This window comes from Artibeus jamaicensis, unplaced genomic scaffold (genome assembly GCF_021234435.1).
Source record: "Artibeus jamaicensis isolate MK-2021 breed Jamaican fruit bat unplaced genomic scaffold, CSHL_Jam_final contig_464, whole genome shotgun sequence".
Taxonomy (NCBI): Eukaryota; Metazoa; Chordata; class Mammalia; order Chiroptera; family Phyllostomidae; genus Artibeus; species Artibeus jamaicensis.
Genome location: NW_026521842.1, coordinates 1,780,155 through 1,918,177, shown reverse-complemented (window position 1 = coordinate 1,918,177; position 138,023 = coordinate 1,780,155). Strand labels below are relative to the sequence as shown.

Below are 138,023 nucleotides of genomic sequence, written 5' to 3'. Positions count from 1 at the left end.
TATTATTTTTAGAAATCCCCACCCAAGGATATATTTACTGACTTTGAGAGAGAGAGAGAGAAAGAGGGAGAGGAGCATCAGTGTGAGAGGGAAATATGCTTCCCTTGTGTGCCCTGACTGGGGATCAGACATGCAGACTTTTGGTGTATGGGCTGATGCTCTAACCAACTGAGCCACCCGGCCAGGGATTTCTGTCATTTTTTCAAATAGGTTTTCAATTTCTTGCTCGCTCTCTTGTCCTTCTGGCATCCCCATTATGCATATTTTGGCTTAAAGTTGCCCCAGAGGCTCCTTATACTATCTTCACATTTTTGGAAATTTTTTTCTTTTTACTGTTTTTTTTTTTCTTCCTTATATTCCAAATCATTGATTTGATTCTTGGCATCGTCTACTCTACTGTTGATTCCTTGTAAATTATTCTTAATTTCAGTTAGTGTATCCTTCATTTCTTCATTTTAGTTAGTGTATCCTTCATTTCTGAGAAACAATTTTTTATGGTTTCTATGTTCTTTTTCATTCTGTTAAGGTTCTCACTAAGCTCCTTGATCATCCTTATAACCAGTATTTCGAATTTTGTATCTGGTAGTTTGTTTGCCTCCATTTAGTTTTGTTTCCTGGAGATTTCATCTGTTCTTTTATTTGGGACCTGTTTCTTTGTCTTTACACTTTCCCCGCTTCTCTGTTTGTTTTTATGTATCATGTAGAACTGCTTCATCTCCTGGACTTAGAGTGGCCTTATGCAGTAGGTGTCCTGTAGCAACCGTGGTTCAGCATACCCAGTCACCCCAGCTGGGTGTTCCAGGTGCACCTGTGTGGGCTGTGTGTACTGTCCTGTTGTAGTTGAACCTTGATTGCTGTTAGTGTCACTGGGAGGGATGACCCTCAGGCCAATCAATCATCTGTGAGGAATGTGTCATTGGTGGAGGTGGCATGGTCTGAGGATACACTGGCTCTGGGGCCTACTGGGAGATGCAAAGTCAGCCACTGCCTGTGCCCTGCCTGGGGCCACCCAGCATGAGCTCCAGAGAAATCTGCAGATGGCTGCTACTTGTGTTGGGCTTGGAGGTGCCCAAGAGAGGCCAAGCTGTGAACCAAGACCAGCTGCTGCTAATGCTGGGCCTAGGGCCACTTAGCAAGAGGTTAGCGGTATTGAGTGATTTTAGGAAAGTCCAAAGGCATGAGGCTAATAGAGGCCAGTTGTATGGAAAAGCCAAGGGAAATGACTTGGATGAGCCTACAAGGTGGATGGGGTGGGTTCTCGGGGAATCACCACGGTGGGGTGAACTGTGTGAGCCAAGTTGTTGGAGACTCAAATATGGTGCCCACCTGTCAGCTTAGTGTGTGGGGTGGGGAGCCTCATAAAAGGAACGGTGGCCTCCGCCAGCAATTTTGTTTGGCAGAGAGCTGCCCCTCCCCTCTTGCCCTGATTCTAGACAATTCAGTTCCTCTCTGTACGTCTCTGGTTCCTTTCAAGTTGCTGCCCCAGGGCTAGAGCTCAGAGAGAGTGAGTCTGAGTAAGTCTGAGAGTGGGCCCTTTAAGAGAAACTGCCTGGGACTCCAGAAGTCCTGTTTCGCTCAGCCACAATCCCTGCTGGTTTTTTTTTACAGCTGGAAGTTGTGGGGACTTGTCTTTCTGGCACTGGAACCCTGGGCTGGGGACTCTGGTGTGGGGCTGAGACTTCTTTGCTCCTTAAGGGGAACCTCTGCAGCCAAGGTATCCCTCCCAATTTTCTCACCACACATGGGTGTGGGACCATCCTGGTCCGTGTCTCTGCCCTTTTCCACCCCTTCTTCTGGTCTCCAGGTGCCTTCTTCTTTAAATCCCTAGTGCAGGACTTCCATTTAGCTAGATTTTAGGTGGTCCTACATGATGGCTGTTCAGTAGTTCTGTTGTATTTTTGATGTATTTTGATGTGGGAAGATTCGAGTATCCACTTACCTATGTTACCATCTTTACCAGAAGTTGCCTGTTTATTTCTCCTACCCTAAACACACACATCCTGCCTCAGGGGCATTTGTGTGGGGCCAAGGTGCAAGTCAAAGTCGATGGGATAGAGCCTTCATGCAGGCTGGGACGGATTTGGGGGGAAACCCTCGCTTGTTTTGGCCTTTCTGAGCATGCCCGGCAGGCCCTTTGGAAGCTTTGGCAGGGACCCCCAGGCCAGGGGCAGGTGTATTCTGGTCCTGCCATGCTCTTGGTATGTGCTCTTCTTGCTGCTGCTGTGACATCTCTGCCCCTGACATCTCTGAGAGTCTGGCTGATCTCCTGCAGAGAGGTCCGAGGGGGTGGACAAATGGGTGTGGCATGCAGGCAGGCGGCAGTGGACACTGAAGACGCATGTACAGACACGTGCAGGAGTGGTCTGGGCTTTCCCTCTAGGAGCACGTGGGGCGAATGAGGACGGAAGCAAGGAGGTGTACCGAGCAGGAGAGCAGTGCTGTACAATAGCCTGGAGGGGAGGACCAGAGAGCCCGGGTTGGGTTGGCCTGGCCAGGGAAGTACCCGAACCAGTGGTGGAGGCCTGAACATAGGGTGCCTGGTGCCTGGCTTGGGGTGGGGTTTGCAGTAGGAGGAAGACCTTGCCAGCCTTTCTGTGGAGGGGGCAAGAGAAAGGTTGGAATGCTTGGCTTGGTCAGAGGCCCACCCTTGAAAGCAAGGCACTTGTGTCTGTGGAGGAGGCTAAGGGGGGCACCACTGAAGCCCCCCACCATGGTACCCTTGGGACAATTCCCCTAAAACACAATTTCAGTTTAAAAAACAAGAGCTAAAATGCCTGTTACTTTATTCTGAAACTGTTTTCTTCATAATTTCCTGACTTACAGCAATTACAGTTTGGGCAGATAATCACTGCAGGTGTGGAAAGCCACTCAATGGAAGGAGCTCCACGTGCCTTCAAGGGAGCAACCTTGGAGTCTGCACTTGGTTGCTTGGCCTCTTCCGATACCAACCCGTGCTTTGTTGCACCAGGCACCAAGGGGAGGTGGTCAGTCAGGATCCCTGTGAGGGGGAGACACACCTCACAGTGTGTTGGAGTCCAGGGTCTAGATCCCTATGGAAGGTGGAAAATTGAGGGTGCCAACATCACGTCCCAGGGAAGCAGCAGCATCAGTGATCCCCACTGCGTGGGGCAGGCCTTGGCTATGCAGGATCCAGGTCAGGGAGGCCCTCTGCCTCCCCAGGTGGTATGGTGCAGGGATGTGGGGCCAGGATCTCTCTCTGCAGCACTAAGGGGCTCAACACGGGATTGGCACAGCCTCCCGTGACACTAGTGCTGAAGTGCTTGAGCTGACAGGCCAGGGCATCCACAGCGAGTCACGTCCTCCGGGTCCTGGGATGAAGGCCAGGCCTGAACAAGGCAAGTCTAAAGGTGGTAAGAGCCAAGTGGGGGGAAGAGACAGGTGGGAGAACTGAGACCTGTAGGCAGCACAGCGTTCAGCTCAGAGGTTGATGTAGGGTTCAAGGCAGCAGGGCCAGGTAGGCCAGGAAGAGGGCTGAGAATGACTTCAGGCCAGGCAGTATAGCCTTGCAGGTCCAGCTGCAGGCTTCAGGTGACATTCCTCTGGTGGCGGCAGGGCAAAGGGCAGTCTTCCGGTGTGGGAGCCAGATCCTCCTACCCCCAGGCACTTGCAGGGCCAGTGGGAGGGCCTGGGTCTGAGCAGGTGCTAGTGGAGCCAGGAGCACTTCTCAGGGTCAGACTCTGGGGGTGTCAGGCACTTCCCTAACTTTTCACAGCCTGGGGGTGCCCAGTTCTGCAAAATGAAAATTCAGAAAGAGAATGTACAGTTATTTGACATTGAGCACTTCTGGACTCAGCAGGTTCTAGACGGCTCCCTCGCCTGGCCCCTGACCCGGCCTATTTGATGGCTGCGGCATGGAAGCCACCATTGTCTCCACTGCAAACTAGGTGATCTCAGCACAGGAGCCCCCCCCCCCCCCCCCCCAGTTCCCGGAGGCCCATAAGGGCAAGAGTGTTAGGCCTTATGGTGTGAGTGCCCACTGGGTGGGTGGGGCCCGCCCCTGAGCCCTCCGTTACCAAAGGGGACTGTCTGCTGGCTGTGTTCCCAAGCAGACCCAAGGCCAGGGCCTGCACACAGCTTGCTGTGATAGAGGAGCTCCGTGCTTCAGCAGGGGCAGGGAGGCTCCATACGCCTCCGCACGATTCCCCACAGAGAGCTCTCTGCTTGTTAGGAACCCCTTCTCCAGCGGAGAGCCAGCCTGTTCCAGTGCAGCCCTAGCCCAGCTGTATACTTTGACATGTGGACTTACTGTATGTGGCCCTATTTTTCCTGGCAACAGAGAGAGAGAGAGAAACCCATAACCTTGAGGGGGAGTCTTCCTAGTTTTGCCATGTCCCCTAGTGTCCAGGGGTTGTCCCTGAGCTCAGAATCACTGGGGCAATACCCTGGGACAGGACCTTAGGTCTGAGTGTTAACAAGTTGGAGCATCAACAATAGGGAAAGCTCCCCCTCCCTCCCTGGCTGCCAATGTGGGGAGGGGCTGGCCATCTGTGTCCAGCCAGGTGTGCACGAGGAAGCTGTCCCTGATTTTTCAGGTAGAGCAGAGAGGGCAGCAAGTTCCTGCAGAACAGATTCCCGGCCCAGCATGTGAGTCTGGGAGTTTGGGAGGGCCAGTGCCTTGGGGCAGGCAGGACAGCCGACCACTGTTCAAGGGCCTTGAGGGGCTGCATGGGACTGGGCCTGTCAGCTCAGAGGTGAGCTTGAGCGTGGAAGCGTATGGGAGAGTCCAGGGCTGAGCTGAGGGTCCAGAGTGAGGAGAGCTCACTACGGAGCTGGGTATATGAGGCCCAGGGCTGAGCTGGGGGGCTGGAAGTGTGTGTGTGGGGTTCAGGGCTTAGTTGGAGGGCCTGGAAACATGGTGGGGACGGTGGAAGTATGGGGGCCATGGTGGAGCTTGGGGGTATGTGTGAAGGAGGGGCCAAGAACAGAGTGGGACCTTTCCTCCATCCAGGGATTGAGGAGGGCCAGGGGTATAGACAGTACAAGTGAGGGATCCCTCACGCTCCGCATACACCCTCATGTGCTCACACACATGTAAATCCATACACCTCTCCAGTGACTGCTCATTTTAAGTCTGGAGGCTGACCCACATTGTTCCAACTTGTCTTCCTTCACTTCTGATGTATAAGGGGGTTCCCCACTTTCTCCCATTCCAGGGGTGGTCAGCTGTGGCAGTTCCTGCAGTGGCCAGGAGATGGCGGCAGCGCCCTGGCCAGGTCAGCCATCTCCCCTCCCCCACCCCTCCCTTCAAGTCACTAAGACTCTTCTTTCCCAGTCATTTGGAGTCCGCCTGCAGCCATAGGGCAGTCACCAATAGGAGATGGTGTGTTGGGGGTGGGGACAGTACCACTTTCACAGATAAATATGCCAGGGGGTGCAGACCCCATAGCACTTTCATGGTTCTCCGGACGCCCCACACAGGAATTGCACCCTCCCAACATCAATAGCCATGTGTAAGTCACTTACCATGACTGCCCGGTTACACACATTGAGCTGGGGCTGCCCGGGGACCAAGGCCTCCTGGTGCTGCTGAGCCACTGCGGTGATCCGGTGGAGGACGTTCAGGTACTCGGTGCTGGCAAAGCTGGAGACGAGAGAGCAGCAGACCAGTGAGGCGGGAGGGCTGCGACAGGGTGGTGGGGCAGGACACCCGTTAGGCTACCGGCTAGGCTAGAAAGAGGCCTGGGGACCAGGAGGCCCAGATTTGTTTCTCTCAGGGGTGGCTGGCCCTGCCAGGACTGCCACCTCTCAGCCTGACACTGTTGCCCTCAGGCCAGCCCAGCTCCTCAGGCCTCCCCACCAGTCTGGTGCACTTGCTACTGGCTGCACTCCTTCCACACACAGCCCCCACGCAATTCAAAGTAGGTCCCAGGCATGTTTCGTGTCTTTCCAGGATCCATGGCCAAAGGCACAGGAAAAAAGGGGCTTAACCAGATTCAGCAGTTTGGGGACAAGGCTTCTCTAAACAGTGCGAGCACACACGGGAAGCTCCAGGAGGCTCTGCACTCAGCCCTGCACAGTTCTGGCCCAGGCGGTGGCTCCAGGGTCTTCTTGCCCAGAACTGTACCCTCTAAGTGACCCTGGGCAAGTCATGTCCCAACCCAGGCCTTGGCTTCCTCTTGTGGAGCCCAGGAACGAGGTGCCATGAGCTTGTGAGAGGGGAAGGGGTGTCAGCGGGTGTCCAATTATTGCTGGGGCAATAATTCTGAATGCCACAGCATCCCTGCACAGCGACAACGTGGATCTCAGGAGGTACACATATCTTCACTCTGAGCGCCAGGTGCCACGACCTCCCATTTTGGGGACCGTGGAGACAGGGAAGAGGTGCCTTCTGGCGCACCCACAGCCAGTGTGGGGCAGGCACAGCATTTGTACCAAGCCTTGTCTGCCTCATCCAGCTCACTGCACTGACCTCCAGGTGGACGCCTGGCTCTGAAAGGCCACACTGTAAGCATCGCCACAGGGCAGGGCTATCAGAGGCTCAGCTGCCACCTCTGGACTCATGACCTCGAGGGATCCCGGGCCTGGGGGTAAAGGTTTGCTCCAGCCGTGGGGGGATCAGCAAGGTGGGCTAACGGCCTGGAGGCTGCTTGGGCAGGAATGTGCACACCGACCAGTCCACCTATAAAAAAGCCCTGGCGGCCAGTGACTGGGGGATGCAATTTCATCCATGGCGTCGGCCCTCCACATTTCTTCTCCATGGTCCCAGCCGCTGAGCTAGACGAAGCTCCAATAGAGCAAGGTGCCGTTGAGGGGTCCCCTAGGGCTCCCCAATAGCATGGAGAGGCCCCATCTGACCCTCAGTGGGTGTTTCTGGGCTGGCGGTGCTGCCATCTATGTCCTCAGTGCCGCTTGTCACAGAAGAGGGTGGCCATGTGGAGAGGTCACCCTCCACTCAGGCTATCCCCAAGAGCAGCTTGGGGCAGGGGTCATGTTTGTCACTGGGCCACGCGGAGCAGGGAGACAAAGGGGGAAGACGGGGGCACCTGGGGAGGAAAGGCCATGACACGCGTGCCCCACGTGGAAAGCTGCAGCACAAGTTTCAGAGCTCCAGGGGGAGGGGAAGCCCCACGCTCCCTTCCTGCACTCATGCATCTCCAGTGTCCACAGAATGCTGTCTCTTCTAGAAAACTCAGCTCGCTGGCATGTGCTTGCACTGGTTGAGCCTGGCTAATGTTTCCTTGGCAGCTTCAAGGCCTCCTTGTGCCCTGCTCACCTGAGGGGGTACCTCTCCCCTGGGTCTCGTCCCAGGTGGAAGATGAGAGGCAGCTTGGTGTGGTCCTCCTGCATGTGGGTGGTGACTCCGGAGACATTCTGTCCGGGGCAGAAATCAACGCCCTGAAACGGAGGCAGGGAAGGCAGGTGAGCGCTGTCTCAGAGGGAGCGGCCGACACAAGGCTGGGCAGTCTGACCTGAAGGAGTCCGAGCGGCAGAGGCCGGGGCAGGCCAGAGGATGGGTCCTACGGGGCGGAACCTTCCCGCTACCCCTGGTCCCAGGGCTGCAGAGCATTATGCCCATGTGCTGACACCTAGATTTTCTGGAACCTTCTGTGGGGGGAGGAAGTGAATCTCCTTAAACTACTTTAGCCCATCTCACATCTTGGCCACCTCTAATTTCTTCTTTCTTTTTTTAAATTTCACCTGTGGACCAGTTTATTGATTTTAGAGAGAGAAGAGGGAGAAGGGAGAGAGAGAGAGAGAAATATGGACGAGAGAGAGACATAAACATCAATCAGCTGCCTCCTGTACACGCCCCAACCGAGGGCTGAACTGAGACCTAGGTAAGCGCCCTGACCAGGAATTGAACCTGCAACCCTTTGGTGTACTGGATGATGCTCCAACCAACTGAGCCACCTGGCTTGACTCCCTCTAATTTCTAGGACAGCGATTTTCAACCTTTTTCATTTTGTGGCACACATAAACTAATTACTAAATTTCTGTGGCACACCAAAAATGTTTTTTGCTGATCCAACAAAAAAATTGATATAATTTTGATTCATTTGAACCAGATGGCTGTTGACACAATAAATATGACGCATTTTAAAAATGTGTGACATATTTTTTAAAATGTGACAGTCTAAGAGAAAAGAAGTCAGTGCCCTTGACTGCACTGTCAGGTATGCATGTTTTAACAACTCTGCGGTGTACTGGCTGAAATTCGCTCTTTCAGAGCAAAGCTTTTCACCATCACTCAATCCACTTCAAGGCTTCTTCACTGGTCAAGAGGCACCACAGGCCTGAAGGCCAGAGCTACACAGAGATAGGAATGGCCCACAGGTGACCCAAGTTAACAGGCAGGGACCCTAAATAACAACAGTTAATGTCTTCAAGAAATGGGAAGAGATAGATAGAGCAGATAACACCAGGCCCCCCCAAGGCTCAGGTGTGGCACCCACAGCCCCTGGTACATCGGGCTATACCGCCTGATGCGCATCTGGACTGGACTTCCAACACCTGTGTGTGGTCTGAGCTTGCCCGGGTCTTGGGGCAGCCCTGAGGCCCCAAGGTGGCCTTGGGCCAGGGGCTCCCTTGGAGCTGTGGCCTGCGGTCTGGAACTCTGTCCCTACAGCCTGAAGGCTGTTCCTGGGTCTGACTTGGAAAAATTCCCCCACCATCCGGGGAAATTGGAAAAGGCCAAGGGCCACATCCTGAGGCACTGGTGACCCCAGGGCCCCACAAGTTGGCATCAGTCCCCAGCCAGCACAGGGCACTACCGATGGGTCTGGAGAGGTGGCCACGACTCACGTGTGGCAACCCACCGAAAGGCTTTCTGTGTTAGTGCCGTTGACGAGCAGATCCTCTCCAAGCCCGTCGTGTCTCAAATCGACAGCTGGTCACTGGAGCAGTTAATATTATGCTTTTCAATAAAGCAGGGAAGTTAGGAGCCCGTAAAATTCCATTTATCTGCACTGAGCAGTCAGCTCCCGAGCCAGGGGCTGCAGTCCAAGTCACTGAGGTGGGGCACACAGGGCTACCAACAAGGGTGGCCCTTTGACCTTCTGGGAGCAGAACTGCTAGGTGAACAGTGGGAGAAGTAACCACAGTTAGCGTAAAAATGCTGAGCAGTTCATGAAGAAGTACCTAAGTCTAGACAGAAGACACAAATTATAATTTGGATGCAAATCCAAGAAGCGATTTAATTAAGATCCTGCTAATTAGTATAGGGTTTTTCTCTTACAACTGTTGTCTTGTGAGAGAGGCATTGCCCTGGGGGCATCACAGCTAAGCCAGCCTTCCCCTCCTCTTAGAGCAGGTGAACCTGCGGTGCGGGCACCGGAGTGTTTGGAGGGTGGGAAGGGAGGAGGGGGAGGGGTGTGCCCCGGAAATACAGGCACGCAGGTGCCGCCCTTTGGCCTCTCACCCAGGGCCTCGGGCAGACCCCTGTGGCAGGAGGTTGTGGGAGTGTCCGGGGTGGGAGACTCCTGTCAGGCCTCCACCATCCAAGGGTCCTGAGGAGACGAAGGCCTGGGGCTTGGGCTGGCAGCTGCCACACAGCAGGACCCCAGGACTGGAGAGGGGGTTCCTACAGGGGGTGTGAGATGCCCCAAGACAAGCATATAGCCAGGAAGGTAATAAGGTTCACTCAGGTGACCCCCAGACCTGGGGACCACAGACTGGCACACATACAGCTAGGCCACAGCCCAGGACTCCCCGTCAGGGCAGAATCAGCCCAGGACTGGCTGCTGGGCCCCAGCTGGGCCCTCTGAAGCCTGTGAACAGAGCTGTCCCTCATGTGTTCATCGTCTGGAGGAGGATGGAAGTCTCTGCTGGTACTCAGGGGAGTCACCGGGCCTTTCCAACTCCATGCACCCCTTAGTTGTACTGATCCCTGGGGGTAGAAGGGCCATCAAGCGACAATGCGGCCACCCCTGTGAGTGTGCTGTGACGCAGTGAACCCACAGCCTGACCCCGTGTCCAGCAGCCACCTTTGCAAGGAGGGCCTCCCCTGATATCTGCACACGTGGGAGAAAGGGGTTGTTTGTGCTTTACCTCCCAAGAGGCAAAGGCCGTATACCCTTTTGAGTCCAAGGTGGGTGGAAGCCGGACTGTCACTTGGGTCAGGGCTGATGGGACCTGCCCTGAGAGGCCGTGAGAGCCCACATGGCCACAGTGAAGCTCAGGGGGTGGCTCCCAGAACACCAGCCACACCTGCCAGCTGGCCTCCTGGACTCCCAAGCAGGCAACAATGTGGACCCTAGAGGCCAGGTGGGGGCTGTGGATGTGGTTAGGAGGGGCAGGGAGGGAGAAGTGAGGCCTCACAGCTGACCCCCTAAGGTCCCCAGACTGCCAGCCTCTGGGTGCACCTACAGATTCTCAAAAAGGGCAAGCCAGGCATGACCCAGTCTGTCGGGGGACAGGGACAGAAGCTGATGGCCACAGGTCAGAAGGGCCAGTGGCAAATGGGGAGATAGTGTGACCAAGGGACATGGCTCTTCCATGCTGCTCACTGAGAGTTCTGGAAGAGCCCGGTTGGGGGTTGTTGTCACAAAGTCCACGAGGCCCACAGGACACTCAGGAGCTCAGAAGGCAGAAGAGAAGCAAAGCCTTGCGTGGCCCAGCTGAGCGGTCCCCACGCCAGAGCGTGTTTAAGGCACTGGGCCATGTGGAAGCAGCACACACTGTCCTCGGCTCTGCCCACGTGCCCACATCTGCACGAGGCACCTGGGTCTGGGCTGTGCCGCCCACTTAGTCCAGGACCAGGCCCGGGGCTACCAAATCTGCAATCTGCATCTCAAGTCGTGCGGAGTGTTCCAGTACTTAGGTTTTTCATTAACTTAAATTGCTTTTCCTCCCAATTAAAGCACATTAGCAAACTTTTCTTGTGTCTAAAGACCTACATGCTGGGAGGGAGGGGTTCTGTAGGAGGAGGCAGCGGCGGGCACGACGGGAAGCGGTGGAAAGGTGCCCTGGGAGGTGGCAGAAATCACAGGACAGGTGCTGAGAACTCTGGGGCCCGCGTGTATGTGGCATTTTACCCACAAGCCCTTGGAGCAGACACCATGATGCACACACTATGACAGCCCTTAGAGAGGCCGCAGAGTCCCTGACCAGGCCTGGAGGGGGACAAGCAGGAGGGGTTCAGGGGAAGGCACCCTGGGTTCGCCTGGACTTGGAGGTGTCTGGCTTGGATCTGGGCCTGAGCCTGCCCAGAGGCCTCCTTTCCCCAGGCGCTGGGTGGCCCAAGAGGGTAGAATACCCAGGATCCTAAGGCGCCATCCTTGTAGCTATACCACAGTGTCCCAAATTCTTGCCACAGATACACACACAAGGTGGGAAGCACAAGACCACATGGTTGTCATGACTCCACAGAAGCCTCCCGCCAGCCTTCTCTGCCCAGCCGTGTCTTCCTCAAGGACAGGGCATGAGGGGTGCAGAGTCACAGCTGCGAGCCTCCCTACCTGACTGAACTCCTCCCAGGAATTGGTCCAGGTCCAGAAGTGGGCCTTGTACTGGCTGAGGGTGACTGCCATCAGTGTGTTGCCACGGTAATAGAATATTGGCCTGTTAGGGAGGGAGAGGAGGGTCAGGGGCTGTGAGGAGCTTGTGGGCACATGGTCAAGGCTGAGGCTTTATGGAAATGACCATGCCGAAATCACATGGGCACCCGCTACGAGGCACCGGAGGCTGCGGGGTGAGCACACGGTGCCCATCATCCTCAGCTTCGGGAGGCCCGGCACAGGGTGAGGCGGTCGTGGACGGCTGCCAGAGCTAGGCCCACCCAGGGGCGGGTGGCTCACTGGGCCCATGGCCTCTGGCACCCTCCCTACTCCACAGTAAAAAAAAAAAAAGAAGGAAAGAACAAAAAAGAAAAGAACATAAGCCCATCTAATCCTTGCCTTAAACCCAAAACGAGTGGCAGGTCTCAAGCTCAAGCTGAAGAGAAGCTGACTTTGGACACGAGGCACTCCGGTGCAGAGAAAGAAGGCAGGACATGGCCAGGCTACTGAGGTTTGTGGCAGCTGGTCACTCCAGCAGAGGGATGTTCCCTCCTTGCTCCCACGGTCAGGGCAGAAAGGATGGACCTCACAGGGAGAATGCATCTCATGCCAGAAGGTTCCAGAGGTCTTATCTCCCATTGCCCCAACCAGCCGGGCAAGGAAACCAGCTCTGTCAGCCAGCTCTGGCCCCGTCACGGGGTCACTTGGTGCTGGGAGGCTGGGCAGGGGAGAACATTCAGTGAGAACTAACCTGTCCATCAGCTGGCCCTGCAGCATGGTGGGGAGGAGATCAAGGCCATCAATCACCCTGTCGCTGGGTGGCTCCAGGCCCGCGAGGGACAGGCTGGTAGTGAAGAGGTCCATGATGCTGCCCAGCTGGTGGCTCACCTGAAATGGACACACATGGCCACTCAGGACACCCTGCCCTTGTGTGTGTGTCCTGCCACTGTCCAGCTGGATCTACAGGGACATGTGCACTCACACACACGTACTGGCAGCTGTGCCCCTTACAATGTGCCCACACATGAGAATACAATGCACATGTGTCTGCACACACCCAGCCCTGTCCACCTCACCTGGCCTGGCCCCTATCCCACCTGATCCCTGGCCTCCTAGAACTCATGTCCCTGGGTGTCTGGCTGAGTGTGGCCGCCACACAACTCTCCTGCCTCAGGGCCTGAGAGGGAGGGGTGACTCTACTCATTGGAAGAGTGGCCTCAGGGACATCAAACAAGCTGTCTGACCCCAGACAGGCAGGACCCTGTCCTGTCCCCTGTGCCGAGCCCCCGTTGCTGCCCAGTGTCTGTGAGTGGGAACCAGACAGAAAGGAGCAGATGCAGCCCCCCAGGGAGATACCAGCAGCACTGCCCCGCCTCAGGAGGCTGCCCTCCCTGAGCCTGGCTGTCATGTCGTTTTAACACTGACACTGTGAATTCCCAGTTCGGGTACAAGTGCAGGTAGAAAAAAGACCCTCCAGGCCCAGAGCAGCGTGGAGAGCAAGGTGTGTGGGGGGACAGAAGGGGAGAGCGGATGGACTAGGGAAGGGGCGAGGCTGGCCCTTCTCCCAGAGGCTGCACCCGCCAAATGTAACGGTCTAATTCCACAGAGCTGGGGGAGGCAGCCTTTTGGAAAGGCCGAGGAGCTGACCGCTCCTGACAAGGAGCTGCCCACGGGGTCAGGTGCACACTTGCTCCCCGTGCATGGCTCTGCCTGTCTGGAGCCGCTCCGGCTCTTTCACTCCTGGACTCTGGATCTGGGGGCAAGAGCCGGGTCAGTGGGGAGAGTCCTGGAGAGCCTGCTGGCAGGTCTGGCAAGGGGCTCGCCCTTCATTAATGCTGTCCACTGAGAACGAGCCACTGCCCAGCTCAACACTTTCCACACCCTGGTGCACGCTTGCTCCCTTTCCTCTGCACAAGGAGAAGCTTTAAAAACCATGCACGCATGTGACAACCACTCGTGTCATCTGTTGTGCAGCCCACGGTAGGCTGGGGCATGAAGGTCAACATTCGGCTCAAAAAGCCTGAAGCTGAGGGAGGAGAAGGAGGCTCCCCTTTCTTCTCACTTTTCTTTTTAGGAGGAAGTAAGGAAGGGAAGGAGGGAGGGGGGGCAAGGAAAAAAAAAGAAAAAGGAAGAGAAATCCAGATACTTTAAGCCCCTGGAAAAATAAGTAAGGAGGAGAGACTGCAGCGCTGGGCGCAGGTAGCGTGGGAAGCAGCGGATGTCTGAAGGCTTCGTATCAGCACAGGCCAGCTGTGCGCACTCGTGGAAGATGCTCTTTTTGAAAAATAGACACTCTCAATTTGCACGTAATGCCTTTAAGGAAATGCAATTTGTCTGCCGTGGGCCCGTGGCAGGAAGTCACCGAGGCTGTTATCAGCACTTTCAAGACTTAACTCAGAATCAAAAGACTACAATTAATAAAGTCACCCCGCCAGGCGTGAAGGGAAGAGTTAAATATTTGAAACCGGTTGGACAAATGGCAGGGTGTTTTTAAATAAAATCCTCTCCTAGTTATCACAGTGTGCAGGCCTGACAGCCCCGTCTAATTCAATTTCAGTGCATGCCATGAAACGCGGTGCAAGGAAGGAGGCTGAGCAAGCAGCTCCGTGCAATGTTCCTGCTCCAGGGGGCAGGGCCCAGAGGAGCAGGGAGCCAGGCAGGCAGGAGGCAAAGGATCCCAAAGGCTGGAGATTCCCCGGGGCACAGCAGGTGGGGAAAGGGGTCCTAGAAGAGAGGCAGTGGGGGAATGGTGGGGAAGGAGGGTGGGCTCCACCCCCCGCACTTGGGAGTCTGCTTTAGCTCTGCCGCTTGCTAGCTGGGGGCCCCTGACAAGAGACTGCCTCTCGCTGGGCCTCAGTTGCTGACACGCAGAGTGGGGGTGATGACGGTGACGGGCTCCTGCCCCCAGACCCAGCGTTCGGGAGTGAAGGAGCTGGGTGGGCTCTGGGCAGGCCCCAACTCGGTCCTGTTGAATATTTTTCCTTGCCAGGGGTGTCCAACATGGGGCCCAACACAAAATTGCAAATTTACTTAAAACATGATTTTTTGTGTGTGTGATTAGGTGTCGCAGTGTATTTAATGTGTGGCCCAGAGATGCCAATAGGTTGGACACCCCTGCCAGAGAAGGCGGATCAGGCTGTCAACCATCTGACCTTAAACGGGGGCTGATCCTAAGTCCCTGTGAGACAGGATAGTGAGAAGCTAGGAAAATTCCTTGGGGAGTAGAACAGGGAAACTGAAGCAGATACCTGGACACAGCGGCTGAGCAATTTAAAGCCAGATACAGAAGATCACCTCTCCTCAACTGTACTTCAGCTCCAGGCCCAGAGAAGCAGCAAAACCCGGTGGGCGACGCCAGAACCAACTACGATGACTGAAGACCCCCTGCCCTGCCTCTGACCAATCAGTGGAGATGATGTCCCTGAAAGAGCACCTGGAGAAGTGGTGAATATTCTCCTACAACCAGCCCCTGAGACCTCCCCTAAGATTCCCGCCTGCAGGACAGAGAGAAAAGCCTCAAGACAAAGGACTCAGCTTGCTCTGCTCTCCTTCTGGGGAGCAGCCCCCCACTGTTCCCTTTACCTTCTGCCCCCACTTCTTTCTTCACAGGTACATGTCTCCTAAACTCTGGGCGGTGAGCAGCTGGCAGCTTGTCCCAGGCTGATCCCCTGAACCTGTCCCCGAGACCCTCTGGCTTCCCCGTGAGCTCAGGCAGCCCCGCCCAGGCTCTCCTGCCGCTTCCTCCATGCTGAGCCCTTCCGTGCTTCACTGTCCCCACTGTAATAAATGTGCCCTCACAGCCACCTGGACTCGTGTTGTGAAATCTCTTCTACATGAAGTCAAGAGCCCATACACTCCAGCTGGCCCTGGGCAGCCCCGCTCAGGGCCAGGCCCCTGTCTGGTGACACCTGGGTGGGCTCAGGGTAGTCAGAGGGTCCTAACACTGGGAGAGGGGCAAGCGGGCCAGAGTCAGAGTGACAGGATGGCACTCGAATGGCCATCGCTGGCCTGGATGATGGAGGGAGAGAGGGGCCAAGAGCCAAGACGCTAGAAAATACGAGGAAGTGAGTTCTCTCCAGAGCCTCCAGGAGGAGCCAGTCCTGAGGCCCCTGGTTTGAGCCCCAGGAGGTGGTGCTGGAGCCCACCTCCCAGATTGAGAGAGCGCACAGTGTGGCTCCAGCCCTTTGTCACAGTGACTGTTCCAGGGGCAAGAGGACTCAGAGGCCCCTCAGGGTTTCTGCTGTGAGGGCCGGGCTGACACCAGCTCTTGTGCAGTGTTCTCTGGGGAAGCTTCACTAGAAGAGGAAAGAGCAACCGAAGCAGTGACCCAAAGGCTTACAAACGTTAGTCGGACACCTCGAGGGTGTCTCACCAAGGTGCCTGGTTAGAGAAGATCCCACACTCTCAGCTGCTAGGGACCGAGTGAGGGCTCTGAGGAGCAGGACTCATGCCACCTCATCCAGCAGGAGGAGGACTGGGCCGCCCAGCCCTGCGGTTCGCACAGCACGCTGCAGGCAGACCCCAGACACACCGCTGGGTGGGCCGCTGGGTCCCTGGAGGTGTGTCCGCAGAACAGTGGCCTGGGAGGTGAACTTTGGAAACAAAGGTTCTATGGCCAAACGAAACTTAAAAAACTCAGCTTGCTCTATTCCCCTTCCGGCAGTTCACTGTACTCATCAGTACACCGAGGAGGGTTCTGACAGGTCCTGTGGGAAAGAAACTGGTTCCATTCCGTGGTGCTCAGGACTGACCACAGACGCCTCCTCCCCGACAGCAGCCACAAGCACCCCACGCCGTGGCAGTGCCCACCCCGCGCACCCTCCACTCACTGGCCATCTCCCTCCGGAAATGCCCTGGTTGGAGAAGAGCAGCTAGTGGAGTGAGCAGGCCCATGAGGGGGCCAAGTCTCCACTCCCCAGAATGACCGCAGGCCTGGCCACGTGGCCAATCTCTGACTCACCTGGCCTGCCGGGATGTGCCCAGGCCACCACGCAATTGCAGGCTCCCTCATTCCACCTTCGAATGTGGTCTGCTTCCCGCACAGGAAGGGGCCATTACTGCCTCCTGGGGAGAGAGAGGTGTTGCCCATTAGCTGTCTCTGCTCTGAGTCTCCAAGGCAACACACGTTCCACTGGGCACTTGTCTGCACTTGGCCCCACCCAGCCTTTGGAAGGTGTTGCTGCTGATACACCGAGGTACTGAGACTATCACGGAGGTGGAGGGCCGGTCACAGGGTCAGAACACCTTGAGATGGCTCTGACCCAGGCAACCACCCGAGGTGTTGGGTCGTATATCGTGTCTCATTTTTTTCTGTCTTGAGATGAAGAGCTGGAAAAACTCAGCTCAGAACTGGAGCACTCAGAACTGCAGAACATGACTGCTCTTGTGGGCACAGGATGCAGACGTGCCTCCAGCGGAGCCACAGAGCACACCCTGGTACAGGTCACCCAGACTCTCGCTGCTGTTTGGGCATGACCATTCTTAAACGCTGGTGCCTGTGAGTGTCCGCGTGTGCTTAGGGTTGGGGAGTCCAGTTCCTGGGCCCCAGAGGGGTGTCCCTCTGCGGATGAGATGCAGACTCATTTCTGACAGGCCTTGCTGTGAGCAGGTGGTCCCTAACCCACAACTGGGGAAGTGTCAGAGGGCAGAGCCCCAGCCCTGGCTGACCGGAACACAGAGGCCGGTTCCTGAGGACGAACAGGGTGCTGCTGCTGCAGCATGAGCTGCCCAGGGCTCACCTCAGGCCCCTGGAAAACAGAGAAAACAAACTAGAGCAGTGTCTCTAACAGGGAGCCCCTCGGCCCATCCCTGCACTCGAACCTGAACACCACCTCCATGCGTCGGCGCAGGCAAGTCTCAAGGGAAGAGCAGCGTCGACATGTGAAGGGCAACATGGGAATGTGGACAGATTCCGAGTGTGTGAGCACAGGGACAGTGAGGCGACGAGCCGCACCACGTGGAGGACTCCCTCCTCCTGGGAAGTCAGGGCTCAGGGTGTTGACGTGGGCCTGCTTCCTTCCCCCTGTTTCTCAGGCTGAGTGGCAAGTGCGTGGATTTTTATCACATCGTCATTTGGACTTTAGAGCTATACACAGATGTCTCTATCCACATATGCCATTCCACACTGTAGAAATGAAGACTGCGGTGATGAAGCTGAAGCCTGCGCCGGGAGGCTGGTGGTTCTGGCAAGGCTGGGCCATTGGGGAGGGCTTTCCTGAGTGTCCCATTTGGGGGCCAGCAGGGACATCAACATTCAGCTGGCTCTGGGCCTCTGCTAGGAGGTGGGGGTCTACCCGTCTCCCAGACTGTCAGGTGTAAGAAGACAAAGCACCCCCAGAAAGGGGGCTGGGCCAAGGATGGACCACACAGAAACCTTGGGGCCCTGGACCAGCTGGGCCTGGACCGGAACTGCTGTTCTGTCTTCCACAGGGTTCCTTCTTGACTTGAGCCAGCTGTGCTGTTCCTGTCAATTGAAGTCCTGAAGCCCCCGAAAGCCCCTGACCACAGGGTCTCCCAGTGCCTGTCCATGCAGGGGGGTTTCCTGCTGTCTGTGGCCTCCCTCCAGAGCTGTCTGAGTGACCCAGGGCCCTGTGCAGGCCCCAGCATTTTGTAAGAAGGGGTCAAAAGATAAGCGACCACTGGGGTGAAACTCTAACAGGACAACAAAATGCGAGGGTGCACACGGCCGGCTCACTCTGCAAGATGGAGATCAGAGATCACTGAAGGAGCTGGGGTCGTGGGCCTCAGGAGGCCTGCTGGCCTGGCACAGAGACCCAGAGCAGGTCTGGGGACTGTGGGAGCTCTGGGAGCTTCCGTTAGCCAGCACTGTATGGATGGGGGCTCGGTCCCTTCTTTCGTGGACACCACCCCTCAAGAGGCTGTGGTGAGGGAGCTTTGGGGGGGCAGGGGTCTGGGCTTGGCTGTCAAGGAGGCTGGGAAGTGTGTCTGCTGCATTTTTAGATTCCGAGGGAGATGGTCATTGCCACCATATGCAGGGAGGGTCCCTAAACTCAGAAAAAGGAGCAAATGTGGCTGATTAGGCACATGACAATGGTCACCATGTTTAGAATAAAATCGCTGATGGAGAACATCAGAGCTTTACAGAAGAAAGCCCAGAAGTGACCTCATTCAGCTCCTAAATGTGCAGGAGGCTGAAGTGACCCGCTCCATGGCCCATCAGTGGCACAGCTAGGACAGGATGAAAGTCCTGGCCTTGGTCTCGGTCTTCCCACTGACTCTCCCTCCTGACCAGGCACCTCTGGGGGAGCTGAAACAATTCAGAAGAGGGGCTTGGGCAGTTGCTGTTTCACACTGACACACCCTTCCTGGGCCAGGAAAGGCCAAGGTGCTCCAGCCTTTCCAGGGAGAAGAGTGTGTTACAGAACATGGGTGCTGGTGGGCAGCCCGCCAGTCCTGTGAGTGACTAGGTCCCAGCCAATCCCACAGGGCAGCTCTCACTGCGCCTCCTTACATCTTCGCCTACTAGACGCAGCCTAGGAGGACAGTGTGCATCTCCCTTAAGGAACAGTGCTCCCGGGGGGAGAGTGGGCATCTCCCCCATGGTTGGGCCCCCTGGGCCGAGCCCCCTTTACACTCTGCCCCAGGGGTGGCTGAGGTGACCCAGAGTGTCTCAGGGGGCCAGAGTTCCTGAGTGCAGCCTTGTTTGGGGAGGGAACACTCTGAATACCTGCCTTGTTTGGGAGCAGAAATAAGGGCAGCACCGTTGTCAGATGTGAAGAAAACAAACGTGTTCTCCGTGACTCTCAGGTCCTTAAGAAGGTTCAGGATTCTCCCCACACTGTCGTCGATCTCCCGGACAGCATCCCCATACCTGGGAAAGATGGAACATTCGCCGGGTGCCCGAGCGCAGCAGTGTGATCAAATAGCAGTTAAATTATAACTTCAGGGATGGACAATGAAACGGACCGGCTACATTCACAGAGGAGGAGGAAAGTTCAAGTTCTCGGAGCTAGTCTAGGAGAGAGCTGACCACACTACTGTAGCATTCCTCCCACTAATCCTGGGCTGGTAGATAGCTTCAGAGGCACAAACGCTTCTCTTTTTCTACAATTGATCATTAAAAACACGGTAGTATTGAATGTCATGTCCCTGGAAGTAATCAAGCATGGCTGAACCTCCCAAGTGTGTGTGTGGGGTGGTCTATGTCTCTACGACCAGGGACTCACCGCCCTCGCTGACTGGTGCCCAAGAAAGGCTTAGAAGCATAAACAGGTGCATGTGTGGCGTCAATGGCCCAGTAGAGAAAGAAGGGGTGCTGAGCTTCCTGCTGCCTCTTAATGAAATCCAGAGCTTCCTGAGGAGAAGAACATACCATGTGCCTCAGCCTGGAGGCTGACCCCCCCCCCCGAGCCTGCCCGGCCAGGCTTCTATTACCTGTAAGTAGATCTGGGTCAGGTTGGCTTCTCCAGTTTTTGTATTAATTGGAAATTCTTCATAAAATCTGAATGAACAGACCCAACCAGAAATCAGATTTCAGGTAAAGAAAGCCTCTTCTCCATGATTTCATAGGCAAACTCATGAGCCTCATTTAAAAGAATGATGGAAACATTCAGTCTATGAACAAGTAAAATTGGAAGCTCATGCTGCTCCTGAGGTCACGGTCAAAGTGGGGCTGAGACTGGGCATCATCTGGGACAAGGATGGGGAGCGATGTGAAAGGACAGAGAAGACAGTGAGAGGCAGGCAAGAGGCGGACCCCAGGCACTCAGGCCTGGGGTGACATTAATGTGTGGGTTTTGTTTTTGAGGCAATACAAATATTCCAAAATGGGTGATGGCTGCAAGGTGCTGTGAATGTACCAGAAAGCACTGAATTGTATACTTTAAATGGGTGAACTGTCTCATGTGCAAATTCTCTTAATAAAGCTACTATTAAAAAAGGTAATGAGTGGCCCTGACCAGTGTGGCTCAGGGGGATGGGCGTCGTCCTGCAAAGTGAAAGGTCACCAGTTAAGTTCCGGTCAGAGCGCAGGCCTGGGTTACACGTCCAGTCCCCAGCTGGGGTGCATAGGAAAGGCAAACGATCAATGTTTCTCTCCTTCTCTCTCCCTTCCTTCCCCTCTCTAAAAATAAATAAATAAAATCTTACAAAAAAAAAACCATAAAAAAAGCAACAAATGGGCCTAGTGTCTTGGTCTACTGATATATAATGAGGTCCAACAAAAAATTAATAATGAAAAAGGAAGAAACAAAGATAAAGCCAAGTAAGACTCATGAGACCAGGGTCCCACCTGGCATGGCCATGCTCGGGCACCCACTGCTGGGCTGTGGGCAAGACCAGGGCTGTCCCGGGGCCACCCAGCCTTCAGGTGGTGATTTACTCTTGGCAGGCTCAGAAGCAGGCTTCATCCCAACAGGTCCTCTGTGATGATACTGATGTCCTCAACACCTAGTGTACAGCCGACACGTCAACTTTGGGAAAGCAGAAGGCAGAGGGCCTTTGAAGCTGGGGCCCAGGATCTACCAATGGGCCACAGGGACCTGGGCCAGGAAACCGCGTGAATGGCTACCGTGTGGACAAACCTTGTTCTGGAGAGCAAGGCTCTCATATTTGGCACTCATATTTTCTTTTTCTCTTCCTCTTTTTCTCTTTCTCCTTCTCTCCCTGTCCTAAATTATTTATTAGGTAACAATTTTACAAACCATAAAAAGCTCACATTTTCTAAAAAGGTGAGAGATCCCCTAGGTGTGGCTGAGCAGTAGCCTAGGCCATGAAGGTTCAGGGCAACTAGCTGCCACAGCAGGGCCCAATGTACTGGGACACCGGTGCTGGTGGGAAGGTGCTTCCAGAAACTCCATCCAGCTCCTGGGCAGCCGCTGGGGCAAGGCTGCTGGGTTCGGCACCAAAAGGCGAGAAGGGAAGGGACTGTTACCTGCCGACCATCTCCCAGTCCCGGTACACGGGGATGTTAGGCCTGGCCCTGTTGTCATAAGGTCCAAAGTGACAGTTGGGGGATCCAAACCACTCATCAAATCCATGCTTCAGGGGGTGGAACTGAGGCCTGTGGCCCAGATGCCTAGGAACAGGAATCCAGGACAGTTCAGGAAGCCCCGCATGGGGACACCCCAAAGTTCTGAGCAGCAACAGCCCATTACCTTCACAGAGCATTCAATGAAGTAAACATTTCCCCAGCACCTGAAGTGTGATAATAAGCCTGGCGCAGAAAGACCTTGCCCTTAAGGTGATGTCAGGACCACCTGGCCTCCCCCAGTGAACTCCGCCGGGTTGACAGCTAAGGGTCAGGCTGCAGCAGGGCCAGGATGGGCTGCTGCTGCTCGCCAGCTCAGTGCCCCAGCCAGGAATGAGGATGGGCATGACCAGAAGAAAACACAGCAATGTGTCTACAGGCTGAAAACTGCCAACTGCTCAAAAACCCAGGTGCCTGCTTGGAACAGAGTGGCCGACTGCAAGCTCCTGCTACACACTGTGGGTGCTATGCAAGGCCAAGAGAGCTTCTTGCTGGGTCATGCTCTGCTCTCCCCTCCTCACATGCCCCTTACCCTTTGGGGCACCTAATGTTGGGTCCTCTTGCTAATGAGAGGTGCTGACATGCTCCCATCTGAATCAGGTTCTAGTGATCGTTGGGCACGGCCCCACTTGTTCTTTGGAATATAAGGCTAATAAAGGTAGTTTTGCAGCACAGTGGTTCTGGGTTCCAGCCCTGCAGAGGGAGCCAACCCCACCCTGCAGAGTGGATACGTCTCCTAGGTTTTTGTTTGCAGAAAGCTTCTCGCAGAGACGTGTTTAGAAAGCTGAATCCCTGGAGCAGAGGGTCCTGTTCCTCTGCTGCACTTGGGCAAGCCCCATTGTGACCACTCAGAGGCCCTGCAGCGGGTCACGCAAGTCCCAAGTGCCCGTGAGCTCACTGCACCACTCAGGCACTCGGTCAGAGAGAACACAATGTGAGGCAGTGAGGGAGGCCGACCCAACGCAGGCCAGAACACAGCCAGCCAGCCTGAGTGCGGGCAACGTAAGGGAGTATCTTTGGAACCCCACTGCTGGTTCCAAAATGCTCTGCCTCCACACAGCTGGTGCCCACCTTGGGCCTCTCCAGCCTCTCTTGCCAGGTGCGTGTCAGCTCTGCAGTGACCTCTGTGTTTTGTGCTTTGTGTCTTCTCTGGGATGCTGCCACATGCCCAGTCATTTCCAAATGCCTCACTCTAGCACTGGCTGTGTGTGACTGTCTTTTGTTCCCATGTCCATTAGCTCAAATGGCCTTTGCTTAGCAGAAACCCCACCCAAGGTCCTGTTCATGCTAAACTGTCAATTCCAAGTGCTTATTTCAAAAAAGGAGCAGGGCCAGCACTACCCAAAGACAAGCTGGGTCTGTATTGCATCGCAGCCTGCTGGGGCTCAGGGCAGATGAAGCAGCCTGTGCAGGAGACCAGATTCCACGCACCCCAGGCCTTGGTTAGGTTGAGGAAACCCAGATCCGTGGTGCTGGGGCCCAGAGGCAGGACGTCAGGGCAGTCGCAACCATGCCACCCAACATCCCCCTACTATGAACAGATCCCCACTGAGACTGGGAACTCCGCTGAGCCTCCCAGATCCCATCCTCACTCTGGCCATAGCTGTCCTGACCCTGGCCCACCCATCAGCACTGTGTCTACCTCAGCTTCACCCAGAGCTACTTCTCTGGGCACTGCTCACCTCTCCTCCTGGAGACACACTTCCATTCCAGCTCTGGCTACCCCAGTCAGTGACTATGTGTGGGAGGCGGCCAGACCCAGGGCAGAGCTGCCAGGCTGGGCACTGAGTTCCAGTCACTGGGGACTCTCCCTTCTGCCAGCGCAGCCCTGACACGGCCCTGGCAGGCCTCACAGCTGGCCTCTGACAGTCTCCCTGGGCCTTCCTGGGAATACGTGCACTGTGTAGGCAACGAGGGCTCCCTCAGCCTAATGAACCTCCACCAGCTCTGCTGTGCAGCCACCTCCTCCCCTGAGCTCGCCTGCTTGGCAGGCAGCTCTCAGCTTGTCTCAGGAGGGAGAAAGTGTTCACTAGGCAGCTTCAAGATCACTAGGATTTTCTGACGATTACTCTCCCAGTTTCTCTACCTCGCCTATCCCTGTGATGATCAACATGCGAAGAGCAGCAGTTTCCAAGGGGCACAGACAAGGCATTCATCCTTGAGAAAGCAATACTGCTGAGTGCCATACCGATTAAGGGAAGAGGGTTTACAGTGTTGAAAATCATGGAAGGCTTCCTGTAGGAAGTGGGCTTGCTTTCCTAAAGACCTCAACACCCAGAAAAGAAAAGAGGACGTCTGACCTTTACGCCAGCCCACTTAGGCACCCTCAGGGAGTGAGACAGAAATCAGTTAACTTGCCTTAAACAGCGTAAACACCATGTGTGGTAACGTGAGCTTCTTTAGTCGTGATCATTTAATGCCAGTGACTCCGTACTACATGACCATGTGACGATTCTCTACCTCCTATTTGCTGCTGCTTCTTTTTTTGCTTCTTAATGTTTTTTATTCCAGGATTTTAAAAACTATTATAAAATATTTCTGAATGACACAGAAGCACCTCTGTAACCACAGCAGCCTCAACATGGCTTCTTCTGGGCACCCCTAGTTATAGGACTTCTGTTTAGCCAGACCCCAAGCAGTTCTCAGTGACGGCTGTTCTGTAGTTCAGCCATAATGCGACGTGGCTGTGGGAGGAGGTGAGCACGTTGACCTACTCTGCCACCCTGACCACTGGTCGCTTCTGCATTTCACCACCAGCCAGAGCCCTTGTGCTTGTTGACGGAGTGCATCATCTATAGCAGCACCACAGGTGCCACGGTGTGGCTCCTTTGGTGATGCTGTGACAGCAGGCAACACAGGGAGCAGACGGAGAGAAGGGGCAGGTGGCTGGGTGTGCAATATTTGAGAATGATGGGCTCCTGGCCCAAGCTCCAGCCTGGAGGTGGGAAGCCCTGGTGGCGTAGCCACCCCAGCTTCTAAAGGAATGCTTCAAGCACCTAAACGGACCTGGAATCCAAAGACACTATTTCCCACCCAGGAGGTTTCCCTGTTTTGGAAATGTTTGGCAATGGCCCTGTGCGAACACGCCCAGCCGGGCAGGTGTCGGGACTCACCACTTGCCCACGATCTTGCTGACGTAGCCAGCCTGCTTCAGCAGCTTGGGCAGGAGGAGCTCGGTGTCTGGGATGCCACCCACGATCTCCTGCGGCGTGTAGGCTGGAAGAGCACCACAATGTGTGAACCACCCACACCCACAGAGCAGGCTATGCTGCAGAAGGTAGCGGGTTTGAACACTGGCCTTCTGGAGTCAATGGAAAAAGTCCCAGTGAGGAGCTGACACTGCTGGGGTCTTCCGGGCACCTCCCCAGAGTGAGCACAGTACTGGGTGGGGACAGACAGGGCAGACTGTACCCCCTTACCCCAGAGGAGCTGGAACTATCAGGCAGAGTCCCCAGCCCCTTCTGCTGATTTGCCCAGGTTTCTGGAAAATGCCCTGATGCCATGAGGGCCCTGCTCATGCTGGGCTCCCCTCTGCTTTCCATACTATGTTTCTCCAAGGGCTGTGCCCTGCTAACTTCCTGATGCCTGGCTTCCTCCAGCAGCAGCCCCTTGTGGGGACAGCGTGCCCAACTCCCAGGCTGTGTTGGGCAGACCTGGGACAGGATGCGGCAGGGAAGGACCAGGGCGCAGTGCTCACTGGTCTTGGCCACCCTCCTCAAAGCAGGAAGCAGGAAGGAGCTCTGCTCAGACCTCACATTAACCTCACCTTCCTTTCCACTTGCCTAAAATGCATAATTTTTTATGAAAGTGCTGCGATCTGTTTTATCCCAGACAAAACCCTTGACCATGGGTAATAAGTGCTGTTTTGAAGAAGGAAGGTGCCCTGTGAGAATGGAGGACAAACACACCTCCCACCCCCTCTGGTCCTCAGCCTCCCAGACATTCAGCACAGCCCAGTGCACACGCACCGTTCCTGGCCTGCCCATTGGTGGTGTAGAAGCCATTGCGAATGGGCAGACGTCCGGTGAGCAGGGCTGCCCTGGCTGCGTGGAGGCGGAAAAAACAGAAACATGGTCAGAACACACGGCATGTCAGGCAGCTCTGCAGAGCTTCCAAGTCTGTCAGCCTCCAAGTTGGGTGGGCAGGCCACCCCAACACTGACTGGCTCGGGGCGGGGGGGGGGGCACTGGGGAGCTCTGGCCAGGCCCTGCAGCTCAGCATGGTCCAGCCCCCCCTCCCCCAGTCACTCTCTCCGGCTCCCAGGACACCGAGTAGTGGGGCCCACAGGCCCCTCATGTGCCCCCTCCCCAGCATTCATTCTCTTCCTCAAGATTAGCACTTCTGTAGAAGTCTCTCGGCAGCAGGGGTTCTGGGGGTGGTGGGGGTGGAGAGGAACAGGCTGCCACACCCCTGTGACCCTGACCTCCCTCCCCACAGTAGAGAACCACTTCCAGTCAAGTGCTTCTGAACAAGCCACAGCACTTAGTACCTGGAAATTAGCACCACCACATACAGTGACTTTGGCCTCAAAGATCCTCACAGGGGACAAGCCCTCGGTGGCCTGAGGCCCTGCTCCCAGCCCTGGACCCAATGGAAAGGTGGAACATGCCTGCCTCACCCCCTGGCCCTCAAGAGGAAATGTGGTGAAGCTGCTGCCTTTGTCGGGGCCGTCTGCTCCTCATGCCACCCCGCAGTGGCCCCATGCCTATTCACTATGTCTACTCTCCCCTGCTGTACTCACCCCCCCCCCCCCCGCCCGCCTAAGCCTGTGCCCATGGGCTAGCCCTCACTTACATGGTGAGCACAGGGGGTTGGCTGCGTAGAAGTTTGGGAAAAGCATGCCCTCAGCGGCCATCCGGTCCAAATTCGGGGTCTCTCTGGAAGGCTCTCCATATACGCCCAGGTCACCCCACCCCATCTGCAGGAAAAAGCATGGACTGGTGAACTGAATCTCCTTCTACCTTTGGGGTCTGGGCTCCAGAGCCCCCTCACAACCCAATGCCTGGCCTAGGCACAGAAAGCATGGGCAATGGCTGAGCTTTGGGGCTCAGCTTCACCCTGGCCTTGGCGTGGAGAAGCCTTCGTAAGTCTGTTGCGCAGGCTGAGATTTAAACTTCTCCCCACAAAGCTCAGTGGAGTGTGGCCATGTGACCAGGCTGTTCCACCCCTGAAACATACGCTGTACGAAACCACATGTGTGTCTACAGCAGTACGGTTTGTGATGGCCCAGAGGGAACACCCCAGTGTCCATTAAGTGGGCAATAAATAAACACAACATGTTCTATCCATCTGGCATGGGGCTGAATAGCAGCCCCCCAAATTTATGTCCACTTGGAACCTGTGAATGTGATCCTGCAAGGAAGTTCAGGTGTCACTAGCTGAGGTGAGGCCATACTGGGGTGGAGTGGGCTTCAAGCCCAGTGACCAGAGTCCTTATAGGAGGAGGACAGACACAGAAGACCATGGAGGCAGAGACTGGGGCGAGGCATCTGCGAGCCAAGGAGGACAGGTGGGGGGAGCTGCCCTCTGAGTTCAGGAGAAACCTGCTCTGCCAATACCTTGCTTTCAGACTCTGGCCTCCAGAGCTGAGAAACATTTTCTGTTGTTTTAAGGCACCAAATTTGTGGTACTTTGGTATGCCCCAGGAAATGAATGTATACACTATGGTGCATTACTAGAGCCTGTGTGAACTGTGACAAGGTCCCTCCCGGCTGGGTCTCCTTAGATGTCCCCTTAGCACAAGCCCCCGGGGCTTCACTTCCACAGTGGCTAACTGCCGTCCCTTCTTCTCTTGCACGAGGGGCAGGGGTGGAAAGAGCTCCAGCTTGGACCACGACCCAGAGAGCCAAGGTTGTTACAGCCTCCAGCCTCCCCTTTAGGGAGAGACATTTTCCTCCCTCCCGACAAGGTGTCTGAGCACCAGACCTGCAGTGATCCTCAGACCCAGCGAGTCCACTCCTGGTGTCTCTGCAACACAGGCCAAAATGCTTCTGTGAGTGAAAGTGTGGACGGCGTCCACAGCAGCATGCTCCCAGGTGCCAAAGGGTGCAGGTGGCCGAGTGCCAGCTGAGGACGGGCGAACATAATGTGTCCATCCAAACACTGGAATGCTACTCAGCCATAAAAACAGAGTTAAGTTCTGGGTTGGCCAAAAAGCCTGTTTAGGTTTTTTTTTTTATCCCAGTAAAATAAAAGACATTTTTAATTTTTATCAATAACTTTAGTGATTTGAATATTTTCAGTATGCTGGCTCTCTCCCACGTGGTATGATGTTGACTGCTCTCAATTAATGTCTCCATTTGATCGCTATCAACTTCAATTGGTCTCCCTGACCGTGGGGCATCATCCAGTGAGAAATCTCCAGCATGAAACTTTGCAAACCATTTTTGACCCGTTCGATCAGTCACACCACTTTCTCCGTACACTGCACAAGTCTTTTTTTGCATTTTTACCTTTCTTGAAATCATAAAGCATAATATGCTGAAAATGGTGACTATTTCCTTCCATCTTTTTTTTTTAAAGATTTTATTTATTTATCTTTAGAGAGGAAGGGAAAGAAAAGGGGAGAGAAATAGCAATGTATGGTTGCCTCTTGTATGTCCCCTGCTGGGAACTGGCCTGGAACCCAGGCATGTGCCCTGACTGGGAATCGAACAGTGATCCTTTGGTTCACAGGCCCGTGCTCAATCCACTGAGCTACACCAGCCAGGTCCTTCCACCTTCAATATTAAAATGGCCACACAAAAATGTACCAATTTTGATAAGTTTTTAAAAAAAATGTACGCTGATAAGACAGCTGTCACAATACAATCTAACAAAGTTGTCTTTCAAATGATGTAAAAGACAACTAAGTGCTACTAGAGCCATCTTACAGAAAAAACGAGCTTTTTGGCCATCTCAATACTAACACATGTTACAACATGGACGAACCTCAAAAGCATGATGCTTTGTGAGAGAAGCCAATCACAAAAGGACAAATATTGTATGATTCCACTTGTATTAAAGTGTCCAGAACAGGTAAACCACAGAGACAGAAAGCCGACTGTGAACTGCCAGGAGAACAGGCAGTGACTGCTAGGGGGTGGAGCTTCTCTTTGGGGCGATGAGAATGATCTGAAGTTGACCGGTGATGATTTCACAAGGCTGTGACTATTCTACAAATCACTGAGTTGCATACTTTGTTTTTCAAAAGACTTTATTTACCTATTTTTAGAGACAGGAGAAGAGAGGGAGAGAAACATTGTTGCCTCTGGCACGTGCCGATGGGGGACCTAGGCATGTGCCCTGACCAGGAATCAAACCAGCAATGTTTCACTTTGCAGTATAATGCCCAACTGAGCTATGCCAGACAAGGTTGTTGTACACTTTAACTGGGTAAATTGCACTTACTGTGAACCATATCTCAACAGAGCAGTAAGAAAAGTGCAGGCACCTGGTTTCTGCTGAAGTCTGTAAGACCCTGGTGCTTCCCCACCTCACCAGGGGCCTCTTACAGCTCTTCTCACTCCCTGAGCTCTGGTGAGCCAGCCAAGGAGTCTCTCAGGCCTGCATGCAAGAACAAGGGTCTGAGCAGCTCGCTTAAGACTGGACACAGCAGTGTGCTGACCTGGAAAACTCCAAAAAACACTGGGCTGACTCTGCAGATGTTTTGGAGAGTCAGGTCCAGTGATCTCATCAAGGGATCTGGCAACTCTGGGTCATACGTGGGTGGCTGCACACGTAGATTTGTCCAGGATGGCCCCAGCTTGTCTGCTGTCTGAAATTGCTAATGCCCCTTCTCTGCATGAATGGTTATACAGCCACTCTCCCCATAAGGGTGAGCGCAGGAGGGTGACACTGCCTCTGGTGATGTCTGGCCTCCAGGCTTCTCCCAGGCACCACCGTCTGCAGTTGTCCTTGTCTCCTAGCTGTAGGTTGGCCATGGCACACAGGGTCTGAGAGCCGACCCAGGGCCTTTGCCTTTGGACTGTGCTGTCTGCTCTCAAATGCCCTTATGGTTGTAGGGCCCTGGTTTGGGCCCTTGCAACTTTGGATTTCTTTGGAGATGGTTTATTCTGAAGTCACTGAAATGGCTTTTCCATTTGGTAACAAGAGGAGCTGAAATAAAAATGTGCCTGGAGAGAAGGATGGCCAACAGAAGAAAGGAAAGTGTGGTGCTCTCAGGGGACAAGGGAATAATGTGCCTGAGTTCCTGAGGAAGTTTGCATGTCCAGGGACAGAGCCTAGAGCCTACATTCCTGACCTGGAACTGTGGGTGAGGGGAGGGCAAGAAAGCATCCTCAGTAGCATCTGCTGACTTAGCGAGAGCCCCAGCGCAGGCTGAGTGAGGCCTGCCCTGGAGAAGGCACCCAGGCTGCATGCTCAGGCTGCATGCTCAGCCGGGGGCTGCATTGCCCCCACCCTGACGCCATCCCGTGTGCGATTTGTCCTCACAGGCACACGTGAGCTGCTGTCTCTCTCAGGGTTGGAGGAATAGAGGCAGAGGGGCTGGTCACGTGGCACCCTCTGCCTGGCACCCACCAAAGTTCCAGCCTCCCAGGAGAAAGGCAGGTGCTCAATATCAATCACATTCGCGTAAACAATGTAAGCACAGGGAGCCCTTCTTATTGGGGAAGGCGGGACACTCCCCCAATCTCGTCTGGTCCCAGATGCTAGCCACGGGCCAACCTACTCACAGGTAGGCCTTTCTGCGGCCAGCAGTCACTGGCCCACTGTGCTTTGACTTTTGTCTGCTCAACACCATTGTATTATTACTTGTTAATTAGGTTTTCTTAGCTACAAAAATAGAAATTTTAACATCATCTTGCAATTATTAGGGAATGAATAAAATCATTTCACACGCAGTGTTTAGTATCTTTTTCCCTCTCCCACAGGAACACCCACATTCGCAGGGAACGAAAGCCAGCTGGGTCTCTGCATTTAATCCTCTTCCTGCCTCCCACTTTCCTTTCACCAAGAATCTCAACACTTTGGAGCAATGTAGGCATCACTCACCACTGGCTGCAAGGGACTGTTATAAAAACACACGTGACTGAAGGACTTCCCAGGGTCTGCTGACTGGCTCCGTAGGCTCAGGTTGGGGGCACCTGCTTGATGGGCCCACCCTGGTCACATCGGAGCTGGCCTCCAGGCAGCTTGACTTTAACTTCCTTGGCAGTCAGGGCAGCCCTTCTTAGTGCTGTTCTACAAACAAGGGACCCAAACACAAAGAAAGCCAGGCCTGTGGCCGCAGGAGTGGTGGTGGACCCAAGTGGGCTGAGATGCCCCGGGAGGAGCTCTGTCCCCACTGACCCCAGCCTTGGTCAGCCTTGGAGAACAGAGCTGAGTCAGGTTCACCGAAGAAACGGTTCTCAACATCTAAACTCAGTCAATGCATGTCTACCGGGGTCTGTCCCGGATCTGAGGGCACACTGGGGAATGAGGAGGCAGATGCTATTCGTACCCCCGCCAGGAACCCACCCTGAATGAAAGGGTCTGTCATGCCTACCCCATCCTGCTTCCTGACTGGCTCTCTGAGGGTGGGGCAGGGCATTGGCCAGAGCCCTGGCTGCACATGCCAGCAGATAGTGAGCCTGGGTCAGGGGTGCAGACGGAGTCTTCATGGCAGCTCGCCCTCCCACTGGGCCTGTTGACCATAAGGGCAGGTGAGGACATAATGAGGGGCTTCTGGATGCTGCTACCAGAAGTCACAGATGCTCCAGCCTATCTAGTCAGGAGAGCTGGTTTTCCTATTTTGCTTAAGGCATTTTGCATGCATTTTCTGTTATTTGCCTGGCTTATTCACTCACATTTGCTGATTGGGAAAAAGGTCTTCTAGATTTCTTTGGTTTCAGCTGCCAGAGAACCCCAAAGCCACAAGAAGGAACCTGCACCGGAGAGGCCTGGCATTGGGGCTTCTGGTCACTGTTCTGGTTCCTGCTACCCCACCCTGGCACACTCAAGCAGGGAGGCTCCCACGTCAGTGCCCTTGAGTGAAAACACTCCTAGTGCTGTCATGCTCCACCACTCAGAATCTCCAGGGCCTATAATGACAGAAATATACAGGAGCTACCTGCATAAGTTTGCATTTTCTGGTAGCCTCACTGTATTGCACTTTGCTATCTTGCTTCACAGGTGTTACATTTTTTTTTTAAACCAACTGAAAGCAACACTCCACTAGCAAGAAGATCATGACTTGCTTTATTGTGACACTCTCTTTACTGCAATACTTGCTCCATTGCAATGGTGGAACTAGACCGCAGAGTCTCTGAAGTATGTGTGACAATTCTTATAAAATTGTACATCAAAAATATTACAATTTTAACAAGCCTTCAATAAACTGGAGGGCACATGACTTACTTCACACACCCACTGCCAACCAGGAGAGAAGGGGAAAAGGCAGAAATGTGAAAGAGCACTTAGCTGGAGTCTCACCATCCAAAAGAGACTGCTTGAACAAGCCTTGGCAGGGACTCCAACTTAGAGAAGACTAATACTGAAACAAAAAGCAAGAACTTCCAAGACTAAAGTGTTGTTCGGAAGCAGTTTCCATACTGGCCATTAGCATGGGGCTGGATGAGCGACTGCAGGGCTTGCTTTAGAAGCAGTCATCATCCAGATGTGTTTATGAGATTAAAAAGAAGCAGGTCCAGCCACAGCTGTTGTGGCTCAGTGGTTGACTGCCAGCCTGGGAATCAAAGGGTGGCTGGTTCAATTCACAGTCCCCAGTAGGGGGCGTGCGAGAAGCAACCACACATAGATGTTTCTCTCCCTCTTTCCCTCTCCCTTTCCCTCTCTAAAAAATAAAGTAAATAATTAAAAAATAAAAAGCAGGCCCAGTGTTATCTCTGGGTGGTGGAATTATGGATAGATTTCCATGATCTTTGAAAGCTCATCTGAATGTTAATTTTTTTTTTAAGATTTTATTTACTTATCTTTAGAGGGGAAGGGAAGGAGAGAAGGAGAGAAATATCAATGTATGGTTGCCTCTCGTGAGTCCCCTGCCGGGAACTGGCCTGCAACCCAGGCATGTGCCCTGACTGGGAATTGAGCTGCAATCGTGTGGTTCCTAGGCCCACGCTCAATCCACTGAGCTATGCCAGCCAGGGGTGAATGTTAATTTTTTTATAATCAAAATCATTATTGTAATACAAATTATTGAGGTTTTTTTTAAACATTCTTTTTCTGAGCCTTCTTCAAAATCTGAGGGTAGTTCACATACTCAGCACCTCTCAGTTCCAACCATCAAGGACTGTCCAACAGCCACCTGAGGCTACTGGCCTTGGTCCAAAGGCTCCTGAGAGCTCTTTGCTGGCCTTTTGAGGAACTCTGAGCTATATTTATTCACATTCCTGACACCAACTATGTGGGGGATTTCCACACAAGCCACTTCCCCAACTCTCCAGGCACCAGCTGTGAGTCCAACAATTCAGTTCAGTTCTGATACTATCTACCTGGATGTAGCTTTAGACCCCACAGGTCAAGGGCTCAGTCCCCCAAGACTGCCCCCCTTCAACAAGTCTCCTGAACTTCTGACCAACCTACTACAGTTGTGGGTAGAGACCTGCTCAAGTTCCAAAATTTGCTAACACAGCTCACAGAATTCAAGAAAGTGTTGTATTCGCTATTATGACTTCATTATAAAAGACACACCTCAGACAGAGGTGCTGAGGTATGGGGCAGGGGCAAGGAGCTCCCCACCCTCTCCTGCTGCCCTCCCAGTTCCTCCACGAGTTCCTGTAGTTTAGGTCCCCACCGCTGCCACCGGCGTTTCATTGCACAGGCACAGTTGACTGAGCCATCATCAACCTCTGGTGAGGGCACACAATCTCTAGCCACTCACTGTTCTCTCCCAGGAGGTCAGGGCTGCACTGAAAGCTTCAACCCTTTAATCACACCTTGGTCTTCTGAGGACCTCTTCCTGAAGCTACCTAAGCCCCCAACCATCTCATTAGCGCACCACAGACACCACTATCACGCCAAGGGTTTTAGGAGCTGTATGCCAGGCCACTGTCTTATATCATGGCACAGGACCTGACATCACAGCCTGTCCTCTGCCCTGCCTCGGTCCTCACATCACCATGAGGAGAACCGGATGGAATGGAGACAAGGCCCGATGAGCTTCAATCATTTCTCCAGGCTTAGGGGAGTAGGATCCACCCACCCACGTTTTCTGCATCCCCACTGTACCATAAAGCCTCACGGTGATTAATTTCAGAATTTGCATCTCACTCACTGCTTCTTCGGGAAAGGAGCACAGGGAATAAAGTTGCAAAGGGACAGTTGAACGACTCAGCTCCCTGACAGCAATCCTATCGTCCTACTCTCCAGAGGGCTGGCCCACAAATGTGACTGTGTGCCTGGGGCTGAACACATACACCTGACAGGGGACATTCTTCCTGCTTCAGTTAAAGATCAGACCTTTCACCAGAATTCTCAACAGGGCCAGAGCAGCCTTCCCAGGTGAACAGGGGCAGCCCTGGGGTAGGGCAGGTGCAGAGAAATCTGCTTTCTAGGTACTCAGAGCCTGGTTGGCTCTTAGTGGCCTTGTCACCCCCCTTCCCTGCCCCCCTCCCCCACTGGGTGGGAGGGCAGGGTTGAGCATGCGCTGCTACGGAGCTGGTCTTCACCAGGCCCGGGCAGCAGCTGGTCTGGGCTGCCCTTCCACCCTTCCGGGGCAAAAGGGGCAAGAAAGGGAACAATGAAGAGGGATCTTCTCCCAGCCTGGACAGGACTACCTCGCTTCAGTTTCACCTGCCTATGTGGCTGCAGCTCGCAGGGCCAGGTGTTACACCTACACAGGCTGACCTGTGGGGGTAACCCATGGCCTCTCTCCCAACCCGACTCCTGCAACCCACAATCCACCCTTCACGGGCCTCCCCCACCCATGGTCGTCCCAACCCACTGCACCGTGCGTAGTGTTCCCCAGGAGCCCGGCCCAAACTCACGTCGTCCATGAGCAGAAGCAGGATATTGGGTGGCTGCGCGGTGCCCTTTGCCTGTGCGTTGCCCCTTGCCCCCAGTCCCACCACACTCAGCACAAGCAGCACCCGCCACCTCATAGCAGCAGAAACCGCCGCCATGGCAACCACACTAGGCTCCGCCGAGCCAGGGCGAGCGGCAGGGGCAGGGCGAGCGCCTGGGGCAGGGGGAGCGCCTGGGGCAGGGCGAGCGCCTGGGGCAGGGCGAGCGCCTGGGGCAGGGGAGGCGGCTTGCCCGGTCCGGGTGGCGGGACGGGGCGGGGCCGGCTGAAAGATAAAGGGCGGGGCCTGGGAGGCCGCGTGACCGGCTCAGGAATCAAGTGACCTGGCTGGCCCGGCCTCCCAAGATGGCGGTTTGCGTGGCAGTGATCGCTAAGGAGGTGCGTACGCTAGCGGGCGGTCGGCGCTGCGGTGCTTCGGCTCTCGCCGGGACCCCTCCCTGGGTCGCGCCCTCGCTCCCCGCCTTTCCACTTCCCCCTGTTCCGAGGCCCTGGAAGGTTAGCCGGTCGGTTTCCCAGAGCCGACAATGTTGGGGCGGTTCCGGGGAGGCGCCGCCCACGCCCGCTTCTGCAGCTGCGGAAGCGTCATCCTTCGGTGCCCACCGGCCGGGACTTTCTCCCCCTTCCTTGCCCCGGGCCTCCGCCCTCCCTGCCCCCCACCGGTCTAGCATCAGAGTTAGCTAACAACTTCATTCTGCTCCACCGCGCACAACAGTCGGTCACGCCATCCCCCACTCGGTCAACTGACTCAACACACATCATTCACAGGGCTACTTTAAAAACAAGTCAGATTGTCTCATGCACCCGCCTAAAATTTCTCCAGTGGCTTCTCATTGCCTCAGGCTAAAATCTGAATAACCTGGTCCCCTCGCCCCCCTCCGCCATACCGGTAACACCCTCCAACCCAACGGAATTACTTGCAGCTCCCTGACAGGATCTGCTTTCTCACCTCTAGCCTCTGCATCTGAAACTCCTCTCCCCTTAAGCCCCTTTCTCCTTCACTGGCCACTATAGATTTCATTTCCTCTAGAAAGCTGTTTCTGAATGAATCCTGATAACTGCGCTGGGTAGCTGTCCACATGCTCCTGTTCCTATATCCTTTTGTGTCCTTTGCATCAGGCTTATGAGGCGTGCCACCTTGAAGCTCCTGATTGCTGGCTCCCTTCTTAGCACGTGCTACCACACGTTATTTATTTGGTGGCTGATTTGTTGACTGTCTACCAGATGTCACCCCTATTAGAGTAGGGGCAGTGTAGTGTTCACAGTATCTGGGCAGCTCCAGGCCAGGAACAGAAGCAGTGAATTGTGACATGAGGGAGCCTGGGGAAGATGCTGTTAACTCTGGATTAAGAGTCAGTTATGGTCAGAAATGGATGTGCAGAGATGAAGAAAGGTTTGAGCCAAGCCCTGAAGGGTTTAAGTGAGAGGGCATGCCAGCGCCTCTGCTAAGGTGATGAGACTGCAGGAAACCACCTTATCAGGAAACAGCCAGTATTGTAGGGCCTGGAGGAGAGCATGTGCTGGGCCCACACATAAGGTGAGTGACCCCTCCAGGTGACATGGTTAGTTGTCAGGCTGTGCTCACACCTGTTTGTGTGAGCCATCTTTTTCCCTGCCCACCCTGCTGATGCCCCTGTGTAGACCATATGCAAACCTTCCCTGAAGGCAGTGCATTTCTATGGCTGCTTGACGCTTGGCTTGTCCCCCACCCTGAGTGCTCTGGCCTTGGTTTCATAATTGGTGCACACAGGGTGGATTCTCATCACTGCACTTGCTGTCATCCTCTCTTGCAGAATTACCCTCTTTACATCCGCAGTGTCCCCACGGAGAACGAGCTGAAGTTCCACTACATGGTGCACACATCCCTGGACGTGGTGGATGAGAAGATCTCTGCAATGGGGAAGGCCCTGGTGGACCAGAGAGAGCTCTACCTGGGCCTCCTGTACCCCACAGAGGACTACAAGGTGTATCCTTCATGCCCATAGGGGCCTGTTGGCGGGCCTCTCCCCACAGGGTTCCATCCAGGGACTACACCTGCAGTTGTGTGGTGTACTATGTAAGATCAGATTACCTTGAAAGGCATTTTGAACCATCACTTGAAAAAAAAGGTGAGAGCTTTCAGCCCAGGGGGAATTAGGGAAGCTTGAAGCTGATTGAGACCTTGCCCCTTTTCCCTTTAATTAGGAGGATAATGTGGGAAAAGCCAGGCTTGAATTTCCTAGAGAATTGTGACAGTCTGCATCTGTCCTTTGTTAGGTTTATAGAAGAGCTGGGGAAGTTCCTACTTTGTGCCTGTAAGGATTTCTTTCTCAGCGGGGCTGCCACCTCTGAGCAAGGGATGATCAGTTCACTTATTTCACAGTCAGGCCCGTCCCCCTACAAGTCACTATAAAATCTTGACCACTCCCCCGGGGGCAAATGGCTTGAAACCCAAGGAGTTCAGAGATGTTCCCATGAGCAGTAGTGTAGCTTGCCCACAGTGACACTTGCCTGGGAGCCAGTGTTCTACAAGACGGAGTGGCTTTGAGAGCGGTGGGTACCGCAGGCAGGCTCTGCCCTTTGTGAGACTTAGACTTTTTCGTAGGGGGCAGGGCTGAGGCAGGCAGCCCCGAAATTTGAATTAGAACATGGCTTAGCTCCCTGCCTTTTGCTTTTCTGGTAAACACCAGAGCTGTCCCCAGGAAGTGTCTAGCCACACCCCATGTGGTCCTCCTGGCATTGCAAGACAGACCCAACCTGGGTACTTCCTGCAATGCAAGGTTGGTCATGTTTCTCCAAAGTGGCTTTGGAGCCAGGCATTTGCACAGATGGCCTTCTGCTTTCACACTCTCCGCACAGCGAGGCTGTGTGTCATGCCGCCACAGAGTCCCTGTGCTGACGGTGTGTTCCCTAACCAGCTGCGCAGATATGGTTACGTGACCAACTCCAAGGTAAAGTTTGTTATGGTGGTGGATTCTTCCAACCCAGCACTTCGAGACAATGAAATCCGCAGTGTAAGTGCAGGGGGTTTGGAAGCCGTGCCTGGGGCTATTTGTTTTCTCTTTGTTTTAAAATGTTGAAAGGTAAATAATATGGCAGTAATCATGGGTACACATGAGTTAAAAACATTGGCTCTCATTTCAGATGTTCCGGAAGCTGCACAACTCCTACACAGATGTGATGTGTAACCCTTTCTACAACCCAGGGGACCGCATCCAGTCCAGGTGGGCCTGCTGCTCTTGGGTTTGCCACCTCAGTTTGCAGGCCCTGACTCGCTGAGAGGCAGTGATTCTGAAAGTCGGGGAGGAGGTCTTTTTAGGCAACAGGGAGTGTCCTCCTGAGGCAGCAGCTCTGATGCAGCAGAACCCTGTCTTTTTCAAACTTCTTTCAAACTGACTCACACAAATCTTCAACATATAAAATGGGAATTAGGGGGCAGAGCTTGTCCATTTGTTTTTCTACATGTGCCCAGCAGTTACTGGGGTGCCGTCACAGAGTCCAGTGAGGGCCCAGGCATATGGACAAGAGCCTTCTGCGAAAATATCCTCCTGTCATTGCCTAATTCTTTGATATTGAACTTGGATGGTGAGGAAGGTGGATTGATTGCAGAGATCTTCAAATTACTTTCAAATAGATACAGTCTTTGAATATTGGAACATCATGAAAATGCTTCATAAAGGAGTATTGCCACCCTCCTAGCCTGCTCCTGCGAATTCCCTACATTTCTAGACACGTTTCCCAAGGTCTTCTTGTAGCCAGCAGGTGAGAGGACACTGCAGTGACCTGAGCCAGGTCCTTCCATGGTGCCTTCTTTCAGCTCTGACACTGCTTTGGGTCATCCTGAGTCCCACTGGGGAGAAGCCAGCACCATTATATGGAACCCCGTGTCTCTTGGGCTGTTCAGGGCAGTGGTGGCCACTGTACTTGCTGAACTGCAGCCCTGCACGCCTTTGCTGCCGTGCCTCCACCCCTGCCTGGAAACCCAGCAGGCAGGGCCTCAGTAAACTGAAGGGAAGTAGGAGGCAGCAGACTTAGATTCCCACTGCCAGGTATGGCAGGACACATGTCCTGGCTTCTCAGCCAAGTTTATTTATCTGGATGGTCGAGACTGACTCCCATAGTGTCCTGGGATGCATGCAAGCAGTGCCACCGAGCCTGTCCCTGCATTGGCGAGGGGCGTGGAGTGGGTCTCCTCCAGCTGGTCTGTTTCTGTTTTCAGGGCCTTTGACAGCATGGTGACATCTATGATGATCCAGGTCTGCTGAGTGAGAACATTGCTGCCCTCTGGTTGAAGAGAAATGTTTTGTATATAACCATGTTGTGTAGATGTGTATTTATTCTCATTTTCCTCTTCCTGAGTGTCACAGATGCTCCAAATGTGCCAATGGGGGCAAGGCCCGATGCGGCACATGTCAACTAAATGGTTTGTGACATCAGATTTGGCGTTTTTCTTCTGTGTCTCTGGAGCGTTTAACTACAGAGCTTAATGCAGACATTTTCAAGGAGGGGGAGAGGTGAGGGACCAGACAGAGCAGGGCACTGTGGTCCCCATGAGGCACAAGGGGGCAGTGGGAACCGGGTGGTGGGAGTCCACAGAGCTTGGAGCATGGAGAGGCTGAGTCCGCGGGGCAGCAGAGGAGGCTTCAGAGGGATTTGTGGGCTGGCCTCAGCTCCACCGGCTGTTCTTGCAGTGCCCTCCATGGCTGACCAGGTGGCATGGTGTATAGGGTCTCCTGTACCTGTAGCTGGATTTAGAGGGGCACCAGGGCCAGCAAAGTTCTTTTTAAGCTCGAGGCCTGGACTTGGCTCAGCCTTGGGAAGCAGCCCTCACAAGGTCTAGGACCCTTTGTGTACCGGCAGCATCTTGCCTGTGGCTGCTTGCTTTCTGAGCAGAAGAAGCCCTCTTCTGCCTATTAGCGCTTGGGGTTTTTAGTGGCCTGAGGGCTAGACAGGGTTAGGGAATGAGGCACCTGCTGCCCTCCAGCCCATGGGCAAGGTGCCTGGGTGGGGCGGGGCTTACATTTGGGGAGGAACTGATGTAATTGGGTGTCTGTCTGCATCCTGCTTCCCCAGGAGCTTGTTCAGCCAAATCTAGAGGACAGGTCCTAAGAGTTGACTGTGACTGAGGTGTCAGCCCCTTCTGGAGTCAGGCAGCCCAGATTCTAACACCCTTTACAATTTCGTACTGTGCCCCGTGAAGTAGGAGAGGCAACAAGGACCTGCTGAGCCTGCGCTCCACCCGCACAGTCTGCTCTGTGTTGTATTCAGTGCAGCTGGTAGCTGGGGAGAGGGTCTCTGACCAGGAGGAGGGTGTCCCGGGTCCCTCTGGGGAATGGGAAAGGCTACTGGAGCATTAGTGAGCCTGGGGCTGGAACTGGGGGGTGAACTTTTCTCTACACCCCTTTGGGATTCCCTCCTGTCTAACAAGCACAGGAGTAATTTATTAAATTACAGAAGTAAACAAAACAAGTAGGAGTGTGAGTTAAGAACAAGTTCTAGCCCCCCTTCCCCCATTCTCAACTGCAGATGGAATTGGAGGACCTAGAGTAGGGCTGAGAAGCGCCCACAAGTGGGTGCTGGTTGCAGTGCCAGGGGACCCCAGGATGCCCTCACACAGGGTGGGACTCCAGTAGCGATCTCTCCTGTCTGAGTAGTGGCTCTGGTAGGGATTGCACGTTGCTGACCCAACATCTACTCTTCCTTGCTTTCTTTCTAACTTCCTCAGTATTATTGAGGACAGTTGCCTAGACAAAAGGTAATTTCCTACCTTTCATAGTACACAGTATGGGTTGTTATGGCACGTTATGGGTTGTTATGGGTGGTGTTGGGAGGGACTTGCAGGAAAGGTGCTTCAGAGGGGTTCATCTGGCAAATGGAGTCCCCTTCCTCCTTTGTCTTCTCCCTCCTTCCTGCCTAGAACTTGAATCTGATGGCTGGAGACCTGGCAGCCATCTTGACAACACGGTAAGATTTAGCCACTAAGGACAGGGAGCAAAAAGCTCGCAGGAGCTGATTTGGGACACTAGCCCTGGGCTACTTGTGTTCAGCAATTTATGTAAAAAGCAACAAAAACAGACCCTTGTTGAAGCCATTGCTATTTGGGTTTTTCTGTTGGTGCAGCCAGACCACCCCATAAATGCTTTCTACTTAGGGAGTTCCCACACACATTGTCAGGTAGCATTATCATATTAAGCCTGAGGAAATCAAGGGTTAGAAGTAATCTGCTAGTCTTCCTTCTGCCAGCGGAACTGTCAGATGGCAGTTTCACATGATCTTTTTACATCTTTATACAGGAGGTGGCCTCACTGAGGCCCTCCTGCCTGCCTGTCCCCTGTCATCCCCATGGCTGAGCCCCGTGGGTGCGTCTCCTAGTCAGCCCCCGACCTGTTTCAGGTGACCTTTGGCTGAAGTTCCCGCAAGCAGTCAGCAGTCCCTCCTCAGGCGTCAGTGCCTCTCCCTCCTTCCTCTGCCCCTGACCCGATGGGGCAGGGGGAGCATGTGTCAGCTTTCTCCAGGCACAGCCACTCAGGCCTGCTCAGTGGCCCAATGCTCAGCGCCCTTGCCGCTCACATGGTGGTCCCATCCAGGAGTGCTTTCTGGCCCCCCTACACTTCGGCCTGCTCAGGCCTGAGATCCACTGGGAAGGAAGGATTCCCAGGCCCGCTCTCTCCTTGAAGTGGGCACACAGGAGATTAGGAAAGTGCTTCTGAAGAGGAACTAACTACTCAGGGTAGAACACTCAGCAGGACCTTAGCAGAAAAGCCAGTGTGCACAATAAATGTGTCAAGACCCATGAGGACGCCCCCTGCTGAGGCCTAACGTGCTGAGGTAGCAGGAGCAGGTCACCTGCAGGTACTACATAGCCTGCTGCTTGGGGAGCTACGTCTGATGGTGTGCCTCCCCGGCAGCCCCCAGCTGCTCCAGGTCACGACCCTGCACATGAGTTCCACATCCCAGCCCAGCTCTGCCCTGAGCTGCTGGGTGACCTTGGCAAGGCCTCCTGACAGACCTCCTGCCCACCTTTTCACTGGAGTGGGGAGGGGCTTAAAACTGTAGAAATTGACTCTCGCAGCTATGGAGGCCAGAGCCAAACCAGGGTATCAGCAGAGTGGATTCTGTCTCTGGCGGCTAGGAGGGAGCTCCATTCCAGGCTTCTCTCCAGCTTCTGGTGCCTGCCTGTGACCCTTGGGGCTCCATGTGAGACACATCACCTCAACTTCCACCTCCGTCTTCACATCCTTCTCCAAGTGTCTGTCTCAGAGACCCAGTGTGAGCTGTTGGATTTAGGGCCCATCCCCAGATGATCCAAGGTGATCTTATTTCAAGATCATTGAAGACTCACTGTCCAAATAAGATCACATTCATAGGTTATGAAATTTAGGATGTGGACATCTTTTTTCTTGAAAGCCATCACTCCATTACAAGGGACAACGTTGACCCCAGGTCACAAGGGACAAGTGAACCTGACCCAGAGAAGGAAGTTAAAGACACGTGGGTGGAGAGCCAAGAAGCACCAGTGCTAGAGAATGGGAACCAGGGCCAGAGACAAGGACCAACCCATCTGAGGGCTAACTGGGTGGCCCCACCTGTAGATTGAAGCACAAGACATTTCTGTTTGAAGCTTAAGGAATTGATAATCAAATAAGCATAACAAGGCAGAGAGAGATGCTTTTGAAAAGCTCAGAGAGGGCTCCTCGGTAGTTCATGCCAGACCCAAGTGTGTGGGCACTTGGCTCCAAGCTTCCTTTCCCAGCTCAGAATGCAGTCGGGGGAACGGAGAACGTGCTGCATTTTCAGGGAGAAAGCCAGCGTGTCCATATCAAAGAGGACAGTAGTCAGGGTACCCAGGAAGTACAGAAAACTCCCCTCTGCTTCCTGAACAGCTGGTGAGGCCGTACCTGTGCTGGATGCCCGAGGCGAGTGCCCCTCTGCACTCCCTCACGGTGAGGATACACAATGGCCAGTGTCTGGGTCACTCACTGTGGGGGGAGCATGTGTCCTGCAGGCCACCAGACCTGGCTTGAAGGCAGAATTAGCTACTGTGTCCCCTGTAGCATGGGGGTCAGTGGCAACACTGTAAGCCCCAACACTTCCCATTGGCTCTTAGCAGTGAAGTGGGGTGGCGATGGATCTTGGCCTCACAGCCACATCCTACCACTTGCCTTTCTCTGTAGCACATGCACCTGAGAAAGAATGAACTCGTGTCCATGAGAGACGAATAAAGGAGGTCTGTTGTTATGTGCTTTCAAAAATCACTCAAATTTAATAGTTAATGCTTTACCATTAAGACACACGTTTCTATTTTTTCTTAAACGGAAGTAGTTGAGGAGCCGTGAGTGTGACAGCCCCGAGCTGACCCAGCACTGCCTGGGCCTCCCCTGCCCGCAGCCTGCCCGGTGCCCTACAAAGCTCCAAGTCACATTCTCCCCCAGCTCTAACCCTGTACGCGCCGTTAGTGACTTACGGCTTTAGCTGTCAGTCTGGGCCACCATGCGCAGCCCTCGCGGGCCAGGCCGTCTTCCCACCAGGTGGTTTCTTCTGGCCGTGGAGGCAGCTCTCCACTGACCCCTCCTTCCTCCTCTAGCCTCATGCTCTCTCCCCGCTGCTGCTCTCCCGCCAGCCTGCTGTGTGACCCCACAGCACCCCAGACCCAGCCCCCAGAGTCCATGGTCCCCCATGTGGATCAGAAGTGCACAGCTGTGTACTTCTGATCCAGCCACACTCTCAAAATCTGGTCCTTCCTTTAGTACGGTGAGACTCTCCCGTGCCTCCTGTGCAGGAGAGCATGGGAGGTGAGTACCCACCCAGAGCCTTGCCCACCCTGGGCCAACTCCTTCCCACCAGCACTGGCCTCTTCTGCCCTCGCTGTCTGAAGTGGGCCCCGCCCTGGAGGCTGCTGCTGTGGGAGAAGGGTGCCCCCTTGGCGACGGGGTGTCCCCCTGGCACCTGGGTGTCCCTGTAGGCCCCCTCGGTCTGTGGAGCTGACTCCTGGTAAGTAGGCCTTTTTTGGCATTACCTGGAACCAAAAGCTGAGTGGTCCAAGCCCCTGTTCTCACACCCTCCTCTTCAGTGCAGCCCAAATCCTTTCCCCAGTGCAGATCCCAGGAGTAAGGCCATCTCCAGGAAGTCTTCCTGGGTTTCTTTGCTAGAGGCCCGCAGGTGGTGACCCCAGAGCCCACTAGGCCCCCATGGCCTGGGGCCTCCTGAGGCATCAGATCTGAACCTTGTTCTCAACCTCTTCAAGATTCCCACTTAGGCCTAAAGTGTCCAGCCATGGCAGTGGGCACATGATCTGTTCCTGTTGAGCCAACGTCTCCCCCTTTGTGGGTTGGGGTCCAGCTTGGGAGGGGAACCTCCCCAGTGCCACACACAAGCCAAGCCCTTTGACGTCTGGGAGGCTTTCGCCCCAACCCTGCTGCCCAGCAGGTGTGCCCGGAGATGCTGGGAGATTGGAGGAGGGTCAGGCTGGGCCCTTCTGTCAGCCTCCCTAGGCCTGCATTTCTCGGCACCCCAGGGGCGAATGGGTTAATGTAGAGAAGCTCAGAACACAGCCTGCACCCAAGCACCCCCACCTCAAGGTGCCCTGGTGACTCACAGGTTTCACACACCTTGATGACTCGGCCTCGGAAGATGCTTTGGTCCAGCCCCACAGCAGCCTGGGCTGAGCTCTCAGTAGTAAATTCTATATAGGCATAGCTGGGGTGCAACAAGGGCTGGTGAGTGCCAGCTCAGGTCACCCACGCAGGGCAGTGCACTGGGGTGCCTGGCCCCTCCCCAAGGCCCTGTGCTGACCCTTTGGGGTGTCCAGAGAACTTGTTGCATGGGATGCTGACCTGCTGGACCTCCCCACAGAGGTTGAACTAGGCCTCCAGCTCCTCGGCAGTGCTCTCGTAGTCCACCTGGCAGAGGGACGGCCTGGTGGGGGCACTCCTGCCGGGGCCTCCCTCTGCTGGATCTCCTGTAGCGTGTTTTCCCTTAGGGGCGGACTGGAGCCCAGGCTGTGGGGGTAGCGGAGGCCTCTGCCCCTACCCCTGCTGGAGGCGGACTGGAGACCGAGATGAACCAACCCCCACAGCGCGCCAGGTGGTGACACTCCTGATTCGGCCTGTGCAAAGAGTGTATAGCTTTTTAAAGTGGAATTTGTTGCTAATGATTGATCACCTGGGAGATTTCATGTGGAAATGCCGACTCCCAGCTCACTGGGGAATCAGAGCACTTGACAGTGGGGGCCCACAGTCGCTTCCTTGCCACCCCCCAGCCCCAGTCCAGACCTGCCCTCCTGCTTCTCCCTCCCGGGCCTGTGTGCCTCTGAGTGCGCCCCGCACGTGTCCCTTCCTTTAATCCTCACAGCCAGGAGAAGGCAGCAGACCTGTGGTTGTCCCCAAAAAGACCCCATTTCACTCCCCTTCTGCACTCACATTGCCCACGTAGGTGGATCTGGGGTCCACTTCCACCTTCCCCACAGGGGCCTCAGGAGAGCCTGCAGAGAGAGCAGCCTCAGGACAGACTGGGGGTGTGGGCCTCTCTGCAGCTACTAAGGCAGGTACATCATGTTTATGGCTCATTCCTCAATCCTGGGGAGAGAGGTCCTCCTTGGGCCTGTTCTGGAAGGACCTCTGTCACCTGCCAGCCCAACACTCCCTGTGAGCTGGCCTCTTCCCAGCAGCAGTTCACAGTTCACCCTGATATACAGAGCAGAAAGGGGGCTCAGAGCCACACGCCCAAGGACTTGGGGGCCACCCACCCTCCCAGGGGAGGGGTCTGCCTGGCCTGCTAGCTCCTGCCTGTCTCAGGGCCCAACAGCTGTGGAGCCAGCACAGACCCAGCTCCCTCCTCTTTTCCTGCCTGGCCCTTCGCCCTGGGCAGCTCCACCTCCCGGGCTTGCTCCATTGCCCACAGGTTCAGTTTGATGGCCTCCAGCTCCTGCCAGTACATAGCCCCAGGCTGAGCCCCAGCTTCTCTCGAGGGAGGGAAGAGCTGGACAGGTCTGATCCCAGTGATCCTCAGGGTTAGGGACCCATCAGGAACATTCTGAGGGCTCCTCCAAGGGGAATGGGAAGGCCACGAGGACTTGGGGCACAGAGAAGTCCCTGTAATCCTCCCCCAACATAGCAAACTCCCTCCAGAGAGGCTGCCCTGTTGCCTCCAGCCTGTGCAGGGTTGGGCACCCCAAGTATCCTCTCCCAAGCAGGGGACAGCAGCACCCCCACTCCCTTTTTCAAGGCCAGGGACAGCTCTGAGGTCAGAGCTGCAGTAGTTCATGCCCTGCCCCCCCACCTCAGGCCCCTACACAGGGTGCCCGAGGTCTCCCGCCAACCCTCGCCCAATGCTCCGAGCAGCTGTGCTCCATGAGGCTGTTAACCTGGTCAGGTACCAGGTGCTTGGGCAGGTCCTTGGGCAGGTCCTCTCTCTTGAGCAGAAACAGAGGGAAGTCTGAGTCTTCCTCATTGTCCTCTTCTTTCCCAGTTTCCTCTTCCTCCTTCCTGTCTCCACAGTCCGGCTCCAGAGGGGTTTTCTCATTCTGGCTCCAGGCCCCCCAGCCCTGGGCCTCGCGGTCCGACAAAACCCTCTGGAGCCAGGCCTCGGTGGGGGGTGGGAAGAGAGCATGGCTACTGAAAGACCACATGGTGGATGAAGATGAGGGGACGGGCAGGTGGGCCCTCCAATGTTTGCCTCCACACTAGCACCTACAGGTGCCCTCCTTGGATTTTAAGCCTTCCTCCAGGCCAGCTGCTCCCAGTAATCACTCAAAAGGCCACCAGCTGTAGCCAAGCTTCTAGCCCTGGCTTCTGGGCCCAGAGGAGCCATACATAGGCCATGGACCTCTGCCCCTGCCCACTTCTTCCTCACTGGGGCAGGCATCTCCAGGACACTGGAGGAGGAGAGAGGAATATAGCTGAGGTGGAGCCCACGAGGGCCTCCCCTACATCAGCTTAGCCAGGCTTGCTTCGAGGCCTGAGCTAGGGGCAGTGACAGCTCAGGAAGTGACAGCTCTGTTGTGTGGAGGTACCAGTCCACACACCAGTGGTAGGCCACTGTTCAGTTGACACAGATATGAGCAAATGATCTGAGCGTGCAGGAGGAAGAATGGCATATGGATTCAGGGCAGGCTCCTGGAAGAGGCGGCATTTGAGCTAACTTTGATGTTCGGGGTCAGGTAGAGTCAGGGCCAAGGTTGGCTTGGACAGAGGGAACAGCTTGAGCAAAGGCCTGGAGTAGTGATGACAGGGTGGGTTCCCAGGGGTCAGAGGTCTACCTTGGTCCCTTCTCCTGACCCCTCTATCCATTCCCTATGGACCCTTCCTTCCCTACTCTCATTCTGGACTAGCTTCTAGGTGGGAGCTACTTAAATGAAGCCAGAACCCTGCTCAGGCTACAGGGCAAAATGGCTGAATTTAGTGCAGATCGGACAGTGGGTACCGGGCTCCTGAAGGCAATTTGTGAAGCCTGCTTTTCCTCCTCTATGGCTCCTCGCTGGCTGTCCATGGAGGGCAGCTGCAAGGCCGTGTCCCTGTCTGCCCTGGTTGCCTCCACCTGGCCTTGCCTGGCTCGGTCTTGGTGGAGTTCCTGTTGTGGCTTTTCTGTCATCCTGACATTTTTACAGGGGACCCCTCTATCATGTTTGCTCACCCCAAGCCACAGCTGGTAGGTCCAAGTTGGGCCCGTCTCGGGCTGTTCCCTGGGAACTTGTTATTGGGGTGGAGAGTTGCAGGCCACAGTGGAGCTGGACTGTGAGCCAAGAGCCAGGGAGCATTCCTCCCCCAGGGGGTGTGGGGGGGACAAGTCAAGTGTCCTGGAAGTAGGGGCACTTGTGGCTGCTGCCTTAGCCTTGAGTGAGCTTCTCTCTCTTTGCTCCCAAGGAAAGGCAGTCTCCAGGCAGAGTTCAGGGCCTCCAGTTGGCTGTGGTCCTGCATGCACAGGCCTCTCAGCTCAAATGCAGGTCCTCCTCACCTCTCCCCTTCTGTCTCCACACAGCTGTCTGCACTCACATGTGCATGACTCCAGGGGACACTATTGCCCCAGCACTACTGCTTCCAGGGAGCCTCCCTGGTTGTTCCCTCTTCTTGTGGTCACTGCTCTGGGGCCTCACCCTCTGTCTGTCGCATGTAAGTGGCACATCTCCAGGTCTCCTCTGGCAGGCCAGAGTGACTCAAGGGCAGTGTCCACATCTGCACTGAGGACAGGGCCTTCGCCCAAGGCTGGCTGGACGAGGACGGAAGTGCAGCCACCGTCTTTCTCCCTCACACGAGGCAGTTGGTGCTTGCCCTCCTGTGGGTCTGGGGCCCCACGCAGGGCCTCTGGTCAGGGCCCTTTCCTCTACCTCCTCATGGGAGGTGGGCCACCATGGAGGTGTTTCCAGGTGAGAGCTGCTGGACTCAGGCCCTGTCTCTGCCAGCCTCCCTCTGAGCTCAGACCTCTGCAATGGAAAAACGTGGTCATCTTGCTGTATGCTGAGATTGCTAGCACACTGGGCCCAGCTGGGGCTCCTGCCAGCTGCCTGGCGTGTGGACAGCCTCGCCCCCACATTGGCCTTTGCAATGACGCCTTTCAAAATACACTATGTTCCAAGCCCGGGTCTGTGTATTAATAACACCCCACCTCCAGGGACTGCCCATGAAGCACTGGGTACTGAGTACTGGGCACCTTACCCTGGATGGGACCTGTCCTAGGAACTGGGACTGCATGGCTGACACCTTGGCTCCTTGGGGGTCAGAGTGTCCCTTCTCTTGGTGTCTACCTTCAGGGTCTTGTGGGAAGTGCCCAGCACTGCCACTGGCAGTGGGACTCGGGGTCATGAAGTCATGGGTGTCATCTGGGGTCTAAGGTTGTCTAGGTCACTTTGAGAACACAACACTGGGAAGTGTACCATATGAGAGACTGTGGGTGATGGAGCAGGGGTCCCTGCTCATGTCCCATTCACACTCCAACTTATGTCATATGGTTGTTCACCCACCTGAGGCAGGCTTTTGTGTTTCTTGCCTGGAACTGAGAAAGCTCCCAACACATGTTTAGTGAATGTATGTGTGAAATGGGGCTTAGCCAGAGTCACTTGGAACGCAAGGAGAGGCAGGGCCAGGATGGCAAATGTTGGGCTTTATTTCACAACACAGAGGTAAGTGACGTGACCTGAACTGTAACATCGTACAGCGTCTGGGTCAAACAGAGTACATCAGAGGACACGCAGTAGGGATGGCATGCCACAGGTCCTGCACAGCGCGAGGGAAACCTGTCACAGGAAAACGGCCCAACACTCACTGTCCAATTCCTTTTGGGTTATTAAAAAAAAAAAAAAAAAAAAACAAGAAGAGGAAGAGGAAAGAGGAAGTGGAAAACCAATGTGTTCCCCAACAGGTTGTGTGAGGCTGTGCCCTGGCCCTGTTCCCATGGCCCGAACCCCGTGGCCCGTGAAGGACACAGTGGGCGAGCTGACGGCTGGCCTGGCTGAGCCCCGCGTCCAGGCTGGGAGCGAGGGCACCCGATGCCTTCATTCTAATACTTAAAAACCAGGCTCCACCAGGAGTCCTAGCACTGTATTCCTGCTACAAGGGGCATTTGTGGTGGCGCTCAAAGGCCAGCTGAATTGAAACAGGAGGAATGGAAGCATGCAAGATGGTGTGTTCTGGAACTTTGGGGTACCAGGACAGGCGCTGTCACAGACACCCAGCTCCCTCAGGCCTTATCTGTGAGGTGTCCAGGGGGTGGACATGCACCCCCCCTGTTTTCCTTTTCTCCTTCCCCTCCTGCCAGCGAAGGTGTGATCCAGGACCTTGGTCCTGGCACCCCCCCCCTTTTTTGGAAAATGCCCTGTGTGGCAGCCTGAGGGCCTGTGGAAACAGGCTGCTGGGGAGAGCTGGGCAGGGGGCCCCTACTGGGCCTCTTGGTTCCCAGGAATACCTATCACCACCCGCCAAATTCAGCAGGGCTGAAGAGTGAATCATCTGCATCATCCCGAGCTCTGAAGAGTGAATTCCCATCTGCCCAGGACCCCAGGACGGAAGATGGGAGAAGGAGTGGGGCAGTGTGACCGTGAGCACCAGGAAGAAGAGGGCCTCCAGGAGCTGGTGTCTGGGGGGAGGCCAGCATTGGGTTTTTTTCTTTCCTTTCCCATCCTTTCCTGGGGACACTTCCTTGGGTGCAGTGACCCCTGGAGGCAAGGAGAGGACAGGCAGCCCCACCCCACAATGTTGGGGTTTTGTCAGGGAATGTGGTCACCCTGACTGGTGGCTCTGGCCACAGGGTTCCTGAGCAGGTAGGTGTATGGGCTACCTCTCAACCCACACTCCTGGCTCATGACAGGTGCTGACTAGCCAGAGCTATTGCTAGGAGTTCGGTCCAGTCTGCCCATAATGCTTGCAACAGAAGCTTGCCCATTTCTGGAGCAGGACTGGAACAATTGGGGCACTCGGAGGGGGAGGCTGTGCCCACAGGCGGGTTCCTTTAGGGCAGCCAAGGTCATGGGAGGGTCCAAAGCACCCTGGAAACTTTGGAATACAGAGGGGGTTCGTGGTGCTGCTGGGTTCAGTGCATGCAGAGGTGGGTGGGTGGATGGACCAAGGCATGGTTGTGTGGGTTGGATTAGAGGATGGATGAACAGACCCACACATGGTGTGTATAAGGGTGAATGGTGGAAAGGCAGGGGGTTAAGTCAAAGGATGAATGGAGGAGGAGGGATCAAGTGACAGCTGGGATAGAGTAATGGATGGATAGAATGATGGATGGATGAGTAGATGGGTGGATAAATGGGGAAGGAGTGGTCAGGTGGCAGATGGGAGGTCAGAAGAGTGGAAGGGTGAGTAAGTGGGTGGATGGGTGGGTGGGTTAATGGGTGGCCATAAAGGTGACTGGATTGGTCAGAAGGATGAACTGAGGAAAGAAAAGAATCAATAAATCATTGTACATGGCCTGAGGGAGTGGGCAGCATGATGGCTGGACTTGTTGCTGGAGTGAGCTGGGATAGGCAAGATGCGTGGATGACAGAGACAAGGCTTTGGTGTCATTTTGAGAATATATTTGGAAAAAATTGGCAAACAGGCGAACGTTAGGGCCTGAGCTGATCTCTCTCCACCATGTCGTTGGGCTGAAACCGAAACCAGCACTGCCCCGCCCCTTTCCTGTCCATCTCCCTCTGCTGTTGAACCCAATGAGTAACCCCATTTGCTGAGCCCACAGGGCGGCCCCCTCGTGGGAGGCAGGCTTCTCTTGTCCTAGAGCCCAGACCCTCCAGGACCCCTCAGATTTTCCCCAGCTTTCCTCTCTGCCCCTGGTGACACCCAAGCCTTCCCATGTCTTGGTGGACCATGGGAACAGGAGCCCTCTCCATCCTGATGAGGTCTGGGGTACGCCAGCCTGTCCATGCCTGGAACGGGAGGCACTGGTCTCCGCAAACGAAATACCCCCCAGACAGCACCCTGGGATGGTGACACACCCTAAGAGAAAGACCAGCCTGCATCTAGGGCGGGACAGAAAATAAAGAGATGGTGAGAGGAGGGGATGGGAAAGGTTAAGGGTCACACACCAGGGTGCTGTCCCCCACCTGTGGGCTGAGGGCTCTGGCTGCTGCCTTCCTGTCATAGTTTTGGCCCCAGAACAGGAGAGGTAAAGCTGCCATTTTGGTTTGATTTGTGGGGAAGGTGGCTTCCAGCAGCCGCATCTCACAGAGCTTTTGGGTTGCTTGCACGTTGGCTCTTGGTGGTTACTTTTGGGCAGGAGGCCCTTGCACACCGCACCCCTGGTCAGTGGTCTATAAACTTGGGAGGTACCAGGTCCAGATGGCCTGGCCTCTGACAGAGCAGGAGGCTACATCCCTTCTTTGTAGAAGAAAGGCAGGTACTCCGGTTGCAGGCACAGGTGCTGTGTGGACACTCATCATCAGCGTCACTAGTCCTCCCCTCAGAGCTACTAATTCCATGTTTGGTTAAGAGGTCTTTGGCCAAATGGGGCCCGAGCACCGTGACCAACAAACACCAGCTCCCTTAACATGGACAGGGAGCTCCAGTGCCTCCCTCAGACGTCCCCGGGACTGGAGAAGCTGCCTTCATCAGGTCATCCTCCTGCTGTCCACTCCGGGCCTGGCTTCTTTCCTGCCAGCCCCACCCCACTTTGCTGCCATCCTGTTCCTGAGGATGCTGTCAGCTGGCAGGGGCTCTGTCTGTGGGCCTGTGGTCAGCCCCTCATGCTAGGCTTCTGCAGCCCCACAAGGGGGTGCTTCTGGGTATATGGGTTCTGGATGTGAGAACCATACCAGGTAGTCTTTCATGCTGGCTTGAGGGCACCCTCTTCCCAATAGCTGGGGTGGGAGGGGCTGCCCCGCCTCAGGGCCTCAGCCCATAGTCCTGCCCTGGAGGTTGGTCTGGCCCTGGACATTGCCAGCTGGTGAACATGCTAGTGTCCTTGGCATACCTGCTTGTCCCCAAAGGGGGACCATGCAAGGGGGAGGGAAACAGAGGCCTGCCCAGGTGAGGGGCTCCTCCATGACTTGCCTTAGACCAGTAGCCTCACCCCTGACTCCACACAGCAGGGATGTGAGTGATTAGGAGTCTTAGCCCTCCTCCCCCAAGGCCCCCAGCATAACCAGGGCACACACTCTCTAGACATCCAGTTTACTGGCACAACCTTGTGGGAACAGAGTCCAAAGCGCCCACCTCCAAGGAGGCAAACCCATTTCACTGCACACCCAAAGCCGCCACGGTTTTAATGGGTTCAACACTTACACGAGAGAAAGACAGCAGGCTGGGAACACGACAGGCAGGCCTCCACAGTCTTGAGAACACAAACCCCAAACTGATCCTTGCTTTTCTGAAATCCACAAAAGCAAACCTCTGAGAGGCTGATGGGCCCATGCTCCAGGCAACAGAGATGGTGGCTGGGACAGGGAACTTTCTGGAGGATAAGATAGATCTATCTCAGAGTTAGGTCTATTTCAGAGTTGGGTTTTCACTGTCAGGTGTGGTGTGGGATGGCACCTGGTCAGTGGAGCCAGATAGGATCTTTCTTTTCCAGACTCACAGAGTGAATTCCTACAACTCTGTAAACAATGGCGGGAACCACACAAACCCATTGCTCCCCGTGGGACTGCAGTTCAGGTTTCTCTGAGAGTCGGTTTCCTACACTTTACATACTTCTGCAGTTTCTCTGAAATTTTTTTTATTTGGCAAACATCTCTTCTTTATTATCATCATGAGTATCATTATTTGGACCTCTGCAAGGACTATATACATTCACATTAACGTACACTATCAACTTCTTGCCTCTTGGTGGGGCCCCGCAGGAGCCCCGGTTTCAGTAGCTGGTCACTCTCCATATTGCACTCCAGTCCTGGGAACTTCTCGCAGCAATGCAAGGAAACACCAGATTGAGGACCATGCTGCTGCCTGTCCTCCCATTGAGGACACATGAGAATTTCCTTACTCCTTTATTTCCTCCTTGAGATTGCTGGGGGACTTGTGTTGGGTAGGGGGACAGGGATCGAGTGAGGGGACATTCCCCCTGAGGATCAGCTGGACAGAGAGTGAGGTTATACACAGCTGACTAAGTCTTCAGAAGGTGTGGAGAGGGCGGATTGTTGTTTGTAGTTTTTTTCTTTTTCTGCAAAAGTGTGAAGAAAGAAGAGTAGGTTCAGGGGACATTGGGGGTGGGTGGCGTTGGGGGCAGAGATGAGGTGGGTGGGCAGCATGGAGGAGGGAGAAGAGGTAGAGGAGAAAGCATTGAGAAGCAGTTGTTACAGGTGCAGTCATTGCCTCCTTGTACTTTGAAAAGCACTCAAGAATCAACCCGAAAGATTGTCCCAGTTTTGTTTCTGAATTATGCTTTCTCTGGGAAGGACACGTTAGCACTTTTTTTCACAAGTGGAAGAAATGAAATGGGATGGAAATTCACAGAGGGCGTGAGGACAGACAGAGGCATCTTCCCCGCCCATTCGCCCGACTGGGCGAAGTGGGTGGGGCGCTGAGGGCCGCAAGGCCCACCACCCTGAGCCCAGAAAGGTGCTGCTGTCTAGTTGAAAAGAAACAAAAGTTGCTTCTTGTTGGGCAAACCCTCCAAACCTCAATATCCCAAACTCTAAAAACAGAATTGAAAGAAAAGACCAACATCTGAACAAATCCAAGAGTGGAGTAAAACAGTGAAAAAATCCTTTGGCAGTTGAGAAACAAATTTTGGGCTTTGACTTCTCCTGTTTGCTTTTTGGGTTTCCTTTGGAGCAGAGGTGTGTGCGGCATCCTTGGCTGGCTAGCTGGCAAGGTAGTTTACAGTATGCTTCCTTTACTTTTTAAAAAATTTTTTTGGATTTCTACTTAAAGCCAAAGAGTTTGATATTAAAGGAAAAAAAAAAAAAACCTGAAACCAAAAATGCTTGGGTCAGAAAATGAAGTCTTTTTCACTGTGTTCACCGAATCGGCCACATACCCCTGGGGTAGTTTCGGTGACGCAGAGGCTCCGATCTCTGGCTATAAAACAACAGTTTTCTTTTTTCCTTTTTAATCAGGAAGGGGAAAACCCCCAAAGTTTCCTTTGTTCATTTCTGAGTAGCTCTTTTGCCATAAATCCCCCAAAATTTTTCACTGAAAATATAAGCCCCCAAATAATTAGTTTTTTTTTTTCATTAAAGAGAGAGTGTGTGAAAGTCGTAAAGATAAGAATAAGAGAGAGGGGGGAGGAGAGAAAGAGGGGAGGAAGGGCAGTGGACAAGCCGGTGGTGCTCCAGCTGGTGTCCACTCTGCTCCGCTGTCTAAAGCTCAGTGGGAGGTTCCGAGGGTGCTGGAAGAGGTTGTTGCGTGAGATCATCAGGTAGCTGAGGAAGTTGCATTGAATGCAATTTTTGTTGGTTCTGTGTTTTCTTTTGGAGAGAAGCAGTAGCAGCAGTGACTCCAATGGTCGGGCTCCCAGGACCCGGCGAAGCATCCGGCAACCAGGGCCAGGCAGGGTTGGTGGGCACATGTCTGTGGGCCGAGCAGCAGGTCTGGGAGGAGTCAGCGGGGTGCGGCGTCCAGTGGGCCGGGGGAGCCCGGGCGAGATGGCCCCGTGGAGCCAGCTTCGCTGGGGCTGGCAGCACCCGTGGGAAGGCAGGAGCCCAGGCTGATGGTGGCATCTGCCTGTCCTGGCACCGGGTCAGCCACCACCGCTGAGGGGCCCTGCAGGCTCTGGCCGCATACGTGGTGGTGCTTCTCCCAGTCCTTGTGCTGGCAGAAGGAGCCGCAGTAGCGTGCTGCATTGCAGCCACTGCAGGTCTCACTGGCCTTGCGTCCACAGTTCCAGCAGCTCTGGATTGGGGGAAGGAGATGGTTGGGGTAAGCCAGGACTGGGCCCCTCCACATCCCCAGAGAACTCAGCCTGGCTGCAGAATGGGGAAATATACCCTCTAAACAAACCGGCTTAGACCCAGCCAGGGTGTCAAGTGAGACAAAAAGACCCCAAAGTGCTACAGCCTGTGTTGACCATTGGTGGACACAGCCCCTTGGCTGGGGCATTTTGGGGGAGTGGGCTCACACTGCTATGTTGCACAACTCCAGCCATGTGAGTGGAAGGTGGGTGGGGACACTGTTGAAAGCCCCTGGTCATGAGACAGGAAGTCCAAACCTGCCCTGGAGAGGGGCCCAGGTGCCTCTCAGACTCCAACACCTCCTACTGTCCCCAGGTCATTCTGCTCAGCCACATTGGTCTCCTGCAATACTCACGGGGCCAGCTTGCCCAGCCCCCACCAGGCCTTGGTCCCTGCTGCCCCCTCCTGAGATGGCACTCTTCCCTGACCCCTGCATGCTGGCCCACTTCCTCCAGGAGTGCTCAGGTATCACTGCTATTAGTCCTGCCTGACACCCCACCCTTTTCCCTACGCAGCTCCAGCCTGAAATGCTCTAGGCCTCACGTCCAAATACCAGCATGACAACAATCTCAAACTTTCCTGCATGTGCACTGTGTCAGGAGCTGAGGAGGTGCTTTAGATGCCACCTGGGGTCTTTACACCCTCCTCTTGCCCCCTGCTTTCGCAGGTTAGAGAGAGCATGCGCTTTGGTGTCTGCAAGCCTGGATGCAAATAAGGGCTCTGCCACTTCCTAGGCTGACCTTAGGCAAGTTACCGTCCCCCCACCCCCGGAGCCCTCAGTTTCCATCTGTACAATGGGGACACCCACAGGACCCACTTAACCAGGCTATGGGGCCCTGAGAGCTCACAGGGCCACCCAGGAGGCAGAGCAGCCCTGGACCTGGACTCAGGCTGTGGAGTTGGTCCCTACCTCACTGGAGTCCTCCTGCTGATTGACAACAGTGAGGGCATCCTCCGAGGCCTGCCGCCTGGCCTCTGCCAGGGCCCGCTCCATCTTGGCGCGTTCCGTGCTGATAAGCTCGTGAGCCTTCCGCTCGGCGTCTGACACAGCTTTCTGCAGCTCAGACATCGCTTGCCGCTTCACCTCATTCACTGCCTCCTCTGCAAAAGCATATGTGCCCATGGTCACATGGGCCAGCCTACCCAGGTCTCCAGGGCCTTCTACCCATAACCCTGGGGGTGGGGCTTGTGCACAAAGAAACTTTTCCATAGGGTGTGCGAACATCATCATGGGGCAAATCTCCAAGCTTATCCTCTCCTGCAGTGTGCTCAAACTCCTGCGTGCAACGGCAGATTTGAGGCAGGACGCCTGGGAGGGCCCTAAAATCTGCATTTCTAACAAGTTCCAAGTGCTGCTGCTGCTGCTGCTGCTGCTGCCACCGCTGGTCTCAGCACCCACTCTGGGGGCCACAGCTGTATTGTTCTGCCCTGTGGATAGTCTGCCTTGCCCTGCCACCCATTGGCAACAGCCCAGAGGATGCCCATTCAGGGCTATCCACTGTAATTTCCCCCCAAAGCCCTCTGCTATCTTCCCCGCACTTGCCACTGCTGCCTGTTCATGACTGAGGACCCAGCGCCCTGTTCTGGCAGCGGTCAGACAGCCTGCTCAGATTGCACCCTGCCCTCTGACCTGGGAACTACGTGGCCCCACCCACTACTAAACCACCCCCATGGCCTTTCTGGCCTGTCTCAGCTTCCCTGGCAGCACTGCTTTGCAGCGTGCTGTGTGAGATGCTGGGGTGGGACCAAGCAGGGCCCCCATCTAAGGGGGAAAGATGGCCTGTAGGCCTCCCATCTGAGTGTTTGCACACTGTGTGCTGAGCTGCTGGCAGTGCCATCTGTAGCCACCTGCCCCCATGTCACCACCCAAGCTCCTCATGGTTGTCATCAAGAGTCCCATGAGGCCCTGCTGTGGGCCAGATGGATGTGAAGGGAAGAGGCCAAGGGAAATGAGGACTCCTGTCTTCCTGTCCAGGTCTGCTCCCTGCCTCGATCTGGGCAGCTGCTGCCTGTCTGGTCTGGCCCCTCAGCCTCTAACTCTGAGCGAGGACCCTGGCTTTCTGGGCCAGGTGCTCTGGCTTTCGAGATCCTGAGATTGTCTACCTCTAAGTCACACTTCACACTGAATCCACCCACAAATCAAAACATATCTGGGATCCCGCCTCTTCTCTGCACTGCCACCGCTCCTGAGCACCGGCCTGGCGCTTGTTGCCCGTGGGCTCTAGCTTCTGCTCAGCCCCTCCTCCAAGTCTGTTCCCACAATGCAGTGAATGACCCCACGGCCCTCCCCTGCCGCCTCACTCAACTATGCCCAGAAGGTCCACAGATTCCAGCTCTAATATGTGCAGTATCTTGCACACTTGTGTGTGTGTTGGACTTGAGCCCCTGCTTGTTTTACTGAGTGTGCTGTTGTTCCCTGGCAGGTGTTGGGTGGCAGTCATACTAAGTGCACTGTGACCCCTCTGTGAGCCCCACCTGTGAAGCCCTATGAACTCCGCCCTGAGCTGGGTGCCCAGCTGAGCCACCCCCCACCCCAGACAGAAGGAAGTTCCTTACAGTCAGAGAGGGCAAGGGGTTCTGGGCTTGCACCCCTCGCCCCTCATCTCCACTCACCAGCCTTCCTCCAGATCTCCTCAGGCATGTAACTGGAGAGGGTCCTGGGCATGAACTCCCGGCGTACGTCTGAAACACAGGGGTGGCATCACACACAGGATGGGGTCACAGGGCCACGGTGTGAGTGTGTGCTCGGCAGCTGTCCCGGGTGCCCATGGGTGGAAAGGCTGTATCAGTTGCTAGGGTGTGGGCAGGGCAGTGTCCAGAAAGGAGGTGCTTTGGAAGGATGGACCTCAGATTTGACTGGGAGCCTCTCTTGGTTTCCATGATCACCATCCAGGGGATGTGTGGAGACCTGCAGGCCACCGGAGCTCTGAGTCTGGGCTTCCTAGTAGGTCAGCAGCATCTTTTTGCAGAGCAAACGAGGTGCCCCTTTTTCAAGTGAGACTGCTTTGGGTGATGTTTTATGCAGAGCCTGTATGAGGGCCCTGCTGGCCTCAGCCCTGGACACCCCCTTCATGTACCATGCAGGGTCCCCTGCACCACCATGCCACTCTCTGTTTTACTCCATCTGCTCCCTCTGCCCCCTCTCCCCACCACCATGCACCTAGCTGAGACCCCTCCGCTGTTGCCGAGCTGCCGAGAGGCCGGGCGGTGGTGGTCGTGGGGCCCTTCTTGTTGTCCTCGGTATCGCTGTAGCGTCGGACCCAGTGGTTGAGCTCCTCGCGGTCAGCCTCCTGGCACCGGCGCAGCACCGTGAGTGACCGCCGTGTCTTCTCGGCCATGTCCATGATGCAGTTTAGGAGCTGCGGAGAGTGGTCGGGTCACCTAAGCACACAGGGACCTTTTCCCACACTGTTAGGCCTTGGCCAGCCCCACTGCACGGAAAGACCCCTGAACGGCTGGGGCAGGGCTGGAGACAGCCCACTGCTCCCTCCCCAGAGAGAACCAGACCTGGGGGAGGCTTAATTGAATGCAGGGGGCTTTGGGCTCTGCTTGCCAAGCTCAAGGTATGGTCTGCCCCATGAACCAGAGCAAAAAAGTTACCCCTTTACCTCCCTGGGGACCATATCTTCTGCCTAGGCTTTTCCCCTAAAAAGAAGCAGGGGCAATGATAAACCTGGAAATGAGGTTGGAGGTGCCCCACCCCCCATGCCAAGTGACCTTCTCCTGGGAGACTCTCTGTTGGAGCAGAGAAGGGAAGGTTCTGAGGGGTTAATGGCAGTCCAGGATGGGCCAAGATGGGTGCTCCCTGCTTCCATGGTCCCAGACCCGCCCTCCCCAAGGCCTTGCCCCTGCTCCCCAAGGCCCCACTGTGTGCTTCCTAGCTGGGCACAGAGTAAGAGGGAGCCCACTTGAGCTCCATCCCCAACTTTACAAGTTGGGCAAAGCCCCTGGAGTAGCTGTGGCACCCATGCCTGGGCCTGGACACTTACATTGTTGAGATGCTTCCACTCCTCAGCCCATTCACGCTCTGTGAGCCTGTGGTCGATCACTTCCTCTGGCCGTGACCCGTGGACCACTGCAGGAAGGGAGTGGATGCTCAGGTCCCACCCCATGCTCCCAGGCCCCACCCCACACTCATCCAAGCCCCACCCTGTGCTCCCTAGGTTCCTTCCTATGCTGTGTCCCCTTGAGTAAGATAGAGAGGATGAAGAAGTGGATGCCAGGCACTGGGCCTTTGCCCATTGCACCGAGGGGGTCAGAAATAGGCCTGGCCTCTACTCAGGGCTTGGGAGGAAAAGACCTGAGTCCCCCATCCCTTGCTCTGGCTTTGGCCACCCTTCTGCTATCTCCCTGCCTCCAAATCCCACTGTTCTCACACTTTCTGTCCCCTACTGCCAGCCAAGGCTGCCTCAGACCTCACTTCCAGGCCTCCATGTGATGACTGTTTGGCTCCAGCCCAAGGTTTACCACTTCCTCTCAGCCAGCTGGACTCCTATGCATCCATCAAAACCCAGGTCACAGGACCCTCTTCCTCAGTACCCCTGGGCCTTCAGAACTCCGTAAGTCCCATGTATCTCTGGTTCCTTAGTAATTATAGGTACTTCCTTGTTCAGTCTCAATCCTCCCTCCTGACTCCCAATAGGCTGCGTCAGTCCATAGGGCAGAGCTGGTGAGTCCCATTCTGTGTCCCCTCGGCTGAGCTGTGGCCCGGCAAGTGTGCCAGCTTATTTGTTGGGTCTCAAGTAAACTGGTTCAACTGTGGTCTCTTGGGAGACAGGAGGCCAGGAAGCTAGTAGTCCTGATGACCATTCCCCATGGGTCCTGGGACCATCATTTAGCCTTTTTGGGCCTTAGTTCCCCTACCTTGCCTCTCTCTCGAGGAGAGATGGTAAGAAGAGTTTTAGGACACTTGTTGGTGGGGAGAGCCCAGGTATAAGCAGGCTCTGTGAAAAGTGCTTTACATCTTTTATCCCTGCACAGACCTCAAAGGGGGCTCTGCTGTCTTGCAATTCATAGACGGGAGACCTGAGACTGCTTAAGGGGATCTGTTTGCCCAAGGTCACGCTGAGCAGAGGCTATGCCTTTAGCTGCTGGCTGGTATGGCTCCAGGGACTAAACAATGGTGTGCCCTTCCCCGAGTAAGAAACAAAACTGCTGTGAGCTGTGAAGCAGATGCCAAGGCAGCAGCATCTGAGTGTCCCCACCGTGGCCCCCACCTTATGGTTTTGGACCTACTGAGTGCTCTTACCCTCACTGTTTTAGGTGCCCCTGCCTGTCTTGGGTGATGAAATACCATGGGTGCTTTGGGGCTAAGGTCCATTTAGGCCTTCTTCTTCTCGTTAGGGTTTTCTGGCCCCACAAACTCAAATTGCCTCCCCAAATTACAGAAGGGGTACGAGGTGGCAGCCACAATCTGCTCTCCACAGCCCTGCCCTGTTGCTCCCAGAGCCAGGGGCTTCACCAATGCCCTGACCAAAATAGTGGTTGAGATCTGCCGGACAGCTGGCGTCTATTTTTGCATTAGCAGGAGCGGGTGGGAATAGCACCTGCCTGACTCAGCCACAGGGAGCCAGACACTGTCACCTGCTGCCTAGGCAGGGGCCCTAGGAGCTCACACAGGGTTGGGGTGAGGAGACAGCCTGCACGGAGTGAGGTCTCTGCTGACCCTGCTTCTTGGTCCTTCACTGGGGCCCTGGGTCTCTGTCTGTTTCTAGGCTGCTCTCCCAATACACCGGGGAGACCCTAGGATGGAGGCTGGTCCTGTTCATCTCTTTGTCCCCAGCAGATGGTCAATGGTCAGATAGATGTGGCTAGAAGACTTTGGGCATGTCGATTACACTCTCTGGGCTTCAGCCTCCTCGTCTGTGATGTGGGCGTGCTAACAAATCACACATGTACCAGAAGGCATCACGGCCCACTTTAACAACTGAGTAAAGAGTAATAATGCAAGCAGGAGGTGAGTGCTTCGCCCCAGACTTGTTGCCACTGTTAGCGATGACAGCTGGGCCTCACAGCACCCACTCCGCGCCAGGTTAACTCCCTTGGTCCTTACATGACCTTGAGGGCTGAGACTCCTGTTAGAACCAGCCAAACAGGCACAGAGGTCACGTGACCAGCCCAAGGGCAGACCACTGGGAATCACTGGAGCTCAGAGGACAAGGCAGTCCTGAGCCCTCGCTCCCACCACGAGAGCCCTGCTCCACCCAGTCCCTGGGGCTCCCCCATCACCTTCCTCCACATGGCTCATCCAGTGACCACACTCTCACGAATCTGGCATTTCTGTGTTCATTCTCATCCCTCTCCAGGAGCAGGATGGGCATGTGCGGTAGGTCGGTGGGGCTCAGTGAGGGCTCATGAGTCTAGGGGATGTCCTCTTTCTCTTAGAGGGCCCAGCCATGTGTTGGGGACAGGGGCTGCAGCTTCTGTGACGTGGGGACCTCACATGCTAGAACTGTCCACAAACGGTCTCCTCCTAGCTGACCTGTGTATCCCACCTGTGAAATGTGACTTGTAGGAAATATTTGGTCATTCAGATGACTGAAACATATCTCTCGCACATGGTTTTCATCCAGGGTTCCTGGCTTACTGTTCCCCAAACCCTTGAAATTTCCTAAGCATAAAGAGTGAAAATGGTATCTTGGGTTAATGGTAATGAGGTGACTTTGGAACAGGATGAAGTCTGGTTGCTCAGAGAACCAACCATGTGAATGGACGGTTCGACTTTCATTCCCACCCATGACCTCCAGGGTAGGGAGAGGGACTGGAGGGTGAATCAATTGCAGTGGCCAGTGATTCAATCCACCCTGCCTACGTAATGCAGCCTCCACAAAACCTCACAGGAAGGTTCGGAGAGAGCTTCTGGGTTGATGAACACGGAGATTTTGAGAGAGCGATATGCTCAGAGAGGACGTGGAACTTCCTCGCTCTTTCCCCACGCCTTGCCCTGTGCTAAGTAAATGTTTCTCTGAGTTCTGCGAGCCATTCTAGCAAATTAATTGACTCCAAGGTGGAGGTTGTAGGAACCTCTGGTTTACGGTCGGTTGGTCAGAAGCACAGGTGACAGCCCGGACTTGTGGCCGGCATTCGAAGGGGGTCGGCGGTCTTGTAGGACTGGAACTTCTGGTACCTAATGCTGTCTCCAGGTAGATGTCAGAACAGTTTACTCGTAGGACACTGTGCTGGTGTCCAAGAATTGCTGGGTGTTGTGTGGGAAGTAGCCCCCAACATGGGCGTTGGGCCCCGCAACCTCATGTGCTGCCCTCCCTCTGCCCCAGCTGCAGGCCTGGCAGCCTCCCTTTTCCTGACTCTGTGAAGGAGATGAACACAGATGAGCAGGGCCAAGGGCAACTGAAGGTCGTGTGCCCAGCCGATGGCCAGAGCCCCTCAGATGGAGTGGTCCTAGGTCCCCCAGGCCCAATACCCATCTGTACCTGCTTCAGTCCGGCTGGGGCCCCAGGACAGGTGACATCCACAACTATGCCCCTGGGGAGTGAAGGGACCTCTTGGGACCTGAGGGGGAGGATGCTGAGCTTCCCCTGAGGGGCGTCTGGGAAAGGTGGCCCTCCTTCGGAGGCTCCCGGGCATGGCCCAGCCAGGGCGGGGATGCCCTCTGGGCCCTGGGGCCAGTTCCCCACTCAAATCCTTTCTCTATCCCCATTTCCCGAGTCCTTCCTGGACGGACATGTGCACACAGTGGCTCTTGAACGACCCCTCCCCCACACAGGTGCACGTGTGCCACCCCGCCCCCAGAGCACTGCTCACTGAGTTGCCGATGGCGTTCCCGAAGCTCCCGGGGGTCAGGGTGGCGGTAGGGGTCTCGGGAGTGGTGGGCCAAGGCCATGTCCTCGAGGCGGTAGTGTGGCGGCGTGGGGTGGGGCAGCCCATTGCTGGGGCTGTAGCGCTGGGCGGGGCTCAGGGTGCACGGCCGTTTGCTGAGGGGGTCAGGGTGCATCGGGTCGCGGTCTGACCCATTCTCTTTGGTCCTGGCCCAGAGAGTGGGCAGGAGGCCAGTGGTCACGGAACCAGGAGCCGTGGATAGAGGTCCAAGCAGGAGGGGTGAGGGGGAGACAGAGGTGGTGGGTAGAGAAAGAGCGAGGGGGAGACAGAGACAGAGAGAGATTAGACCAGTCCATGTGGACCCAGCCTTGATTCCCGTCCCTGGTGTGCAGGCTCCAGGCCCAGTGGTCACGAAGCCTGAGCCTCCATGGAGAGAATGAAGAGAGGGAGACACCCTCTCCTGGCAGCAGGACAAGAACCCATCTCTGAGCCCGTAGTGAGGGCCAGCCCATGTGCCTGCAGACCTCAGGCTCCTAGACGCTTGGGGTCCACATCCAGCACAAAGGGAATGGCCACAGAAGTTTCTCTGGACCAACTCCCCTCCTGCTTACTCCCTTGTCCACCCAGGGGAACATCTGAGTCCTCAGGAGGCCTCACCACAGCCTGACAGAGCAGCCTCACAGAAATTCAGCCCGTGCAGGTGACCTTGCAGGAAAGGTTGAACTTTACCAGCCTGCTCACTCACTGTGGGCAATGGCATTGACCCAAATTCCCTCAGCACTGGAACTAGGATGCCTGCGGAGCTTCGGTACCAGAGTCGAGTCTGGTCTCTCCACTGGCTCCCTCCCCAGCCACAGAAAGCCCCCAAGATACCTGTCAGGTGTCCTCCTCTTGCCATTCTCATTGACTTCGAGCAGGAGCTCCGAGGAATCAATGGGGGAAGAGGCATTGGCATCCAGCAGGAGTTGCTCGTGCTGGGCCAGATACTGGGCAGGGGTCTGCTTGGCCAGGCGGGCACAGTGCAGGAGTTCTCGCTGTAGCAGGGGCAGATTTGCCTGTGGTGGGGAGAAGGGGTTTGGACTTGCTGCTCACGGAGGTCAGGGTACAAGGGTGCACAGCCTTCTTCTGATACCGGGCAGGGAGGTCCAGCCTTGCTGTGTGACATTGGGCAAGTTGCACGACCTCTCTGGGTATCGAGTTTCTCCACTACAACTTAGGTATGAGGGCAGGAAGGATGGCTAGGCAGGACTGTGCCTCCCCACAGGGCACACAGTGACTTGGGTGCTAGGGGACCTGCGCCCAGATCCTGCTCTCCCAGGCTGGGGCTTTTCCACGTCACCAATCTCCCTTCCATATGGCACCTGGAGAAGGCAAGGAGGGGTTCGCAATAATGATTTCTTACCTGTGCCTTGTGGAAGCAGGCACCACATTACCCACTGTTTGGAGAAGGAAACTAGGGCTCTGAGAGGGTCAGTGGACAGCCCTGCACACAGCTGACTGCAGAGGGAGGTGCCGGGAGTAGGACTCCAGCACACCTGCTCTAGAGCCCATGTGCGCTGGTGGAAAGCCCTGCATGGCCTGGAATGAAGCTTGGAGCTTGGACTACGCCCGCCAGTGTGCCAGTACCACTCTGAGCAGTCATGCGTGTCACTGCCCCAGGTTGTACCACCCATGGTCCTTACCACCACTGGGGTGGACACTGTGACTCAGTTCCACATTCATGGGAAGGATACCAGGGCACAAGCAGGGAATAGTACATTGGGGGGGAGCACAGGATTCAGACGCAGATCCCGCCCATAACAACCACACACAACGGCTGTGCCCTCCTGCCTGCGCCCTTGCCCTGGCTCCGGGCTGCCCAGAATGTACTGCTGGGCAGTATGCAGGCTCCTCATGCGCCTTCTGAAGAGTCTTCCCAGGGCTGCTGTGGGAAGGGGGGAGCAGGCTGGATGGAGGCCCAGTGGCAGGCCGCTTGGGAGAGCCAGAGTTCTAAGTATTTGTAAATAAATACAATTCCCCAACTTTCTCATGGTGTTTCAAAGCTGCCACACAGCCCTCTCCTGCCTCTGCCTCCCCAGAACCCATTAGTGCACCCGGACCCAATCAAGCAGCCGATGCAGTTTTGTCAAGCAGCGCCGGCTGCCAGGCCTGTTTTTCTATTTGGATAGCTGAACGGGGGCCAACCCGCCATCTGTCGAACATGTTAGGAGCATGAGCTGGGAAAGGAGGTCCCGGGAGGTCTGAAGATGCCAAACACCCTCCTCTTTCTTGCTGGCCCCTCCTCTCCTGAGCAGCCTCCCCTGGGCTGGCCCGGCAGGGTGGGGACATCACGGGCACCGGCTGGTCGCTGCCGGGGTGGTGGAAACATCTGGATTCTTGGCCGGCTGGGGCCAGCTGGGAGCCAGGGCCACGGGTGGAGGCTGGCTGGGTGGGGCGGCCTCTTCCAGCTTCTGGAAAGCTCCCTCACTCTGCCATGTACAGTGCTCAGCTCAGGAGAGGGTGCAGGAGGTCTCGGGTCTTTGGCTGGGGGTACAGGGACACCAGCCCAGAAGAAATGGGTGGAAACTGTGGAAAGCCATGTCTCAAAGGCTCCCCCAGGCAGCGGTTCCCACTGTGCTCCAAAGGTCCAGGTGCCGGAGAGGCCTTACCAATTTGATGCTAGAGAGACTAAAATGGTGGCAAAAGCTCTCTGATCAGGCCTCGACACCACTGTCTCAACAAAGGTTCTGATGCTGCAAAAAGCGGGGAACTACCCTCTTCACAGATGGGAACTCGGGCCAGAGGGAAATCCGGGTTTGCAAAAACCACCACAATAATGGTTAGTTTAGCTGAACACTCCCATTTAACGACAGTTTATGATGTTTCAGCTGCTTCGCCAAGTACCTCCTCTAATACCCATAGAGACTGTCTGACTGTGGGCCCTGTGGCCAGCCAGCCCTGCTCTGCTGCATGACCTTGGGCAAGTCACTTAACTCCTCTTTCTGCCTCATCCACAACTGGAGCTGTGAGAAGCACCTGGTCCTCCCATCCTGGGTGTGAGGGGGCTCCTGGGAGCTTCTTAAAATTAACTCATTCATTCCCAGCACCATGAGATGGGTTGTCACATTCCAGGTGATGGGGGATAGGACCAAGGCTGGAGTTTTTTAGAAGCCCATAGTCAGACCCAGGGCTGGAATCAGGGTTTGAGCCAGGTGGCTGCCTGAGCTGCACTTTCGGCCACAGTTCCTACCTCTGCAGTGCAATAAGGGCCCCACTGTGAGGGTGCATCAGCGCTGCCCACATGGTAGGCCTGGTGCACTACCACTGTGCCAGCGAACATTACAGAGGAGGAACCGAGGGGCACAGTGGACTGGGCAGGGGGCACTCCTGTTGGGATCTCCCACAGTGCCCTACATTCTAAAGCAGCCAGGGCTCCTACAACATGAAGGTAGGAGCTACTCCCCAGGCAAAACAGTGGCACCAGGCCAGAGCCTTGTCAACAAGCCCTGGAAACAGAACTGGCTGCACCCCAGGAGCTGCATGTCCACGAGGGGAGTGGACTGTGCGTCCTTGACAGTCTTGTCCACCCAGGGCCCTGGTGGGGTCCTGCACCCCACAGGAAGGCACAAATGCCCTAATAACACACAAGAACTGCTATGGGCAAAGGGGAAACTGAGGCAGAGAGGTACCTCAGCAGGCAGTGCTAGGCTGGGCGCATCCTGTCCAGCACTTCATGGGGTGTGCCTGGGAGGATGCTGGGGTGCATGGTGCAATGGGCAGTGAGTGGGCAAGGCCTAGCTGTGGCGAGCAGGGGATACGGATGTCGGCCCTACCCATGCTCCTCAGATAAACAAGGGCAGCTGATGCGAGCGGGCTGGACATCTGCTGTAAATATTTGACCCAACAGCAGAAGCAGGCGCACTGTGTCCCCAAAGATGGGGAGTGGTGGAGTCAGCAGTAAGTTGAAAGGAGGAGCGAGAAGGGAAGGGCCCCTAATGAATTGCAAATGACTGCCAGATGGGCCCAAACCCGCTCCATGCCAGCAGCCTCTTTGTCGCCAGCTCAGGGTGTGAGCTCAGTGGGGTGTGGGTGGGAGGGCAGGAAGGGGGGAGGAAGCAAATGTGGGGGCACAATGAGGGGTTCCCTTGGCTCCTGGGTTCAGGGAACAAGGTGCTGACCTGGGGCATGCCCTGCAGGAGCAAAGGCAGGGCGTTTGGAGTCTGATGAATCGAGGTTCCAGCCTTGGCTCCATCTTTCCATCAGTAGGGGAGACCTCAGGGCCTCAGTTTCCCCTCCTGTTAATCAGGGACTGAGCCTGTGCTGCCCCTCCTCACAGGGCTGCTGGGGGTCGGCAGGGGTGGTGTCCAAAGAGATTTGCAAAGTATGCCTTCTTTGCAGAACATTGTAAAATCCCAGTGATGATAGCCAATTCTTCATGTGCATTGCTTTATGCATCTTCCCTGTAGCCTGAAAATGATTCCCATTTTACAGCTGTAGGAACTGAGGCATGGAGGGGCGAACCAGCCTGGTCCAGGTCAACAGGGGCTCAAACCTGGGAGCATCTGGTCTGTCCTCAAGACCCTCTGGAAGGCAGCCCCAGCAGGGCCTGCCATGCAGTGAGCAGGGCCTGCTCTAGACACACCTCGGAGGCCTGGGAAATGAGAGCCCCAGGGGCAAGCCAGCAATACTCCGTCTGGCATCTCACAAGTGAGCCCCACAGAAACCTGGCTTTGGGAGGTGCACAGCAGCAAAGGGTCTTGGGGGAAAATACACTTGGGAACTCTTTTACCTGGGCTCTTTTGGGAGGTAGCTGAGCCTTGTCTGTGGGAGTAAAGCCCCTGGGAAGTACTACAGTGAAGACATTGTTCAAACATGGCCTAGACCTATGCTTGTTCTTGTTAAAATGCAGGTTCTTATTCATTGGACCTGCATTGCCCATAAGCTCCTGGCACTGCTGCTAGAGGCCCCGGTCAGGCGTTCATCCTCCATGTTTGACTACACGACCTTTTTTATATCTAACGGCATTCAGCTCTTTACCTTTTCACTAACACAACCACCCACCACCTGTCTGTCCACCCATCTGTCCCTCCATCTGTCTACTGTCCCTTTCCCCTTCACTGTGTTCCGGCTACACAGCCCTCTCACCTTCCCTCACACACAACAGGCACACCCTGCCTCAGGGCCTTTGCACGTCCTTGGAAGGAAAGCTCTGTGCCCTGCCATCCACCAGGCTCACTCTCATTCCTCCTCAGTCCTCCTCATTTGCCCCCTCCTCACATCACACACCACAGAGTTTATAGCTACTGCTGGTTAGTTGCCTCTCCTAGTCCCTGGCACATAGTAGGCACTCAAGAAACAGCTGTCCAGCAGATGAGTGCCTTTGGCCAATAGTAACAGGACTGACTGGGGAGTTCTATCTTAGAACACTTGGTTCAGTAGCCAACTCATCCACCTGGTCAGAGCTGTTCCCCTGGGGCACCTGTAGACTGAGCATGATGTGGGTCAGAGCTGGCAGGGAACGGACTTGGGGCTCCTGGGGGAGGCCTTGGGACGAGGGAGTAGGGTTTACTGTTACCTTCAGGAAAGGGATGACGAATGGACGCAGTGGAAAGTTGGTGGCCTCCTGGAGCTTGGAATGAAACTCCTCAATGGTCAGTGTAGAGTTCTGAGGGGAGAAAACCACCAGGCATCAGCCTGAGCCCCGTCCACCCAGCCCTCCTGGGGCAGCAGGCCCCAGGGCTGGGCATGGCCCCATGTCATGTGTCCTTGCTCAGCAGACACACACCCTCCGAGGCCACGTTGTCTGGACTCACCACAAGCCCCAGCACAAGTGTGCGCACACGCTCCCCTATCTCTGGGGAGATGTCGCTGCCAAACTGCTGCAGGGTGGTGAGGAAGCGCTTGAGTTTGCTGAGCTGCCGCGCCCCACACGCTGGAGGCAGGTGTTGTGTGGACAGTGAGGCCGTGGACGAGGTGGCCGGGCCATTGCTGAAGCCGTTGGGTGTGGATGGGGTGCTGCTGATGGCTGTCGGCGAGTGGCTGGTGCCGTTCATTACTATAGGGGAAGAGGGAGGTGTGAGGAGCACGGCAGAGAGCTGGAGTCCCCAAGTAGAGTCACAAGGACGTGACAGGGGCACCAACACCATTTACAAGTGTGCAGACTGGGGCCTGAACAGGTGCAGCCTCGCCCCAGGGCCTCAGTGGGTGGGGCTGCTTGCTCAGGCCCTCCATACCCCAGAGGGACGCCAACCCCTGTGCCGCCTGGCGTCCCCCTACTTCCCAGCCAGGCTGCTCAGTGTCTACTGTGGACGGGCAGAGGGGCTCCTCTAATACTAGGGGTATGCTGGCCCAATTCAACCCTTCTCAGGAGGGGCCACTCATCCACCCTGGGGGGCTGGTGACCCCACCTGCATCATGACAGCTCTGAGAGGTGCCCACTCTTAAAGAGGTGCCGTTGCCCATACAAGTTCCCCAGTGCCTTTGCCCAAGGCTTGGGTAGGGACACCCCAGGACAAGTGGGCTTGGAGCTGAGCAGGGGAGCCCAGGCTGGCTGGCCGTGTGGCTGCTGTGCAGGCAGATGTGTGCACACGGGCCCCAGGCCGTATGTGGAAGACAGCAGGTTGCTGAGAGGCCCACCATTAGCACACTGCCAGGGCCCCAGGAGCGGCGCTGTTAGGTACCCAGGCCTTCCCACTGGCGCTATTGTCCCAAGGAGTTCCAGGACTAGGAGAGGCCAGGGGTGCTGTGAAATGGTCCTAGGGCAGGATGTCCTCCCTCACCCTTGGGTGACAGGGCCTTCACACTGCAGTCTAGGGGGGCCCTCTGTGTCTGACCACTTGTTTGCCAGTCCTCCAGCCTCAGAAAACCTAGCAGTGATCTCTAGGGTCTACAGAGAAGTCAGAGGCTGCAGGCTTTCAGGGCCCTTGGTGATGGTGGAGGGGGCCAAGGGTTGGGGGAACAGGACACCTTTGGAAGGCCTGAGGCTGGGCTGCTAAACCTGAGGGCCTCTCACACCTTGTGTCCTCAGCTGCCGCACAGGCAGCTCTAGGTGGCTCACTTATGTTCTTACACTCAGCCCCTTGTATGCTCATCTGCCTGTTCCCTTGTCCTGCACGTGTGGGTGCTCCGGGCACAAGGGTTGGGACTGGACATCCTGCCCGAGGCCCCAAACTGGCTGGACTACCCTAGATGTGGGTGAGACTTGGGGCCTGGCCCCAGTTCCTTCATATGCAAATAGCCCTTGGCCAAAACAGGGGTGGAGCTTCTCCACTCTGCAGGTACCTGGCCCCTCCACTCCAGGCTTCTGAGGCTTAGAGAACCAAGGTTAGCTTTCCACCACTGGAAGGAGCCTGAAACGCTGGACCTTGATTGCTTTTATGTGCGGGTGATCACTCATCAGTAACTGGCCCCTAGTTGGCAGAAGTTTGGAAACCACTGACTGAAGGCCAGGTTTGCACAAGAACAGATGTGCTACCTCTGTCCTGAGGAGGGACGGTCGGGCACAGGAGCAGAGCCCAGAGCCCTGCTGCCGAGGCCCGAGGCCTTCTCAGCACAGCTTCCCCTGCCCCGAAGATGGAGCTGCCATGCAGGCTGAAACCCGTTTGCCTCCCTGATCTGGATGATCCTAGAAGTGCTGTGTGGGCCCCAGCAGTGACATGCCAGCTCTGGGACAGTCCCACAGGAAAGGTGCGCCTTGCCCAGACTGTGCTCCTTGCTCTTGGATGGAGAGTAAACTCCAGACACAGGACGGGAAGAGGCCCTGCCCCTCACCCTGTCTGAGGAATCATCTAGAGGACGCTTAGACCAGAAGATCCCACTTTTGTGCTATTTTTCTGTCTCACTGGCGAGCCCCAGCCAACCCCATGGTGGACCCTGACATGCACACACCCTGGTCACGACAGATGACAGCCACTGGCGGTCACTCTAACCAGGTCAAGAGATGGCCCCTTGCCACAGAAGACCTTTCCGCAGTGGGGGACTCATTCCTTGTGGTAGAGTTGGACTATCACCTGGGGTCTGGACCTTTCCGAGGCCTCTGAGATGTATGGCTGTCCACGCGGCCTGGGTCCCCACCCACGGCCCCTGGCCCGGCCTGGACCTGGCCTCCCTGCAGCTCCCTTACCAGCCTGCCCTCGGTGCCTGGGTCCTCCCGGAGGCCTGCTTGCCCTCGCTGGCCCGTGCTCCCTCCCTCGGGCTGCCGGGCAGTCTCAGCAGCTTGCTAAAGAGACGCCGAAAATAACCCCAGCCACAAGTGCTTTCATTCCACAACAGGTGTGTTACTAAGTTAGACCGCACACGTGTCCCTGGCTGAAGTTTGGGGGCACACACTAGCACCCCCCACAGCTCCCCCAGCCCTGGGCCTGGGTGGGGGTCAGGCTGGGATGATGAACCAAAAACAGCCTTCATTCCAGCCCTCTCCTTGCTTCAGGGAGGCTCTGGGGCTAGGAATCATGCAGTCCTAAGAGTACTGCAGCTCAGAGGATGAGCTGGACATGAGAGCAAGGCCAGGCGTCATAGAGTAATGGCAAGGAGGACCACGTGTCACAGGACACGAGCACCACACAATTGTTATGTCACCTCTTCTTGGAGCCCAGAGCCACGCAGCAGCCATGCCTGGGCTGTGCAGCTCAACTGGCTTGCAGTGGGTACCTGTCCTATCGCTGGCTGGCAAACACTGAGCATCACTCCATGAAAACTTCCTGTCATGGGCATTGGATGTGGCCTGAGCACTTTGCCAGAAGGTCCACTAGTGGCTGGTGCCCACTGAGCACCCAGTGTGTGCCACACCTCCTCCCGACTTCGCTAATAACATCTGATAACTTCCAGGTGGGGAAACTGAGGCACAGACGGTTGTACCTGCCCAAGTTCACTTGACTGGGAAGAGGAGGAGCTGGAATTCCGCCCAGCCTGGTGTCTGCCCTTGAGATGCTGAGCTATGAATTTGTACTGACAGTTACCTTCTTACAACTCTGGGATCTGCCATATTCACCCTGTCTGTGGACTGGGAAAAAGAAACACTGAGAGGGTGTCCACCTGCCTCAGGTCATACAACTCGTGAGGAGCAGGGCTGGGCTGTGACTGGGGTTCTGAGGACTCTGACTGCTCTGCGCTCCTGGGCCTGTCCCTCGGGCCTCTGCTCAGGCCTCACCGACATGCAGGCGCAATGGTGGGCTGTGCAGACAAGTGGGACCAGCAGCACAGCCTTCTCAGGGCAGAGGGTGTAGGTGAGAACTTCCCACGAGGTCTGTGGTTTTTGTTATTTTACTTACAAAGACAGACCATAGACCATTTTAAGCAGCCATGAAAACGGCCGTGGGGCAGAGACATCGCAGGCCCATCCTCTCGATCTGTAAGCAAAATAAGAAAAACACTCTGTGAGGAAAGGGCCCGTGGCTAGGTGGCTCTGCCCTGCAGGGTAGGGTGTCTGCGATTGGCCCCACCCCTCTCTGCTTCTTGACAGCAGTTTTGGGGATCGGGACTGTCACCACCTTGGGCCAGTCATTTCCTTCTCTGGGCTTCAGTTTTCTCTGTAAAATGAAGCTGGATGGTGGAATCTCTCGGTGACATTTCTGGCAGGACCTGCTAGGTGTCTGTAAGAGGTTTGGCATCTCCATCTACATGGGTGGGACACCCTGGTCCTTAAAAAGCTCTTTTCTGGGAAGGCACTTGGTGACCCCACTTAGCATCATCCCCAAGGGACCTGGAGCCTGAACTGACTCGTGAATCAGGGCTTGGGGTCTCCATTGACAGACAACCCAGTGGTGGTTCCAAAATGAGCTGCCAGGAGGGGAGAAAGCACCAGACAGGAAGGGAGATTTGATGTGTCTGAGCTGGAGTTAGCAAGCGGAAGTTGCAAGAAGACAAACTGTCCTGCCCTAATCAGGGAGTGAGCCCCTTGTTAAGGGGGTAATCAAGGGCAGAATGGAGTATTAGCCCTTTGAGGGTCCTCTCAGCTATAGAGTAGCTCCTTACATTCCTCCCTGACTTCTCTTAGTCTTCCTGCCCACCTCCCTGGCCACATGACAGCTTCAACTCCAAAATGAATTTGTGTCCAGGGAAGTCACTGGGCAAGAAAACCACAGCCTGGTTCAAGGCCAGCCTCTGGTTAACTTGGCTCACAAGCTGGTCCTGGGGAAGCTGGGGAGGCTCTTGGCAGGGATCCATGGCTGAGCACAGGGGCACCTTCTATTTGGGCTGCCACCAGCCAGATGCAAGACATGGTTAGCCACCCCGCTCTCAGGGAATTCCTCAGTAGGGAAAACGTCTGAGGCCACCTTGGAGGTGGCCTGACACTTGGAGAGATGGTCCCAGCAGCCCAATAAAACTAAAGTGTCTGCTTAAAAAAGAACGACTTGTCTCTTATGACCTCTGCGCTCTAAATAGAGCCCGGACCTTGGATCCAGGAGCATGAGCCCAAAGTGGTTGGGGGCACACGGGGAAGCAAAGGGTGTGAGGGGAGGACTTGCTACCCGCACGCACACCTGTTCACAGGCCTCATCAAACACAGAGGGGCAGTGTCAGCTGACCCTAGCCCCATCCCCAACCTGGAACATCTGGCCGCGAGACCATGGCTTTCTGGAACAGAGGCTCCTGGACCAAGAAGAAAAGTAGGCTGAGGGAGATGCATGTGCCCATCAGGGTTGGAGACCCAGCTCAGAGCCTTGGCCCGACCACCAAGTGCCTGCTGGTTTCTTCTGTGTAGAGCGAACACGAGCTGGGGTTTAGATGGGGGCCTGTGGCATTTTCTCTTGGAAGCTGCTGCTGCCCTGTCATGAGCAATTCATTCCTCTTCCCCCCCAGCTGAGGCACAGGCTGTGAAGTTCAACACAGCTAGTGCATCTTCTCTCTGCCTATGGGGCCCTGATGGGGTGGCACCTGTTGAGTGGACAGAGATGCTGTCTACAGTCACAGGTGAGGACTGACTCCTCTGAAAGAGAGGGCAGAATGGCCAGGCAGCCCCAGTGGCCGTGCAAGAATGGTGTATGGGAGAAAGCCCAGCCTCTGGCCCCTTCTGGGGTGGCTGATACAGGCAGACAAGGACCCTTGGGCTGAGAGCAGTGCAGTGAGCACCCTGCTGCCCCGGACCCTGTCCTGGCGCAGGAGGCAGGGCCAGGACCTGCTCCAGTCTCTGTGATGCATGGAGACCTCAGCCCAGACCTGGTAAAAATGGGGAGCTGGTGCCTTCTCTGCCAGGCGAAGGAGCAGAGAAGGGTATTTGGTCACTAAGCTCCTACTGTGTGCTGAGATTTCTGTGCTTCCAGGCTGCCACATGTGGAACCAGGTAGCATCACCCCATTTATCAAACCGAGGCTCAGAGAGTCCAGGAGACTAGCTTAAACCAACACATCCTACAAACAAAGGGTCAAGCTTGAGCCCACAGCCAATGCCTTTTTCCTGAGGGAGGCTGGGCCCTGGTGAAGCTGGGGATGGTTTTGGGTGGCTGAAGTAGCTTTCTTTATGCGCAGGCGTAAAGAGATCTAGGCTGGGCCCTGTGGCCCACCCCAGGCTCTGGGCCTTGGCTAGAGGCAGCAGCTCTTCCCTTCCAGCCCAGTGGGGACTAGGAGCCCCAGGCTAAGGAGTCTAAGGCTCCTGCCTCCCCCAGAGAACCTTCATTTGGGTTTCAAAGCCTGAGGAAGGGTTCCCAGGTATGGGGCTTCTGACCTCTGAACATAGGGGCAGGTGGCGCATGGATTCTCTCCACTGCCCACCAGAATTAGAACACACGGCTAAGCCCCTGGCGCTGAGGTCAGGGGACACCATCCCCACGCTGGCCCGAGTCCAAGGGTTTCCTTCCCAACTGTTCAGCACCCAAAGTCACCAAGTCCCCAACTTCTCTGACTCTATGAAATAGGACCCAGCAGTGGCTGTGGGCGATCCCAGAGCTGCGGTGAGTGCCAAGATGCTCGACCTGGATCTAACCCCGGGCTGACAAGACACTGCCCGAGGGTCTCCTCTACCCACCTTGCTGCTAGTAGCTGAGGCCCTGCTAACCCCAGTTTCTGGCTGACCTGCTGAGGCCGAGCTACAGAGCCCTTGGTGTATCTGAGCCAACATGGAGCTCCTCAAAGGCCAGAGCTGCCTTCAATGGGCTCTCTGGGAGGGCACAGGCCTGACTGAATTTACTTGCGCTCTGGTAACCTGCTGTCTGCCTGAGCTGCACATACAACAGTCAACTTCGATGGGACGCTCACAGTGTGCTGGCCCCTGGGTGAGAACTTCCGTTAATTCACTTGTATTCACAGTAGCTGGGTGAGGTGGGGCTATGGCCAGCCCTGCTTTATAGATGAGGAATGCCAGGCCCAGAGAGGTTAAGGAGCTAGCCCAAGGGCACACACACCTGCAGAGTTGAAGAGCTGGATTTGGACCTCAGCTTGGGCTCTGAGCCATGAGGAGATCTGCCTTCTCAAAAGCCTCTTGGGGAGTGTTTAAGGGTTTAGGGTGGAGGAACCACAGCACTGGCTCTATTCCCATGAATGAGGTTTGGTGCCTCAGACAACTTGAGGGGTCCCGGAGGCACTTCTCTGCTCTGCTCTGCTCAGCCCTTGGAGTTACTCACTTGTGTGGGGAGTGAAGGAGGGGTGCCGTGTGGTGCCCTGGGTCACAGAGGACGGAGGGGGCGGCATGCTGGGGGGCGTGGACCGGGGCTGTGTCTTCACCTCAGCGGGGGAGTCGGGCATCGCTGCAACCTTCTTCTCCTTCCTGTCTGCTGCTGTGGGGAATGTGCGGGGAGGAGAACAGAGAAAGTCAGTGAAGCAGGCTGAGAGGGAGGGGGATCAGCAACCCCTCCGACCTAGTGCCTGACCAACGCCTCTCCCCCCACAACCAGCAGCTGGTTTTGGGCCAATGGGGGACACTTTGTCTCTGCCCACAAAGCCAGGTCCAGTCCCAGGGCCTGGCCAATTGCAGATAACCTCCGGCTGTGTTCACAGGTGGCTAACATTCCAGCCACCTGGGCCAGAGGGTGGGCGCGGGTCAGTCCATTCAGATAGGCCGGAGGGTGTAGCTGTGAGAGGCCTGGGCTGGCCAGAACAGGGCTGAGGTCCTCACTGGAGGGGTGGGTGGCCCTGATCCTGCAGACCAGGGGGTCGGGCAGCACCTCCCAGGGCAGTCTCCACCAGTACTTCCTGCAGGCCCTGTTCAGACACACGTGTAGGCCTCCCCACCCCCAATTTTGATTCAGCAGGTGAGGGGTGGGCCCAAGAATCTGCATTTCTATCAGGGTCCCAGATAAGGCTATTGCAGTGAGTTGCGGCCCCATTCAGGATGGTCTGGGTGGTGGAAACCTCAATTTAACCATCTCCTCACCCTGAGTGATTCCTGGGAGCAGCCAGGCTGGGGACAGGACATAGTCAATTTCAGGCCATTTGAGGCATGGCCACTCAAAGCGTTGTCCATAGACCAGGGGCAGTGGCCCTGGACACTGTGTCAAGAGTCCCGCATGGTCAGAGGTGTGGAGAAGGGGTGGAAGTGGCAAAACCAAGCCTGGGTGGGGGCCTGAGCCCCTGGCTTCACAAAGCAGGACCCAGAGGAAAGGCCTCTGAGTGAACCTGACCAGCCGCGCAAACCCTGAACCAGCAGCTGCCTGGGCCTTCTTTGCAGGTGACGAGGGTGGAACGCTGGCCTCCCCTACATCTTAACACAGGTCAGCCAGGGCCCGGGAGAGCCGCGAAGACCTGGGAGCAGGGGCTGAAATTCTGGGCGGCCCCACTGCTCAGGGCTGTGGAGGGGCATGTTTTTTCCCTAATACACGAAGAGGCGCAGCCCCCACTGCCGTGAGCTCATCTTGCTAACCCTGTGGGGGTCTCACTCAGGGCCGGGGACCTGGTGGGACAGAACCACTGTCAGGAGCAACACCCTTTAGCAGTCTCTCTGTGGCTGCATTCTTGTTCCCTCTGCTCTCCCCCTGCATTTTTCCTCCTAGAGGCCCCCTGTGATTGGGGGGTGTCAGGGAAGACACAGACACACAGGAGTGTCTGGGGCGGCCTGCCTTTGGGGATGGTAATTAATAATGCTAACAAATGGCATTTACCATTATTTCATGCCCAATGCTATGAAAATTTCCCTTCGTCTGTCCCACCTCCCCCTTCACAGAGTGGAGATGCCCACCTATCCACAGCACCGGGGAGGGACTCTCAGAGTTCTCACTGCAGGGCCCTGTGGGGTGAGAGTGAAGCCCCTCCCTACTGGGCCCCACGCAGGGGAAGCAGCCAGAGTCAGCAGCCACCCAGCCTCACAGCACCTGCTGTCCACTCAGCTGCAATTGCTGGCCTCCCTCCTGCTGGGCGCCATGCCCCTCCCCCACAGCCCGCCTGTCAGGAGTCTGATGGCCGAGCACATGTGCATCACAGCTGTGGGGCCCATCAACACCAGAGTTGGTTGCAGGGCCAGTGGCCAATCCCCCGGTGACAACCAAAGAAGGTAAGTGTGGCTGGCCGCCATGGACCTTGAGCCACCCCATGGGTGCAGGCTGTCCTGGCCAGCCCTTCATCTGACCAGGCCACCCCAGGGCAGGCAGTCCCACCAACACACTTGGAAGGGAGTTTCAGATGCAAGGCTGGGCCACAGGACAAGGGCCTGTTCCGACTTTCCAAAGCCCTTCCATACAGGGGCTTGGCAGGAGCCTGGGAGATCAACAGACCAGAAAGGCAGATAAAGGAAAACCCCACCTGGAAGGGTGAACTGGCACTCCTTACACAGTGCTTGTTTAACAGCCTCACGGTCAGCAAGGGGCAGAGGAAGGGGCTAGGCGGGACCAACTCCACATGTGGCACTATCTTCACAGCCCTTGAGAGACAGGTTCTGGACACACTCATCCCACAATGCCTGCTGGGGCTTGAGGATGGAGCAGGCCGGGCTCCTCGGGTGCCTGGTGACCTCCTTTGGCAGAAAAGGAGAAGGAGGCAGGTCCGAGGCCATCTGCTCACTTAGGAGAGGATGCAGGTCCTGCTCTTGGCCCCGGACAGCCATTGCTCCCTTCCTTCTCACCCAAGCCCTGTTTACAGGCACTGAGCACACAGGGCACAGAGCAAGTGCAGGGCATGCTGGCAGTCATGTGGGTCTGCGGGCTTTGAAGCACGAGCTGTTTTCAACAGGCACTCTTCTCACTGTGCAAGAGGTGTCAGGTCTGGGATTCAAATCCAAGCTGACTGAGGCTGCAGGGGGAGGCTCTGGGGTCTGAGTGTGGTGGGACCACAGGTGCACCCCCCAGACCTCATGAGTCTTCCTTGAATCTTGTTTGAGTCCCAGCTCTATTGCCCCTGGCTATGTGACCTGGGGCAAGTCGCCGCACCTCTCTGGGGCTCTCTACTCTTGCATACAGGGGGCAAGGCTGTGCACCTTTTCTTGGGCAGATGGGACGTTAGATGAGACTACCAGGTGATAGGCTAGCACATACGAGCACTCACCAAGATTTATAGGGCAACTCACTTGGGACTCTGCCCTTGGGGCTGCCCTCAGCACAGACTCTGCCCCAGAAGGCAGATGATGATGAGGGCCCTCGGAGGGGTGGAGGTGGTATGGACATGGTAAGGAACAGCATTTGTGGTCAAGGAACAGAGAATGCAAAGGCCAGAGGCGAGGGCGGTCAGGGCTCTAGCTGTACAGGACAGTCGGGAAGGAAGGTCAGCTGGGGCCGGGCTGGTGAGGGAGGACTGACTGAATGGCAGCAGGAGCCACTGAAGGCTCTGCATGGCAGCTGGAACGGGTCTGGCCTAAATCCCATTGGCAGCTTCCACGTACATGGGGCTTCACAAGGCCTTGCCAGGCTTGTGTGGCTTGGGGGCAAAGCAGGTGCCTCGCTAGACTCTAAGGAGCCACCAGACAGGAGTAGCCCTGTTCTCCTGGTGCTGGTTTCCTTTCCCACCCCCTTCAAGGCCTCATACCGAGAGAGCCAAGGCTGCCCTGGGGGACCCCAGACCCACCTGGAGGCTCAGACCCCTGGCAACTCTCACTTAACCTTTCTGCCCAAGGTAGCCTGGAGCTTATGGACACTGTGCCCATAAGCCTCTGAGAGCAGAAGCTGACCCAGGCCTGGGGGAATGCGAGGGTGCAGGGGAGGGGCCCTACTCTTGGATTATGGGTGCCAGTGAGGGGTACAGTTGCTGCTTCCCACCAAGGTGGCTGAGGAAGCCAGCATGAGCTGGCTCAGCAGGCAGAGCCCCCAGCAAGTGCAGAGCACTGCCCAGAAAACCTGGGTGAGCCCTGTGAGGTACCCTTTCCCTCCCCATTCTTGGTTCCCCCAACCTTCAGTGCCCACTCGCAGATGTCCTCAGACCCAGGTGGAGCTGGGCCCATGCCCTGTACATCCACACAGTAGCTCGCTGAATCCTCACAGCCTCCCCAGAAGACTCTGGCAGGCAGCCCCCCCCCCCCACCAGTCACCTGCCTGTGAGGGGCAAACCAGTCCTGCCTCATCCACCAGAACCCTGAGCTTGCACTGTCCCCTCTGTTCCCACCCAGGCCTCTCATTCCACGGCTTCAATTCTTGGGTCAGCTGGGGGATATCAGTACCCACAGACCCTCCACTCAATAGTGGGGGTCCCCATGAATAAGCGCTCTTTCTAGGGGGCCCTGATTTGGCAGGTCTGGGGCAGGGCCCAGGCGGCTGGACGTTTGTCATTCTTATAAGATGAACATATAACAGCTGCCTCCATGAAGGGCTCACCAGGTGCCCCCCCCATCAGCTCGCCCATCCCTCAGGTCAGGAAAAGTGAGGCAACCCCCAAACTGGCTTGTATTAGAAACCCGTATTCCAGCGGCTGGACTCACTGCACCTTCACAGCAGGAGGCAGGTCCCATCCATTATCGTGCCCATCTTATAGCCGGGGAAACAGGCTCAGAGAGGGCAAGGGACTTGCTCAGGGTCTTAGAGCCGGATGGACAGCGGGTCCTGAGCCCCAGGTGTCCACAGCCCCTCAAGCTCCCTGCGCACAGCAGTCACTGGGGAGATCAGAGAGTTCAACTGCCAGACCAGCCAGGCTCAGATCAGCACTGCTCAGGACACCATGGAGGCTGACTGGAACAAGGAAGGGGCAGCCGCCTGGGGCCCGGGGTGGGAGGCAGGAGCCACTATTGCTCTGAGTCAGTGGGTGATGCTCCAGGTGCCCCGACTGTGGGTAGGCGAGTGTGAGGACCATCGTCCCAAGTCCACGGGGCCCTCTCCAGATCTCAAAGTGCCCAGGGAAGAAGAAATGAGAGCCACCCACCAGCATCCCCGTGCCTCTCCCAGGCTGTCAGCAGCCAGGGGGCAAAACCAGTGCTGGCAACAGTCCCAGGACCCTGCTGACATAGGCACCCTGGTTCTTTCTTTCTAAAAGTCCCATCAGGCCCAGCTTTGCAAGTGCAGAAACCTGCTTAGTGAAACGAGGGCCTAACCTCTTGGGAGCTCAGAGCCTTGTTACCCGACACTGTAGGTCCCGTCAGCCCTTCTGGGGTGATGCCTGGTGTCATCGCCAGAGGACAGGTGCGGCACAACTCTGGGAGTGCTGCACCCCTATCCCCTGTGGTTCTGGCTCAGGGGTGGACAGTAGGGAGGCGAGGGACCTGCAGCACCAGGGAGCCCCAGAGCGTATGGAAAGGAATATTTGTTATGCGGCTTGACTGACCGGCTGACTTGTGTAGCCTTCCCACAAACCCTCGGAGGCAGAGGGTGCTCCTCTCCATCTTACAGGTGAGGAAACTGAGGCACGGAGAGCCTCAGAGCCCGGCCTGGCTCAGAGCCGAGAAGGGGGCCGGATGTGGACCTAGTATCTCACCTGACTGCCCACAGGGCCTGCTGCTCAAGGTGCCTTTCTTCCAACTGTCTGTGCCCCTCGGGGGCTTTCTTTGTTGTCTTTCCCACCGTGGATGCTCAGGAATGGGGGTTGCTGAGTGGGGGCGCGCAGGAGCCAGTTCACAACATCCCAGGGAGTGAGAGGACAGGGGGGAGGCAGAGGGCCGTGTCCTCTCCGGCCCCTGGAAGCTGGGCTTCCTCCTCCGGCTGCGTTGTCAGAGCTCCCCACCCCCTGCCCCGCCACTCACAGCACTAAGGAACATTCCCAGACCCCGTGCTCCCAGGGCCCGTGGGACACCCTGTCTTTCCCAGACAGCGTATCCAGTTCCCAGCTAAATGTCACTAATCCATTGACAGAGGAAGCAGCGCTCCAAGGCCAGGCGGAGTTGGTGGGAAAGAACACAGAATGTGCCGGAACAAGCCACCCCATCCATCACTGTCCATGTCCGCCTGTGGTTCCCAGCCCGCCATGCCCGGCTGAGAACTGGCCGCAGCCCAGCACTCCCAGCTCTGGGGTTCTAGAACCCTCTGCAGGAGGAGGACCTGCCAGCGTCAGCACAGCTATCCTCCGGGCTTTGCTCTCCTCGAATCCACGCTGCCTTGAGATAACAAGCTGCTGCTTTGATCTTTTATAGTCTGATTTCTGCTGCCACCTCATCTGACTCTTACAAAAGTGGTGGGGTGTAGGACGGTGGCAGGTAATGACAGGTAATAACGACTAATCTCAGCTTTTGCTGCCTCAGGCCCTTTGCACGGTCCTGCACGGTACTGACAGGTAACAAAGCTAGGGCCCTGACCTAAGCACCCTGCATAAACCACTTCATCCTGCCCCCACAGCAGGCTCTGAGGTGAGCGGCAGAGGAAACCGAGGCTCAGGGTAGGGAAGACTTGAAGCCAGAAAGCCAGGCAGTCTGGCCCCAGATGCCACTCTTTCTGTGGGGTCCTGGGACACAGTCCTGTGTGGAAACTGAGTAGGCACTCCTTGGGGCACACCTAGGCTGCACCCCACTCCCCAGCTCCCAGGCCACTTTTCAGGAGCTGACCTGCAGGCAGGGATTCCTGAGGCCTGTGGCAGTGTGAGGAGGGGCCCTGAAGGTTTTGGTCTCTCTCAAGTCCCCAGGATCATGAAGAGGCCGGTCTCAGAAGTACTGAGTATATCAGCAGACACTTTTTCCGGTGCTGCTGGGCAGGCAGCGAGCTCAGTATTGGGCCCTGCACCCAAAGAAGAACACTGTGTCTCAGTTTCCTCCTCTGTAACCCGGTGAGACATGGGGCTTGGTGGGACCTCTAGGCACTCTGCCCCCAGCCTCAGTTTCCACTTCTGCTAGGAGGGGTCAGGAGGGAGCTGTGAACATGCCCAGGAATGGTCTCTGCAACTGATGGTAGCGAAAATAAAAGAAAACCAAAGTTGTAACAGTTGCCCAATTATTTTCCTTTTACATATTGCACAGAGTGCATCTTCCTTGTAGGGAAGGTGCAGATGAGCAGAAGGAAGGGCAGCCCCTCTGCGAGGTTGTCTAGCCAAGAGCACCCTCACCACTCTCTCCATAAGTAGGTGACACCAACCAGCCTATACCCACACCCCCCCACCCCCACCATCTCCTGAGAGGTGAGGGTTCTACAGGTGGGTGGGGAGCAGAGCTGGGAACTGGGCCCCAGCCTCTGAATTCCTAGCTTCTGCCTCAGTGGGCAGTGGGCCACTCCCCTGAGACTCTTGCCAGGGCAAACCCGTCTGTCTGACTTTCTTGGGAACCAGAGTGGTAAGCACGCTCCCTCTAAGGCACAGTCCTAGATGAATAAAGGTGGCTGCCTTGCACCCCAGCCAGTGCCCTGAGAGCCCATGGGGTCCTTTGTGACTGGCTGTCCCCTCTGCCCTCATCTCCTGCATTCCCCCCTCACATGCTTAGCTGCTTCTGCCTCAGGTCTTTGCACTAGCTGTTGCCTTTGCCACGTGTTCCTTCCCCCAGACATCTGGAGGTCTGCTTGCATCCTCCATGTCTTTGCCCAAATGCAAAACCGAGGGTCCAAGACAGTACCAGGCACACAGTAGGTGCTCAATAAATACTTGTTGAATTATGACCAAGGGGACCCAGGGAGATAGTCCCTCAATGCAAGATTGTTCCACGCTTCTTGAGCCCACAGGCTTCCTTTTAGCAGATATGAGAATTGACCCCTCTCCCTCAAAGTCCATCCCTAAACACTGCCACCTCCCCAGGCACCTTCTCTTGTGGCAAAGTCCTGATCCAAGTGGGTGTCAGGGGTGGGGAGGTCAGGGGTTCCTCCAAGACCACAGCTCAGTGAGGGTCCCTGGCTCAGAGTTCCAAATCCTCGATATGGGATGCCTGCCAGGATCTTCGCCCACTTGCTCCTTCACTCTCTCCCTCCCTCAGAGACCTCCTGTTACAACGGCCCTCAACCCTCTCAGGCCTGCAGCCTCCTGCTAATTACAAATAACCCTGACACCCCAGGAGCCCCTCACAGAACTCATGGGAAAGATAGGAAGAGTGAGTGTGTTTGAGGAAAACTCAGGCCGCACTGTGTAGAGAGAGGCCACACATGGGTCAGGGCATCCCTCGAGGGTGGGATGGAACAGGCTAAACTGCCAGTTCCCAGACAGACCCAGAATGCAGGATGCAAAGGGGATGCGGGACACAGTGGGGGCCAGATCTCTCTCACAGAGGAGGGGGCGCTTAAGCCTCCAAACCTTTGCTTAGGCCCTGAGAATGCCTTCCCTCCTCCCTGCAAGGCCTTCCTGCAGGGTGGGTGGGGGCTTCTCTCCTCGACCCTGTGGTCCAGCCACACCTCCTGGACCCTGGGGGTCTCAAGTAAGCCAGGTAATCTCCCCACTGACAGCAAACTTCCTGGTGGGAGTGGGACACCCCGACTCTTCTGGACCCTCATGATGGGCATACACAGAGGAAAAGTTTGGCTGTAGCGCCCAGGCAGCAGCTGCACTGCAGAGGTTCCAAGTGCATAGATGGCAGGGGGCTCCCAGGCTGGGGTGGCAGTAAAGGGGTGCAGAGGGGCTGCTGTGTTCGGGGAAAACCCAGGACATTGGTGGCCCCCAAATCCAGATGGATGCGTCTGACCGCGAGGGACCCACCCCTACTCCCCAAGGCCAATGTCAGGAGGACACTCATTTTTTATTTCTGGCAAAGCAGGGAATTTGGGGGTGGTGCAGACTAATGAGTCCCAGGCACTGGAACTTGAATTACTTCCCACATCTGGTTTCAGTTAAGGCCTCCACCACCCAATGAATAAGTAATAATATAAAAACACAAGGATTAGTATTTTCCCTAACATTGACCCAGCCCGTCCAGCCCTTCCCGGTCCTTGGGGCCTGACCCGAGTAGGCTGTTCCTCTGCCTGCCACCGCCCTTCCCACAGTGCTCAGCCACCCCAGGCTGTCTGCACCCCGTCCCCTAGGCCTGTGGGTGACGACGGTGAGGGATGCCGGTAACCATGGCACAGCATGGGGCTCGGAGTCGGGAAACTAGGGTTCCCATTCTTCTCTGTGACCAACTATTGTGAACTAGGGGAAATTAACCCAGCTTGCCCCTGAACCTCAGTTTACCCATCGGTAAAATGGGGCCCATAACACCTGCTTCTTGGGGTGGTTGTGGTCTCAGACAAGGAACCCAGAAGGGCTTCGGGAACTGGGGGCAGGTTCCGGCTGGCCTTCCTCCTCGCCGGTCTCACTCTCTCAGCCTAATGTCAGTGGCTTTTCTCTTCTGGGCCTGAGTTTTCTCACCTGTAGAATGGGGATGAGGACAGACACCACCCCACAAGGTGAAGGCAGGGCAAAACTCGATAATCCAAAGAAAGCGTCCAGCATGCGTGGGGCACAGAGGAGGCCCTGCTGCGGGGTCCCAGAAGGAAGGGTCTGTCCTCAGCATGTGTGCCCAGCTGTGGTTTTGAATGGTCCCTCTTTTGCCAAGAGCTGTTTCTGTGCCCAGGCTCTGAAACCCTGTCTCGTTCAACTCTCCTGACAAAGCCCTGAGGGTTAGGGCCCTGAGTTAGAAATGGGGAAACTGAGGCACAGATTAGTGGCATAACCTGCCCAGGCACATGGCCATCACACGGCAGAGCCCACTGTGTGTGTCTAGCTCCGAGCGGGGCACTCCCAGCTGGTGGTGGCACAGTTTGTCCCTCACTGTGGATATACTCAGCACCTGCCCAGAGGGTGGCAGCAACCCTCTCTCCAGTGCTGAGCAGTCCACACAAGGACGTCCTGGGGGCAGAGGGAAGCCCCTTGCAGACACAGGGGGCACTTGGCAGTGGCCAGGCTGCCAGCCGTCATGATGTCCCATCAGTGGTGAAGCGAGCTGGTATGCCGGGATGGGAAGGTCCCTTCTACCACCAAGATGCTCCAAAACCAGACCAGACCCAACCTCAGCAGAGCTCTCCTCCAGCTGCCCCACCCCCCACCCCTTTGGAACTGGAAATGCACAGCCCATGTTATACCTGCAGACGTAGCTGGAAAGATGGGGCAAAACTGCTTGATGGGTCGAGGGTGGATCAAGAATGCCCTCTGTGCCCCTCCCTGTGCTCTGTCTGCCCCGCAGTCCCTCCTGCCCAGCACGGGCTTGTCCTACAAGGACCCTCTGTACCCGCAGGAGTACTTCCTCCACCTCCTCGAGGCTGTCTCCCTCTCAGTGCTCAGGTTTGGGCTCAAATGTCCCTCCTCAGAACCGTTTTCCCAGCCCACCTAGTGGAAACTGCTTCCTCCTTGTGCTTCCTGCTGTGTTACCCTCTTTTACCTGCTTTGGGGCACTTGTCAGCGCCTATAATCAATCACTGGCCATTCGGGTCCTTGTGTCCACCGCCTGTCTTCCCAATGGTGTGGTCTCGTCTCTCTGTGCACTGGCCCCAGACAGAGCCCACAGAGTTGCCTGATACTTAGTAGGTGCTCTGTGAAGGCTTGCTGGCTGACCACTAAGGAAGAGTGTGTTTCCTATCTGCTCTGGACGCCATCTATGCATGTTTGAGAGCTCAGCTCACGGTGGTGGCAGAGAGCCTGGGCTGGGCTTGGGTCAGGACTGGCACTCCTGCCTTCCTCTTCAAGCAGCTCCCCTGTGTAACTGGGTAAGACACCCTTCCGTGGTGTCTGAGGACCAAGGAACCATTGAAATCTAACCCTCAGCAATGAAGCTTGGTTATGGCTATTAAGATCCTCTCTAGCTGTGAGGTAGATGCATTGCAAAGCGGCCTCAATTCTTTGCTCTTCCTGACCCACACCTGTTGTGACGTGACTTTAGCTCTAGTCAGCCAGAGACAGAGTTGCCTTTCTGCCCTTGGATCTGGGCTGGCTCTAAGACTTGCTGTGGCCAATGGGATGTGGCGGAAGCAGGGTCAGCCAACCGTGAGTCTGGATACCTGGGCTGGCTGTCAGCTTCACTTGCTCCCTTGCTGACACTCCTGCTGGAGGCTGAGACATATGTGGGGCTGTCCCAGTTGCCCTAGCTGAGGCCCCAGTCAGGTGCGGACCCTGGCCACAATGAGCAGAGCTGCTAATCACAAACCTACAGCTGACCACAGTCCCAAGAGCAAGCCCAGCTGCAACCAGAACCACCCAAATGAGCCTGCCTAAACTGCTAGCCTATAGAACTGTGGACCAAATAATGGTGGTTGTTTTAAGCCAACACTAAGTTTTGGGGTAGTTTGTTACACAGCAGTAGCTAGCAGATACATTTTGGCATTTAGAACTACGACATATTAGAAATGCAAGAGAGCTTAGAGATTGACCAATCAGAATGTACAGATGGCAAATTGCAGTTGAATCAGGCCCCCCCGCTTTGGTGGTGGCTTAGCACAGACAAGCAAAACCACCTGAGGGAATATGATCAAAGTACATCATCAGGATGACTGCCAACACATACCTGCAAGGATGCTCAGCACAGCATTATTTATGAGAGTGAAAAACAGGAAATAATTAAGATGACTCCAACAGAGGGCTGGTTAAATAAACTCTCTGATCAATGCAACACTGTGGAGCCTTCAAAATCATGCTGTAGGTACATTCACTTTGGAAATTTTTTCAGCACCTACCAGCCTGTACTATCACACACCCTACACACAGAGGTTTTATTCCTAGGCCCAGAACCAACAGATGTGCAACACATGTGCATCGGCAGCAAGAAACAAGAGCATTCATCAGTCCTTATTACAAGGACCCAAATGCCCATCAAGAGTTGAAGAGTCACAAGTCATGGCAGATACACACAGTGGGATACTATACAGCAAAGAAAAAGGAGAGGTGCAACTACATGCACCTACATGGATGCATCTCACAAACATACAGCTAAGTGGCTGACACCAGATATCGAGGAGGACACGCCACATGCTACCATTTATATGAAGGTCAGAAACAGGCAAACTGGTCTGTGACGTTGGAGTCAGGATGGGTGTTCCCCTGACAGAGAGGGAGGGGATCAGGGCCTGGGGGCAGGGCAGGTAATGTCTGTTGTTTGGAACAGTTTATGAAGTTCAGGCTGCATACTTTTCTGTGTGTGTGTTACATTTCAAATAACCACTTACTAACAAAAATGATGCATGATAGATGGAATACTATCTAATGATATGGAAAAGCAACCCATTAGTGAAAATCAAAAAAGGTGGCAAAAGCCTGTAATTCCATTTTGTAAGTAAGCATATGTGCAGAAAAATGATAAGAAACAAGCTGTGGCCATGATTCCTGGTTAGAAAGCAGGTCAGAGCCCTTATGTTCTTGCTGGTGTCTTCAAGAACAGACTGTGGTTTTGGCTGAGCCATGGAGCCTAGAGCTCTGATGGACCACAAATGCCCCAATCCCTCAGACATGAGTCCCAAATGGTTCTGGAGTCCAGCTTCTACAGCATCTGGCATTGAGCAAAGAGTTAAAAGGTGGGGGAGAATGGAGAGCTTAAAGTGCTGGAATGAAACCCTTCTCTGCTCTCCAAAGGGCAGCAAACACAATCCAGATGTCAGGTTGCTCGCCCTGCAGCCAGCACACAAAGGAAGCACATTCCTCACCCAGCTGCTGGGGCTGTGAGCTGCGGGGGAGGCGCCAGACATCTGGGCCCCTGCTGCAGAAGGGGGGCTACCAGGCTGGGGGAGGGACAGCGAAAGTAGAGAACACCCTCCTCTTCCGGCACCAGTCCTGGTATTCTGGAGTCCCCTCTCATCCCCCCATGCACATTGGAGACCAAGGGGAAGTGGCCCTTCTGCACTGGTGCACCCAGCTGAGTGTGAATGAGGTTAGAACAATGAATGTGGTGGTGTGGCTGCCTGGTTAGCTGGGATGTGGGTATATATAGAGAGATAAGTGGGTAAATAGGAGGTGGATGGATGGGTGGGTGAATGATGGACTGATGGATGGATAGATGAAGGGTGAGTTGGTGGACGGATGGGTAGATAGATGAATGGATGGTGGACAGATGATGGGTGGATGGATGGAGGAACACATGGATGAACTTGTGAATGGACGGATAGGTGAGGGGTAGGTAGAGGGATGGAGGAATGGATGGGAGGGTGGATAGATAGATAGATGGATAGATGTGTAGGTGGAGACCTAAGTGTGATGGAGATGGTGGGGGAGGTGGAGACACAGGCCCCCACGCAGGGTGGTACATTAGTGGGAAAAGCCCACTTTGGGCTCAGACAAACCTGAGATCAGCTCCTGACCTCATCTTGGTGGCCGTGGGCAAGGCTCCTTGCTTCTCTGTGCCTTGATGTCCTCATCTGCACGCTGAGGACAATGTTGTGAGGATGATGTAAGGGCCTGTTACGTGAATGCCCACGACTACTTTGTGCACACACACATGCTCACGCACAGCCAGGACATGTTGCTGGGGGCCTTGGACCCCAGGAGGGTGCCTTGCCTGGCTTGGGGGACTCAGCGAAGGCCTCCTGGAGGAAAAGACTCCTATGCTGAGATTTGAATAGAGTCCGATGGTAGAGTTGGTCCCCCCAAGGGCTGTGAGAGAGGGATGGCACATGTGAAACCTGTGTGTGTGTGGTGTCTGTGTGTGCATTTTCTATAGGGAGGGGATGTGAGCCCAAGAAAGGTTGCAGAACACCCCTGAGATACTTAACGATGATCTAGTATGTACGCAGTATCCCCAGAAGGAAACAGAAACTGGGCCTGGGGAGGAGGGGAGAAGCCTTCCTCCTCTCTGACTTCCCTTCATACCAAACCCTTCTTTTAAACTATGTCCTTGATTTATCTTTGAATTGCTTGCTGCCTACCAGCCCTGCTCACTTCCACCCAGGAAGGAGACAGTCACTTTAAGTAACAGATAGATAATTACAAACTGTCTTATAAGTTAGCGAACACACATCAGTATACTTTACTTATTTCAGAGAAGGAATTGATGAAATCTGAGGAGCTCATGGTTCCGTGGATACTGCCCTCTGAGCTCAGAGTTGGGATGAGGCGGGAAGTCTCACAGGCAGCTGCAGGCACACCCTGGGCGGGGAGGGGGGGGGGACGAGTGTCGGGACGTTTCTAGGGAGAGGTGATGCAGCTGGGTCCTGAGAGCTGTGAAGTCTGCACACCCGAAGGCAGGCGGAGGGCACGGCGTCCCCGGCAGAGGGCACAGCTCAGTCGCAGGCATGGCAGTTGGGATTCAGGGACGAACCAGAAATATAAAGTTCTGCCTGCAAGTGAGGGTGGGGAGCAGGCAGGTAGGCCGCCTGGAAGGCCTGCGGAGGGTCTGGAAAACCAGGCCAAGCAGTGAGGATTTTCCTCTGCCGGCAACGAGGCGCCGCGAAGGCTTAACCAATTCCCAAAATGTTTTCATTGTTTAAAAAACGTGCAAATTGGCTGCATATCACCTTGAACTCTCCAGAGAAATGCTGCCAAATTTTAAAATAATGCTGTTCGTATGAATGCTAAATAATAATTAGGGCCTGGCAGTCTATCCTGCACGTGTCTCTCCCAAGCGCCAGACGGCCCTCCCGCCAGCCTCGGCCCAGCCCCTCCGCTGTGGGGCCTGTCCACCCCGTCCGTCAGGTGCAACGCGAGGCACAGATGTGGATGAGGGGTTGTGGCACCCAGGACACAGTGACTCTTTGGAGCCTTATGTCCTGACCTGACAGGTGGGGACAAAAGTCCCGCTAATGGGACCTGAGGGACCGCAGGCTGCGATGTAAGCGGTCTTCAAACACAAGCGGCTGAAACAGATTTTTAGAAATAACTTCCTGGGAAAGAAAGAGAGTGAAAAGGTGGTTCGGGCTGGGTTTGCTCCCAGGATAGTCTCTCACCTTTTACCTCCCTACTCGTGTAAGGGTAACCCTTGAGCTGCTGGGACTGAGCTGTGGCACCATCTGCCCCAGGTGGCGCTGCCTGAGGCCACCCCTCGATCAAGGACCTGGGAAGGAGCACACTCATCCCCAAATGCTCCTCCATGTCCTCTCAGTTCTCAGTCATTGAAGGCACCAACAAGGGGCCGCCCTAACCCTGCACACCCAGGGATGAGGCCAGGCCTGCAAGAAAACCCCCCTCTTTGGGGGCCCTAGGCCCTTCTGTCCCTGCCATCACAGGGTAGCCGTCCTGCCTTGCCTTCACGCTTCCCCTTGCAGAGAGTGGGTGAAGGCAGCCCTCAGGGGCCCGTCCCACATAGGGGCTTTTCCGCTAAGTCGTGACTGAGGTCAAGGCTCACAACACAGGGAGGCCGCTGCTGTCCTCGCTGCCCTGATGCCCAGCAAGGCTCAGACCCTCACTGAAGGCGCACAGTGCTGGTCCAGGCCTGGAGTCCCGAGGACGCCACAGGCACTGCTGGCCCCAGCCGCTGCTTGCCTCCGCAGGCATCCTTGGCTGCTGGCGGTGTCAGGATGTAACCTCGGCAGCCCTGGGGAGGCCTGACACCCTTCGGGCCTTCTGAGCGTGGGGCTCTGGGCGCTGACTTCCCAGGGCCTTTCTTCCTGACAGATTCCAGAGTGTTCCATTCTCTTGTCCCAGGGACCAGCGAATGTCCCAGAAATCCTGACTGTGCCTCACCCAGAGGGCACAGTCCAACACCCCCACTGCAGACGCGCCGAGAGCCTCAGGAGCACCCATGGCCCGGTTTCAGTGCAGAGCTTTTGCACGTTTGCTCTGGATCTTGGGCCGAGGTTTTCTCCTGTGTCACCTCTCCTAAGAACCCCACGATTTAACAACTTCCAAAGAAGTCAGCACGATTTAACAACTTTCAAAGAAGTCAGCAGCGTGTCCTTGGTGAGCCCGGCAGCCTGACCCCAGCCAGAACTGTCACGATCACACAGGGCAAACCCACTCCTGGCAATGCCCTCCAAGCTGAGAAAGAGACAGGGGCAAGGAAATGGGCCCCCACTCCTCCTGAAGTCACCTCTGTTGACAGTTCTCATGGATCCTTCCAGTTATTTCTGTGTAAATACAATCCTGTGCAGGTTTACCCTCTAAGAACAGGCAAACGCAGGTGCCAACCACTCAGACTCTTGTGCTATCAGCGTTGCCCCTGATTCATAGAACCTGTGTCTTTTCTGGTGATGACCTGGAGGCTGTGCCCTGTGCCCTCACCTGTAAGACGGGGATGGTGGTCTCGTCACCTACTACTGAGGCCAGGCATACAGCAAGGGCTAAATCAGTGCCCGCTTACAAAGAGGCACGCACCTTCCCCACCGTGCTCTCCAGGCAGACAGGCTCACCCATCTTGCCTATGAACCCAGGTGGTGAAGGGGCTGGACACTGCACAGCCAGGGCAGGTCAGGCCGCAGGCCCACCGTTCTCACTCAGCACGTGCTAGATGCATGACATGCCTCCTTAGTCACTGAGAAACTTGGCGCCAGTGCCGACCAACTGTGTGACACCGGATGTCCTAGGTCTGCACTATGTGTCATGGTCACCATGAGCAAGGTGGTCATGTGGGTGATGGAGGAATATGGTGACTCTCTGTAGGTTTGGCCCCACCGTGTAAGAGCAAGCCACCAAAAATGCTGTGGAAAAGGTTAGCCTACCCCTCCCCTTCCAGAGGGGCACCAAACTCGGCAGGACAGAGGCCCCTGCCCTTTCCCAGCCCTGCTGGCATCCCTATAACCTGGGAACAACACCTCCTTTCTCTGCATTTAAGGAAAACAGCCTCCTCTGGAAGTAAAGCTTTCAAACAGATGTTTCCTCTTGGCCTGAACCTCCCGCACCTCTCCCAGCCGGGCCTCCCCTCCGGGCGGGGCCTGCTCGGCTCTCACACTAGGCAGGGCACAGGGGAGACCAAGTGGTTCCAATTCTTCTTTTTCAGCAGGGGGAGGAAAATATTAAAAAAACGTGTTTTACAAGCCTGCCTTTGCCATTGTTTATGTAAACAGGTAAATTGTTTCCTGCCTCAATTAAAAACATCTGCCACATAAATGAATACCAATTAACTCATCCTGTTTTTAATTACTCTGTTAATTACACGCAGGCAGCAGAAAGGATGGCTGGAGTGGAGAAGCGGAGTGCCCCCCCCCACCTTGGCAAAGATCCTGAACGTGTCTGGCTCCTGGAGGACGGGGGTGGTAGGGAGGTGGTGGCGCAGTGCCAGCAGGGATTCCCCGGACCAAGGCTGCCGAGTGGGCACCTCTTCCCAGGGTCCTCCTGCACAGCAGGCCAGTCGGTCAAGGGTGTCCCATGTCCTGGCTTCACCCAGAGAGGGTGGAACCCCCTCCTGCATGCTCTTTCTGCCCCACCTCTTCCTGCCCCTCAGCCTTCTCCAGCCCCACGACTCTGCCTTCTGGCCCTGTTGTCAGTGGGGAGGAAGGAGGAACGTCAAGGGGGCCCCACTCATGTTCTGGCCACACTTTGTGGGGCGGGGAGGCGGCTGGCGCGCCGGAGGCCTGGATCGCACCTAGGAAAGCCTGCCTCGGGGAGGGGCACCAGGGTCCCCCTGACGGGCACCTCTGCTACTGAGCACCTGCTGAGTGTCACAGTGTCGCGTGGGGCTGCAGGCCTCCCCAAGAGCGTCCTCACCCACACCCCTGCACACGCGTGTCTCTGGGCTTGTCCTCCCCTCAGCCTCCCGTCTGCTTCACTGTCACCCGGCCCAGGGTGTGCAGGAGGCGCTCAGCACACACTCACTGAGTGAGCCGGGAACCTCCCCCATGAACACCCAGCAAGGCTGCGTTTACAGCAGAGGCTGGGAGGGCAACAGCCTCCCATGTGACCGATGTGACCGATGGAGTCACATCGGTCGTGCCTGCCGGAGCGGGACTGGAACCCAGGGCTCCAATTCCAGGGCCGGGGTGAGCGCACCATTCATATCAGAGCGGGCCAAACGCATGTGCCAATGCTGTCCCTGGGAGTTAGGTGTGGGGCAGGCCCTCAAGTCTGCAAGTCTGAGAGGTCTTGGGACCATACAGGGCAGCGGGCACTCCATGTCCATGCCCCAGGCCTCTCTTTCCACAGGCACCTACTGATCCTTACTTGGCCCGGGTCCGCACATCCTCCCTCCCACAGACACGAGTGGTTGTCACTCGCCTCATCTTGCCCTCGGGTTCCCGCAGCTTGTAGGTGCCGAAGTGATCACAGTGGGCTGCCCTCGGAGCCCATCCAACCAGAGCGGCTAATGGAGTTCTGCTCACATGCAAGTCCAATTGCGCAGGCGCTGGCGCGGCCCCGGGAGTAGGCTGCCGCCTCAGTCAGGCTCAGAGGGGAAGGGGCACCTCAATCAGTCAGTGATGTCTGCCCCACTGTCACAGTGGGCAAAGGAGGATGAGCCTCGTCCGCCATGAGCATCATGTTACTAGCATGAAAGGTACCCCACACATTAGTGGATTAGGGTCCAGTCCACCCCTCACTCTATAGATGAGAAACCAGAGACCCACAGTATTCTAGAACAGTCTGCCTCTTTGACTACCCATAGGTGTCTGCCCAGGGGGCTGTCTGCACCAGGGTCTCTCTCTGAGGGATGGGTCAATAATACCAAAGGGACAGGCCAGAGCCCGCCCCACACCTATCCCCAGCGGCAAACCCCTTCCCCAGGCTGCTTGCATTTCTCAGACACCAGCTGTGAGCACCTGCCTGAAACTCTGTCCCAACTTCGGAGAGAGGAGAGGGGAACTGCCAGTGCTAAGTGGCCAACAAAGTATTCACTCACTTAACCCAAGAGCCCTATGAGGTCATTCTGTTACACAATAATAGTGATGAAAAAGCAAAACATGTTACACTCCCATTTTATAGATGGGACAACTGAGGCACAGGGAGGTTAAGTAACAGCCCGAGGCACACAGCTGGAAAGGAGGGCAGAGCTGGAATTTAGACCTCGTCAGTATAGCTCTATAGGGTCCCCAGCCTGAGCTCACACAACTGCCTGGACCCACTGTGGTCTCTCCAAATGTCAAGTCTCCCCGGTTTGGCAAATGGGGAGGGAGAGACCTAGAGGAGCTTCACAACATGCCCAGATGGTGAGGGTTGGCTGCAGGCCGGTGCAGGGCGGGCACAACTATGGGTTTGAAGTCAGGTGTCCATTCACTGTCTGGTTACGGGCTGAGTGAGTCCCTTGGCATGGCCGGGCCTGAATTCTCCTCGTGAAATGGGGGGACCCTCACCCCTGCCTTGAAGTGTGAGTGTGAGGATTCTGGGGCTTTCCTGCAGCCCTCTCCACCCTCTGCTCCCTGCCTGCCTCCCCTTCCAGGTGGGGCCCCAAACTGACCCCCGAGCACGCTGCCTGGTGGTCCCCCAAGCTGCTGCGGGCCCACCCTACTCGTGGCTGGGGGACTTGCACCTTGAGACCTAGATGAGACAGGAGCCTCTTTCAGGCCTTCTGCAATGCGTTTCCTTTCTTTCTTCTTCTTTTTTAAATCCTCGCCCGAGGACATGCTTATTGATCTTAGAGAGGGGTAGGGTGGGGGGAGAGAGAGACAGATAGACATCTATCAGTTGCCTTCCATATATGCCCCAAATGGGAGTTGAACCCGCAACCTAGGTATGTGCTATGAATGGGGAGAAAACTCTCAACCTTTGGTGTACAGGATGGTGCTCCAACCAGCTGAACCACCCGGCCAGGGCCATGCATGTTTCCTTTCAACAGCCACCAGCCATTGTAAGGGTCCCCCGTTTCTCTGGAGCCTTTTAACCAATTTGAGCAATTAAGTAGCCTAATAGCAGTACAGTCATTAAGGGCAGGGGACTCCCCACAGTGTGTTGGGGAGCCCCTTGGGTCGGAGCAGCAGTCCTGGGATGACTCATCCTGACAAAGTCAAGGCTGTGTCCACATCAGTGAGGCTCTGTGAGGGGCAGCCAGGAAGCAGAGTCCATTCCCAAGGCCTGTCCTTTGGGTGAGAAACACCCTGCTGGAGGTCCCACAGCCCTGGGTGGTCCAGACATCAGGGAGGCCTCCCCGCTGGCTTGTAGGGAGGAGTCCAGAGACTCACTGGTCGGGACTTCAAACTGGAGATGGCTGCAGGGAACAGACTGTGGGGATCTCAGGCCCACCCCCACCCCCACCTGGGATCTGAGTGCCAAGGAGTAAAGGGCTGGGCGGGGACTCATGGGGGTAGACCCAGAGTCAAGGGCTGGGGCCCGTACCAAAGAGGTCATGTCTGCTGTGGAGGCGGCCACACCATCAGGTTAAACCCCAGTGACCTCAGACAAAGACTTACTGGTAACCTCTTGTGAAAGAACCGGCGCAAGGGATTTACCTGTTGAGTAAATGAATTAGGGGTGGTTGACCTCAAAACCTGTATCCCACCTGGCTGAATATTTCTCATCCAGAGTCACAGAATAATGTTCTCCATCTCTCATGGGTGATGAGGGCAGTAGGGTGGACAGTAAAATAGAGGGGCAGTCCTGCGAGAAACTAGAAGCCACTGGTCAGTGAGCACTCACTGTGCCCGAGCCCAGAGCTCCGAGCATCCACACACTGTCCCAGCCCCCAGGCAGAACCTCAGCATTGGTTCCCATGGCAGGGGGCCAGAGGCCTGCCGGGGGGGCACTCCGCGTGGACTCGCCCATGAGCCCTCATCCCCTGGCCCCAGAACAGCAGGCCGGGTCCCTATCGGCAGAGGGTCTGTCTCCAGCCCTGCCTGGGCCCCTCCCCCTAGACTTGGGAAGGTGCCAGGCAGGCAGATGGGCCTGAGGCTGGTGCAGCCGCGGTGGCAGCTGCTCTGGGGGAGAAGAGCGAGGAGCCAGGCTCCACTGCCTCCCTCCCAAGTGCAGGAACCTTCTGGATGTTTTGACTCTTTCCACCAAATGGTCTCAGAACCTCTAAGGAGATCTGCTGAGTCAAAACAGCCCTCAGGGCTTTTTTGTGTGTGTGTGTGTGGGGGTCCAGGCTGCCTTCCTCAAGCTCTTGTCATCCTAAGGTGAGAGGCTTAGAGGCTAGAGGGGGGTGCCATGTCCCATTTGACAACAAGAAAAACAGGCTTTGAGAGGGTGGGGACATGCCTGAGGCCATCCTGCTGGCTCCGGTATTTCTTCTCTGACCCCAGATGGGCTGCACCAGACCATGTCCAGAACTGGGCCATGCATTTTTCTGGAGGCTCCAGAGCTCTATCAACTTCTGGGGCCACTGCACCCTTTTCTCCAGGTGCCCTGAAGGATAGCCTGCCCGAGGCTGGGAAGTGGGGAGGCCCCAGCTGCTGCCCAGGCTGTGGGGTGCACACCCTCCCCACCCGGGGGTGTGTGAAAGTTTTCATAGGGCTGTTTCTAAGACAGTGGCTGAGGAGGACAACAGGCAAAGGCAAGGCTCCCTGTCTGTCTCCAAGGTGTCCGCACACTGGCCTGCCCCTGCCAGTGGGCCCCTGACATGGCAGGAAGAGGGTCCCTGGCAGCGGGGTCACCCTGCTGCCATGTGTGCCCCAGGAGTGTTTGCAGGGCTTACTTTCCCCTTCACTCAGACAAGACTCTCCAACCAGAACACAAAGCTTCCAGAAGCTGGGGCAAGTGGTTTGATCAGAGGAGTAAGGTGCCCAATGCCCACAGGTGAGGGGCAGAGCAGGGTTATTCTGGCTCCTAAAAGGAGTAACAAATTTCTCCTCCAATACTGAGCCTCCCCCTCCAGCACCAAACTCCAGTAGAATGCCCGCAGGCCCTGCCTGGTCTCTGAAACGTCCACCTTGTGCTCGTCACTGTGTAGTGCAGGTATCAGGGGACAAGCAGCCATCCCTCCACCTCCGCTGGCTTGGCAGTGGTCACCAGGCCAAGCCAGGGGAAAAGCTGTGATGTGGAGGTTCGCCAAGTGTCACATCAACACAGATGACCTGTGGTCAGCCAAGAGCTTTATTTAGGAAGAACATGGGTAAGGCTCGAAACCGCCGGATGTGGGTGGAAGATGGGCCTACGGGACTGCCCTGTGGGGCCTCGCCACGGGCTCCTGCACGGAGGGGCTTGTTTAACCTGAAGGGTCCCCGCGGGGCCCGCAAGCTGGGGATGTCACCCGGGAGGCCTGTGGGCCCAGCTGGAGTGGAAGTCTGGCTCAGACATAGGTGGCTGCCATGTAGTTACCAGGTGGGCGAGTCAGACCCCAAAGGATGATAGGACAGGGCCTGGCTCGCAGGAAACACGGTCTTTTTGGGCTTTAGCATTCATATAGCCTCTGACCAGACAAAGCCCTCGGGGTCCACAACCGGCTCCTGGCCTTTTGTCACCTCCCTGCCCTCCTCCCTGCGCTTTCCCACCCCTAAGTCCCCCTCACTGGTCCTCAGAGGTGCCTCTGGGCCTCGGTGCTGCTGTCACCTGTGCCAGAGAGGCTGTGCCCTGACGGCCACTTGGTTCCCTCCCCTTCCGGGCCTCAGCTCACTGTCACTTGATCAAAGAGGCCGGACCTGACTGGTCAGCAACTTCCCGAGCTGCCTGTGACCCTCCCTGGTGTCCTTGGTGGAGAAAACGCCACCCGTCTTCATTTCTTGTCCGTCTCTCTCCAAACAACCGAGGGCAGCGGCCTGCACGCTCGATTCCGGCACAGCACCCGAGAGCGGCAGGCACGCGATGGCTATTCGTGAAAGGGGTAAATGTGCCTCCACGCCAGCTGCATTCCGATGGGAGACGAGTCTCAACTGAGTGTCACCCAGCTCCTCGCCAGCATCTCGCCGTCTGGGTAACAGTGACCCCTGCCCCCACCCCAGATTCAGCCTCCTGGGACTCAGTCTGGAGGAGACCACAGTGGGAAACTGGTGTCATTGTGGTCCACCGTCCAGACCCCCACTGTGACGTGTAGTCAGAGGAGGAAGGAGGGACTCGATTTCTGTTGCACATTGAAGGCTATACTGTCTTCAGATTTGAAGAGAAATAAACAATTATTATCCTGTGCACTCTGGCCAGGATCTAGGTGTTCCGATTATTCCCTGTGTCCAGATAGACTGGGGGAGGGGGATCCATCTGTGCTTCTCCAGGGACCTCTCCACAGGCTTCCTGCCCTGTGTGGGGTCAGCCCGGGGTGCCCAGAGGGACAGCAGCTGCATGAGCTGCTGGTGGCCACACTGCCAGGGTCCTGTCCTGATTTCATATCTGACAGCTTCCATACTTTTTGGGGCATCTCTCTGAAGAAGGTGGGCTCTGGTCCCCTGCCACCCATGCTACATGGGCTCCTTATGTATGAGGAGTCCCCTGTTCTGGGCGGCCGGGGGAGGGGCCATATGGAGGTGCTCTGTTAATAGCCACCATACTTGGTACCAACATTAACCCAGGACACCCTGCATCACCAGGCCTCCTGTGCGGGTAGCCCCAACTGCCAAGGCCAGTGGCCGAGGCTCTAGACATCAGCGTCCCCACCAGGTCCTGTCCAAACTGCTGACCCGAGCACCCTGGCACATGGTGGGTGCACGGTTGTTCCCTCTGTGCTTGGGGTGGGCTGTTCCACAGCAGTAGGGACTGGACAGCTTCTCTATAAGTGCAGATGCCTGTTCTATGAGTGTTTCTAGGATCACTTGGTGTGAGGATATGCCCTGCCCTGCCTCTGAGGGAGGACTGGCCTGACCGAGCCCTTGAGAAACATTTGCTGGGGAGTGCACAATGTCAGGTGTGCAGACTGCCCAGGCTGACCCTCTGCTGCCTCCCTCTATGGCCCCACGAGGGCACGTTGAGGTGATGCTGGCTCTGGGAAACAGACTTGGCGATGAGATAACTGTTGGTGGAACCAAATACGGCGACAGCTTGCAGGCAGATGAGCTGCTGTTCAAACAAGCTTCTCCAAGCACCCGGTGAGGACATCCCCACCAGAGGGGGACCCTGGGCATCAGCACTGTGAGATACAAGGGGGTGGGGGTCAGGTGGGACCTGCTCCTATCCCTTGTCAGGCACTTGTCTGGGCACTGGGGCTGGGGGCAAACACACAGACAGAAGTCCTGCCCTCACAGAACTGACCCTCTAGGAGAGAGACGAGCAGTGATATGCAGAAGAGAAGGCACAGCACCGGGAGAATGGGGTGCTGCGGAGAAATAGCAGGGATGCGCACTCACTGAAAGGAGACCCTCAGGTGAGACCTGGTGGACGCAGCTGGGTGCCATGCTGGTGTCGGGGAGAGAGCACTGCAGGCAGAGGGACCACCAGGGTAAAGGCCCTGGGTGGCAACGTGCCTGCGAGTTTGGGAAATAGCAGGAAAGGTGGATTTCCATGAAAAAACCAGGCGGGGGGGAGTATTGTGTGACCTCGAAGCCACTGTGACAATTTGGTCTGTCCCTGGAGGGGCCACATCTAACTGGTTTTGAAGGGGACCCCTCTGGCTGCCGTGCAAGGACCCCAAGCCACCTCCCAGGTGAGGGACAAGGATGGACGCTGGGAGACCAGAGGCAGAGTCTTGTTCATGCCACAGAGGTTAGACGCAAGTAGCAGGGAGATTCGGTAACTGTTTGTGGAACTAAATACAGTGACAGCTTGCAGGCAGACTGGCTGCTGCTGTTCAAACAATCCTCTCCAAGCACCTGGCGAGGGCGTCCCCACCAGCCAGTGACCCTGGGCAACTGCGCTTACCACCCCAGGCCACAACGTGGTCACCTATGAAAAAAAGATGGCTGTGACCGCCCTCGCAGGCTGTGGAAGGACCCAGCAACACGTGCAGGGAAGCCTAAGTCATCAGAGCAGGTAGCCCCACCTCACTCGTCCCTCAGAACCCAGTGGACAATGACTTAAGCCCAGAGTAACCACAGGACACAGCAGTTCCTCTCCCAGGGTGGTAACTGAGAAAACTAAACATGTGTCCACGCGAAAACTTGCACATAAACGTTCACAACAGATTATTCACAACTGCCGAAGGGTCGGAACAGTCCCGATGGCCATCAGCTGCTGACAGTCACATAAAATGTGCCCATTCATGTGGTCAAAGCTCAGTCCGTCACCAGAAATGGGTTAGGTGCAGACATGTCTGATAAGGACAGACCTCAGGAGCATCGTGCTGAGTGAAAGAAGTTGGTCACGAAGGCCACAGGTTGTGTGATTCTACTTCTATGAAATGCCCAGAATAGACAAATCCACAGAGAGAGAAAGATTAGTGGCTGCCGGGCAGTGGGGGAGGGGAATGGGGAGCGAACACAAATGGGTGTGAGGTCTCCTTCGGGGGAAATGGGAACTTCAGGGAACCAGATGGTGGTAATGGTTGCGCAGTATCGTGAATGTGCTGAGTGCCACTGAACTGCACACCCAAAAAGGGTTAAAGACAGTGGAGTGGAGGTTCCTCAAAAAATTCAAAATAAAACTACCACATGACCCAGCAATTCTGGGTGCACACCAAAAAAGAATTAAGAGCACAGTTTTGAACAGATATTTGTACATCCACATTCATAACGGCATTACTCACAACAGCCAGAGGGAGGAGCAACTCCAGGGTCTGGCAGCAGCAGAAAGGATAAACCAGACGTGCTCCCCATATAATGGAATATTATTCAGCCAAGAGGAAGGACACTGTGACACAGGCTGCGGCACAGGTGAACCTTGGGGACACTATGCTCAGTGAGATGAGCCAGTGACAGACAAACACATGAGTCCACTCCTGTGAGGTCCTGAGAGGAGTCAGATGCACAGAAATAGAAAGTGAAATGATGGTCACCGGAGGGCCAGGAGTGGGGGTGGGTGTTTGGTGGGGACAGAGGTTCAGTTTGGGAAGCCGAGGAGGTCTGAGGATGGAGGGGGGTCATGGCTGCACAACAATGTGAAGGTACTTACTGTCACCAAACACTTAAAAGTGGTTAAGATGGTAAATTTTATGTTCTGTATATTTTAGCACAATTTTTAAAAAGCCAGTGTGGAGACTGAGACAGGCAGGCCGCAACCCCTCCATCCTCTCCCTCCAGGAGCCTGTCTGTGTGCGGACTGCACAGGACTGTGGAGCCCGAGCTCAGGGTGAAGGGCACAGGTGTGTGAGGGGCCAGGCCGACCCTCCTCCCTCAGGGGCTGGGACCCTACCTGCGGGCAGCACTGATGTAAGAAAGTCACAGCTGCCCTCCTCCCAGGTTCTGTGCTCTTGTCCACAGGGGACTAAGCGATTGTGCAGGGAGGGCAGCTGCCGTGGGCTGGTGGTGTGGGTGCCTCATTATCTCTACCTAAAGACACACCCCCTATATGCAGGTATGCCCTTAGCGGGCCGGGAGGGGCCCTATGGAATGGTCTGCCCAAGTAATCTCCTAAACCAGGAGGTCTAACTGGGCTGAAGATCTTTGTGACTGTGAGGCACACCACGCAGGAAAGGGCTTCAGGGCCCCCGGAGGGGTCTCAGGCCCTGTGGGAATCAGATAAAAGCCCTCCAACCATGTGACCTTAGGGTTTACGGAGTCCAGGACTTCACAGTTATCTCCTCAACTTAGAAGCTCCCAGGGCCACTGTAAGCTCTGACTTTGATTCAGAAAGAGAAAGGGAGCTGCCCCGACCAGACCGTGCCACCTGCTGTGGTGGGCCCTGCGACCAGGTGTGCAGCAGCCACGGTTGTTGAGATTCCAAAGGAGGTTTCTATGTGGACAGGAAGAGGCTGAAGCTCCAAGGAGCCACTAAAATGCCATGGTCAAGGGCTAGCAGGTAAGCTGGTTTAGATTTTGAGCATCTGACCCCCAAAACTAGGCTCCCCCATGACAAACCCACGTAGATGGAGAGTACGGGGGTCCTGGGAGAGTAATGTGGATATACAGTGACAGGCATCACGGGACACTCCATGTAGGTGTATAGTAACAGGCATTTTGGGAAAGACCATGCAGATGTAGAATGACAGGTGTCCTATAAGAACCCATGTAGGCTGTGTACTTACAGGTGTCTGGGAACTGTCCGTGTAGTACTGTGGTGACAAGCAGCATGCAACAGCCTGTGTAGCTCTGTAGTGACAGGCATCTTGGGACTGTGCGTGTAGGTGTATAGTGGCCTATGTCCAGAGACTGTCCACGCAGGTGTGTAGTGATGTGTCCTCAGTTGTCCATGTGGGTGTGTAGCGACAGACATCCAGGGATAGGGCCTTTGTGGGTACCTGCAGTGGATGCTAACTTTGGTCTCTGGAGTGCGAGATTCTGGGTGGGGCAAGTCTGTCCTGAGTTCTATACTGGCTCCCACACGAGCCTCAGTCACACTTAGACGATGTTGCCATATTGTTACAGTGCAGCTGGGCTGGGACAAGCAGGCAGGGATTGAAAGCCAGCAAACAAGCTTTGGCTGGTACCAGTTCTGGCACCAGTTCTGGCTGCCTAGATTGGCCTGTGAGCACCCCACTGCAGTCGAGTGGAGGCCACACTTCCTTCTGCTTGGTTTTCATACCTGCACATGCACACACAATATATGCTCACACTCGCACACACCCATGGGCGCAGTCACACATAAAGGGCTCCTGAGGCCAGGGTGACAGTCAGGCCATGGTCCGTGGAAGAGCTGCTGCCCCTCTGGCAAGAGACTAGGACTTTGGAACCCCAAGGCCTGGGGAGAAGTCACCACCCGCTGTTTGGGGACCTGGTGTGGCAGAAACACAGAGGTCCTACAATTAGATGACCGGGTTCTGAAGTGGAAATCCCACCTCTGCCACCAAGCAGCTATAAGGAGCGACGACCCCGCCTTCGGTTTCCTCTCTGTGAAAGGGAACGGAATGAAGCTGTGTCCTCAGGCGGCACAGGGCACGGAGAGCTTGGCCCTGAGCTTGCCGGGTCCCTAAGTGTGTGGAGGCGGGTCAGCAGACGCAGGGGCCTGGGCTGTGCAGGGAGGGAGAAACAGCGGTTGAGTGCAGAGCCGTCTAATGTTCCACCCACCAGTGAACCCCAGGACGGCACACTCAGTGTCCCCCAGCCCTGCAGCAGACATGACACCACACCCACGAGCCAGAAATCACGTCAGACACACTCGGATCTTTCATACCTTATCACAACCTGAGGAGACAGGAGCCCTGTGTCTGCATTTTGCTTTTGAAACCAAAGACACTGAGAGGGTGAGTGATTTGCTGATGGTCACACAGCCACTGGGAGAGGAACTGGGGGTTCAGATCTGGCCAGTGGGACTCAGAGAAGCCAGCATGCTGCCCATTTCCCTCCCCACTGCCTCAGAGAGTGGGGAAGGGGTTTCTGGGGTCGAGCCAGGAGCTGTGGCCTCCTCTGGTCTTGAAGACCCCCCCCCCTCGCCTCTCAACACCTCTCCTCCCTGCCTGTATGAGGGACCCAGGGCAGCTGAAGGACTTCCGTTTCCTGGCTGCTCCCAGGTCAGGACCATGGGGAGAGAGCTTCCTTGTGAGTCCCACAGTCACCCAGGGCCATTGGCGTGAGAGGACTTCTTCTGACCCGCCCCTGAGAGGTCCAGAGGTCTGTTGTCTTGCCCGTCCTCCTTCCCCCCTGCCCTCACTGTGGACTTTCCTCTGCTCAAGTAAACAGAAGAATGCCCCAGGGTTAGGACATCCTCTCCAGACCTCCTCCTGCCGTGTCTGCCACACTCCCGGCCCCAGGGGCAGCCTGGGTGGCTCCCAGCACCTCAGGCTCTGGAAGGCTGACAGTGTATGTGGACAGCGCACAGGACGGAGGCAGGCAGCTGAGAGCGTGTGGCTGAGCAGCAGAGGGGGCGCTGGCGCCTTGGCGAAGAGACATCTTCCTTATTACGCATCTTTGTTTTCCTTCCAGTGACATCTGGCTCACCGTGAGGTCCCACGAATTACAAAAAGCAGAAGTCTTAACTTCTGTTTTATTACTGCAGGAAACCATGCTGCAAACAGCGTGGCGGGAAGTGCATTCTGGTTCTTGAATGCCTGAGGCTCCAGCCCAGCCCCACGCCCCGAGTCCCGGGTCTGGCTGTGAACTCACAAGTAGAAACCAGGTACCAATTATTTATCACTTTCATCATCATAAGTTTCCATCCTGAACGCCAGGTCTCTGCCTGGGTCTTTCCACTGATGCTGCAAGGGCGGCTTCCACTCCAGGAATTTCTTTCCAGACAGCAGAGCCCTGCTTGCATTAGTGTTCTTGGCTAAAGGCGGCCCTCAGAGGCACTTGGGGGCTGGGCCTTCTCCTGCAGTCCCTGCCCTCCATTCAGCCTTATCTGGGCCCCATGTAAAGGGGAGGAGGTCTCAGCCTTGGGGAACCACAGAAGTAGAAACAGACCTGCTCTTTTTTCCTGTAAGACTGGGGGCAGGACCCCAGGAAAAGATTTGGAGGTGCGTTTCATTGTTCCAAATAGTCCCAAGGAGACCAAGAGCCGTAAGCATGAGCCAAAATAAGCCAGTGAGTGACTGATTTCTTATAATACACAGCGTGGTGCCTGCCCAGCCTGGCCAGGACCTGGAAGGCCCAATCTCCCAGAGGCTGTTACACAGTCCCTAAAAGAGCCCGCCAACCCCTCTGCACTGCTCCCAGTGAGCCCTGACTCTCCAAGGCCATACCCACCAATCAGGACTTCCCAGCCTCCTCCTGTCCCTAGTTGGACCAGGCAGTGGCTTCAGGTTTGGGTGCACCTCTGATCTCCAGGGGCTCTGAGTGAGCACATGCCCGGGGGCCCCGCACTGGCCCTCAGGGGTCCAAACGGAGAAAGCTCCAGGGGCCTGGCCAACCTCCACCCTACGGGAGCAGCAGTGTGGAGCCTGCCCACCTGTCTCTCTTGAGCCTCTTTGGCCTTAGCATCCCTGACTGGAAAATGAGAAAAATGAGCAGCCAGGGTACCCCCCCTTCAGGGTCGTTATGAGGTCAAGTGCCAGGGAGCTTGCCAGCACAGAGCCTAGCACAGCGAGTTTTTGTTGGTACTGTGTTATTCCTCCTCTGCCCCTGCCTGGTACGGCACAGGTGTTCACTCACTGTCTGCTCAGTGAATGAGAAGGCAGCTACTTCCTGAAGCCAGTTCTGTGCAGTAAGTGAAATCATGGCAAGGCTGTACTCTTGCATTACAAGTGACAGAGTTCAGGCCACCTGCCTCCTTCCAGGTCTGGGAGGTGACACCAGCTGCCCAGACAAGCTTCCTATCCATGTGATGAGGTGTTTGGATGCCAGACAATGTCCAGCGGCTTCTTAGGGGTCTTGAGCAGCAATGATTCTCTCCCAGCTCCGGTGTGAACTGGCAACAGCTAGGATGGGGCTGGCCTTGGGCACCTGTGACCTGGCCAGGGCAGCGGTGCTTTTCCTCCCCCCTGACCTCAGGAACCCTCTGTGTCGGTCACAGCTGTGCGTCTCATGCCCGATGCGAGTCCAGGTAAGAGTTCTGATATCTGAGGCATTAACCCCTGTCAACACAAAGCAGTCAGCCACCTGTCCCCACAGGTGTAGAAGGAATGCTGACAGGAAGGCCAGGGATGAGGGCAGGAGGGCCTCAGGCAAAGGGAAACCAGCACAGCAGTGGGGGTCAGAAGCCAGGTGGCCACTTTCATGCTGTGTGGGGAAGGGAGGGGACAGTCAGAACCCAGACTCCCCTCCTGGGCCTGAAGACCCTGCACCTTTCTTAGGCATCTGTGAAATAGGGAAGATTCCTCCAAACTTGTAGGAGTTGTGCAGACTCAGACAGTGAGTGGGAGTGCCGAGAGGGGCTTGGCCAACAGTAACCACTCAACAAGGCACGGACACTCAGTGCTGTTGTGGCAGACAGACGGCAGGGACTGGTCAGAGCAATGCAGTGGGCAGCCAAGTGCAGGAGGCAACCAGCAGGACAGAGCTGCCCCACGAAAATGCCAGGTCCCTCCCTGAGAGCTCCCTTAATGAAGCACCTACTACGCGCAGCTAGCTCTTCACCACACCCCAGGGAGGTACATCGCAAAGCCTCTTCCCTGTTTTGGACTCCTAACACACACACACACACACACACACACACACACACACACACACACACACACACACACATGTGCACCCCACTCACTGACAAGGGAGGCAATTCAGGTCAGTTGAATTCAGCCACTGAGTATCCTAAGTATCCTGGTGCCATAGCAGGCTGAGAATGAATCAGATGATCCTAAACACCACTCACTCGTGAAGCCACAAGGAAAGGGGAGGTAGGCCAGGTGCCCCAGGAAGGTTTTGGGAAGTAGGGAAATGCTTTGCTCAGACCCCACCCTTCCTGCTGCCCTGGGGGATAATCGGCTGGCTGGTCCTCTGAGAAGTGGCAGCCCTGCTGGCTTGAATCTTTCAGATTAGTGACCCAGCTTTCCGGAGTCTCCAGATCCTTGCGTAGGAAGGAAAATTAATTTCTTCCAGTCATGCAGAAATGAAAGTATGTGGAGCCAAATCAGAGAGATTTCCTGGAGGTGGTAACTCAATTATGTGGATAACCTGGTGACAGAGGAAGAATGTGGGGACCAAAAGGGCCAGTGGGTGGCCTGAGGCAGCCCCAGAGGGTCCAGGAGGGAGACATCTTGCTGAAATCCTCCAACCCACCAGCCGTAGCTTGGCTTGTGGGCAAGCAGGTACCATGCATGTGACTGTCCCTTCCTCCCATCACACACAGATCGAGGCACCACCAGAGAGAGCTGGATTCCGCCAGAAAATTGGCCCTAATGTGATGTTCTCCTCCTTCTCTGCGTCTGTCTAGCTCTTGGGGAGCATGGAATGCCACATCTGTCCCCACTGCTTAAGCTTATCTTCTTTCTCTCCTTTTCCCTTTCAACACGCGAGTAGTAGCCTGGCCACACAGCCACCCAGAGAATGCCGATACGCAGGCACAACAGCATTGGCTGCACAGAATGGACCCTCTGCCTCCTGGGCTCCACTGAGTTTTTGAGCTTCCCTTGTCCAGAGGGCAGAAGGGTGGGGTGGGGTGGGGCAAAGGACACAGCTTGACCCCAGTGCACGTCACAGTGCCAGCTTTCTATGAACAAATGTGCCCAGGAACTGAGAGCAGGACTTTCCTGTCCCTGTGCTGCAGCCAGGGTACCAGGGGCTGCCTTGCATCTGGCATAGGTAAGAGAGGGACCCTCTCAGGCACAGCCCACCTTTCTCCTGGGGTCTCAACCTCAAGAAGTTTCTCGAACCTTGCAACAACTTGCAATGCTAGGACACAGAATAGCTATCCCCCTTTGTTCCCAGCAAACCCCTGTCCTCTGAGGGTGGCTGTCCAGGGAACCTCCTGCTTCTGGGTCTAGGGGAGGAAACACACACCCAGTTAGACATAATGAAGCAGTATCCTGGCCACAGGGTCAAAGACAGGGCCTGATTATTCAGCTCACTATACACCAGCACATAAGGTCTCCTCTATTCTTAAAGGAAATATTTTTCTCCCTGGCCTCTGGAACAGGCCCTGGCTCTAATAGAGGGGGATACAGTTTTTGGGGGGAAGGAAAGGCAAGGGTTCCCACACATACAGGGGTCTACCCACTTCTCTGTGGCTCCTGGGCCCAGCACACACACAGTTCCCTGGGGCTGGAAGGAGGGACAGCCGGGGTTGTATTCAGAGGCCAGTGGCTCGCAGTGTGGCTTGCCACCAGCCCCACTGTCTTCTGCTTCATGTAACCCCATCTAGGGCTGAATTTCCAGCCATCTGTCCCCCCACATCGGCTCACACCTTCCTCCCTGCTGTTCCCACAGCCTGGCTCCCAGCCTGCCCTATACGCAGATGGACTGGCCCCAAAGGGTGTGAGCATAATCACTGCCACGGGGCTGGGCTGCCGGGAGGCACCGCGGGCTGTCAGGAACCCTCCCCCCAAAGCTTTCAAGCCCCTCCCCATCCATTCAGAGGGGGCAGGACCCCCTGGGAGTGTCTGAGAAGACTTTACCACAAGACAGCCTAACTCCTGACCACCACTCTCCTGAAGGACAGAGCCAGGGACCAAAACAAGAGAAGGAAGGGTTCGATGGAGCTTTGAACACCCTCCTCAGCCAGGTCACCTCCATCGCTCCTAGGGTCACCCTTTGTGCCCCCTCCCAGTCCCCTTCACCTGGCCCAGGGCCTTTGCCAGGAAGCCCAGATATGTCAGGGGAGCCTGCAGGACTCTCCACCTTCCAAACCCAGTTCCCACTTTAAGTTTGACCACATCCCCGGCGGTCAAGCTCTCAGTTCACCTGAGGGGCATGGCGGTGGGGATGACAGTCAGCCCAAGTGGGTGGGCCCTGAGTTCAGGGTTGGCCCCACCCTGACACGGGCTCCAACTTTGCAGAGTGGGGAGGGGGGTGCTGAGAGCCACCGGTGCACTCGGCGCGGTTGCAAGAAGGGCTGCAGGACGACCCCAGGACAGCAGCCACGGGCGAAGTCGAGGGGACAGCGACGGCAACAGCGGCGCACGGGATGGACGGGGCACTTACGGTCCGGAGGTCCTGCGGATGGAGGCAATCGCACTGCTGCGACCTGGCTCCTGAAGTGGCTTTTCCTTCGAACTCGGTCCCCACCTCCGTAACTTGGGGGCTGTCCGCGCTCTGTCTTCTCCCGCCTTGCCAGAATTAGGCACACGGCGGGGCCGAGGTGCGCGGGGCGGCCGCATGGGCCATACCCCGGGCTCGACTCAGGCTGCTCGCTCCTCCAGCCCGGCCGCCGGAGCGAGAACAAAGCGCTAGCACCGCCCCGGGCGGTCTCTGGCCTCTGCGGCCACTCCGGGTCTAGCAGCCGCGCCTACGGCTCGCGGGCGCCCGGCTCCCGCTTCCGCGCGCTCGCCGGACTGTCTCACAGGGCCCCGCGGCCCCCGCCCCGCGCGCTCCGCCTCCACCCCCTGCCCCCCGCCGCCGCCGCTGCGCCACCTGCCTCCCTCTCCGCGCCCATTGCACTCGGCTCCGCCCCGGGGCGCTGGCGCCCAAGAGGGGCCCGGGCTCCGAGCGGGAGCGCACCGGCTGGGGGGGGGGGCGGAGGGCCTCAGCCCGCTGCCTCTACGGTCCTTGCCCTGGGGTAGCCGCGGACCTCCGGGCGCGCCCTACCAACTGTGCCAGGGTCTCTGGGGGGGGGGGCGGGGAGTACAGCTGGCGGCCCTGTGAGGGCTGCTCCAACGAGTGGGAGTGGGGTGTGTGTGCTGGTGCGCCGGGTGCCTTGTTGGGGGTGGGGTTCGGAGGGTGCTGCGGGATCCGGGGGGGAGCTCTTTTCTGTAGTGAGAGAGCGCGGGGTGCGGTGGAGAGAGGGATGCGCGCTGCTCCGAAGCGGGGTCGCCTGCGACAGCAGCGCTCAGTGCTGCGAAGTGGGGAGTGCCGAGTGAATGTGCGGGAGCGCGGGGTGCCGCTGGGGGAGACGCGGGTGCCTTGGGGGTAGCAGTGTAGATGCTGTGCAGGGAGCGCAGGTGCGGTGCGTAGCGGGCCCCACGCTTTCGCCCACCCTTGGCGCCTCCACAGGCCGCGCCCGGGACGAGCGATCTGGGGCCTGAAGGGAGCACGTAGCTGCACACACCCACCTCTAGCAGTCGGCGGCTGCCCGCCTATCAGTTTTAGGAGTCCTAGCGTCAGGCGTCAGGTAGGGAAGCAAGCGGCAGGCGCCCCTCCTCCGGCCTCCTGCCAGCCCGCCGGGTGGCCCGGGAACAGTCGGGTTGCCTCTACGCTGGGCCAGAAGGGGGCGCCTTCCCTCTGCCTCCCGCCTGGGTCTGCTTACCCCACGGAGCGGGGTGGCGGCGGCGGGAGGTGGGGGGCGGGAGGTTCGGAAGTTAATCAAGGAGAATATGCAGGAAGCGCAGAATCCCATGCTCTTAGGCCTCAGAGGCCCCAGCAACTGCACGTACTTTGCGCTCATTTCCATATCATTCATTTACTGCCAACCCGCAGAAATGCCAAATGCCCCAGGCTACTGCCTGGGGACCTCTCACACCCCACTTCACTCCTCTTCCTCGGCGTGCCCCCACCTCCCCATCCCCATCTGCTTTACCTCTTTACCTCATATGATTTGTGGCATAGCTGATGTATTTGCCCAGTTGTACATTTTAGTAAAATGTACATTTTAGTAAAATCACTGTCTTTTTCTTTCCTTTCTCCCCAACCCACACATACTTTATTTCTTAGAGGTAAGTGAGGGTCCCAGGGTCACAGTCTTAGGAAACAGAGGGGCCAGAACTTCAGAAGAGCAGGGCCTTGATTTGCATCTCATTTGGCATAAATCTGCATGCGAAGGTTCAAGGTCCCCAATTCTCAAGTATAAAAACACGGCGATGTGCCAAATATGTCCCTCTTCTTCCAGATTTACACCATAGGTCTGTTTCTCTCCGACCCTTGGTCGGAGGAGGTAACCAGAAACGGACTGAGAGGCTCTGGGAGAGGGGAGAACTGCTCCTGCTCTCCCACTCCACCTCCAAGGGCACTGGGCAAAGGTCTGGTCAGCTGAGTCACCAAGTAGCCACATGGCCCCCTGCTAGACCCTTGACCTTCTGGGTTCAGTCCTTGTAGAAATAAGAGGGGGTGTGGTGAATGACTTAATTGTAACACCAGTGTCTGATATCTACTGTTCCCCTGGCTTTCAGAATGTGTTTCGTTCTGGGTTCAGTCCAGTCACTGCAGAAGAGCAGAGGGTCTTGAGCCCATTTCACGGAATAATGCAAATCTACAAGTGGTGGGCGTATTGCTTAAGGCCAAATGCTTTACCCACCAATGTTTGTTGACGCTGACTCCCTTATTCCATGGACTCTGAGATAGCATTGATTTTAAAGTGCACCAGTGTTTCATGTGCCTCTAAGAAATTGAGAACATGCTCCACGTTATAACCCTTAGATGTGTCTAGGTTTCAGAGATGTTAACATGCAAAAACATGGGCCAGGTGGGGTGATGAGTGGTGAACAGACAGTCTGAAGCAGCTTCCGGGGGGCTCTCCGCTGGGTAGGGAGGTAAGTGCCTCCCCAAACAACCACCGAATTCCCATGAGCATTAGCTGAAGCCGTACCCAACCTGGGCCAGGGGTCCCCGGCAACTTGACCCCTATAAACAACACATCATTGTCTCAGTTCTTTGTGCTAAATTACTGATTGCAATGTCCATCTGACACACGACTGAACCCTGAGAATAAAACTGCAATCACAGAGACCATGCCTTGAGCCCTGTGTCAATCTGAAGGGCTCCCTCGTCCCCACCTGTGGAAACGGTGGCTGATGGGAAGAAAGAAGCCGACAGAGGTAGCGCTTCTCCCTCTGCTGCGGCAGGTCAGACTGACAGCCAGTCCGGCCTGGCCACATCGCGGCCTGGAGAGTCCTGACGGCAGCTGTCTGGCATGGAAGAGATTTTGCAAGAGGCAGGCACTGAGCTGAGCACCATCTCTTCATTTTCCCACTTCTTGCCCATCTGCCAGGCAGATGCTACTGGCACCTCCACGTTACAGGTGTAGGGACCGAGGCTCTGACAGGATGCACAACTGTTCTCAGCCACACGGCCAACACGGGTGGAGGTTGAATACCAATGCTGCCTCCTCACCCACTTGGTCTCCTTGTTGCCTCCCATGGACTGGCTTATATCGTCACAATGGCCCAGTCACAACTCCTGGGCACTGTGAGATGACATTTAGGGAGAAAAACCCCATCCCTGCCCAAAAGATATATGCAGTCTAGTGAGCAAGGCAAAACGCGTTTACCAGGAGACCCAATCATGGGCAAGTCAGCATCAAGGCAAGGCACCACCCTGAAGTACTGGACAGAGGGGTGCAGAGCAGGCGGGTGGCAACAGAGAGCAGTGGAGCTGGGAGTGAGTGCCTGCCCCCTGCAGTCCCAACATGCCAGTGTCCACAGAGGCAGGAGTCCAAGTCACTTAAGAGGAGCTACTCTCTCATCTTCCTGGGTTGTAGCCTCCTCAGGGGAAGCCAGCTCTCCACCAGCATCTAGTGCCCTCCCCCCACTCCATTTTGGAGAGGGGACTTCTACTCTGCGAAAGACACTATTAAGAGAATGAAACAACAAACTATAGACTAGGAGAAAATATTTGCAAACCACGTATCTGATCAAGGACTGTTATCTAAAATATATGAAGAAATTTTAAAACTCAGCAATAAGAAAACAATCAAGTCAATTAAAAATGGGCAAAAGATCTGAGCAGACACCTCATCAAAGAAGATACGCAAATGGCGAATAAGCACATGAAAAGATGCTCAACATCAGGTCAACAGGGGAAACACAAATTAAAACAAGATACCACTATACACCTCTGAGAATTGCCAAAATACAGAACACTAATAACAGCAAATGCTGGTGAGGATGTGGAGCAACAGGAACTCTCACTCACTGCTGGTGGAATGCAAAATAGTGCAGCCACTTTGGAGGAAAGTTTGGCAGTTTCTTTCAAAATGGAACTGTTCCTACCATGTGATTCACCAATCATGTTGCTTGCTATTTATCAAAAAAACTGAACACACATCTACCGACAAATCTGCACGTGGGTATTTGTTGCCCAATCTTGGAAGAAACTGAAAAGTCCTTCGAAAGGTAAAGAGATAAACAAACTCTGCTCTATCCAGACAATGGAATATTGTTCATCTATAAAGAGAAATGAGCTATCAAGCCATGCAAAGACCTGGAGGAAACTAAGTGCATATTGTGAGTAAAGAAGTCAGTCTGAAGAGGTTCCGTTCTGTATGATTCCAACTCAGTGACATTCTGGAAAAGGCAATACTATGGAGACAGTAAGAAGATCACTGGCTGCTCTGACCGGCATGGCTCAGTGGGTTGGGCGCTGTCCCACGAAGTGAGATGTTGCTGGTCTGATTCCCAGTCAGGGCATGTGCCTGGGTTGCGAGTTTGGTCCCTGGTCAAGAAGTGTATGAGAGGTAGCTGATCAATGTTTCTCTCTCACATTGATCTCTTTTTATCTCCCTTCCCCTCCCAAAAAGAAAAAAATATCAGTGGTTGCCAGGAACTGGGGGACAAAAGAATGAGTAGATGGAGCACAGAGGGTGTTGAGGGTAGTGAAACTGATCTGTATGATATTATGATGGTGGATACATGGGTTTTTGGTGGATGGTGGATCTATGGGTTTTATCTAAACCCATAGAATGTACAATATCGAGAGTGAACCCTGATGTAAACCCTGGACTTTAGTTAGTAATAATGTATCAGTATTGACTCATTAACTATAACAAGTTGTTACACCAGTGAAAGATGTTAATAATAGAAGGGGCTGAGTGGGGGTGGAATTTGGGAACACTCCAGGATTTCCGTTAAAATTTCCTGTAAATACAAAACTACTCTAAAACCAAATCATATTAATCAAAAAAGGCAACAGACCAAATTAAAAAGAGATATCAATGACATTTTAAAGGGTATCTGCAGTTGGAAAAATACACACGAATAGCTCTTTAACACCTGAATTTTTACACAGCTCCTTTTACTCTTCATGCATGTTTTCCTGTCACCCAATAGAATTTTATCCTAATATATTTTTGGTTTGAAAGTCTTTTGACTCCCTATCAAAGAGAACTAAGTAAATAAATTCAAAAGTCAAGATTAAACACTTTTCTTCCGGGGAAGATGGAGGCATAAGTAGACACACTGTGTCTACTCCTCACACAACAAAAATTAAGGACAACAAAGATTTAGAAACAAAAAAAAACAACAAGAACTGACAGAAAATTGAACTGTATGGAAGTCCGACAACCATTCATCCAGACTGGTAAGAGGGGTGGAGTTGGCAGCCGGTGGAGAGGGGTCTCGGCAGGAAAAAGCGGTGGCTGGTGGACCTGGGCACGGGGTGGCAACGAGCAGACCCAGCGAGGAGTGCAAGGTGGTTGGCTGACTGCAGACACACATTCGTGCGCAGATAAATCAGGCAAAAACGGGTAGGGAGACAGACCTCACAATCCAGGGCCCCAGCGCCCAGAAACAAAGCCTAAAAGCACTGATTGAAAAGTGCCAGGAGAGACTCCCAGCCTCACAGGAGAATGTGTTGGAGATGCCCACAGGGTCCTAGAACGTACACAAGCCCACCCACCCGGGAACCAGCACCAGAAGGGCCCAATTTGCTTGTGGGAAGCAGCAGAAGGAACTGAAATCCAAGAGAGAGCAGAGCAGGCACTATTGTTTCCTCTCTGACCCCGCCCCCACAGACAGCATCACAACCCAGCTACTGGGTTGCCCTGCCCTGGTGAACACCTAAGGCTCCACCCCTCATATGTAACAGGTGTGACCTGACCAAAAAATTATCGCTCAAACAGAAGAACAGATCAAAGCCCCAGAGCCAATAAATATGACCAAGAGATGGCCAACATATCAGATGCACGGTTCAAAACACTGGTGATCAGGATGCTCACAGGATTGGTTGACTTTGGTCGCAAATTAGATGGAAAAATGAAGGCTACACTAAGTGAAATGAAGGAAAATGCACAGGGAACCAATAGTGATGAGAAGAAAAGTGGGACTCAAATCAAGGGAGTGGACCAAAAGGAAGAAAGAGACAACCAAACAGAAAAGAATGAAGTAACGAGAATTCAGAAAAATGAGGAGAGGCTTAGGAACCTCCAGGACATCTTTAAACGTTCCAACATCCGAATTATAGGGGTACCAGAAGGGGAAGAGGAACAGCCACGAGTGGAAACCTTATTTGAACAAATAATAGAAGAGAACTTCCCCATTCTGGCAAAGGAAATAGACTTCCAGGAAATCCAGGAAGCTCAGAGAGTCCCAAAGAAGTTGGACCCAAGAAGGAACACACCAAGGCACATCATCATTACATTAGCCAAGATTAAAATGAAGGAGAGAATCCTAGAAGCAGCAAGAGATACGGGGACTGTCACCTACAAAGGAGTTCCCATCAGACTGTCAGCTGATTTCTCAAAAGAGACCTTACAGGCAAGAAGGGGCTGGAAAGAGGTATTCCAAGTCATGAAATCCAAAGACCTACAACCAAGATTGCTCTGTCCAGCAAAGCTTTCATTTAGAATGGAAGGACAGATAAAGTGCTTCTCAGATAAGGTCAAGTTGAAGGACTTCATCATCACCAAGCCCTTATTATATGAAATGTTAAAGGGACTTATCTAAGGAAAAGAAGATAAAATATATGAACTGTGAAAGGACAGCAAACTCACAGTTATTAACAACCACACCTAAAACAAAAGCAAACTAAGCAGGCAGCTAGATCAGGAGCAGAACCACAGAAATGGAGATCACATGGAGTGTTAGCAACAGGGGAGTGGGAGGAGGAGAAAGTGGGAGAAGAAGGTACAGAGAATAACTAGCATAGACGGTGGGGATAAAATAGACGGGGAGGGCAAGACTAGTGTGTGAAATGTAGAAGCTGAAGAACTTATGACACATGGACATGAAGTAAAGGGGGGAATGTGGGTGGGAGCGGGGGTGCAGGGTGGAGGAGAATGAAGGGGGAGAAATGGGACAACTGTAACAGCATACTCAATAAAATATATTTAAAAGATAAAATTAAAAAAGAAAAAGAAGATTGAAACTCTGAACAATAAAATGGCAACATGTAGATACACTGTGTCTACTCCTCACACAACAAAAATTAAGGACAACAAAGATTTAGAAACAAAAAAAACCAACAAGAACTGACAGAAAATTGAACTGTATGGAGGTCCGACAACCATTCATCCAAACTGGTAAGAGGGGTGGAGTTGGCAGCCGGTGGAGAGGGGTCTCCTATCAGATGCACGGTTCAAAACACTGGTGATCATATCTATCAACAATTGAATCTAAAAACAAAGTAAGCAAACAAGAGGAACAGACAGAATGATCAACACAGAGAGCATTTAGATGGTTGCCAGATGGGAGGGGTTGTGGGGGGTGGGTGAAGAGGTGAGGGGATTAAGAAGTACAAATAGGTAGTTACAGATTAGCCAGGGGGATATAAAGTACAGTATAGGAAATGGAGAAGCCAAAGAATTTATAAGCAGGACCCATGGACACGAACAATGGTGCAGGGATTGCCTGAGGATGTGCGGGAGGTGTTGGGTGGAGGGGCACAAGGGGGGACAATTGTTACAACTGTAATAGCATAATCAATAAACATAATTTTTTTAAAAAGAGCATGTGATCCGAGCTGAGCCAATTACAATCCTTCTCTGGAATTTCTTGACCTGGAACAGAGGACTCTATCTTTTCTTTGTTCAGGAGGCATGTGTAGAACTGCTGGGCCATCTGTTTGGAGAGAGCAGGGAGGGTGTTCCTGCAGTACCCTGGCTGGACCTGGGGGCCTCGAGGCAGTCCCATCCTTGCCCTTCCTGGAGCCTGTTCCTCCAGCCAACACATTTCAGATCCTGGGTCCTGCCTGCGCTCCCTTGAGTGAAATGGGGGCAGGGGTGTTCTGTCACCTGCCACCACACGTCCTGACACACACCTCACCCCATGGCCTCTGCAGGGAAGTAGTTTGTGCCCTGGCACTTCCCAGCCCTGTCAAGCCCCGCTGTGCCCACTGAGCACTGGGCGGGAGCAGCTGGGTGCTGCTGGGAGCTGCTGCAGGCTGCTGAGCTCTGTGAGCATGAGCAATAAGAACAGGCCTGCCTGCTGCGGTGCCAAGGTGGAAGAGGTCCATTTGTCAGCCTGAGACCTGGGCAGGCCCCGGGATGGATGATCTCCAAGCCCACATCCATCTCCCTCTCCGACAGGGCCGTTTATTATCTCTTGAGCCAGGATGGCCTCTAGTCCTTCTGCAGGGCACCTGGAGAGCTTTCCACAAGATGAATCTTGTCCTGTCACTCCACCTGAGATAAAGTCCCCCACCTCACTGCTCTCCAGCTCCAGCCCCCTCAGGTAAGCACACAGCTGCTTCCAAAACAAGCTCCTCCCAGGGCTGCTGAGAGCCCCCCCACCAAGCCCTCCCCTCAAACAGCCCAGTCACAACTATTCCTGGGTTCCCGCAGGAAGTAGGGAACCCCTGATGTTATAGCTCTGGCTCCCAGCCCCCACTGTGTTCTGGGGTATGAAGAATCCTGAACCCACAGAGAGCTAGCTGTGTTTGTTTGCTGCTGAATGAGTGGCCGAGGAAATGAATGGCCATCCTTGCCTGCAAAGAGAAAGCCACCTGTTCCTGGTTTGTCCCTTAAATAAGCCCATAAAAGTCTCCCTTCCCTAGGAGCAACAGTAGGTGATGAGGAAGCAGAGCAGGAAGTGTGTGCTGGTGGTACACCCTCCTGTCCTCTGGGGTCCCTAGATCTCCCTTGTGTCCCTATCCCAACACCCTACCCAGGGTGTTGCCACTACTGTCCTCTGCCTGTGCCCCTCAGTGTCAGGACACAGAGAAGGAAAGATGCCGCCAGCAGGGCTGTCCTGGCTCTGAGGATGGGAGGGCGGAGGGGGCTTGTCATACAGGAGAAGAGACCCCTGAGATTGCCAGGTGAAACCACTGACTTCCCAGGTGCAGAGGCTGAGCCTCAGACAGGGAAACTCTGTGTTTGGCCGGGGGGCTCTGCTCCCTCCACCCAGTCCCTGTGCCTCAGTTCTATGAGGGGAGCCACTACTAGGGTCTGACGGGGCATGGGGCCCCCACTTGTTCAGAGGAACAGGAGCCCATCCAGCAGAGGGTCTGACCACGGGAGCCAGGCTGTCCCCTGCATTCCCACCCACCTATTGTGGCTGAGGCACTGCCAGGAAAGCTGTTTTCTTAACAGAAGAGATTGGCTATAGATGGCAAGGGCCCCTCCTCCTTTTCTCCTTGCCCTGCCAGGGCACCTGTGAGACAAAGGGTGGCAGAAAAGACCAGCAGCAAGCCCTGGGTCCCCAAAGTCAGATGCCACCAGCAGATGAACCACCACACCTTACTTCTGCCTCCTGCCCTGTGTTCCTGGGCCAGGCAGCACCAGGGATGAGTGAATGAATGAGTGAGTGCAGGAAGAGCTGATTCAGTGTGGCCAGCGTCCGCCCAGAAAGAGGAGACATGGGTCCTGCCCTGAGATGCTGCTTTCAGTGGCTGACAGATTTCCAGACCAGCCTGGATGTACGAGCACCTGGACAGGACCTGACTGCGGGGCAGGAGGGGATTGCCAGGCAGGGACAGCACAGGCACAGGGGCCCACCTGGGGAGCGGGGCAGGGATGCTGACCAGTGAATTTCTCTGTGTTTAGGCCGCGTGTGAGAGCTGGATGGCAGAGCAGCTTTCATTGCTACACAGTGCTCAGGGATTGGAATCACTGCCTATTAAAATCATAATTTCCTCCTGGGAAAATGAATATTTGGGTTTGTTTTGCTGTGACTAAGTCTCATAAATCTTAACAACATAAAGTTGTGGGGTTCCTTGGAGGGATCTAGCCCCCACCCTCTCTCTGGTCTCTGGACCTCGTGGAGTCCAGCACCTCTCCAAGCCTCAGTCTCCGTGTGCCACACAGGGACATGGACACCTCTCCACCTGCTCCTACACTGGTGTGCAGACAGCACTGGGCTTGGGGAGACATATGGCTTGGAGCGCTCCGATGGCATGGCGCCCCTTTTCTTCTGGAAACAGACCTGCCCTCTGGCCATGAGGTGGGCCCCTGACCAGACAGGGCCATTGGGAAAACACCTCCATTCTGGCCTCCTGCAGGCGGGGCGTGGGGCAGCTGGCAACACGTGGATCCTTCCTGGGGTCCGATACTGAGCATGGCAGAGAAGCCTTCCTTCTACTGCGTTGCTCATCAGGGGGACTATAATGGGGGCTGCCAATGCTGCCTGCCTATGGTGGGGCAAGTGCTGGTGGGCAGAAATGAGCCTGCAGGGACCAGGGATCAGCAGAACCCAGAGGCACCCATCCCTGCTCACATGCTCAAGGCTCTTTCTCAGATTCTTAGCTGAACAGTCATGTTCCTTAGTGACAGTTGTATGCATCGCAGCTCACACTTGCCTGAGTGTGGTTGAGGCCTCTTACAGGTGCTGCCAAGCACAGTGGAGGCCAAACAACACGTCACGGTTCCGGAGGACAAATGCCCCCTTGCCGGCCTTCTATCACATTAACTAACGGTCAAGAGCTACCTTGTGACCCCACCCCTCAGCCAGAACTGACAGGCCAGGACAGCACAATATACCGTCTCCTGGGAATTTGGGGAGGGGCTCTAGGGTTCGACAGTGTGGTGGAGAGGACCGTGGCCTGGGCCTTCAGCCCCCAAAGGCTCAGCAGCTCCTCCGAGTGGAGGGGCCGGAACACCTGGGGGGCAGGGCTGCATTTCTTCTGTGCACAAGGGGATAATCACTGAGTCGAGCCTGCTGTGTATGCCAGTCCTCATCACAAGAAAGTCACCATGAGCAAAGCCTCCTGGCCCCGTGGGACACAGAGTGCCCCCAGCTTCTTCCTGGGAGATGATGAGGTCAGCTTTGTCCCCAGGGACCACCCTGCTCCCCGGAGCACCGGCAGCCCCTGGCAGGTGGTCCAGGGCAAGGCTAAGGCTCTGCAGGCTCCCCTACTTGCTCCCGCGGGGCGTACCTTGATTGCTGCACATCAGCCAGGGTGCACATGCAGAACCCCAAATCCCAGAACACACGACTCACTCCCAGGGCAGTATTTGAAGCCTAAAGTGCCTCCGAGAATCTGTCACACTCTCTCGCAGAATGGAAGCCACCCCTGCACTTGAGCCCCGCGACCGTGTCCCGTGGCAGCTGTGGGTCAGACTCATGGAGGATGAGTTTTTGCCAGGAGCCCATAACCCTCACTCTCCCCAAGTGCTCTGTAAGGTTGTAGAGCTTTCTCACTAGTCAGGAAACCCAGACTAGTGCTGGGACCCCTCACCAGAACTGCTGCTGTGCCTGTTCCCTAAAAACACCTCCATCTCATGGCTTTGGTCCCTGGGCCCCCTCTGACAGCAAACACAATACTTGCTGATGGGCTGGGACACAACGTGGACAGCAGTGCTGTGCACACAGCACAAACTCAGGGCACCTTCGGTCACCCCTGGCAACCCAGGTAGCATGGTGGTAGAGATGACAGCTGGCATCAGCGTGTCACCTCCTGCCTGCACTGGCAGGCCACTCCACACGAGTCCTGCCCATCCCCACTGAATCCTCAAACCAGCCCTGAGTGGCCGTTCTTATCGTCCCCATTATACAACTTGCAAGTCAAGGCCAAGAGAGGGCCAGTAACTCGCAAGAGAGGCACGCAATGTGTAAGTGGCAGGGCTGGTTCACGCCCATGATGCCATGCTCTCCCAGCCGAGCAATGCTAACTTGAAGGCTGGCACAGTCCTGGCAATGGAATATGATCCAGCCAGAAAAGAATGAAGCCCTCGCACACACTGTAGTGTGGAGGAAGCTTGGGAACATCATGCTGAGTGAGAGGAGTCAGACACAAAGCCGGCACATCATATGGTCCAATTCATGTGAGATGTCCAGAACAGGCACATCCAGAGACAGAAAGTAGATGGGTGGCTGGCAAGGGCTGGGGGTGACTTCTAGGGCTACACCATTTCTTTTAAGGGAGATGAAAATGTACTAAAATTAGATCATGATGCTGCAAGCACAGCTCGGACTGTACTGCCGTCACAGAGATTGTACACGTTCAGTGGCTGAATTGCATGCTATGTGAGTTATCTCCAGACAGCAGTTTTAAAATCAAAGTACACCCAGAACCAAAGCACCTTCTAAAGCAGACACTCTTTCCCCTGCTCAAGGGGAGAAGCCACGGAGCAGGTGGGGGAGGGGAGGGAGGAGGGCCGGGGAGGGACTGGGTGCAGTCCCTGCATCAGGCAGCTAGGCTCAAGGAAGACCCAGGGGCGGGGAGCAGGAGTCCCAGGAACCACAGCAACCGTGCCTGCCTGGAGAGGAAAGCGCTCTGTGCGCAGGCTGTGTGGGGAAGAAGACCTAAAATAACCAAGAACCTGAAACTCCAGGGAGAAGTTGAGGGCGGCGTGGTCCCCTCAAATGGGGAACTCCTCCTGGAGGGAAAGGAGAAGTTTATTAGGGAGGGATGTTAGGGCGAAGCCAGGCAGGGGATGGCGGTGGGGATGGAGGAGGAAAGGTTTCTCACATGGAAACACTCAAGTTCTGAACATCCTTGGGCACCACATGCTGGTTCGTTTGTGGAGGAATCCTGATGGTAGAGGGGGAAGATTTCCACTTCTCAGATGCAGGGTCGGAGTGGGGTGGGAAGTGAGGGGGGACGGGGGTAGACAGAGAGTCCCGCTCGGTCACCTTTCAGCAGTCTGCTTTGGCCTGAGGAAGGGATACAAATTTATTCCTGGGGTCTGGGGTGCCCCAGGCTCTATTGTATCAGGCCAGAGCCAGCTCTATTGGCACCTTCTGCAGACTGAGGCCACCTTTGGATTCCTCTCTGAGCCCCTGCCCCAGCCGGGCCCTCCAGGTGCTCATTTGCTCACCCACTGTGAGCTGAGTGCCCAGCTGCGCCAGGTACCCTCTAGGGCTGGAGACTGAAGGTAAGCAGAGTAAAAACCTCGGGTCACGCCATTCATGTTTAAAAAGCATTCAAGTTCAATAGGACCAAAGCCGGAGTGGGGCCCAGACCCTTTCCTCAGGGGTGGGGTCACTCACAGATCTGTTGACTCACAGCCACTCCAGGGCAGGCTGTGTGCCAGGTGCTGAGGGTGCTGACCTGTGGGACTGATGCCGCCCTGCTCAGGTGGGGACCAGACAGTCACACAGATAGGTGCTGTGATCACTGGGGGGCTGTGATAGTTGGGGGTACCCCCCCATTGGAGAGCAGAGGGGGCCTCCTTGGTGATGGAGGTCAGAGTCACCTTAGCAGATGAAGGCAGGTCTGTGGGGAGGGATGCAGCTAACAGAGTAGTAGTGCAAAGCTGGGTCTGGAAGGAGCATGGGGTGCTCAGGGCCTGAGTAGAGGCTCACGGCCTGGTGAGGACAGAGGCAGGGGATGGCATGGGGCGTGCCGCCCCACTAAAGCTGAGTCATAGGAGAGAAGGCACTAGAAATAAATCAACACAATGCCATGATTGTCAGAAAAGCCAGGAAGGAGCGGGGTGGAAGGAAGGGGTTGAAGAAGAGAGAAGTTAGAAGCGAAGGGCCCCAGGGGAGCTCCCACCTCTCCTCTTTCCCCCCTGGTAGCTTGGAAAGGTGATAGAAAACTGGAAAAGAGAAGCTCTGGTGTCCAAACACCCCCCCCAACCACCCAGCTGGGTTAATGGGGTTATGGGCGTGGGACTGTTTGAAGACAGTGGAGGAGATGTGAAATTAGAAGCCAGAAAGTCGTGGTGTGAGAAGGACCTTAGAGATTTGGACTGGGACCCTATCGAGTCTGTTGAGCTGGGTGTCTATAACAGTTTTTTTTATAAAAAAGGACTAGCCCAGTTTTTGTCTTCTGTACCTTTTCTCTTGCTCTTTTTTTCTGTGTGGAAGGTAAATGTGACGTCTGGAGGTAGTGTAGCCACTTTGCAACTAGAAAGCTACAAATCAGAGGATGGCAGAAGAGAATGAGCAAAAAAAAACCCCCTGCGTCCAGAGGGCATCATAGCTGCACCAGCCTGACCAAATTGCCTGTGAGTTTTTGTTATACGGACTAAACCAGGCAGCCCTGTTTATCCTGCTACTCATTTTCTGCTGTTTGCAGCTGAAGGCAACCCTGCTATGGATACAGGGTTCAAATCCTTCATGTTTGGGGCTGGCAGAGCTAAGAAATAAAAATACAAGATGTCTCGTTAAAATAGAATTTCAGATAAACAGTGAAGAATTTTCAGTGTGTCCTGGTCGGTAGTTGGGATGTACTTACACCGCAGTTCTGTTTACTTGGAATCTGACTCCAACTGCAGCCCCGTTTGTGGAGGGAGCATCAGAGCCCAGAGAGGTCTGTCCGGGGCCTTGTCCTGAGCGGAGGGGGCTGTGCCCTCTTTGTTCTGGGCCTCCCTTATTTTCATCCTGCTTGATGTTGCCAGTGCTCTCTTTCTTTTTTAAAAAACTACATTTTTAAAAAAAGATTTTATTTATTTATTTTCAGAGAGAAGGGAAAGGAGAGAGAAAGAGAGCAAGAGAAACATCAGTCTGTGGTTGCCTGCTGGAGACCTGGCCTGTAACCCAGGCATGTGCTCTGACTGGGAATGGAGTCGGCAACCCTCTGGTTCTCAGGCCCACACTCAACCAAAACTGCCATAATGGGTGTATGAAGAGGATTTAGAAAAGCCACGTGACTCCTCACCCAGGACAGAGCAACTAAGGGTGGTGCTCAGAAAAGAGAACTGTGGAAAGTGAGAGAGGTAGATACTTCTATGGCAATTTGCCGTGATGCGACATTTTAATTACATTTAAAAAAGTATTGGTCACCCATGGGTAGGGGGTGGACAACTGTTCCCTGTGGATAGTGTGTGACTACTGACCCAGGACCTGCAGGAAGCACCCTGGCCCATGGGAGCACTGTGTTGTGAAGAATGCTGAGACCTCACCCAAGCTCGGTAGAAATGTGCGATGATAGATTGGCCACACCTGCAGCCCACACCAGTCGGTGCAGGCAATCACCCACAAGGCCACTCGAGAGGTGGACTTGGACCCAGATGTCCGAGTGGTTCCCAGCAGCTGCATTTCAGACGTGATACTGGTTGAGCCCTTCCGAGCGCCGTCACGCTCAGCATCTCCCTTGTCCCGCTGGAGGCACTCAGCAGGGCCCCAACACAGATGCCCCCAGAACCCTGGTGTCACAATGGGGAGGACACACCCTGGCGTCCTGCACCCTGAGAGTCACAGGCGCCAGCCCCCTGACTGGTTTCTGCACATAGGTATACCCTGATCCCTCCTGCTCAGAAGGGGACATGAGTGTACACCCTGCAGCACAGGTGTGCAGAGGTGCCTTGGGGAGGTTGGACAACATGCAGGAGCAAATGTGCTCTGTTGCCCGCAGAGGAGGAGGTAAAGAAGAGGCCTCTATGCCCTCTCTTTTTAGCCGCGCCCCCCAGGGGCAGCAGGGAGGCTCCTGGGCAGATAAGCACCTGGCTAGGGCAGCAAGCAGGATGCTGGGGGCTGGCTCCTCCCACAGCAAATCTGGAATCTGGAGGGGAAGCTAAAGGAAGCTGCACGGGCCAGAGCAGGAGAGAGATAAGGGGCCTCAGCCCTGAAGAGGGGAGGTGACACAGGGTTCCCTGGGGTGAGGTCACTGTTCCCTGTTTGCAGAACACTCATTGGATGGGTCAGCGGGACCCCTGAAGCCTGGATGAAGAGCTCACTTTCCATGCTTTTTTAGAAAAAGAAATGGAAGATTTTTTATTGTGGTTGAATACACAGAATATAAAATTTACCCTTTTAGCCACTTAAAAAAGAACAATACAAAAAACATTAAAAAGAACAGTGCATTGGCAGTAGTGCATTCGCAGGCTGCGTGATCATCACCTCTGCCTAGTTTCGGGGCTTTTCTTTGTCCCCAAAGTGAACTCCATCCTCTTCAGCAGCTACTTCCCGTTACTCCCTCCCCCAGGCCCCGGCAACCGCTGATCTACTTTCTGTGTCTGTGGATTTGCCTGTTCTGGACTTTGTATAAATGGAATGAGGCTTTTTGTGTCTGGCTTCTTTCACTTAGTATAATTTTTGCAGGTTCATCCATGTTTCTACCAACTCATTCTCACACATTCTTTCAGCTAATGTTGCCACTTCACTGTTTTGGCAGTGAAATGACCAGGCAAAATGCAGACCTGCATGACAATACCTCCACTGAATTGCAGACAGCAGCAGAGGGTGGGTGGGGAGGCAGCAGGAGGGTTTGGGGCCCAGCCAGAGGTGGAGGGCTCCTCATTTCTCTGAGTCCCTATTTCCTCACCATGAAGAGGGGACACGGAATGGAGGGCAGTCGGCTTGCAGTGGTGTCCTCAGAAAGAAAGGGGTTCTGTTTTCCAGTGAAAAGAGTACAGAGAACCCCTGCCACGCCCCGGCCACCCAGCCCTGTCCCATGCAGCAGGCAGGAGGTCTCTCGCCCTATTTCTGGGATCTTCAAAATGAGCTTGCACTCAGGACTTTCCACGTACCTGGACAAGAAAGTTTAAAGGAATCTGTGGGGTCCTCAACTTCCAGATTATCCTGGGAAAAAAAGGGGCCTGTGGTCTGCCCATTCCCCTTTCTCACCTCACCCTTCCTGACCCTTCTCTGTGTGCAGCCTGAATCCAACCACAGTGCTTTGCCTCAAGGCATAAAAACCACCAAGCCTCCCATGCCCCCCACCCTCACCTTCCTCATGTCCTCTTGGTGTCAAGCCTGCAGCTGCCAAGGGTCGGTGGGGGGATACGCCTATGTTGACTTTCTATTTATTGCCGATTGGGTCCCAGACTCTGAAAGTTAGGTGTTAAGTTGTAAGAAATGGACAAGTTGCAAACTACTTTTGTTCCACAGAAAAGTTTATGCTTTACTGAATGGGTTACCGGTCTTCCTGTAGATCATCCCTCCCTGGAATCAACTTTGCCCTCTGCCGGTTCCCTTATCAATGAGAGAGATACATCTTTGACACATGTTCATTTAAGACTTATGTTTTTCACCTTTTTGAAAGGTGTACTTTGAACTTTCCTTCCTGCCTGTCTGCCTACGTTCTTTCTTTTCTACCAGTTCATCCGTCCGTCCATCCACCCACCATCCATCCTTCCATCCCACCACACCCCCCTCCATCCATCCGTGCATCCATCCATTTATATCAGAATTGGAATTCAGAAGTGAGACAGTTGCATCATTTAATAACAGGCTTATTGGAATGAAAAGCAGACAAGCATCAGTCTGGGTAGAATGGTTTCCAGTGCAGACCAACTGGGCAGTTTGATTCTGTAGCAACATTTCAATTAATCAAGAGCACTAAATCTGTAGCTTCAAGATTTTCATAAAATAGGTGTTTAGTAAAGTAGAAAATGCATAGCACACTGCCTGACACAACTATGGTGACTGTTTAAACAATAATACTTAGACTTTGCAAACCGGTGCACAGGCACCATGGCCACGGGTCCTAACCCCAGGCGTTGGTTCAGAACAATATTAGAGGTTCATGATCCCAGGGGCCCTGGGTCCTTCCTCTGCCGAGTTGCTGTGATTCATACTGAGTGGGCTGGGTGACTCCAGGGCAGCAGATTTGTGAAACAGGTGTGTGCTTTGTGCGGCACTCGCTAACACTGAGCTTCGTGGGGACAGTGGGGGAGTGCTAAGTCCTGACTCTGTGGCCAAGCTGTGGGATGTAGCTAATCGTTATTTCTGCAAACTTCTTTGGCATCCATGGGCCACTGTCATCCACCAAAAAAGAGGCAACCCTAGGATTAGGTGTGACTGAGCAGAGCGAGGCCGTTTTGTAAGAAATATCACCTTAAAGGGGTCTTGGCTTTTCAAGAGCACATCAGAAGGCCTGCAAGCAAAACCAAGTAAAAACACTGAACCAGTGGCCTCGACAATAGGCCCTGAGGCCCAACACGTGGCAGGTTCCTCTCCCCTCCCCCAGTAGCTACTGTGCTGTCTTGGTGTGCAGGGGCAAAGCTGGGTGCCAACACACCTCCCTCACAGACACCAGAGGATGAAGGAAAGCACTTCCCTCAGAGCTCCGTGACTGGGAAATGTGATTACAACCACCGCCACCTTGGCCCAGACCCCCACAGGGTCCCCATTTGGCCCCCACAGACCCCCATGCCCCAGCTGGCTGCTGTGATGTCGGAGGCAGCTGCAGTCTCCTGTGCTGCCCACTCCAGGCCCAGTCATAGGAGCTGGGACAGCCCTACCAGCAGCATGAGGCACTGCTCTATCACGTGTTCCCGGGCTCATCAAGGGACTAGCAGGGGTGTCCTCCAACTAGCTCAGTCTCTTGACCTTTCTAGGGCAGGCCGAGGTCCCCTCATTTGTGCTGTGGTTGTTGTTGGTGGGGTAGGGGGCAGCAAGGGGCTCGGCCAGCAAATCGCAGCTGCAGAAATCCCCTCAGCCTCCTCTTCCTTCTAGTGCCATGGAGAGCCAAAGCCTTTCCCCTGACCACCTGGAACCCTGTCTCTTGCCTCCTGGAGTGGAGTGGGGTTTCCCAGCTTACTCGGAGGCCTCATGCTTCAAAGGTCACATCTCTCACGATGCCAGGACTTTCCCCTGGAGCACTGCAGGTTTAACCTGTCCTTAGCAGGAGCACACAGGAGCCATGGAGGGCCCCAGCTGCTGTGAGTGCTTGCACACAGAGCAGATCGAGGGCCGGGTGCCCAGCCTCCCTGACCCCCTCCCACCTACTCATCAAAGCTGGACTTCCCACCACGTCCTCACCTGGGTTGACTACTGAAAGGCTGAGGCTTAGTTGACTGAGGTCCCTCATGTGCTCAGGGGCGCCCCACTCGGTGCCCTGCCTCCTGCCCAGGCTTTGGAGAGCTTGGAACTCCCCCAGGAGTCACTAATGCTCACAACCTCCGGAAACTTTGCTAGACACTTTGTACAAAAGGCCTCTCCCCCAGAACTGAGAGGGACTCTCCCTATGGCTCCATTCTCTGGCCCTGCCTGGGCTTGTACAACCATGGGCACAACCATGAAGGAGCCACTGGCACTAATGCCCTGTAAAATGACCGTGAGGAGAGAAAATAGAAAATTGCAAAAGAATGCATAGAACGTGTAACAGTGTAAAACACGGAAAGTCACAATGTACCCGGGAAAGACACACGGAGTGGCTCTGAGTGCTGATAAGCATTACTGGCTGTGCTCTACTGACAGGAGAGTGGAGATTGGGGGTAGGGCTGAGCACGTGGCCAAGACCCTGCTGAAGGACGCTGAGCTGGATCCAGCCCCAGCAGGCTGGCCTGAAACAGCTCACGAGCAGTGTCACCACCCCAGAGCAGGGTGGCCTCTCACGAGGGGGCACTGAGTCTATAAAATTCCTTTTCATGGAGGGGCAGGGAGGGAGCCAGCTTGCTTGTCCTGCTGGCTTCCCTGATGGGGCTTTTCTGGTGTGTGTGTGTGTGTGTGTGTGTGTGTGTGTGTGTGTGTGTGTGAATTATTTCATAATTTAAATTAAAGATTGGCTACCTAGAGAAAGGGGTGAGACGCACAAGGAGCACATTAGAGGCCCAGATGCTGGTGACAGGTGAGCACTGTGTTTCCTGTCTACCGAGTCCGGTGGACTCCAAGCAGCTCCTTGAGCAGGACTTGAGCCTGAGATACATGTGAAATGTTTCATGTTCTGGCAGCCATACTGAAAGAGTAAGTAGAAACAAGCAAAATTGGCTTTTAATAGTCTGTTAAATTTGATCTATCTGAAGTGCTATCATTTTTACAAGGGTTTGAGTTAAAATGATTAAGGTATTGTGCTTCCTTGGTTTTGTCCGAAGACTTTGGAACACTTTGTTAGGGTGGTGCAAATCGGACTGGCAGCCCCAGATGGAGGCAGGGCTTCGAGACTCCGGCACTTGCCCTCAGAGGTCAAGCCCCCCTCAGGGGCCACCTCAGTCCGTTTCACAGATGGTGAACTGAGACTCAGAGGTGCATGGTGTGGGGAGAGGTGAGAGGCCAAGTCAGGTTGGACACAGGTGCTCGCCCGAAAGGGGGGCTTCCTGACCCTGCCAGGGACGGCAGCCCCTGAGGGGTGGGGCTGCAGGACTTCGGGTCCAGCTGTCTCTGGGTCACCTCAGGAGGGAGGGAAGCACCTGGCAGTTTCAGTTTCCGACAGGAAGTTGCCTGCTCCTATCTCCCCTGCACCAGCTGCACTCTCTGCCCCGAAGTTCTGGGTGGAGCCCCCGCCTGGAGAGCCCCCCAGGTGGGGATAGTCCCTCCAGCTGCAGACAAGGAAGCCCTGGCTGAGAGTCTGGGGCCAAGCTCAGCCCCTCAGCTGGCCTCCTGGGCCTTGGAGAATTTGGGGGTGCAATGCCCTTGAGGGCCCAAAACAGGGGAGTGACATGGGTTCTGACTTGCACTTTTTGTCACCTGACTCTCACCGCCTTTTAGGTTGTGTGGTCCCAACCTTGGTCTAGAAAATGCTATGGTGATGGAGGGGAAATAATGGGCTCTGACATCTCTCCATCTGTCTGTCTGTCTGTCCAGGGCTGGGAGGACATAGAGACAACACGCTGCACTGAGGACCCCTGGGAAACAAGTGTGGAGAAGGAGGGAGTTGGGCTGCGCAGCACTTCTAGGGAGAAAGACTCTGGCTGAGACAGCAGTAGGTGTGAGGCCAGTGGGGGGGCCTGGGGTCTTCAGGCAAACTACAACCTCTCCAAGCTCTGGATTGAGCTCTGGGCGTTGGGGTCCCATGGCCTGGCTGGCAGCAGCCCTGCCCAGAGCAGGAGCTGGAGACCTGAGATCTTTGAATAAGAGAACCCAGACATGAGAAAACCCCAGGTTCTCAGCCCCAGGACTCTGCAGAGGGGCCCCATTTCTGAGGAAGCGCTGAGCCTCAGATCGAGATGGCTGGGCTGGCCCCCGATGGCCTGGGACCCCAGGCACCAGCAGCCTGGAGGGTGGGCCAGTGTGTAAGGTTTTTCTTGCTCCTCCTGCTTGTCCTTCCTCCCACTCCACTCCCCCCTCCTAGGGTCTGTGAATTTGGGGCTTTCCACAACACTCACAACGTACACAGTTTGGGAGGAAGGAGGAAGCCCCGGGAGCCCGCAGGGCAGAGTAAATTCCTCACTTCCTTCTCCACGGGCTCCCTCTCAGCTGCGCCAAGTGGCCTTTGCCAGGGGAGGGTCTGCAGGGGGTCACAGCCAGGATTCCAGGAAGGGGTAAGCACGAGGATGAAAGCAAGGCGGTTCTGGAAGGCAAGCTGGGCACTGGGCCAGGCGGGTATGCGTGCAGGGGGTGTCCCTTACCATCCCCCAGCCTCTGTGGATGCTGGCTGTCATCCCCACATCCCAGACAAGCCTCCTGGGTCATGGGTCAGTGTCAGAGCTGGACCCTAGCCCAGCCCGCCTAGCTCACCTACGGCTCTGGTCCAACCTGCTGCCCTTGCAGAGGAGCACACTGAGACTCGGGGAAGCCAGACTACAGAGACCAGAGCACAGACCCACCCAAGGTCTCTTCCTCAAGCAGCCTCCTCCGACCCTCCCTGTTCCTCTCAGGCCTCCTCGCCTGCCCTGCACCTTCTATCCCCTCGACGGGCTTGTGAAGCTGTGCAGACTCAGGGAAGGGGTGTGGCCACGTGTCCCTCAGGGCTGTGAGTGCCATGCTGGCAAGTGGCCCTCTCAAGAAGGCCCTTTCCACACCTGTCCCCCATCAAGAGCGAAAGTCAAGTTCAGAGGGCCACACCCTCTAGAACCCTCAGCTTGATGGAGTGGGCACTCCAGCACCCATGTACACTTCAGTGGAGGGTGGTATTCGACCTGGGCAGGGGTGAGCCCACTTTTCAAGAGGTTTCAAAACAGCAACCAGCAGAGAGGCAGGGGATCCCCAAGGATCCTGGGGCCCCATCAGCTGGGATGTGCTTAATCCAGGTGTCAGCTGTGGGCACCAGGCAGCACCTGCTTTGGGCTCCCTGGTGTGGAGCAGGCAGACCCTACTGAAGGCTCTTGGAGGGTCCAGCTGAGGGTGTGGACCACATGGGGTAGCTTTTACACGAGAAGTTGTAGGTGCAAAAGAAATCCCCTTCCTGAGCCCCACCTGCACTACATCTCCTGGAGGGGATGCTCGGCAGAAGGGGAGGTCTCCAGCCCTAACAGCAATGCTGTGCAACCTTAGGCAGGTTCCTTGACTTCTCTGATTTGTGCTCTCCCCTGTACAACCAAGTCAATGATGCCTTGAAGTGTGGCTGGGAGGAAGTCATACCTGGGGCTAGAAAGGAGCTTGGAATGGAATCGCCAGTGCCGCTCTGCCTGTCCCCTCCCCTTCAGCAGTCTGTATGTGGAGGGAGCCACCACAGAGGCCCTCTCCCATGTCCTCAGTCAGGGTTTGCTGAGTTAGAGGTAGGTCATGGCCCACTCAGAAGACCTGCCTTGTTTGAGAGACGGGCCTCCTGGTGCATTCCCTGCTAGTCATCCAAGGGTTGCAGAGACCCTGGAAATGCTACCTGAGTCCTCCCACCTGCAGTAGAGGCAGCTGAACCTAAGCAGGGACTCTTGCAGGTGTCCACATCTTCAGGTGTCAACTCAGGTGAGTGCACCTGAGGGCAGGCTGCACCCCATACCACTGACCTGCCAGCTCAGAGGAAGAGGCGTGTGCAAGTATGGGCCTCTGACCCAGACACCCTGGGGCACTGTGGCCAAGGGGGCACTGGGACAAGGCACAGGAAAAGAGCCACATGCCAGCGGAACATACACGTGGTTTTGATGATGAGAATTTCATTAGTGCCTGCTGCAAAACAGCTTTGGCTCCATAACAACTGATACGAATGACTTGTAGTCCACAGATGCCTGGCAGGCCTGGAGTGCACTTAGAGGGTGGGTGGCACTGGAAGAAGCCTTCTTTCTCACCATGGCTGTCCCTGGCCCTCTCCCCTCCTTCAGCCCCATCCCGAGTGGACGTCTTGAGGAAGGAGCACTGGATGGGGAGCCTTGGCTCAGCTACAACCAGGTTGGGCCTCTCCCCAGGCCGCTCTTCCAGGCTGTGCAACTCTGGTCCACTGCAGTCACAAAAGTGAAAGTGCACGAGGAAGCCCCACACAGCCCAGTGCAGGCAGGTTACGTGTGCCTTTCTTCTCAGGACAAGTCAAGAAGTGAAAGTTTTCTTTGCCTCCTCCAGCTGCCTCTGTGGGACCACTTCCTCCAGGAAGCTGGCTTGGATTGTACCCTGTCCCCCTGGATGACACCCTGCCCTGTGAGGCTGTCTTCCTAGGCTCAGATTCAGGGTCTGATGGTTGAAGAGGACATGGGTGATCAGTGGCCTCTTGCTGACTGGACCAGAAGGCTTGCCCTGAGGATTTGAGGGGTGGAGAAGGAATGGGCGAGTTTCAGCAGAAACTGCAGGTCCCAGGGAAAGGACACTCCACATTTTCCAGGGGAGGAAAGGAGACCCACTTTCCTAGGGTCTGGGGTAGAGCAGAGTCCTCCCTCCACAGGCTTCCTCCCCTTCCTGACTCAGGACACGGGGGTGGGGACTCTGTACTTGGAACTGGCTGTGGGACTCAGCCCAGAACATTCATTGGTCCCGAAGTTGAACCCCTGCTCCACTGCTTTGTGCCCTGGAGGTTGGTCCTGGGGACTGTCCAGGGGCTTCAGGAGATGTAGGGGGTTGGGGCGGGAGAGAGGTGGGTATTCGCTCTGCAGTTTACCTTCCTGGGAGTGCCCCGGCTCCCTGGCTGTCTGTAGCCTTACTCCCTCTCCTGGCTCCCCTCTCTGTTCCCACTCGCCCCCTTCCCAGACTTCTGTGCTGTCCCTGCCACTCAGTTTGGCCTTTGCAATGACTCCTCTGCTAGCCGTCCACACTCCATCGACCCATCCTTGCACTACTGGTTTCCTTCCAGGACCACCTGATCTGGCAAAGGCTCTGGGGCCAGCTTTCCACCCTAAATGGACCCTCGTGCTGTGCGCCTCTGCATCCATTCTCAGGGTCGGCAAAACTGGGCTCAGTTGTGCCTCTGCTCCTGCCTGCTGTGTGCCCCTAGGAACCTCAGTACCTTCTGTGGTGGCGGTCAGAGTGGCCTGGCAGGCCCTGAGCTTCCTCACACAGGATCCCGCAGCATTGTGTGATGGACAAGGAGGGAACGGGAGGTGGGCAACTTCAGGAATAAGCCCCTGCAGCAAGTGAGCAGTAGGGACAAGAGCGATGGTAGAGGCAAAATCAAGTAAGTACTGACAGTAGTTTGCACAGACGTGGACGGATAGTCATTCCCATGTCACAGGTCAGACGGTCACTGTGGGATTTGTGTTCAGTCCCTCATGGCAGAGAGAGGCTGTGACTCTGATGTCCTTTCACACACACTCCAATCCCAGATGCTCTGGGCCTTCCCTGTGTGAATCTACCAGCATCCATAGCTGACCATCCCCCACAGGGGCCAGGGCTGAATAAAAAGCGGGGCAGAGCCTGTTGAGACAGAGACTCCTCTGGCTTCAGATTGCTCACTCCCCTGGAGGCCCTGTGCCCGCTCCCTAGCTATGCGTTGTGGAGGTGTGGGCTGTGAAGGCTCCAGGAACCTCCCTCCAATCCTGCTGCCTGCAATGCAGGCAGGACAGTTGGATCACAGGTCACCTGGATTGGAGTGGCCCTAAATCTAATGACATGTCCTTATAAGAGGAGAGGACACGGAGAAACACAGAGAGGATGCGTGATGATGGAGTCAGAGACTAGTGAATCAGCCACAAGCCAGGGACGCCTGGAGCCCCCAGGAGTGGAAAGAGGGTAGAAGGACCTTCCCCAAGAGCCTCTGGAGGGAGCGTGGCCCTGCCCAGACCAGGTTTCAGACTCTGCCTCTAGAACTGGGAGGGAATAGATTTCTGTTGTTTTAAGTCACTGGCTTATGGTAATTTGTTGTAGGGCCCCAGAAAATTAATACAGCAGGAAGAGCATTGCAGGCAGAGAACCTTCCAGAGAAAAGCCTGTGGTCAGGTAACAGCTAGAGGGGGAGGAGCAGCATGGGGTAGGGAAGGCGAGGTGGGAGGAGGAGTCCATGCTATTCGGTGACTGTGGTGGCCTCTGAGCCCTGCCTCTGGATCAGGTGACCCAAGGCTGGGTTCTGGCAGCTTCAGGCTTCCTCACAGAACAGCACCCTCCATGGGATTCAGACTGACACCCTGAACATCTCATCCTGCCTGTGCTTGGAATCCTCCGGTGACGGGGTGCCCACTGTCCAGTGCTTCAGCTGAATTCTGCTACCTGTATCTCGTGCTAGCCTCTCAGGTGATACCGAGCAAGTGTGTCTCAGGGTAGTCACTACTCCCAATACTCATACACCACCACACACACACACACACACACACACACACACACACACACACACACACAAGCTCTCAAGCCTATTCTGCCTCAGGCTAAATCATGAGCAGATTTCAAGGCCTCCACTCCCCGTGCCTCCTCCAGGCCTGAGGCCCACCTCTCCATTCTGTGGGAGCACAGCACCCTGACCTTCAGTCTGCACATCTGGAAGATGGGCTTGTGGGGCTAAACCCCCATTCCTGCATAGCTCCTAGTAAATACGATAGCTGTCTAATAAACCTGAGCACAGCAAACTCTCCTCTAAATGGGGCCATTCCTTCCTCCCCCAGGCTGTCACCTGCCTTTGGCTGCTCCTCAGCACTGTGGGGTCCTGGTGAGTCCTGGGCCCTCTGCCACAGTGGAGCTGATGAGAACACTAGTTCCCGAGGTGACTGGCCAGAGAGGGGCCAGGCTGCTCAGGGCTGCCCTGCATTTGGCCATGGGGTCTGATGGTTCCCCATCTTCAGCCCTGAAGCCCCCTCCTCTCCCGTCCACTACCAAACAGCAGGGCAGCATTTATTTGTGTTTGCTCTCAGACAGAAAGAATCTTACACTTCAGCTTTAAAAGATGGGATTTGCTGTTCTTTCCATAGTTTAGAGCCACTGAACATGGTTTTGGGCCCCAAAGGTTTTCACAGATGCTGGGGAAGACTGCAGGCCTGGGAACCTGCACAGGAAGCCATGCTGTGCAGCTCGAAGGCCTCTCGTGGCCCCCCAGGATCCCAGGACTCCTGGGGGGGCTCCTTGCAGCCCCGCCCACGGCTTCTTTCCCAGGGCTGCCTCCAGGCACCACGGAGCCCAGCGTTTGTTCCCCTGGGGGAGCCTGGGTGGGGGGGGGGCAGGATGTATCCTACTGGCTGTCTTTGGGGTCAGGTAATTTAGAGAAGATGGGACATGAGTTCCTACAAGCCAGTGTCACAAGGCTGGGACCTTCATGCCCAGGTAAGCCCTCAACCCAACCTACTAACCAAATACATACTGCTTTTCCTCTTCCCCGTGAACTCCCCCACCCCAAGCAAGCAGTGCCTTTCTTGGGATGCACAGTGACCATGAGGTCAATAAAGTGGTGGCTGGGAATTTGACTCAGAGGTCCACCCAGACCACTGGCCCCAGGTACCTGCAGCCCAACCAAAATGGCGGGTGATGCGAGTGCAGCTGGATTCACGGCCACCTCTTGGCCTCACACTTTCACAAGTCATTATCCCCCAACCCTGCCGCCGTCCAAACAGAATAGCAGCCAGCAGTCCTCATGCACACCCCATCCTGCTTTCCCCTTCTTTTCTGCCCTGGCCTGTGAGAGCCACTCCTACACTCCACCAGGAAGCAGGAAAATGGGGGTTGACACGCAAGGAAACTAAGGCGCAGGTGAGGAGAGGTTGGCCCAGGGCACAGTGGTGGTTGGCAGAACTGGGCTGCTAATTTCAGGGCAGAGGGGTCAGGTATGGCTGCTGTGGTGCCCACCAGGAGCTGGACTGGACCAGAGCACCCCCAGGGCCAGCAACCTGGCATCTCCCTGTAGGCATCTTCTCCGCAATTAGGAGAAGCCAACGAACATGCTCGTTACTGTGTGTGAAGTCAGGCCACTCAGTTTGGGATGTGTCTCAGTGACTGGCGGAGTCCCAACACAGAGGGTTGGTCCTTGGGCCCCTGAGTGGCAGCAGGTGAGAACCTGCTCTGGGAAAGTAGTCTCTCTGCAGAAGAAGGAGGGCTTCCCCTGGGTCGGGTGCTGAACATGGCTGTCAGGAGCCTGCTTGGTCCCTGGAGAAGACTGCAGAAGTGAGACTTGGGGCTGTGAGCTCTGGAAGGTTCCAAAGTCTCCTTGGAGCATGGTCATATGGCTGTGGGTTAAGGAAGGGGGCCATCTGCTCGCAATTTTTCCAGCCCCTGCATCCTGGGACGATGTCTTGCAGGGCCCCCAAGGACTTAACAGCTGAGGTCAGGGCTGTTATGGAGGACAGAGGCCAGGTTCTCTGTGGCCCCGCACTTCCTTCTGACACTGGGTGAAAAGGGAGGGGACTCTGGCAGGGCTGCTCCTTGGCAGGGACAAGAGCAGGGTCCAGTGTGGACCATCGCCCACTTCTGAGGCCCTGGGCTAGGCCCTCTCCCCTCTGGCCTCAGTTTCCTCATCCAATCTCCACATCCTGGAGTCTCCCAGGAGAAGGGCTCTGTGCACCCCACCCTTCTGCACATCATCTCCTTCACGGAATCCAGGACCCTATCCACCGAGGAACACAGAGCCCACTCTCCTAATGGGGCTCAGCAGCCTCTGCCTCCAGCATCTGGCTCTGGGTGGGGCCCACACACCCAGCCTGGCACCTGGTGGGTCCTCTCTGAGCCACCTGCCCCAGCTGTGTGGGACGTGCCCTGTGGGGAGGCTGTGTGGATGTTTGAGGTGAGTCAACACAGCAGGCTGGAGCTGTCAACAGAGCTGGGCAAGCAGCAGCTTGGAGATGTCACCCTCTCCAGCCACCTGCTCCAGCTGCTCTCCCTTCCCCCCATCCCCTTACCTTGGCTGCCCTTCCTGGGACCCTGGGGAGCCGAGCAGCTGGCAGATGCCAGAAGCCTGCTATCCAGCACCAGGGATGCGTAGGACATGGAGCTGGAGGTAGATCCGGCAGACTGAGTCCTGGGTGCAAGGCAGACAGCCCTCTAGGGGCCAGCAGGGGCAGCGTGGGGCTGGGCTCAAGCTTGGCTGTAAGTGTGTTTACTGACTTGGTGGGGCCTCAGGGGTGAGATGAGGGGCCCTGGCAAGCTGGGGTTTCTGAGAACCAGAGGCCTCTGTGTCCCAGTCAGCTCTGGGCCTTCAGGCAGCCGCTGTCGCCTGTCTGGGGAAGGGGTGGGAGGCCACAGGGGCTCATGTGATTCGGGGCGGGCTAGCAGTGGGGGAAGGTCTCCCTGCAGCCTGCAGGCGAGGCAGCCAGCTGTGTCACCGTGATAGTGTGTCTGGGGGACAGGGAAGCAGCCATGCAGCTGTGCCTACCGCTTCCTCAACAGGAACCATCTGGGCCCGGCCCTGCCCAGCCTTCCCTCTCAGCCATTCCGGTCTGACTTTCCAATAACTTCCTCCTACCGCAGGCCGGTGACACCCCACCCACCTGGGCCCTGGCCTGCTGGGTGTGTTTTCTGGACATGGGTGGGGGCTCAGAGTAGCACATGGGGTCAGTGTGCATCCTGACTGAGTCTCCACCTGCCAACCCCACCCACCTGTCTTCCCACCCTCCTAGCTTTGGACCTGGCCCTGCCTTCAGCCTGGAGTGGTCAGAGGCTCTCCTCCTGCTCCTCCAGCCAGATTTTTCCTAAAGTCCCACTGTTGGGGCCAACCCTCTGTCGGCATGGGCTATGCCCTTGAGCCAGATCTCAAGGTGAGTTCTGGTCTGGTCCGGATGCTCTGGCCAGTCCCTCTCCACTCAGGGTTCTGCAGCAGCTGCCTGGGGCTGCTGGCCCCACTTCTCTGGAAGTACTGCCTGCCAGGAGTCCCCTCTTTGTGCTTGGCTACCTGCACAGCATTGTGAGGGTCCTGGCCTCCTGTCTGGGAGCTCCTTTGAGACCTTTATGCACACTTCTCAGTAGATGCATTGGGGGAAGAAAGGCCAATTCTGGTTTACGGATGGAATTGCTGGGGCAGCTGGGGCTGCTCCCCAGTCTGAGGGACTCCACAAACCACATCACAGCCCTCTGTGACCACTTGGACACCAGAGGGTGCTTGGAGTCCCCTCCCTTCTGTGCACCTAACTGGCAAAGAGGAAGCACATCATAAGCACTAAAAAGGTCACCACTGTGGGAAGCCAGCAGATAACAAGCGCCTTCACAAAGAAGACATGTGCCCTGTTACCCATGCTCCTCTGCTAGCCCTGTGGCCCACTCCCTGGGGACCAACCACAGCTGCAGGTGCAGTGGCCTCACCCAGGCCACTGTGAGCAATCTGTAGACCCAGGGCTGGCACGCAGGCTTCTGGGTTATTTTGATTGAATTGAGTTTTTAGGTAATAACTGCACATGGTGACTAATTCAAGCAGTGCAGAAGGAAGCACTGAGAAAAGTACACACTTCCCCTCCTTGTCATTATTCAGGGGCCAGTTCTGTCACAGTAGTTGGGCATCCTTCTAGAGTCTGTGCAGGGACAAAACTGTTCCTGGAAGGGGCTGCCACGTGCATGGCCTCCCTCCATGGCTCCAGAGCTCAGGTGCAGAAGAGGGTCTGTGAGCCCCCTGGCCAGCCCCTGGGCATCACCATTGTCCTCATCGCTCTTCCATGCTTCCCATGCTCTGACTCAGACCGGGATTCAGGATCTGAGGGTGGGCCCGGCTGTCCTCCCCTGGCCAGTGTCCTCCTTGGCATGACACGGTGATTGTAGTGGTGCCAGCTCGCAGATTGTTCCTGGGAGAGGAGACACTGCACTGAAACTCTGAGCGTGGTCTGCCACACGATCAGCAGGCAGAGATGCAGCTGTGACTCTGAGAGCTGGTATTAGTATTCTTGTCACTGTCATTGCTGTTTTCCAGGCCTCAAGAGGTGGGTGGGGGGTGGGTTTTGAGTTGGGAACTGAGAAACCCTCTGTGAAGCCAACAGGATAGCAGCCTAGGTGGGGCGGCCCCCATGCCCAGCTCCAGGCAGATGTCTGGGTGTCGCGCACCTGTAGGAGCACCCCTCGCAGATGGGATACTTACACTGTTGTGATAATTCCTCTGTCCTGCCTGGTTTTCTAATTATTGGGGCTGCCAGAGTTTGGGTCTGAAAGAGAGGAAAGTTTCCCATGAGTGGGGTCTGCCCTTGTCCCTTGGTGGCCACCTTGGGGGTATTTGCCTGCTCCCAGCTCCCCACCCCCTGCCCTGGGCCAGGCAGTTGGTGTCTGTGGGGAAGCAGACGTTGGCTGTGGCTTTTGGAGCTGGGCAGCCTGGGAGATAAGGAGCTGAGGAGGAAGCCGCTGCAGCTGGAGGTAGTGCAAAGGGGTGGGGTCCTGGGCTGGTCTCTCTTGGTCCGAGAGCTGCTCCCTCGGAGA

General features: G+C 55.5%; 4 protein-coding genes across 10 annotated transcripts; 1 reads left to right on the top strand and 3 right to left on the bottom strand.

Annotated features, from left to right (window-relative positions):
* Nucleotides 1-2,766: 2,766 nt before the first annotated feature.
* GALNS (galactosamine (N-acetyl)-6-sulfatase) lies at nt 2,767-34,654 on the bottom strand. Its single transcript, XM_037142327.2, has 14 exons — nt 34,371-34,654; nt 26,239-26,362; nt 25,413-25,487; nt 24,558-24,660; nt 21,349-21,492; nt 19,851-19,917; nt 19,643-19,770; nt 19,148-19,287; nt 16,417-16,520; nt 12,208-12,344; nt 11,418-11,520; nt 7,235-7,356; nt 5,485-5,602; nt 2,767-3,750 (listed from the first exon to the last, which is right to left on the bottom strand). Exons 1-14 carry the CDS (start codon nt 34,503-34,505, stop codon nt 3,664-3,666), a joined length of 1,587 nt encoding a protein of 528 aa, XP_036998222.2. The 5' UTR covers nt 34,506-34,654; the 3' UTR covers nt 2,767-3,663.
* Nucleotides 34,655-34,676: 22 nt separating this feature from the next.
* On the top strand, nt 34,677-38,817 carry TRAPPC2L (trafficking protein particle complex subunit 2L). 3 transcript variants are annotated; one of them, XM_037142328.2, is made up of 5 exons: nt 34,677-34,783; nt 36,196-36,368; nt 37,308-37,395; nt 37,526-37,605; nt 38,601-38,817. In XM_037142328.2, exons 1-5 carry the CDS (start codon nt 34,751-34,753, stop codon nt 38,644-38,646), a joined length of 420 nt encoding a protein of 139 aa, XP_036998223.1. In that variant the 5' UTR covers nt 34,677-34,750; the 3' UTR covers nt 38,647-38,817. The 3 variants fall into 3 exon arrangements, with proteins under 3 accessions (XP_036998223.1, XP_036998224.1, XP_036998225.1); XM_037142329.2 differs by having other exon boundaries at nt 34,724-34,783; nt 36,219-36,368; XM_037142330.2 differs by lacking the exon at nt 34,677-34,783 and adding an exon at nt 36,769-36,784 and having other exon boundaries at nt 36,281-36,389; nt 37,269-37,395.
* Nucleotides 38,818-41,949: 3,132 nt separating this feature from the next.
* PABPN1L (PABPN1 like, cytoplasmic) lies at nt 41,950-46,007 on the bottom strand. Its single transcript, XM_053666780.1, is given in 8 exon segments — nt 41,950-41,967; nt 43,223-43,318; nt 43,320-43,397; nt 43,990-44,077; nt 44,174-44,280; nt 44,800-44,861; nt 45,160-45,304; nt 45,744-46,007. Coding segments are annotated over 8 exon segments (858 nt in total).
* Nucleotides 46,008-48,479: 2,472 nt separating this feature from the next.
* On the bottom strand, nt 48,480-135,827 carry CBFA2T3 (CBFA2/RUNX1 partner transcriptional co-repressor 3). 5 transcript variants are annotated; one of them, XM_037142323.2, is made up of 12 exons: nt 135,533-135,827; nt 75,010-75,162; nt 71,723-71,800; nt 68,267-68,508; nt 68,029-68,118; nt 63,348-63,529; nt 62,460-62,680; nt 58,688-58,773; nt 57,859-58,057; nt 57,312-57,380; nt 55,609-55,799; nt 48,480-54,639 (listed from the first exon to the last, which is right to left on the bottom strand). In XM_037142323.2, exons 1-12 carry the CDS (start codon nt 135,618-135,620, stop codon nt 54,349-54,351), a joined length of 1,890 nt encoding a protein of 629 aa, XP_036998218.1. In that variant the 5' UTR covers nt 135,621-135,827; the 3' UTR covers nt 48,480-54,348. The 5 variants fall into 5 exon arrangements, with proteins under 5 accessions (XP_036998218.1, XP_053522675.1, XP_036998221.1 ...); XM_053666700.1 differs by having other exon boundaries at nt 75,010-75,159; XM_037142326.2 differs by lacking the exon at nt 135,533-135,827 and adding an exon at nt 107,779-108,076.
* Between the last annotated feature and the right edge of the window lie 2,196 nt (nt 135,828-138,023).

What these genes read in the sequence shown, in the direction of transcription:
- GALNS (XM_037142327.2), bottom strand. Translation starts at nt 34,505, where the DNA reads ATGGCGGCGGTTTCTGCTGCTATGAGGTGGCGGGTGCTGCTTGTGCTG. An exon ending in GGCACCAGTCAGCGAGGGCG is followed by an intron (nt 19,288 to 19,642) that starts GTGAGTCCCTGG and finishes CATCTTTCCCAG; the next exon opens with GTATGGGGATGCTGTCCGGG. An exon ending in TGTGTAACCGGGCAGTCATG is followed by an intron (nt 3,751 to 5,484) that starts GTAAGTGACTTA and finishes TTCATTTTGCAG; the next exon opens with AACTGGGCACCCCCAGGCTG.
- TRAPPC2L (XM_037142328.2), top strand. Translation starts at nt 34,751, where the DNA reads ATGGCGGTTTGCGTGGCAGTGATCGCTAAGGAG. An exon ending in TGGCAGTGATCGCTAAGGAG is followed by an intron (nt 34,784 to 36,195) that starts GTGCGTACGCTA and finishes CCTCTCTTGCAG; the next exon opens with AATTACCCTCTTTACATCCG. An exon ending in GAGACAATGAAATCCGCAGT is followed by an intron (nt 37,396 to 37,525) that starts GTAAGTGCAGGG and finishes CTCTCATTTCAG; the next exon opens with ATGTTCCGGAAGCTGCACAA.
- CBFA2T3 (XM_037142323.2), bottom strand. Translation starts at nt 135,620, where the DNA reads ATGTCCTACGCATCCCTGGTGCTGGATAGCAGGCTTCTGGCATCTGCC. An exon ending in CACTTGTGCTGGGGCTTGTG is followed by an intron (nt 68,119 to 68,266) that starts GTGAGTCCAGAC and finishes TTCTCCCCTCAG; the next exon opens with AACTCTACACTGACCATTGA. An exon ending in TCGTCATCCCTTTCCTGAAG is followed by an intron (nt 63,530 to 68,028) that starts GTAACAGTAAAC and finishes TCCCCACCACAG; the next exon opens with GCAAATCTGCCCCTGCTACA.